Raw genomic sequence first — 144,179 nt, 5'->3', positions numbered from 1 at the left:
TAAAAATCACTGAAGACCTGATAGAAGAGCTCTTCAGAGAAGAAATGAACAGGGAAAAAGAAGAATGGACAGAAAAGTACAGACTTCAGAGACAGCAGCAACAGCAGCAACAGCAGCAACAACAGCAGCAGCAGCAACCTGAAGCTGACAGAGGCTTTGTCGATTGCCGTATCGACACCAAAGAGTCCTTCTTCTCTTTCCGAAGAAGCAGACCTATCGCCAGAAAGTCTATCCTCAGAGGACATCGCATTCTTAGAAACTAAAAAAAGAATGCCATAGCAAACAAAAAACAGCCCTTTTCAGGGCTACCCAATACTCTAGAAAAGAAATAACGATCAATTTGCCAATGCGTGTAGGTAGAGTAGTGTGAAAATAAACACTAACTCTTTATTAATAGTGGAAGTGTATGTGTTTGTGTGTTTGTGTTAGTAAGTGGTTAAGTACGTTGGTATGGATAGTAGATTAAAATGATATTTGTTTTTTTTGTTTTTTGGCTGTTAGAGGTGTATATTTTGGGTTAGATTGGATTGCTTTGCGTATGTGGATAGTCTATTGAAGTGATTTATAAAAATTTTACAATAGTGATGGGTAGCATAAAAAAGTGAGTGAGTGTTTCTTTTAGGTCCGCGCGTTGTTTTGGGTCATGAACTAGGTAAGATCAATTTTATATTAGGGGGATGTTTTCCATCACGTCCGCGCTTTCACTATAAATTGAAACTCGCTGGGCAGTCTAGCTACCCTTGTTGATTGATCAACACAGCCAGAAGAATGAATAGCAGAATAGTGAAACTGTTAGAACTCCAGATGCACCTGGAATATGCCAGGCGCATAGTAAACGAACTATCAGCGGAGGCTATCACAGAAGAAGCAAGAATGAAAAAAGAAGAGGAGGAGAGAAGAGAGAGGGAAGAAGAGGAAAAGAAAAGAGAAGAGAGGATGTCGTTCAATATTCCCGAGACAGAGGATTGGGGTGTTGAAGCGAATCATCCTCCCTCTGCGCTCCCCAGAAGAAAGGTGAAAGAAGACTGGGGAAGAAGATGCGTGTGTGGCGCCAGGCCAGGAAGGTGCAACCATTAGATAGGTGCATCAGGAGTTAAAAAAAAACAGCCCTTTTAAGGGCTACCCAATACTCCAGAAAAGAAATAACTATCGAATTGCCATTGTGTTTAGGTAGAGTAGTGTGAATATAAACACTAACTCTTTATGAATAGTGGAAGTGTGTGTGTTTGTGTGTTTGTGTTTGTAAATGCTGAAGTAAGTTTGTGTGTTTGTGTTGGTGTTTGTAAATGCTGAAGTAAGTTTGTGTGAATAGTAGATTAAGGGTTTATTTATTGATTCTTAGTGTATGTAGAGAGTATAGTTAGGGTTATATTATATGAAATGAGAAAGTAGGGGGATGTTTTCCTTCACGTCCGCGCGTTGTTGGGTCCTGATCTAGGTAAGATCCATTTTATGTTTTAGGGGGATGTTTTCCTTCACGTCCGCGCTTTCACTATAATGACCCACCACGTTCGTCGTTCGAACCATTCTACGGAATAATAAAAACGAAGATGGTGGTTGCAAGTGACTTGTTCAATAATTTGGTACATATATACAACTGGATAATAGATGGTATCTATGTAGTGGAGAGACTGGAAAAAGAATGGAAGATAGCAGAGTACCTGGACTACGCTAAATGTCTAAACATAGCAAAAGAAGTGATAGCAGGAATGATTGAAGAGGAGGAAAAAAGATTGAGAGGTATGATAAATCCCACCTATGTCAGAGTGGGAAGCCTAAAGGAAGCACTTGACAATGCAAGCAAAGTCAGGTGCTTTCTTGAAAAAATGTCACATGGGACAGAGTGCTCTTATGTGGAGAGAGGCCAGGAAAGACTGAGGAAAGGAGAGGAATTGATGAGAAAAGTGATGGAGGTAGAAGTCAAGAAGATTAAAGAGAGATGGTATAAAGAAAGAAAAGAAGAAGAAAATAGAAAAAAAAGGGATGAATTTGAAAAACTGAACACAAACTGGATGAAAATCCAAGAGAAGTTCCGGGCCATGGGCCACCCGGACTGGCTGCCGGAAACAGAAAAGAAAAAGAAGAAAGGAATGATGGACAAAATAAGAGGATGGTGGAAGAAGTTAAGAAGTTAAAAGAAGAAGAAAAACCCAAAGGCCCTTTTCAGGGCCTCCATATTTCTCGAAAAGAGATAGCCTTTCCATTGCCTACCCCTTTTTTTATTTTTTATTTTTAAAAAAAAAATCCCATGTTAATTTCCCTTGTCGCTAAACAGTCCCACGATTTTTCTCCATGTTCATTTCCCTTGTCGCTCAACAGTCCCACAAATTTTCTCCATGTTAATTTCCCTTGTCGCCAGATTGTCCCACGATTTTTCTCCATGTTAATTTTCCATTGTCGCCAGATTGTCCCAGGGGGGTCTGTAATGCTAATTCCCATTGTCGCTAGGGTATCCCCCTTCACTACTAATATATTGATTTAGGTCAGGGTTTTGGAGTTTCCTAAGTGAATTTTACAGGTTGCTGTGTTGTAAATAAACAAAGCACATTAGATCATTCCATTAGGTAATTTTTAAAAAAAATGCCAATTGTTACCTGAGGTCAAGTAGAGAACTATATAATCTTGTGACTGTGAGGATGTTACCATTCATGCTTTAACATCTAGCACCTTTGGGTTGTATTATGTTGTGACCAGTTTTAGTTGAATTTTCTTTTCTTCAAATTATTGAATTCAAGTGATTATTTTCTCTGGAAATACAAAAATTCTCTGATAAAATTCTTGATAAAGACATTCACTGGAATTTATAATATACTGATACCTGGAATTATAGTACTGAGACTCAACAAAAGACTGTTGACACATCTGCAGTCTATGAACTGTAACATCATCGTCTTCAGTTTTGGATCTCTTCGGGACTTTTTATAATTTGATTCAGGACTTTAAATTACTAAGACTCGTGTCTGTAATTTTTGGATTATTTTATTTAAATCAACAAGAGTATTAACATATTTCTTGTTGAAATGTCTGAGAATTCAATAAAGTTTTACAGATGAAACGATTTGTCTAAAAATAACTATTGGTGTACCATACAACAATTTGCAGTTTCCATTGTGCGGAACTCATCCTCACACCCCACAATATATATATTTTGTTGGTTCCCAGATAAGAATCTTCTGTTATTATTGATGTTTATAGTACGGACTCAATTCTTGTGTAAGAAAGGTGAATATTGAAAGAAGAAAAAAACCCATTAATTTTGTTTATAATTTGTATGTAGAGAATAAACAGTGCATACTGTGAACTTTCCAAATAATGATTGTTATGTATATTAATTTGCATTGTTTTTTTAAAAAAAACAAATTCATTATATGAAATGGACAATTGTAATTTGGACCTGACCGCGTCCAAAATCAAGTTCATGTTGTTCCTGAACAGAGTAAAAAAATAATAGATATTTAATATTCTTCTAGGAGTGTGGGTTAAAAATCATTATTTTAGTATGAGTCAAAGAAATTATGTATATCATGTTCTTTGTTAGAATTTAAGTAACATATTTTATTATTGCAAACAACTTCGAATATTCTAGAATATAAACTTCCACTAAGTCTAGAAAATGCTAACTGTGACCTAAGTCAGGTATAGATGTTTATAATCTTTTTAACTTGACAAATTACCAGTTCATCCAATAACATCTGCATCTGTGTTCGGTATTGCTGTGTTCGGTATTTCATTTAGGTGGAATTTACTTATTCAAAATTATTTATTCACTGGAAATGCAAAGTACTCTTAAATAATATTATTGGGCGGAAACATTAATTTAGAATTATAATTAATTCTGACAAGGACATATTCGATTATATTATTGCGATTAACTGGAAGACTGTTAGCACATCATCACACCCCAGGGCACTAGAACATTGAATACTTCATGCACATGGACGCCTTCAGCTCTGGCTCTTAATTTGGAATACCACTCTAATTAATTAGAACTTTATTCATTAGGACTGGTGAAAGACCTATTTGCATTAATTGGGATTTAAGAAGTGATAATATAAGTTCTTTTTTAAGTTTCATTTTCTATTCTAGGGAAATACATTATTTGTTGAATTTTACAAAACTTGCTGGCATAATTTTGTATCCAGGATTAATTAGTTTAGAAAGAATTGTGTTACAGCGAGGCATCATGGTAAGAGAAAGATTAGACCCTCTATTTAAAAAAAAATAGTTTGTATATTGTTTAAATCTGGCCAAGACTTAAGAAGAGATGCGTTATCTTGTCCCAAATATCGCTCATATTTCTGAGTAGCATGCATTAGTTCAGTATTGAAACTTAATATTGGAGGGGAGACTACCAACGGTAGGAACTAATCTTATGGCAGGCTGACTTAGTTCCAGTTGCCCAAGTGAGTTCCTGTTTACACCCCAGGAACATCTCGCGAAACTGAATTATCTTTGTTATTTACAAATAAAGACAAATTCATGCATGCATTAAGGATTTCAGAGGAAAATGAAAGATTATGCATATTATATCTCTCTTATTCCTTCTAAACAAGAATGGTAAAAGCAAGGATAAATCGTAAAACAGGAAAAATAAGTACTTTATATAATGTTGGTCAGTGCTTTAAATTAGCTTATTTTGAAGAACAAATATTTTGACAGAAAAATATTGAAATTTTGCCAAGAACAATTCAAAGTATTTCCTTCGAACAACTTTCATATATATATATATATATATATATATATATATATATATATATATATATATATATATATATATATATATATATATATATATATATATATATATATATATATATATATATATATATATATATATATATATATATATATATATATATATATATTAGTTTTTCTTCTTAAAAGAAATATTAGATTTTGTCACTGTCGATTTTGATGGAGGGAGGACTCGGACTTCGGCCCAGTGGAAGACTCAAAATACGATCCAGTCGGGGACACTAAACCCGATCCAGTCCGGGACACGAAATCCGATCCAGTCGGGGACACGAAACCAGATCCAGTCTGCGACTCAGAATAAGACCCGTGTAGCTGACGACAAGAGAGACACAGGCAAAAGACCCAGGGAACGACTTAAGCGGCGACCAAGCGACCAGCTGAAGTAGGAAAAAAAGACAATTCCTGCTTGCGCAGAGATCTGTCACATTCTGGAGCACCAAAGGTTTGACGAATGCAGGGAGCAGCAGAGAGGGCGAACAGACCCAAGAATTCCGACAAAAAAAAAATAAACAAAAAATAAAATTATCTCGTAGAAAGGTCCAGATTTTTACAAATAAAAGTTTCCTTGAGATGTTTTATTTTTGTTGAAACCAACCCCATCAATAAAACCTTAGTTCGAAAAGGTAGCTGAAAAATAAAGTACTCTACGTGTTTATTTACTTTTTGTTTAATTTCCACAGACGACCAGCATTGGTAGGCGCCCTCTCTGCTGCTATTAATTAAAAAATTATTATATTAAAAATAATGGTACATCCGGAATCTCATACTGCAAGAATAGCACAAGAACGATTAGAAGCAATTAAAACATTTCTTCCTGTCAGAGACTCATTTAGAAAAAACTTGCAAGCGCAGCAAGAAGCACAAGTTGAGTATGAAGAGGACACTAAAAAACTGTTTAAACCCGTCACTGCAGCTACTAAGAAAGTTTCAGCGGTTGTTGAAAAAACTATATGGGGGGATATTGCGGAGGAAGATGAGAAGAGGAAAAAGGGTATTTTTCCGATATTAGAACAAACTGAGACACAAGCTGAAAACATAGAAAGAAGAACTAAACAGACAAAGAAGATATTACGAGATCTTCCAGTTGATATAGCTGCGGCTCAGCCTCCACTTGCTGGTGAGGAAATACTTAAAGATATTGGAAAACTTTATACTGAAGTCACAGGCGTAGAAAAAGAACATACACCTGAACCCTGGCCAATAAAAGAAAATATAAAATTAATTACAAATTTCAAAGAAGGGGTTGTTGAAGAAATTAGAAATACTGAAAAAGAAAAATTACCCGAAAAAATATTAGATTATATATCTGGCAAATCTGGTGTTTTAAACCCCCCTTATGAAAAAACAAATAATGAAAAATTTATTAAATGGATATATCGCATATATGCAAATAAAAAAACAGGCTAGAAATAATAATTTGAAATACAACGCTCTTCGTGAAAAAGTAGAAATACTTCATAGAGAGAGAATAAGACAACAAAAACAAGAAGAATTCTCCCAGTATTAGCTTCCTCCACCTTTACAACGTAAAAAAATTTCTGCGCCGGCAATGACATATTCACCGGTAGATTCACCACATGGATTTCGAAGAAGTGACTCACCTGACATATATCCGGTCACCACTGAAATACTTTCTCCGGTAATGCAACCACCAGTATTTAAAACACCTCAAGATGAACTTAAAACAGGATCTGGTTTATGTCCTGATAATATCAGTAATGACGTGTCACGGTTAGAGGTTCTCATAGGAGGAAAACGAGCTGGAAATAATTCACCAGAAATAATTAATGAAGCATCTGATATTTGTCGACGATTATTTCAAGGTGGTATCATGGATATCGGAGTTTACCGAGAACTTATCGATGAACTTGTTGATGACTAGTTGTTAGATAAATGGTAAATTAACAAAGATGATCATACATAATAATCATCGCAAACCTGTACAGGTCAGAGCGGTAAACTCACGATTACCAATTTATAGAGCTACTTACGGAGATGGACTTGGTGATGTTATACAGGGATTATTCACGAGGATAGCTCCAAAAGTAGCACCCGTTGCAAAACAATTATCAATGAAAGCTATTGATATTGTTCGTGATAAAGCTCCTGGAACAATTGTTAATATTGCTGGTAGGGCTTTTTCGGCATCAAAGAAAGACTAGCACGATTATTGCGACGAAAATCACAACTGCCAGTAAAATTACCAAGTACTGAAATTATGCCAGCAGATGTCAGTAGAATAATAAATCAAGCTGCAAATCAAAAACTAGCGGCGCTAGCAGATCAAGGACTCGGTGAATCTGGAAATAATATTTCAAGTTTGATATCGGGGAGTGGAGTTTCCCGAACGCGATAATCAACATGTTAAACGAAAATAATTATAATAAAATGTTCAAGCGCGTATCCGATGAAGCATTTGATATGGAGGCACCTGTCCTTAAAGATGAATCGGTACGTGATTATCAGTTTTACTCTTATGACGCACGAATACCAGATCAACGTGGAAGAATTGAACTACAAGTTCATGACACAAGTAGATACTTTTTACCTGCTGAGGTTTTTCTTGAGGTAGAAGGTACAATTGTAAGAACAACTATACTAATTACGCAGATGCGGTAAAAATTGGTTTTGTCAACAACGGGATCATGGCACTGTTTGATAGCGCCACTTATATGATCGATGGAAAAAATATTGAATCAATTCAGAAAGATGTCGACGTTGCTACAACAATAATTGGTCTAGCAAGATATTCTGATGATTATACAAGATCAGCAGGTCCCACGATGATGTTTGTGAAAGATAATTCTTGTCACCCCAACGATAATCCGTATAATATAAGACGACCAAGAAATTTTGCCGATAATGCTGATGCTGAAGTGTGGCCAGTAGTTCATGGTTCTAATGATGATTTAAACTTGGGATTTGCAACGCGCAGAAAAATGTTGCTAGGAGCCGATAGAAGATTTTCATGTACAATTCCATTATCGCATATTTTTGGATTTTGTAGAAATGTTAGAAAGGTTATTTTTGGAGCTAGACACACGGTGATTCTTGTGAAAAAAAGTGATGATAACGATGCTCTGTGGAGACCTGCTGGTGATGATGGTAAAGTAATATTATCGAAACTTTCACTGTGGATGCCGGTAATGACTCCAACGATCGCAGAAGAACAAAAGTTGATTTCTTTCATGGACACTGGTGGTAAATCCTTGTTGTCATGGTTAACAACAAGCACGGATAGCATACAAACTAACGTTAACGGTCAGTTTACATGGCATATAACATCACAACAGGGTGTTTCTGCACCACGGCATATTTTTATTGCTTTTCAGAACTATGATCGATTAGGTAATCAAGAACGTACTCACATGATATTTGATAAACTAGGCGTTACAGATATTTCCTTACGGATAAACGGACAACAAGAACCAACAGAGAATATACAGCTAAAATATGAACAAAATAATATAGGACGTGTATATCATCCTTTAATGTCAATCATGGGACGTGATCAAAATGTTGATACTGGGCTGCAAATATCACAACATGATTTCAGAACTTTATATCCGATTTATTATTTTTCATTGGAGCATCTTGATCTATCAAAACAATCTGTCGTTGATATACATCTTAAAACAACATTAAATACAGGTGGTGTTGTTGATTATAGAGCAATCGCGGTCATACTTAGCGATAAAGCCATTTTACTTGAAGGTGGTATTGGTCGGATGAGGGTCGTTGATGCACCAGTGGAAAATCTTTAATTATTCAGAAAAATATATTTTATATAAAAATGTCGTATGGTCATGTTAATGTTACTCTGACTCCTGGTCAGGTTAAAAAGCTTCAATCAAAAACCGCCAACAAATGCGGAACTAAAATATCACTAAAACGAGATCAGATTGGTGGTGGTCCAAACAAATTATCGTTGACAAATAATCAGATTAAACATTTCAATAAAGCCCTAGAATCAAAAACCGGAGTTCAATTACATCTTTCTCCGAGCGCTATAAAAGATATGATTAAAATAGGTGGATTTTTCCCACTATTAGCTGCAATACCAGCACTACTTGCAGCAAAAGCTGCTGTGTTACCTGCGATAGCCGCAGCTGCTGCACCGGCATTAGCAAAAGCTGCTGCCTTAGGTGTTGCTGGAGCGGGTAAAAAAGTTTTCGAAAAAATTACTGGTGGACGATATAGCAAAAAAAGGGACGCGGTCTTAGATTACCAGGATCTCGTTGGGGGAAAGGGTCTGAGGCTTCCACGTTAGACTTTCCAGCATCAAATTTTGATTTACTTGATGCTGCTAAAAAATTACAAATAAAAGCCTTTAGAGGTGTTTTTATGCGAGATCAATTGCCGGACCGACCAAACAAACTCGAAACAGGTATTATTAATCTCGACTCGACTTCAGGACCCGGTACTCATTGGGTATCATACGCGTCTGATCCACGTGGAATCGTTTATTTTGATTCGTACGTGTTAGCTCCATCTGTTGAATTTATCAAGTATGTCGCACCACTTCAGGCAAGAACCTCTGGTTGTAAAGTTTGGTATTCAACGCTACCCACACAAACAATGACAGATCCGCCAATATGTGGCCGTGAAGTAATTAATGTACTTAACGCTATATCAAAATCATCCAAACCGCCACGTAAAGTTGTGCATGATTATCCAAGCAACCGCTTCGTTGCGCGTAAAGCGTTTTAAACAGATCTTGGATCTTAAAATATAATGGTTGATATTTACGGAAGAAGATCCTCACGCGTTGAGAAAAAACCCGGCGACGTTGATCTGTCAAAGTACGCGACTAAAGATGAACTTGCTGATATCATGAATCTTGCTGGAGTTGACCCAGATGAGGTTGTTATTTTTCAAGATCGATATGGTAAACTAAAAACGAGCAACATCAGATGGAATGATATAGTTCGACGAGTACTCGGTGCAGTTACGGATAATATTCCCGTGTTTACTGACAGCGGCAAAATCAGAGATTCAAGTATGTCCTTTGCAACCATCAGAAATGAAATTGCAAGAAGCGTTGCTAATCGTGTGAGAAATACCGGCGACACAATGACGGGTGAACTCAGCATGAACGGAAATAAAATAGTAGTTTTAAGAGATCCAACATCCGACGAAGACGCAGCAACAAAAAAATACGTCGACAACGTAGATGGTAAATTATCCACGCTGCGGGCTGAGTATGACGTTCATGTAAGCGCTTTTGCAAGATTTCGCAGAAACCATCAAAAAAACCGCAGAAGAATTCTTCGGCACTCCACACACCATTGCATGAAACTCGTTGATATCAAAACTAACCTGGACACGATCAAACGAACACAGGAAGACATCGTAGCGGGGATTCCTGAGATCGTTAATAAAACCAATTTGATTAAAATTCCAGCTGGAATAACTCCCGGACATATCACAAATATCGTAAACACGGTATCATCGGGATTTGCAACCTGCTCGCAGCAAAATAAAACTATCAAATATACCGCAACAGTCACTGGCGTGTACAGGCTGTCTGTGTTCAGTGCTTCAAAATTTGAAATATTTACAACGTATCCATGGCGTCATTCAACGGATAGGTTTTCCGGGGTTGTATCTGTTATATTAAATAGCGGAACCGAAGAAATATTTATTTTGGACGCAGCTGATAAGAAATTAACCAAAACATCTTACTGGTGGTGTTTGGAATTTGTAGCTGCAACACCTCAATTGGTTACTGCATAAAAAATATATGGATGGAGCACAATACGGATACAATCAAGCGCATGAATGGCAGGCAACGTTGAAAGATCGAGTCGAACAATATACAGTAAAAGTAAAAAAATATCGACGACGATTAGTTATCGTCGACGTGATTGTTTATTCAGTATCCGCTGCTGTTGCTGGAACGGGTGTTATATTATCAGCGGTGACAATGATGGCACCAGTAGCCGTAACTATTTGTATTTCAGCAGCAACAACTATTGCAGGTGTGTTTAATATCATCGCAAAAAAAATATGTACTTGCACGAACGAAAAATTATCCGATTACATAATAAAATTACACACAGCGACGGTAGCATACTCAAAATTATCCTCGTTGTTATCAGCGAGTCTCAGTGACGGAATTATATCTGATTTCGAGTTTTCAATGATAACTAAAATATATCATGAAGGTATCGGTATTAAAGATACAAGTATTAATAATGACAGAATTACTCCAGCAGATCGTGACTAACACAACTCCGCCAAAGATAACGATGATCTCGGTAAGTTCAACTAATCCTGAGTTTAGTATTAATTTTCCTACTGCAATTCCAGTAAAAGAAATAGCACTAGCGCAATTACGGGTATATTACAGCTGGCCAAATATCAGATCAAAATCATTTAATGGTACACCAGCAAATAATTTGCTTGTATTTGCTAACAAGAACAAACCAGATGGTACTCCTGACTGGATAGATGTTGGAATACCCACTGGTAGTTATGAGATCGAACAAATCAATGAAGAATTTCAGCGTAGAATAAAATCAATGACAGGAAAAGAACCAAAAATATCAATTAACGTTCATGAACCGACGCTATCTTCGACGGTTGAGATACATTCTCCTGATAATGTCGTTGATATTTATCAATCCACGATAAGATCCGTACCTGGTTGGCCTGATGTTCCCCCGGTGTATGAAGGACCACCAGAACCAACTCGGGATGATTTTACATCATCGAAAAGTTTTCATCATAATATTAAAATGAATTATGCAAGTTTCTGGTGGAACATGGAAAAACGGGTATGGGATAAACGGGATCAATTTCGTGTCGAGCGAACTGGTGAGTACTACTGGCTCTTACACAACGTTGATGGTGGTAATTCATTTTATGATATAAATATCAATAATGTCATTCATATCATAAATTCAGATCACGAATAACAACTGGACAATTTACGTCATAGTTTTCGGGAATATTTGTCTCATTTGACATCTACGCGTGAAGAAATTATTAAACGAGTAGAAATTTTAAATCATATAGCTGATACCATTGAATATTTTCATAATAGGATCATAAACCTGGTTTTTGAATCATCGGGTTATAATAGAAGGTTTTTCGCAACCAAGTACAAAATATCCGAAGCTGACATTGTAACGTTTAAGTTCCCTGATTATAATCCAGTTAGATTGAGAAAATCTGTCAATGATGTCATTGATGAATATTTTCCTAAAATACTCGATGCATGGAGAAAACTAGCACCACTAGCAACTGTTCTCAGACATAATAATGATCCACACGGCGGTGGCAGGCACGTTTCTCCGGGAATCGTTAATATAACCAGTACGATCGTGGTCAATCTGGTTTGTGACGTAGTCAATGGCAGCCATCAAATAGATCTCGGAAAATCAAATCAGGCTCAACAAGGATATATTTTATATACATTTACACCACAAATATCCCCTGGAAGTTTAATCGTGCAAGAACCAACTAATCCTGTGTATCTGCGGTGTCACAATAATATGTTAACACGAATAAATTTTAAGCTCACAGTCCACCTTAATCGCTTAATTGACATACATGGAGAAGAGCTTGTGATAAATCTGTATGTGAAATCTTAATTAATCAAGTAAATATTATATAATGTACCAGCACGTGAGGGTTTTTATACATGACAAAGAAGTACTTGAAAACGCCATCAGAACAGTGTTTTCACAAAACACAGAACAATTTAACGTTAATTTAGTTATTGATGAATACGGAAGTGAGGATTTCTTATTAACACAAGAACAGTTAGATGAGCTCCGTCAAAAACGTATTATCGAGATCATTTGTAGCAGAGATCAGATTCTAAATTATGCACACTCCTGTATTAAAGTCGATCAACTTAAAAAAAATATTTCAGAATAAATGAAAACAAGGGGTGGATCAGAAATATTTTATTTTATTTTATCATAAATATTTTATTTTATTTTATCATAAATATTTTATTTTATTTTATCAAAAATATTTTATTTTATCAGAAATATTTTATTTTATTTTATCAGAAATATTTTATTTTATTTTATTTTATTTTATCAGAAATATTTTATTTTATTTTATTTTATTTTATCAGAAATATTTTATTTTTTTATGAATTTCAGTGAAAAATCAGCAAATTTCGTGTTTTGAGGGGTATTTTACCTATTTTGGGTGATTTTATCTATTAGATCGTTGGGTAAAGTTGCCTGATTCTCTAATTGATTTTAATTGAATAAAATATCAAAACCAGTAAAAACCAGTAAATCAGTAAAAAATTACATGTTTTTTGAGCTAATTTTACTGATGTTTGAGCTAATTTTACTGATATTTGAGCTAATTTTACTGACTTTTTGTAATTTTTACCGATATTTATTGATTTTGATATTTTATTCAATTAAAATCAATTGGATAATCAGGCAACTTTACCCGACGATCTAATAGGTAATTCACTGAAATTTAGAAAATAAAATAAAATATTCAGAATAAATAAATCTGAGTACCAACTAACCCATCAAAATTGCAAATTTGATCATTTTACATAAATCTGAGTACCAACTAACCCATCAAAATTGCAAATTTGATCATTTTACATAAATCTGAGTACCAACTAACCCATCAAAATTACGAAATTGATCATTTTACATAAATCTGAGTACCAACTAACCCATCAATTTCAGAAAAAATAATAATTCAGAAAAAATAAATAAAATAATTCAGAAAAAATAAAATAATTCAGAAAAAATAAAATAAATAATAATTCTGAGTACCAACTAACCCATCAAAATTACGAAATTGATAATTTTACATAAATCTGAGTACCAACTAACCCATCAGTTTCAGAAAAAATAAATAAAATAATTCAGAATAAATAAATAATAATTCAGAATAAATAAATAATAATTCAGAATAATTCTGAATACCAACTAACCTATCAAAATTATGAATTTGATCGGTTTTTATGATTCTGAGTACCAACTAACCCATCAAAATTATGAATTTGATCGGTTTGTATGATTCTGAGTACCAACTAACCCATCAATTTCAGAAAAAATAAATAAAATAATTCAGAATAAAGAAATAATAATTCAGAATAATTCTGAGTACCAACTAACCCATCAAAATTACAAATTTGATCATTTTGCATGATTCTGAGTACCAACTAACCCATCAAAATTACAAATTTGATCATTTTGCATGATTCTGAGTACCAACTCACCCATCAGTTTCAGAAAAAATAAAATATTTCAGAAAAAATAAAATATTTCAGAATAAATATATAATATTTCAGAATAAAAATATAATATTTCAGAATAAATATAATTTCAGAATAAATAAAATATTTCAGAATAAATATATAATAATTCAGATAGGGTTGCTTTGGTCGTTACTTGTTGACATAATTTTTCTTAAGTATCTTCTGCGGGTACTGATTGTTTTTTCGTTTCGTACTCGTTGGATAATCCCGATCTGACCTTTTCTACTGCGACAGAAAGAGGAATAAATTCATTTACTTGATCATCGCTCACCATAGCTAGTGACTGAAACATAGCTGCCTGAATCCGCTTTATGAACTTATATTGAGATGATAGAACATACTTATTTTCATTCTTAAGTTCTTCTAACGTTTCAAAATCAGATATTATTTTTTCAGGATTTAGTTCATCAGATATATTAATTCCATTTTCTTCTAGTTTTGTGATAGCAGAAATAATGTCTTTGATATTTTCATGGTTCATTATATAATATATAAATCTTTAAAATAAAAAAAATTATCCCTATAGAACCCGTATCGAGTTCGTCGGGACGGCACAACACATAGTATAGTATTAAACTCGCAGATTGCCACCGCATTCTACTAAGTTTAGAGGATACACAGAACACAACATATATTATGAATGACATGAAATATATACAATGAATGAAATCTTAATTAAGGACAACACAACCCAGAACTCGTAGCTTGCCACCGCATTCTACCAAGTTCAACGGGCATACGAAACACTACCCCTATGAGAGCTCCTAACCCGTCAAACAACGGTCTAGAGGCCCAAGAGGGTAAACACAATCCTCATTAAACTCGCAGATTGCCACCGCATTCTACTAAGTTTAGAGGATACACAGAACACAACATATATTTACAACCCAGAACTCGTAGCTTGCCACCGCATTCTACCAAGTTCAACGGGCATAAGAGAATACATATAAATCCCAGAACTCGTAGCTTACCACCGCCTTCTACCATGTTCAACGGGCACACGGAACATATAAAGACAGTACAACCCCATAACTCCTAGTCTGCTACCGCAGCCTAGCAAGTTTAGAGGCGGCCCCATAACTCCTAGTCTGCCACCACACACTAGCAAGTTTAGGGGCAAAACACAGCGTATGAGGCCAGTATATATAGTGGGGAAACCCGGAAAAACCCATAATTGGGGGATTTTTCCTGGGTTTTTCCCCATCATCAATCTTTGCAACGGATCTACTATTGCACAATGTAACTGTAGTAATTTCTGACCAAAATATTAATTCAATGTGGTGATGATAATTATTGATATTGGAAGGTGATTTTCTGCTTATATTGTTTTGAGAAAGCGGTTTCATATATATTTTCTGCAACTTTTTGTACTGAATGCGGGTGAATATCAAAATATTTCGCAGCAGAACATATCGAACAAAATATAATTTCTTCGCCAGTTTCTGTGTTTGTAGCCTTAATCACCCTTCCAGAAACTGTCTTACATCTTCCAGTATTACCATGTGCAGAGTTCTGACTTTGCGTGACAACCCTCAGATTGGATAAACTATTGTTCTGAGGATCCCCGTCAATATGATCGATCACAAGACCATCTTTGATCACTCCGAAGAAACACTCATACATAAATCGATGACAATGATACATTTTATTTCTTCCAGCGTTGAACCTTAGATAGATAGTATTAGAAACAACACCAACTGGTCTCTTCAACCTACAATTTCTAATCATGCCATTACGATCTGATTCGTAATTCTTAATGACAGGATGTGGGACAAATTTATTTTGCTCCATTTATACAATAATATTATTTGTTTAAATCACTGTTTGTCTGAAATCTTGATATATAATCCTCCACGGATTTTATAGCGTTTTCACTATTATTATTTTTTTTTGTCATAATATCTTTTAAGTTCTCTGAACCGTTTTCCACCGCAGTTTCCACATAATTCTGTTTTTCCTCGCACCCCAATACCACACCGCAGACATGGTATTGGTCCTAGACTTCCTCGCCGTATATTTTGTAAGTGCATCCAACAAAATTCCTTTCTGCGGGATTTATTGCATCGATTTACTGAACCGATCATCAACCATCTGCGCTGAGACATTGTATATATAATATTTTTTATTTAAATATTTGTTTTAATTATATGAACGAGTTTGAGAGATTATCCCAAACTAGGCCTTCTAAATATAAATTTAATCTCGACAGATTATCTTCTGACTTACCAGTACGAGATCAGGTTGATCCGAAAAATAAAAGTTTGATCTCGGAAATTCGCGACACCAAGAAAGAATTTTACACGGATGGTGCATCTCATGTATGGTCAACATTCAAGATTATACGCAGTACTGTCAAGGACGCCACAATGAATGACAAGCGAGCGGCAACTATCATTAACTACATCACTGAGACGAGGGCAATCAAAAATATTTCTTCAGAGTAAAATTTATTGTATTAACAGAAACAGGTATTTGGATTATCCGTGACAAATATGATCCTGTCCTTGGTAATAATAAAATTGCCATATTAAGTAAAAATTCCAGACCGGGTCTATTGACGGGTATTGACAAACCGTATTATGAGCGAGCGTATCCTGTAACAGCGGTTATTTATGGAATCTGTGAGATAAATAAAAAACCCAACGTTGATAAACTGGCAGCAATGAAATTTTCAAGGTTAAATTGTGTAGCCGAACGAGTAATAGAACACTTTACAAACGCGATGCGTGGAAACGGATTAACTGATTTAAGGCGTGAAAAAATAAACTCATGGGCTGATTCAGTTAAGGATACCGGTGCTACAATAAACGATGTTGCTGAATTAGGAAAAATATTAAAATTTCCAATAACCGTAGCGACAATAACGGGAGAAGTACTGTACGAATCGAAATATAAATCGAAAGGAGCTCCAATAAATATTATTGAACATAACGCGCACGCGTGGACCAGCGCAGTAACAATATTTCCACGTGATCGAACTGTTAGATTTTACCGCGGAGACATGTTTGATTTTATTAACGAAATAAGTAAAAATGATCCTGTATCAGTATGATCATTTAAAAGTAATGAGGAAGGTGAATTTGATCAGTTTGTCAGACCAAACGGTGAAATATATCGAACAGAATATCTCCACGACGAAATGAAAAATCTTGCGGAGAAGTTTATCGCGAAAAATACTGACAAATTACTAACTAATTGTTTTACCGTTCCATCTGTTGCGGCTCATTTCGCTAGAGAAAAAAATTCATGGAAACCAACACGATTTGATTTACTCGAGGACGTATGCGCAAGTTGCGTCGAATACGGACACGGCGGATTGTGGAATACCAAGTATAATTACAATGATGTCATTTCGGTTGATAAGGTTGCATGTTATCCAGGAAGTTTTCTAGGATACGGAGATTGTTCTGTGTACTTTAAAAGATTCGGTCACCCTACAAACGAGATGACGCGAGTGGCAATCAATGGACCATTACCTGATTTTGATCTGACTGGATTCGCTTGTGTTGAATCATTCAAGTTTAATGAAAATCTTCACCAAATTTGTTATGTTTGATTTGGCAGACATTTTTGTGAAAAACGTTGGGCGCCTATAGTTTTATTACGATATATGCTAGATTTTGCGATACTAACATCGTTGGTGGTCAGTGAGGCGATTATATCATATCATGCACAGACCGAAGTTTGGTTGCCCATGCCAGATTCTATCAATCTCGATGAAGTTATTAAGGAATTTAAGGACAAATGTCCTGGTGTTTCCGAAGATGACATTATCAAAGAAGCTCCTAAAATTCTCGAGATTAAACTCAAAACCGCAAAAGATCTCGGTAGAAAAATTATAGGTAAATTTACTCAAGGTGGTGCATATGATCATAAAAGACATGATGCCGAGTACGATTTTATAATCGCTGATACAACAGCGAGAAATATATTTGTAAATCGAGAAAGTGTTTATTTATCCGACGGAACAAAATTGGGTACGATCGTTAGTTACATAAATGATGTCTCCCCACAGTATACTCATCTAAGATATTCTATGTTGGCTTATGTTTCTATAAATTTATTATCTATGATTAATAGATTTCCTGAGACCGCAGTCAGAGTCGCAACAGATTCGTTTTATATTTCGAGTAAATATTTAGAATCTGTTATGAAATTTACAAGTAATGATGAACGATGGGGTTTGTGGAGAATAAAAAAAGAATTATTACACAATTATACAGAATCAGCTGATGTTCCAATGAGAGATTTTTATCGTAAGGGTAATAAAATATCAGAAATGTCGAAAGCGCCGTCAGTGAGTGATCCAATAACTAGATATAAGACAGTATATCTCAATGGACCTGGTGGATGCGGCAAAACGACTCGAGCAATTAATATTTTCAGAAATTTAGATATGATCGTGCTAACACCCACACATAGACTTGCACGCGAGATGAAACAACGGCAACTACAATCGTGAACGTATCATAGTTTCTTTCGGTGGCGCGGGGATACATGGACTCCTGAACGAATGGGAGAAAAATACATACCTAAGATAATTATTTGGGACGAGATATGCACAGTGTCATTGGATACATTAAAAATGTTTCTTGATTGGTTGTTGACGAAAAATACCGCTATAATAATGTGTGACGATCATGGTCAACCGCCACATTTTGTTGGACCATCTCCACATGATTGGTTAAAAAATTTCGTTGATTATTACGAAGAAATAGATGATGATCATAGAGCTCTCGATGCAAATTTAAAGGAGTTTAAAAAATTAATCAGATTACAATCAAACAAAATTCAGTGTGAAATAATACGCGGAGTAATCTCAGAGACCTCAATGAGTGATTTTTTAAATTTATGGAGACCCAACGATTTAATAGTAGCAAGCAGAAAAATAATCAGAGACGCTTTACAACAACAGTTATTTCAACTACATAAAGAAAAATATTCAGAATTACCCGTACCGTTATGTTATAGACCATCAGATACACGAAAACAGAATATTAATGTTGATATTCCAGGACAGACTGAAAAACAGAATCTCATATTAAATGATATTGTCGCCGTTGATATCAGTGTTGTCGAAGATGCATTACACGCTGACAAATCTCCATGGGTATTGAGATACGCTATGACGATTCACTCGTCTCAGGGATTAACTATTTCTGATACACGAGTTTGGATTGTGGACCATCGCATCGAGTGGTCAAATTTAGTTTATTTAGCGGTATCGAGGGTCAGAAAAATATCTCAATTACGTAGAATTATAATTCCTGAAATCGTTGATAAATTTAACATCATCGATGATGAGATAATAAGAAAAAAATTAATCGGATACAAACAATCTGATAAAAAAAATAAACGCGACTTTGATCTTGATGCTGAATTTATTATTGAGTTAAAACATCAGCAGAATAATCATTGTGCAAGTTGCAATTGTATAATGCTGTGGAGGTATTCGAGCAATGATTCAAGACAATTTACCGTAGACAGAAAAGATAATAGTCGCGGTCATACACGAGAAAATACCATGTTGACCTGTCTCGAATGTAATCGACGTAGAGGCGCCAGCGCCTTGGGTGCTAGTTAAGTGATCGCGGTGGTAGTTGTGTATCCTCGGGGATTATTTGTAGTTGTTCACGTGTAAATCCACGTTGAGGAGCAGCCGAATCTAATCTGTAGATTGCAGGTCTACCTGAGGATCTTGTCACGGTGGATATTTTGTGTGTGGTAACACTCCAAATAGGATCAGTCGCTCTTTTTTTGCCACCTTCAAGTTCATCAGGCTCGTATAAATATCTAACTGTAAGATCACCCAATATTTTTTGTTTTTCAATACCTTTTCATTGTGTTGGTATATTTTGTTTTGTAATTGCACTAATGGGTTTCATGTTGGTTGTTCGTGTAATCTCATTATTTAATGCAGCTATCACGCTTGGTAATCTTGCAACCCATTCGCGAGATCTTTTATCTTGAATAAATTCCTTCGCGTATTGATATCCAAATAACCGCTCAGCAAGTGTTCGATCAAATCGCTCAACAATTGCCTGATCACGATGAATTGCAGTATGTCCTCGTCGTATTTTGGTATTATGTTGTTTCATCAGCGATGATACTGGACCAAGAAATTCCTTGCCAGGATCAACCTGTAATAATTGTAGCCATCGCAGACCACCTCGTTGATAAATTCGTTCAAACGCATCGGCTACTTCAGATGATGTTTTCGTTGACAGCGGCTCTGCCTCTTTATACCTACTGGCAACATCAACAACGGTTAGCGCGTACTTGTGCGTTTTTCTACGTACAGTATCATATGGTAAAAACAGAATATCTGCTTGATGAACTTCATTAGGAACACTAGCATCGAAATACGCGTACTGAATTTGTTTCGGTGGTGGTAGATAAATTTGCCATATTGCCTGTTTGGATAACCACGCTTTAGCAGTAGAATGTTTAACCGCTGCTGTATCAGCATGTTTACCAATTGCTGCTTTGCCTCTCCAATATCCTCTTGGTGAATAATAGATTAATTCCATTATATATTACCAGCCCCTAATACGAGTTTACCTTTCATCGCAGATCTTACTAACCAATTAGCTAATTTTTCTTTGATATTTCTATTTTTTATAGAATCTAGCGCATGAATTAATTTTATATCTGTAATATGCCTATCTTGTAGATTTTTACTTTTATAAGCTACATCATGAGCGTGACAAGCTCGATCAATAGCGTTTATTGGTTCCTCGCCTGGTTTTGGTTGATCCTGATTATCAAGTTTGATGTCAAGTCTGGTACCAGGACCGCAATAATTATATCCTGGTAGATGTTTCTCTCCTGAGTATTTAGCCCAAGGGGCACCTGGAAACTTTGACATCAAATTAGCAATATCACCACCGCGCTTATTAGGTAAAAACGAAAATTTCTTTCTACCGCACACAGAACATTTTCCACCATACGCTATTTTTTTATTTTTTGTTGTAACCGTAGCGAAATCAGTAGTTGGAGTTTTAACTCTACAGCGTAAACACTATAAATTCATGTTATAAAATATATGGATATAATTGATTTCAATGATTTTGCAACCAGGGCCACGTTCATGGGTTGGTAGATTCGTATAATGATGATCTGCGATTCAGTCAAAGAATACTCCCGGATAATTGTTATTGCGATATTTCGCCAGCATCAAATATTTAATATATTCGGGAGCTGTTTGATACTCTGGTAACGGTTCCACAATAGCACCAATTACACTATTGGTTGATTTTCCTCGCAGATAATTATCAATCTGTTCACGATAATCGTGTTGGATTGTTACTTTACCATTCCCTCGCGGATAAACTACAACAAAACAATAGCTATGAACATAAACAAGACAGTTATCACATTTGTCCTCGGCGTGATCAGCGATGTAATTGTATCCATGTCGTCGTTGACAAATATTACAAAAATGTCCTGGTCGTCGCTGGACCGTTAATCTGTTTCCACAGGTATTAATTACACACACACAAGTTGATCCGGTTCCCCTGTCAATTCTGTTGATATTTTTTCAAGATCACCGTAGGTAATATCATTAGAATAAATATCTCGTTGATGATAATGATCATCCTTGACGTAAAATACTTCCTTTGACTGAATTGATATTGGACAAACAAGTAATTCAGACGCGGATAAAAAATTATGCGAGATGCACGTTTTGTTGATTGTTGTTTTTCCCGGTTTATACGATTTAGTATTAGCTAATTTTATTCCGTGAAGCCCAGCTTGATGATCGAGTTTCCACTGTGGGTTATCTTTATGAACTTTTTCTATTAGTTCTCGCTGTTGTTGAAATGATACAGGTACTGATTTAGCATGAATGTGGTACCCATTAGTTGTTTCGAATAAATAAATTCGTCCTCTATGACAATCGCATAATCGAGCAAAATAATCAATAATCTCATCTTGGGTGATTTTTTCTTCGATTTGTATGTAAGTTCCCTGCTTATCAAATTTATTCACGAGGACGGTCTGATATTTGTAAAATGAATCAATATCGAAGACCGGATATCTCAATCGAAATTCCGGTATAATTTCATTAATCGAGGATTTGTTAATGAATTTATCAGCGACACGTTCGAAATCATCGTCGGACGGGAACACGTAAAAACTATCAAAATTTTGAATAATTATTCCGGTGAGGTAATGATAATCATGACTGTAACTACGGAGTGCTCGTAGCAGTAGTGAATGGGGTCGGATTAGGGACTAGGGCAAGTACTATGGAAAAAGGTCATATTGAATATAGGGACTATGTAAATTAACATTAGGCAAATAACATTAGTTTTCCATAGTCCCTGAGTTTTTTTTTTCCTATAAGGCATAGGCATTATAGAGACAAAGGGAATTTAACATGGGAAAAGAACATTAGTTTTTCCCATTGTCCCTATAACTGGACAAACATGACAAACGTCATAGGCATTATAGGGACAAGGGGGAAATTGAACAGGGTCGGGACCCTATTTTAGTAAGGTCCCGACTTTATGGGTCTATTGAAATTGAATATGGGAAATTTAAACAGGGAGGGGTCTCTATTTAAAAAAAAGGGGTAGGCATGAAAGTCAAGGTCTTTTCGAGGCATATGAAGGGGCCGTGAAAAGGGCCTTTGGTTTTCTTCTTCTTCTTCTAATTTCTTCTATTCCTCCACCAGCTTCTTATTTTCTCTCCTACACCTTTTCTCTTCTTTTCTTTCTTTTCTTCCTCCTTTTTCTTCTTTTTCTCCTCTTTCTGTTTCTCCTCCTCTTCTTTCTTCCTCTTCTCATTTTCTTCTTCCTTTTCCATTTTTTTGGTTCCACGCTCTCATCCTTATCCTTTCCTTCTGGAAAACTTGAGTCGAATGGGTTTGTGTAAAGTGTAGGTAGCTTGTTCTTGTAACCATCGTTGCACTTGAGGTAAACGGAGACTTTTCAGTCGAGTTTTGGCAGCACGATACAATTTTTGAACTCCTCCGTAACCTGCAGGATGGGAGGGATCGTAGTAAATGCTGGCTAACACTTTTTCCATTTTGTTTGTTAATAAGGCACCCACTCTTGGAGGATGCTATTCTTTTTCTCGTGGGGTATTTTCTTGGTTTGTAATGCTTTACGTGTGCGACCAGCGATAGGTGTCGAAGAGGAGGATGTCTGAGCGGGGGATATCGGTTCTTGTTTCACTTCTGTCTTCACCTTCTTTTTCTCTTCTGATGAAGAAGGGGTGGTCATCATCTTTTTAATCCATCGAATTCTGGAGGTACGTGGTGTTGTTAACTTGCGCACTTTTTCTGGTGGAGTTTGAAACCCTTCTTCTTCTTCTTCACCTTTTTCTGTGTTGGTCACTGGTAGTGGTGGTGGTAGTGGTGATGGTGCTGGACTTTTCATCAAGGTCTTAAAATCTTTCAGAGTGGGAAGAGCTGTTTCGTCTAAAGCTTTTTGGTGAAAGAGTTGCAGTCGTTGCAAGAGTTGACCGTACTTTTGCGATTTTTCTGTTTCGGACAAATATTGGCGATCCATCAAGGACTGCAATTCGTGTTGTAACTGGGACATTTCGCTCAAATTGGGATTGGGAGGTAAATGCGGGGTGCGTTGCTCTTGCCAACGATGGTATTCCATCCATAGTTTGTAAGGCACTAAAGCTAGTTTTCGTCCTTCCATGGGATGTCAAGGGTCAATTATGAGATCTTGGGACTCCAGAGGGTCTTTTTATCTTGCTCCCACCAGTTATCCCAACATGGTTCCCAAGACTCCTTTCAGCAATGGGCCTAACAAGAGGGGTAAAATTCCTCCACGTTGGACCAACATCTTCTTTTGGCGAATGGGGATTTTCTTTTGAACCATTTGACGAAGAACGTGACGATGTTTGCCTAAGCATTGTTTCTGGTGTTTGGACAAAGAGATCGTGCCTTTCAACACGTTCAAACAACATTCGCACACGGTATCGATGACCTCTTTGGAGGCCGTTTGAATGAGTTTTTTTTCGCATTGGTGGAGAAGCTTTGGACAGGGAAGATAACATGTCCCCATGTTTGACTAAACGTGGAGGCAATCCTTTCCTTTTCTTTCCTTGGGGTTTAGAAGAGGAATGTTTTCTGGAGGGTGACATCTTTGCTTGTGGGTTCCGGGACATTCACCAAGCATACACTAACGTCGATGCCTTAACACACGCCCTTTTATCTTTTTTTCTTGGGACTATCGCTTTGTCATAAAGGTGACAATGTTTTTTCCAAAATCGCCAAGGAATCCTCCCCTTTGTTGACGCCTCTTTTTCTTTGAACGACTGTATCTTTTCTTAGGGTAACGTCGATGCTTGGCTAAGCGCTTTGTCGGATGACGAGTCTACCTTTGTCTCTTTCTTTTTTGATGATAGTGACGGTGTGCACTTCTTTGAGGTGACATCTTTTGGAAGTTCACTGATACCCCTACTTTGTCGCAGGCCGTTTTTATACTGGAACGCGTCGCCTCTGATTGTCTTTACCTCGTATCAACTTGAGGACAGGCATGACACGTTGTGCAGGGGTACGTAACGGACTAAATCGAGCCAGTTCTTGCTTGGACAAATCCAGTAAACTCTGTAACATGCCCGATCTTTCTTGAACTTTGATTTTGGGAGCAGGTACTTTGTGAGCAGCGGCCACTGCCGCTAAATTGGAGGGTCCTGCCACTGGGGAAGTTCTTGGTGTCATCAACGGAGAAGTTCTTGGTGTAATCAACGTCTCCAAGTACTTTTCAGTTCTTGGTGTCATCAACGGAGAAGTGGATGAACCTGAGGCTACGGGAGACGCGGTCACAGCCGTTGCAGGTCGTGGTTTGCGAGTGTAAGGTTGCGTCCTGGCCGAAGTTCCTCTCTTGCGACTAGTTTTCTGTGGGCTTTTCTTTTTCTGGGGACTTTTTCTTTGCTTCTTTTTCTGGGGGCTTTTCTTTTTCCGGGGTGGTGACTGGAAAGAGGAGGGGCTTGCCACTGGAGACGTTCTTGGAGACACGGGTCTCCTTGGGGACCTGGTCTTGACACCGTGGCTCTTTTTCTTCTTCTTGGAGCTTCGTTTGACTTTTTTCTTGGGGAGAACTTTGGGAGCATTAGGATCCCATCTTAAGAGAGAGCGAATGATGACACCTCCTAGAGCACCGCTCCCTCCAGGTTTCAAAATGATTTGTTTTTTGGTGTGAGTGTCGATGCGTGGATCGGCCATTTGGGTCAAAGCGACTTTGTTTCGATCAAAAAAGCGTTTGGTTTGATGAGGAATCTGAATGATCCCTTGGAGTAATTGACGTAAGACTTCTTTGAGACTAGCTTCTAAGACACGAGCCCGTATTTGTGGATTTTTTTTCTCGACTGATGCCATACAAGGCACGAGTCAATTTGACGGGAAGATGCGACTGAAGGGACGTCATGTTCAAACTGTGTGAGACAGACAAAAAGTGTCTGAGGTTTTTATAGATTATTTTTGTAGAGGTTAAGTTGAGGACGGAGACGTGTACAGGACAGGCCTTCCGTCTTGGCACCAGTGGTGAAACAATTGGGTACGAAATCGCAAATCATCGGGGGTAGTAAGTTTCAAATTGACGAGTAAATAAGCGTGTGGAGTTTGAGTGGCATCGTCGTACGCCTGAGTCAGCCAAGGCGTTCCTAACTGTTTGGCTAAGACTTGCACTTGCAATTTATCTCGAGGGCTTTTAAACAAGACCACGTAATGCGCATTGAGACTGATGCTGCGATGGGCTTTACTTTGTTGAAACAAATTTTGAGTGATGTAAATGACACTGGCATTACGATGATGCCCTTTGCGTGTAAACTAAAGTTTAATTTCTTCTTCGTCTTCTCCTAACATGTCGTCGAAAATGACCAAATGGGTTTGACGGGAGTCAAAGACGATTCCGTCGTCTTCTTTAGGAATGCCTTCCACAAACACGATGGAATCGCCTTGACTTTCTCGCAAGACGCTGTACGCCGATTGCCACTCTTTGTAACACCACACGATCCGTTGAGGTGGCCGATCGATTAAATGATGTTTATGTTCGATCAAACGTTTGACGAATTCGGTTTTGCCTGAACCCCAAGGTCCAGCAATGAGGATGTTAAAGGGATGGCGAAGATACAAAGCCTCCCAACTGGCACGATCTAAGTGTTCGTCGATGACTTTGACAGTGAAGGAAGAGGGAGCAGAGACAGCAGAGGTAGCTATAGTGTTAGGAATGTCACTTGTGACACGAAAACAGAGAAGACATGAGTTTATATACTTTTTTCAGGACACGTTTATTGAATGTTTTAAACATGAACACGAAAGACAAAAATACATAAAAGCCAAAGGCTTAAGTACAACGATAAAAGGCACATGAAAACCATTAACGTGAAATAGAAACATGTTTCTGTACAATATGTTTTGGGTAATGTTCTGACCAGTTTTATAGGGGGTAAGGTCACACAAGTGTCCTCCTGAAAAGGTCTTTCAGACATGTCCATGACAGCCCTGTCCTGAGTGACGAGTTCTTCTTTTGGTACTGTCATTAACACAGGTTGAAAAGTGACTTTTTTCTTTGGACGTTGAAAGGAAGGATCACAACTCTCGAGCATACTGGGCCAATTCATGGGTCCAAGCCTCAAATCCCCCTTTTTTCCAGGCACGTACATCTGTCCAATGGGGGTGTAAGTCACAAGCTACACACACATCGTCATACACGCCTTCAGTAGCTAAACGTTGACGAATCTTTTTTTCCTGTAGAGGTCGAGACGTATCCAGATGAAAACGCAAGGTTTTGAGCACAATGAGTCTTTCGTGAACATTTAAGGTCATTTGGGTGGTAAGTACTGTTCGTAAAGAGTCCAAAAGGAATCGGCTGGTAAACGAAATCCCAGAAAACAAGTCACTAAGTCACACACCACTTGTCGACCCAAATTGAACGGAAACAGTTCTTGTAATAATTGATGGCAATCATCCACGGTTTGAATATGGTCATTGAGTTCCTTCCACGGAATCTGTTCAATCACATGTGATAAAAGTCGTGGCATGGCAGCCTGTTTTTATAGTATCTTTGTTTCGGAAGCAATACACGTACTTTCTAGCCAGAGATCTTTGTTCTCCAGTTGGAAATTTAAATACTCCAAACTGTAACCTGCAGTTCAAACTTCGTTTAGAAGTTTCCTCTTTCGCTAAGCAGATTCCATGTAATATACCTTTGTAATCCTTTAACTCGTCCTCCTCAATGCGTTGCACTAGGTGAATCTCGAAGTAACCAAATGATGAACATTTTGATCATTCACTAACTCAAAGTGTTGAACAAGGTCTGACCACTGAAACAATTTCTGACGAATCAGTTCTCTTATAGCATTCAGGTACCACTGGGTCAAACACCGGTGACGTAACGGATGCAATTGTTCTTTACGTTTAACTTGTATTTTGACCAGTTCTCGGTAAATGCGTTCTCTCAACTCCACAGGCAAGCCACGAATGTTCTCTTGTAAAGTATCCATACTAAATCCTCTTTTGTCTGACACAAGAAATGTACTGTTTGCACAGACATGGTTTTGCTTCAGTGTCCAATCTAAATCGTTTAGTCACTAATTTGCACATCACAGTTCGTTCAGAAGTTTCCTCTTTCACTAAGGTGACATTGTGTAAAAGATGTTGGTAACTTGTTAACTCTTCCTCTGGAATTCGATGCAGTAAGTTTACATTGTAAGAAATAGAATCATCAATAACAAACCAATCCTTTTTAAAACCATGGAGTAGCTGATGAAGCTCTGACCAATGAAACACTTTCGCCTGAATCAGTCCTTTTATAGCATTCAGGTACCAGTGGTTCAATCACCGGTGACGTAAAGGATGCAACTGTTCTTTACGTTTCACTTGTATTTTGACCAGTTCTCGGTAAATGCGTTCTCTTAACTCCACAGGCAAAGCACGAATGTTCTCTTGTAAAGTATTCAGTTAAATATATTGTCCCACTGAGGGTAAGTAATGACAATTCGGTGACCATCGAGCATGTTCTAGGTAGGCCGAATCTTGTGGTTCCCAGTGGTGAAGTGACACACCGCAACTGAAGCACTTGACTTTATCCTCTTCGCCCAAATAGAAAAACCGGCTCTGCCTAATTCTTCAGGGGTCGATCCTCCCAGATACTTAGGCCATTTTCCTTTGAACGATTGAAAACGATTTTCAAAGTTGCAGTATTCAGACAAACGCACAGGCAACGAATATTCGTCTTTCACAGGTTCGTTTCGATGAGGGTAGGGTGACATGGACAGGAGTTTGCTCAGGGCTGGATGACATCCGTAGGGTGGTAGACGTGAAGGTTGACATCCACATTTAAAATGAAACCCAGTAAAGTGTCGAAGAGGACGAGTGGCATAGCTTTCGCATCCATCAGGTTTGACACGCACAGCATCACTTTCCATGATAAGGGTAGTGAGAACAAAGTTCCCATGATGCTTTACGGCATCACAACGTACAGCATCGTTCCAATCGCAAGGCTCACAATCGCACTCGTCAGCAAACTCCGCTGCGCAATTACAATGGTAACCGCATGGACACTTGCAGTTTCCTTCCGGACATTTTCCGTCGCAATGCATGGGTCTTATCCATCCAATATTAGTCACACTAGGGGAAGATAAAACTTTTTTGCAATCCCCAAACTGGAATGTTGTCTTTTTCAAAGGATTCATCTTGTTCGCTTGGTCTTGGTAGCCACAGTGAACTATCGATCTTGGTCATTGTCCCTTTTTATATACAGACCAATACCAACGTGTCCATACGGTAAAGTGAAATGATTGGGAAGTCGCACTCGCTTCTGGTACACGATCTGATAGACTTTTTCCAAGGGTCGACTGACGATGTGGTGAGTGGGTAAACGTACAATCTTGTTTGGCTGATAGGTGGTCACTTTAAAGAGGTCATCTTTTCCAGACTGTAAGGCTTCTTTCAATACGCCAAAGTTCACCACTCGACTGGTACGATAATTCAGAGTCAATCCTTTCACTTTACACTTCGTGTGCACTTCTCCTTGTTTGTCCCGGTATTCGTAGCCGTAATTTTTAGGACCGCCACTTGAGAAACTTAGAACCTTGTCGTCTGGGTGCTCGTCTGTCCAGGCTCCTAAACGGTCTCCTTCGATATCAGGGTGCTGTTGACCCGGTCGATGGATGTAGATGCAACTGTCCGTGTCAAAGTACAGGACGCGATTCCGTAACAGTTCTAAAGCTTCGTACAATTTTAAGCGAGCATGGGCTGTCACGTAAGCCGCAATGATGACATTTCCAAAGGGATCGGCTTGTACAAAGTCCAAATCTTCTTCGTAATTGACCAAGATCAAATCCTCATGAAGGACGTCCACGTCTTTCATGAATTTGGTTTTGTCGTGAATTATCTTGAAGTAGCGGAAAGGTTCTGTCAAATATTCCGTCTTGGGTAAACACGGCCGTTGTGCCATTTTACCCCACAAGCAATTTAACATCACTTTGGCAAACGCTGGCCTGCCTTCGTTTTTCTCGATGTGATCCAAAGAGATGCCTTCTTGTGCCCAGTATTTCTCTTTGAATGTCTTTTGGTCTTCGGGAGTGTGGCACCAGGACGGATAGCCGCTGGCTTCTTGTTTCAGTTTCAAAAAGGCATCCACGTAGTCTGCCAAAATGCCTTTCTGAGTGGGGTCATCCATGTGGTATTGTTGTGTCTTGGGAAAGTGACAAATTTCGTACACTTCTAACAGTTGGTATCCCATGTCCAAAGCTTTGAACAATTCTACGCTGACCCATGTTCCCGTCAAAGCCCGTTCTTCCTGGGTGTGCTGACATGGCTGATCTTGGTTACACGTTTCGGCACAAGTACAGCACAAGGGAAACATCAGTTTGCCTTGACAATGGTGAGGTAACACGGGATGGTACAGGTTCGTGGGAGGCAAGACATTGCACTTGATCAAGCCTTCGTATTGTCGAATGCGGTTCAGGTCAGTGTGTTCCGTTTACAATTGCGGGTGTCCTGCAGTAAAGCGACAATATTTGCACACGTAAAAATACAGCGAACAAACGTCCAAGTATTTGATTTCTTCTCCTTTCTCTTCATCAGCTTGGTACAGCAAACAGGTGGCATTGGTCCGTCCTCCGTACAAACTGTCCCTCGGGTTCAGGGGATCCATGAACTGGTAACTTTCTACGATGCGTTTAAATTCGGGATCGGTTTTCAAACGGTGATCGTATTCGTGTTCCCACATTTCCACCACTTGGTATCCTTGCTGTTCTAACTTTAGGCGTCGCTGACAAGTGTCCTGGTACAAGTCTTCCATGGTTCGTTGTAAAAACTGATTTTTAGTGCCACCGTCAGGGTAACAGACGGGACATCCGTGAAATAAGCAACCGTTAAACTCGTACACGATCTTGGGGTTTTCTATGTCCCAGCCATCGACCGAATGCGTTCCGATGGTCTTTTCGCCTCCTCCGTTGCGGGAATGCTGAATCCATTTGTCTCCCTTGTCGCACAAGTAATGTAACCAGCGTAGGGCTTTGACCGAGTATTGACATTTGACATAGTTGGTCGTTTGAGGACTGATGACCGCCACGGTCTTTTCAGGCATGAGTCGTTTTCGGTACACTAAGGAACACGCTTTGGCAATGGTGCAAGCTTCTTTCAAAGGATCGACTCCTCCTGTTCCATGAACAGTTCTTGAAATTTTCCACAGCAACGTCGTAAAATGTCCACGTCGGAACGACAATACTTTAGCATTTCTTCCTGAAAGTCGAAAGGGTCCGAGGCGTGAGCCTGGTACCAAGCGTAGAAAGCTTCTCGTCGTTCGGTACGCATGTTGTCGGGGCGTAATAGTGGGCTTCAGGCAAATGGGGTAAAACGGCATGTTGATTGACTTCCGTATTGAAAAAGTGTGGAAAGTAGCCTTGGCTATTTCTGTCATTCCAAACGTTTTAGGCATTCGTCTCAAAGGCATGGCTAAGTAACTCATCGAATCTTTAAACTGTACTTGTCCCATTTGCATGAAAACGATTTTGGCTCCGTTCAAAGTGTCTTTAGGACGTTCTGTGCCATGTTCCGTATAGTACATCAAAAGAAACTGTCCATCGTATCCCGATAAATTGTGGGCTATGACTGTGGCATAACGATGACAATCTCCGTAACGTTCCATGTCCTCTTTACTCCATGTCTTGTCGATGGGGTCTAAGACCCATTTGGCAAAATCGTCTAGCGTGTTCGGTCCTCGAAAGATTTTTTTCACGTCCTCCAGGAATCTTGCTGCAGTGAGGGCAATAACTCAAGATAGGTTCTTGAATGCACTTCTCGCACGCTCGATGAGCCACTCAGAAATTAGGAATGTGAGTGCCAGTCTCTTGCATGCATTCGAAATCGAAAAAAGATGAAATTGCCTTTCTTCTTGTGACCGTCATCTTTCTCTGGTTGGAGGTGGTATTTTTGCATGTAGCATTGATGTTCCAAGTCCACGATTTGGTGACAAATGTGACATTTTTTCTTTCCTCGACATACGTGTGCCTTGGTACTATTGGTACGTATGCCTTGTCCACAGGTAGGGCACAATCTCAGGAGTTGACAAGCACATTTCTGTTGTGAATCGTGTGTCTTGAGATGTTGTTGGTAACAGACAGGGCTGACAAAGGTGCGCAGACAAGAAGGACAATACACTCGTTCTTGCCCTTCGTCCAGACAGGGTGGAGAGGCCAAACATCCTGAGCATTTCGATCCACAATGTTTGTGTTGCTCTCGATTGTTGTAACCATAGTCACATTTCTCACAATAATAAACATATCCCAGGAATGCAGTGATACTGGTAATGGTATCGAAATATTCATCGTGATGATAAAGGTGAATGTATTTTCCATCCTTAAAATCTTGGCCTCGAAACAACAGAGACCCACGCACTTCTTGAGGGTACACTTTCAAGGTGTAGCGTGGAGCTAGGACATTTTGCAATGTTTGCATCTCAGGAATGCCACAGGGTGTGACTTTGGACAGGCCTGCTTGTTGTAACAGATGTTCTGCTTCGTTTTGTTGTTTGGCTCGGTTCGATTTTCGAATGTTCTCCCAGTCTCTTTTCCATTCTACCGTGTCGTTCTTGTTGGCATAGGTTCGTCCCACCACGATAGCCCTGGCTAAACACATGTGGTCTTGAAAATTGTTAATTTGAACGAGGCTCTTTTTGGTGATTCGAAGGTTGTTGACAAATAAGGTCTTTCTGCTTTGTCCAGTCCCTTGAGGAGGAGAGACGTGGGTCATGTCCAGTGTGGCTTTTCCATTGGTGATGTCAAATTGGTCGTTGGTTTGTTGCACGTGTTGAATCTTGTCCATGACTTTGGAAGGGGTCAATTCTGCAGGGCTGCTAAACTCGATCCAAACAGGGGATTTCAAGCTGTCGTGTTGTATGGAAAGTCTCAAACGACCGTCTTCTTTGGGTTGATATTGTCGATTAAGTGTGGTGGGTAAAGAATCCCACACGTCGGTGATGAATCCTTCTGCTTTCTCCAAGGGTACGTCGGACTTGAAATCGTTAAACTTCACCGTGTATGTAAGCCGTAGTTCTAAATTTTCTAGAGGAGCACTTTTTCGTCTCTCGAATGTCATAGTACTTTTCAGGGTTGACTGGTGAACTTGGACTAGGTGCAGACTCTGTGGGTTTGGATTCTGGTTCACTCATGTCATCTTCAAAATCACTAGCATGAATCTGTGCCAAGACTTCAGCTCTTGTACGAGGCGATAGATCACGTTTCTGCCTCTTACTTTCTTCTTCTTTCTTCTCAAATGAATTGGATCGTTTCATCTTGATAGCAAAAAGTCAAATGACTAAAGTTTAAACACCATGGGCTAATTTATATCCATGGCAGACCAGCGTATATAAAGGGTATGTGTCTTGTCCTTTCACTATTCATTTCACTCTCAAACCGAGCAGAACGATGGAAGAGACTACCCAGATCAAACGTTTCATCAGAGCTTTGCGAGGGGTCATTAGAAAATTCAGACCAGCCGTCGGACTACTCTCCTTCCTTTCGAGATAAAAGTCAAGATACTTGCTATATCTGTCAGAAGAAAGGGCATTGGTCTTCAGAGTGTCCAGACCGTCAAAAAAGCAAAACAGGTGCTAGAAGAGACAAAAGTCAAGATACCTGTTATTATTGTCAAGAAAAAGGACATTGGTCTCCAGATTGCCCTAAGAAACAAGAGGAGCAAGAAGAAGAGAGTGATTCTGGAGAGGAAGAAGAAGAGGAAGAAAGCAGACAGGTGAAGAAAAAGAAACAGGAGAAGAAAAAAAGAAGGAAAGAAAGTGAGGATGAAGAGGAGGAAAAGACTGTGACTGTGAAGAAATTCAAAAAACAGAGAGAGTGAACAAAGAGACAGAAGAAGTCTATGAACTTTTTAAAGTGCTATGTTGTGAATTGTGAATTGGATTGTAAATATTTATAAAAGAATAAATTAGGTATAAAAGGTAAGTGTCTTTGGGTTTTGATGTTAAAATAAGAACCTACACTCACGCACTCATACACAGACACGTACTATGGGTAAAATGGGTTTTATTTTAAGTTTGAATGGATGTTGGCAATTGAAAGACTATCTCTTTTCAAGAGAAATGGGTGGCCCTGAAAAGGGCTTTTGGGTGTATGAGTGAGTTTAAACAATCAACTTTAACTGCCTTAAGTCTTTGCCACGGTCAAGGCCTACTTCTGGACTGCGTAATGTTGATGATGATGATGATTTGGTTGAAATCACTAAGGGTGGTACGGTAGGCTTAGTCACAGGGTTGGAGTGTTTAGCTCGGGAAGGTCGTATTCTCTTCGGTCGTAATAAAGAAGTCTGATACATTTGTTTCAGACTTCTTAACTCTGCTAAAATGTCTAACAGTACCGTGACCGTTTGACTTTCACACCCTTGTTTCTTTGCTGCTTCTTCTTGTTGTTGTTTTTTTCTTACCTCTTCTTGTTGTTGTTGCTGTAGGAGAAAAGCTTGTTCCGCTTCCTTTTGCTGATGTATAAATTTCTCCAATTCTTCTTTCTGTCTCTGTCTAAAATTTTCCACGTGTGGTAAAGAAGGAGAAGGTGGCGAAGGTACTGGTTCAGGAACAAATTCTTGCGAGGTAAGAAAATCCACAAAATCCCAATTCACCTCTTCTGAAAGTAAGTCCGGGTTCCCTTGGGTAGTCTCCACGGCTGGTGCACCCCAATTTATCGTTTTCTGAGTTTCCGTCCTGTTGAAAAACTGTCGCATGGATTGACTGCACACAGGCGCTAGTGAATCTATATCGGAAATGTGACGTCACAGACTGCTCTCTTCTGATTGGACGTGGGCTGACTGAATTTTGTAACGCGTGTTTGGATTGGTTAACCAACTCAATCCATTTCGATCCTCTCTTTCCCTATAAATAAGTGCAGTTCACTGCATTCCTTCACCTGTTCTCGGCACCCCAACATGTGGACCACAGTTGAATCGTCTACTTTAATCTCATCGATGATGTTCCGGACGGATGTATGTCCGATCCAAGTGGACTATTGTCCATAGGACAGAAACAAGCCTGTGGATGCGAAGGATTTACGTGGAGAGGCAAGGATGCCTAAAGAGGGTGTTAGTGTATGGCCAAGAAATCAGACGTAGTTTGAAGAAAAGAAGAACATCTCAAAGATGCCCTCTATGTTAACAGTAGGGTATGTTAACATAAAATCAAAGGCCCTTTTCAGGGCCCCTTCATATGCCTCGAAAAGACCTTGACTTTCATGCCTACCCCTTTTTTTTTAAAATAGAGACCCCTCCCTGTTTAAATTTCCCATGTTCAATTTCCATAGACCCATAAGGTCGGGACCATATTAAAATAGGGTCCCGACCCTGTTCCATTTCCCCTTTGTCCCTATAATGCCTATGATGTTTGTCATGTTTGTCCAGTTATAGGGACAATGGGAAAAACTAATGTTCTTTTCCCATGTTAAATTCCCCTTGTCCCTATAATGCCTATGCCTTATAGGAAAAATTCTCAGGGACTATGGAAAACTAATGTTATTTGCCTAATGTTAATTTACATAGTCCCTATATTCATTATGACCTTTTTCCATAGTACTTGCCCTAGTCCCTAATCCGACCCCATTCACTACTCGTAGCGCATCTTTCTTGGTTGAAACACGAACAGATTTCTCCAATGATGTTATATCAAATACCGAATAATAATCTCTGAGAACAAAATAATCAGTCTCAGTGATGATTTTTAAACTCCTCTTCGGAATTCAACTCGAATAAATAATCCGGATTGAATTTCGGATAGTTTTCAAGACAGACAAAATCATTTGAAAATTTGTCTGTATTAATATAATTGTGCTCATTTTCTTCTTTTGCAATGGTAGTATTTTTTTCTGCCATCATTATTATATTTAAGATTTAATGTCTAATTATGTGTTTTATATTTAAAAATAAATGAATAAATATAATGCCTAGTCTGAAATTGGCTACAAATATATGTAGATGGCTTCCGCAGTGATCATTTTTAGAGTGTGGAAAAAGATGTTATAATGAATTCTGCGGACCTCATATGGTACTAGCGAGGAAATTAAATTCAAATGGACCGCAGCCGTGTGTCGTATGTAACAAGGGCGTTAGAGGAAAATATACTCTCTGCACTGATTGTGGTGGTCGAAGATATCGATGCCTCGTTGAATACTGTATCAGAGTGAATAAAACATTTCCCTCCGTTGAAGAGTTTTTAATGCAGAAAGAATAATCCGGGGAAATTTGCCTTCAAATATTGTGACAACTGTCAAAAACAATATATTTTATAGGAATATGACAGTTGTCACAACAATAATACAAATGTTAGATTGACAAAATAACTGCTCTATCGAATATTTTTTGTTGATGGGGAAAGTAGCACATAAAATATTTTATTATAGGAAATAATATTTTATGTGCTACTTTCCTCAGTCATTATTATCCTCGAGACAATTAAATATTTATTTGGATTGTGATATAATCGTGGTCATTGTCATGATAAATATTTTTTTTTTGTGTGCCCAGGCGAGTCTTTCAATTCGGCCCAATCCAGCTAGAATATTTTCTCGAGGAAGACCGACGTGATTTATGTTACTCAGCGATACACACAGATTCCAAAAGTAATTATGGATATATGTAATGTTTTAGTTGTGTTTAATGGAGTTGATGTGCCCACACTAAGAAATATTCATCAAACTTGGTGCAGCGGTGATATGGATATAATTAAATTCAGAAATTTATTTAGTCAGGCGCAATTATCTCCGTACGGATTTATAACGATAAATTTACACGAGCCTCGAACAAGATACCGAATCGGTCTTGATAAAATATTTGGATGAAATTTATAGCAGCAGGGAAGGTGCACTTTCAAACTCGGCACAGGAAATGGTCATGTGGTGACTAAATGGAATTAATCATCGAATAAGCCTTATTTTTGGTAAATAAGGTATTTTTTTTAAGTGGTTTTTTCCAGGAAGTCTTATTTTGACGAAATACGGGTGGACCAATTAAAGGCTGTTCGCCTTCCCTGCTGCTGTTGTCAGTTTGTTTGATATGTTTGAAGTGTGTGTGTGTGTGTGTGTGTGTGTGTGTGTGTGTGTGTGTGTGTGTGATATATGGATCTTACACATAGCTTTAACAAGTTTTCAGTCATCTCGCTACGATCTCTGCAGCGTAGCAGTTTATAGTGATTTCTAGCATTGGAGCATCATGGTGCAGACATGTAGCATCATGTTTTAGTTATCTTGCATAGTCCCATGCGATGACACTTTCTCTTTATTTAGCGCATTTCATTTTTCATATTTTCATAGTTTAAAGTAATGCTTTTTTTCGCTCTATGTCTTAAAACATGTAAGGAAAAAAAGTGAAACCAACCAAATCAAGTTTTTATTTCTCTGCAATATAAAGTGAAAATTCAAGAGACACATTATTGCGAGTTAAATCCCAAATAATTGTAAATTTCCTGTCAAAAGTCCTACAATATAGAAATTCTGACAATGAATTATGTTCCTTGAAAATTTCAATAGTCTTGAATGTCCTGACATAAAACATTAATGCAGTCCAGAGTGTCTTTGAATCAGTTCACAATAATCCCAAAGTAAGGCATGTAAGTCTAAAAGTTAATGAGCACTTTAGAAATTCCAATGAAATTTCAAAATAATAATAAAAATTCATATAGAATTATATCTGATGTCAAGCCACATAACTGAAAACCCTGATGATGGATTCTAACCGACTAATAAAAAACAGGATTGAATTATTTATTTATAGATTCCCTATTTATATACCCGTTCAATAGTTCTATAATGTCATGGAATGCAAAGATTTCCATAGTGAAAACCTTGCTCTAACCGTAAACAAGTCTGCTTTTGAACTATTGATACATAAACATGTTGTTTACAACATACAGTCAAGGAGAAAGGTTAGCAAACGTGATATTTACAACTTAAAACGATTGAGAAAAGTTCAGCACACAGTCTAAATTAGATATACATGACTATTTATATTTTTTAAAATTCATCTTTCATTATTTATTACATTGTAACTTAGGCGTATTGCTACAATAACAATAATCATGTTTTTCACATATTTCATCTAATTTATTAAGTGGAGGGGGGATGAGCGTAATCTAAAGCTTGTAAGGGTCCACATTATTGGCTACCTGATAATGTTTGGCACGTATATCTTTATATTAAAATCTACTTTTGATTGCAACACTTTTGTTATTCTTCTTGAACATGATCATATGTTCTTTGTTTGGTCAATACCACATAAACTCTGTCAGTTTCTTTTTCCACTTCAAAAAACACAATAATAACGTCATAAGATTCATATGTATTTTAACTCGGTTGTAACCAATTTCCTAATCACTCAAATATTTATGGATACGCTCAGATTGATGTAGCCGAAATTAATTAAAATATTAAATTTCTTTTTTTTTTTTGGATCATTATAAATATATACCCAGTACATTCCAATATATATGTCTAAGTCTTCTAAAATGATTTGTTGATATTTCTGCTGCTATTTGGAACCCTGTATTTAGCAAACAAATTTCTCAAATTTTTGTATGTATTATTTCCACAATTGTTTTTAAGATGAATATTAACTAGAGGTTACTTTTATTAAAGATGTTCCAGATGATTTTTTGTCTTGTTTATGGCAATAACAATCTTTTCAAAAATTATTTCTCAAAAATATCCGGCATCTGTTTTGCGCAGTTTCAGGTTTTATACCTTTAATTATAGAGAATTTAGTCATTCTGGGCTTAAAACACTTGATGTCAAGTCGTTTTCTTCTGTTGTAGCCAGTTTTCGAGTTATATTTTAATTTTTCTTCAGATTATTTGGATTCTAAAAAGATTAATTCGTTTCTCTGGAAATATTTTGATAGCTCATACATAATTCTTGAACAAAGACATTTCTTAAATTTTTTATTTGGATTTCCAACACTGCAATGTTATTTTTCTGCTTCTACAAGGAACTGTAGACATCAACACTGTACAGGATACAGCATACGTCATCGTCTTCCATCTTGGATTCTTCGTCAGGACTCGAACTTAAATTCATTAGAACAATTCATTATTAGGAATTCTAAAATTTTATTCGTGGATTATTCTTGGATTATTTTTGGATTTGATTCTTAAAACCGTAAGTTCTTAATTTTTCATTTTTACAGTATTGTTTTCAGGGAATTAAAATATTTGTTAATTTTTTCAAAGCTTCTTGATTTCACTCTTTCTTGTTTTACTGTTTATTCTAGCCTAAACACGTAACATAAGAGTTATAAGCGGTCATTAAAGATACCAACATAAGAATGACATGGATGATCTGCTAGAAGGATTACCACTTTGGTAATTACCATTTAATTTCCATGCAGACTCAGTATTACCCGTACTCAGAATATGTGTGTCATCATGGTAAAATTGCACCGTAATGTCTGCTTAAGACATTAATATTTCTAACATTGATCTTAAATTTGCATGACCACATACCATTTTTCTTTTTCTTGGACTTTACTTCTGGCTGCAGCCTAAGATGCTATAAGAGTATCTTGTAACAGTTGTTTAGGTGTATTTGTGGTGATTCTTCAGGCTGGATTAAATTCATTAGAGTTATTCTGTTGTCTAGATACCTTCATCGGTTCAAACTGTATCTTTTTGGTATAGTCAGCAATTAAGTTTATTTCGGTGTTACATTTCACTGAGAGTGACAGTTCAAGTAGGCGTATCAATAAGCTAACATGATTAATGCTAAATTTACCCGTAGCTACTCCAACTGCTCTCATAATGTATGGTTTAGGTGGATTTCTGTCTAAAAGTATGTACCGTATTAACTCGCTTATAAGACGCATCAAACTGCTAACAACAATGGTCTTGTTTTACCGTAGCATAATGCACCTGCAGCTCAGCAAAAACTATGTTGTTTGTTCTACTGATTGCTACTACAAACTTCACAGACCCAGATCTGCCGGTGCATTATGCGACGGCAGATCTAGGTCGGTGCAGTGTGCAGTTGGACTCGGCTTATAAACGAATACGATACGATAATGTTTGACACCAATAAATACTGCATTTATGACACGATATACACCAAACGTTTAAGATAATGGTCTAAAGAATGCCACTTGCGTTTTAACACTTGCTTCGTTTTAAACAAATGTCTCTTTTCTGCATTTACTCATGCTTCTGTCAATTACTAATATAAGTAGAGAGATGTAACTTTTCCGTCGTTAGCAAGAGAACCAGCACCATCGACGGTAAGCAAATCAGTAACTCTCTTAAATATTTAATAATTATATATAAAATTGTTTTTGAAGTCAAATTATGTATATTTGGCTTTGCATATTAACGTTAGATAACATGATTAAGTTTAATTTAAACAATAAGTAACATTACATAATTACATGATTATTTAACATCATTTGGTTCTGCATTTATGAAATGTTAAAATTTGATGGATATATATATATATATATATATATATATATATATATATATATATATATATATATATATATATATATCAATGCGTTGACTGCACTCGTAGGACCTACTGCAAGAAGAGCTGTACTACCAATACCGTCATTAAATGTTATTCCTGTCATGGCAACATTATAAACAGAACATAAAATCGGATGATTTAAAAAAATTGAAAATTCAATACCAATTTTCTTGAGATGATTAATGCATGTGAAATCCAATTTCTATCATGATTAAAAGGCAACCATACATGTGTTTCAAGAAACAAAACAAAATTTCCAGACAAAGTGAAAATTATGTAAAACCCTTGAAAAATACTTGAAAATGTACGCGTCCAATGCCTATAAAGAATATAAAACTTTTTTGTTTTATCTAACTTAGCACTCTAATGGTAGTAATCGATTTCAATGTCGATTATAATGCATACGAAGTATCTCTTCTTTGTACCTGATTGCAATCAGGTGAGTTTGGAAGTACATGACAAGGAAATACCCGGTTAATTTAATTCTTAAATACTTTAATTATGATAAGCGTATCATATATGATATCAATAATGACTAACTAACATATATAATGCTAGAAGAATTATACAACACAATAGAAGGTAAATCTAATTAACAAAATATTGGACATCTTGCCGCCCGATGAAGTTGTTTCAGTAGAATATATAGATAACGTTACAGATTCAGTGTGTCATTGGGAATGATATATAGCTTCCGTTTTCTCGGCATGATATAACCGATAGAGTGTTATTAGCGCAAACAATTAAAAAGACAGAAATAAACAAATATAACAACTGTAGACAACGTGCGTTGTATTAGACATAAACGCCCATTTACCGTATCAATGTGACACGTTCCTTGTAAAAATACAAGAACTAATACAAAAATACAACTTTTTACTGTATTTATTTCGATAAATGAACTGTTGGTAGCCTATATTTCCTAGATATAAGGATTGTTCTGAAATGAAAAATAACGATAGCAATCGTATAGGTGGAATGAAACAAGGCGGCTTATTGCTCAAGGGAGAGAACTGCATTAGACCTTATGGAAGATAATGTTAAAAAACGGGTCAGAACGCAGAAACTTGTCTGCATGTTTTATTAGTTTGAACGAGGAACTGTAATGCAGTGGGAACCTTTGTATAACGACTAAGGTTTACTCGATAGCGGCCGGTTGGTCTCTGCAATAATATACGTTTTAGGAGCTTTTCAAGCTCAACAGAAAATACAAAATATGATGGAATATGATGATATCAAAATATAGTGATTTGCAGCATATCAAATTCTAACATATGCAGCTTAGAGTGATTTTCAGAGTCTCACATTTTGAACAGGTAAGAAAGAATCATTTGATAGTCTCAGAATTTTGAACCGATAAAAATAGAGTGATTTGCAACATCTCCGACTTTGAACAGATAAAATAAATATAGTGATTTGCAGAGTCTAAAAGTTTGAAAAGATAAAACAGAGTGATTTGCCGAGCCTCAAAGTTTGAACATAAAAAATGGAACGATGAATAGAGTATCAAATTCTGAACCGATAGAAAACAGTGATTTCAGGCCTCTCAAATTTTAAGAGATAAAAATTAGAGTGATTTGCAGTCTCAAATTTATCTTAGTCTATTAACGCAATAACATGGTAATTTATATTTCACTTAGTCTATTTACGCAGTAACATAGTAATTTCTAAGCACATTAGTAGAATAAGAATTTAGAACTTACACATCTTGTTAATTGTAGAATAATGTGTATTGCCATGAAAATGACAAATGAAAGGGATTGTGAAATTTTTTTTAAAATTAAATATGTTATCTTCTCTTAAAGTGAGACAGTTAACTTGCAACGATTCACATTCCTAATACTTCCATTTTATTCTCAAATTATTTAAAATAGTTATTTTTTAATTTCTTATTAGTAATACATTAAAGAAGAAGAAAAGAACTACAACACCAACATTTACAACATCACCCTCGTCTGTTACGTCATTCAACACACCAATGTAATGGATGCACCAATCTCTCACCTCATTCTATGGGAGCCCGCACATAGCGGCAAGGGAGGGCACTTGTCACCAACCCATCCCGGATTTCACCTCTAAACACGTTAGGCCTACATCTGTAAAACTTAATAGTTGACAACTACATATTTGCCAGCCCACCCACCCAACACAAACACACACACGGAAACATTTCTGCGGGCGCCCTTGCCAATCTCTCATGTCGTTCGACTTGCATAAGTAAAGGATACTGACAATCTGTCACGTCGTTCAACATGCTTATGTACAGGATACTTCCAATCTTTCACGTAGTTCCACATGCATACATACAAGATACTACCAATCTGTCACGTCGTTCAACATGCGTTCACACAGGATACTGACAATCTGTCACGTTATTCAACATGCATATATAAGGGTTACTGACAATCTCTCACGCGTTCCACATACATATATACAGGATACTGCCAATCTGTCACGTCATTAAACATGCTTATGTGCAGGATATTTCCAATCTGTCACGTCATTCAACATGTATACGTGTAGGATACTGCCAGTCTGTAACGTCATTTAACATGTGTACGTGTAGAATACTGCCAGTCTGTAACGTCATTTAACATATGTACGTGTAGGATACTGCCAGTCTGTAACGTCATTCAACATGTGTACGTACAGGATACTGCCAGTCTAACGTCATTCAACATGTGTACGTACAGGATATTGCCAGTCTGTAACCTAATTTAACGTGCGTACGGACATGGTACTGCCAGTCTGTCACGTCATTTAACATGCGTATGGACATGGTACTGCCAGTCCGTACCGTCATTTAGCATGTGTACGTACAGGATACTGCAAGTCTGTACCGTCATTTAACATATGTACGTACACGATACTGCCAGTCTTTAACGTCCTTCAACATGTGTACATACATGATACTGCCAGTCTGTAACGTCATTTAACATGCGTGCGAACATGGTACTGCCAGTCTGTCACGTCATTTAACATGCGTACGGACATGGTACTGACAGTTGGTCACGTCATTTAACATGCGTATGTGCAGGATTTATAGGTTACTGCATTTTTATGGTAAAATTTTATCGAGTTTTTTGGCTGGAAATACTGCACTACCTTGAGAATGCAGTATATTCATCCGACAAAACGAGTTCATATTTTCCCATTCAAATGCTATAACCTTTTTATTATATACCCATTTTATTTTATTCTACCTAAGGCTTAAATATATAAATAAATAAAAAATACTACAAGAAACAAATTCACTGAATGTATGCCGTATTCCAAACTAAATACACAAAGTGCAGATTCATCATTACTCAAAAACAACATTATTAATGCGCACATAACTCCGCCCAGATAAATTTGAACTTAGTCGCGCGCTATACATAACTTTGGAAAGAAAATGGCGTTTTGGTCTACTTAAAATTTATATTTGGATTCATATTTTGAATGAATGCGCATTGCAACAACTTTTCCATTTGATATGGAATAAATAGAATTTGGTATTTTTGTCGTTTCTACGAAATTTCGTTAATATGGACTGGATTTATGTGTATCAATTCTACATGAAGTACATCAGATTTCATAGACGACGGAGCAGCGTGTTGACATCTGCAAATGTGATTCTGTTCTGTCATTGAATGTTTGAAATCATAATATGGAGCAAATATGAAGTCTTTCAATTGCAATTATAAAAAAAACGCTATGGAATATAATGTTAATTTCATTTTGAATGCAGTAAGGATGATGTAATTGCACTTGGAATATAGTCGAAATTACTGTACAATTTAGAAATGTGTAATCAAGCTTTAGAATCCCTGACATGGCTCATATAATTCGGATTTGCAGAACTAAGAAAGTACATTTTGAGGAAATTTAGGATGTAAAACTGCAAGTATATTTTTTGCCATTCTTATCATCAGCTAAAGAAGACAGTTTATGCCTTGTAACTTACATGTTATTTGTAGGTACCCAGCAATTTTATGAGATCTGGCGTCTACCGCCCGCCTAAATCCGAAACATTGCATCAAAACAGTTAAGGTGGAATGTGACAAATCAGCTGCTATGTGGCAGTCCACGAAGCATCTGCTTTAATTCATTCAGAAACAAGTTCAATCAACCAGAAGGTAAAGCGCCAACTACGTGGGTGTACATGACTTGCTTACAAAGTAGTTATCATACATCGCTGCACATTTCTGATATCACGTTCAGTCGCCTGCTTCGTTGATAATTTTTTTTGGTACTCTATGAATTCATCCACATTGACAGCGTTGACGTCTCTACTTTCAAATGGCTCTTACAGCTGGTTTACATCGTCCATAGAAAAATAAAATAAATCTAAAGTGCTGGCGTCTGTGTCCATTGTTTGCTTACAAAAAGAAAGTAGTTCCTTTACTGACGTGGAGTGAGTGCGAGTGCATAAAATATTGCACGATTCTGACAATGTAAAGTTAATGGAGGTAACAAAATGAGCATGTAATAAACTTCCAATCTGTTATGTCATTCAACATGCATACGTACAGGATACTGAAGGTCTGTCACGCCATTCAACATGCGTATGTGCAAGATACTTCCATTATATTACGTCATTCAACATACGTATGTATCCTATATATCGTGCACATGTTTTATTTTGTTAACTGATCACCTATATCCGCTATGCGTCTAAATATGTAGAAGAACATAAAGTAAATATTGTATCCATGTTTCTGGATATATGAAAAGGAAATGCCGACTAGACATATGTTCTTGAAACATGACACGATCGCGTTTAAGCTGTTGGCAAATGATACAATTCTCATTTGTAACTGGCCATATGCGGTGCTTTGTGGGAGAAATTGATATATGTAAAGTTATTTCTGCAAGTAGTATTGCAATATATTTTAGCCAGCGGAATAAATCAGATCATTCTCTAAAACGTTTGCATCAATTTTGACAGAATATTTAAGTAATGTCACCTAAAAAAGGCTAAGAAAAATATTATACTAAAGAAAAGAAGAGATTCAAATCTAAGAGACAATGGAGAGAAGAAATAATTAGAAGAATCTAGACGGCATTATACATTTCTAAGTAAAAGACTACAGTTTTGTCCCGAACCAAAATCGCATGATCATTTTAAATAAGTTTAAGAAATTTATAAATTTCATAGACACCTGAATTTTCAAGATTTTTATTCTATGACTATAGATAACTTCAACTAAACTATAGCGTCTTGAACTCAACCTGTCGAACGTGACTCAAATTTAGATGTTTTATATCGAGCTGTCATGTACAAATATTATCAAAAACGAGATGACAGTGATACTTCTCAGGAATAAACTGAGTCTTTACATACTCTAATTAATGACGAGAGTATTTTGATTAAAATAAATGATAAATAAAAACTATTGTTATAAATAAATAAGAGTACATTGGAGACAATGAACGTGAAAGTGATGACGAACAGTACTATAAAAATGTTAATGAAGACCCTCCATTAAAATTTAAATATAACATTTTAACATGCCTTGATAAAATCTCTAAGAATAATAATTCCATATTTGAAGAATTAATACTCCTCCCCCATAACGTGTACACTTAAGATCTACATATTGCCCGAAACTCATACAAATCCTGTCCATACTTTACCTTTAAAGGTTGTAATTTATGTACTGAGAACCTAAAGTTGTAAAGTTTTGCTACCTTCAATGAAATCATTTCCTTCATGTATTAAAGATATGCTGATTTCATTAAAAAGTCGAAGTCCATTCTACAGCAGTCTCATAACTCCATTCATGTATATTTAGATGTTGTTAAAATAATGATTATATTCGATAGGAAATGAATACATCTTTTATTTTTGTTAACACATTTCATGCGCGGATTGGTCCTGTATGGGTGGGGTAGCTAGAAACATAAGGAAATGGTCGTATCTGACAAACTTCGGAGTTGAAGATCTTTAAACAAAAGATTTTAAAAATCATGAATTTTTGTAACGATTATTGTTTTTCTGTTGTTTAGTTCTATATAGTGTAAATTGTGTGTGGCCTTGACAGACTTGCAGTCTACCTTGGTAGCAGGCACTGCATCTAATTTTTTTATTTTCACTTAATTTCAATTTTTTATCAATACTAATCAACGTCCAAGTTATCCATCAGTTTTAGGTTAAAATTGATACTTAAAATAATTGTATTACTATATTTAATCACGAGGTATTTTCGTCCACATAGCAACAGGTCATGTAAGTTCAATCACTGGCTGTTTTCATGATTCACATATAAAACTAATTATAATAACGATAACATTTGAAGTATACTTTTGGCTCATCTGGAGTTCGTTGTTAGGCATTTCTTGATGGCATCTCACTGATTGCATACATGTAAGCTAAAGAGGGTCTAGAGTGGGCACATTTTAAGAGAGAGAGAGAGAGAGAGAGAGAACTGAAATAGGCCTAAACATAGAAATACGGGTTCGAGTAACATACACAGCGGCAGATATAAGAGAAAAGTATTTCTAAACGTGATATCATCATTGTGGTATGGCCACTGTAGCAATATCATTTTTCTCCCACTGACATGTGTCAAGAAGATAATAGCGAGATATTGAAATTGTGCTCATTTCGAATCAAAATTATGAAACTTTGCACTTTGAAAGTCGATGTCCGTTTTCTTCTTTACTTCTTCATCATTCTGTGTTACCCTCTTTCTTTTCTCTTCGTGATGTTGTAGTGTTTGGCTGTTCTGCTTGGACTCGACTTCCATTGCCTTAGATCTTGATGTTTGCGACTGGTCTTTTATTGTCATGATTCTTTGTTTAATAGCTATATTGAATTTGGAAGGTATATTGTGCCCCTTTTAGCCATATACATTAGTATGTTTGGTCTGACACTCTTACTCACGATCCTCAAACACTCTTAATCACGATCCTCAAACAATCTTACTCACGATCCTCAAAAACTATTACTCACAATCCACAAACACTCGTCCTCACAATCCTCAAACACTCTTACTCACGATCCTCAAACACTCTTACTCACGATCCACAAACACTCTTGCTCACGATCCACAAACACTCTTACTCACGATCCACAAACACTCTTACTCACGATCCTCAAATCTTATGATATTCTGAGTACACATATGTTGTTAAAAGTAAATAATCACGTGATGGATTATATTTGAAAATACTGCTACATTGATTTTTACTAGTTTTGAATCTAATCGAGCGTGGAATACTAAATTTAAACTAAATGAACGTGTAATGCTAAATTTAATCTAAATGAATGTGTAATGCTAAATTTAATCTAAATGAATGTGTAATGCTAAATTTAATCTAAACGAATGTGCAATACTAAATTTAATCTAAATGAATGTGTAATACTAAATTTAATCTAAATGAATGTGTGACACTAAATTTAATCTAAATGAATGTGTAATACTAAATTTAATCTAAATGAATGTGTAATACTAACTTTAATCAAAATGACTAAATATTCTAGTTTTAATCTCAATGAATGTGTGATACTAAATTAAATCTAAATGAATGTGTGATATTAAATATAATCTAAATGAATGTGTGATACTAAATTTAATCTAAATAAATGTGTAATACTAAATTTAATCTGAATGAATGTGTGACACTAAATTTAATCTAATCGAACGTGGAATACTAAATTTAATCTAAATGAATGTGTAATACTAAATTTAATCTAAATGAATGTGTGACACTAAATTTAATCTAAATGAATATGTAATGCTAAATTTAATCTAAATGAATGTGTAATGCTAAATTTAATCTAAATGAATGTGTAATACTAAATTTAATCTAAATGAATGTGTAATACTAAATTTAATCTAAATGAATGTGTAATGCTAAATTTAATCTAAATGAATGTGTAATACTAAATTTAATCTAAATGAATGTGTAATACTAAATTTAATCTAAATGAATGTGTAATACTAAATTTAATCTAAATGAATGTGTGACACTAAATTTAATCTAAATGAATGTGTAATACTAAATTTAATCTAAATGAATGTGCAATACTAAATTTAATCTAAATGAATGTGTAATGCTAAATTTAATCTAAATGAATGTGTAATACTAAATTTAATCTAAATGAATGTGTGACACTAAATTTAATCTAAATGAATATGTAATGCTAAATTTAATCTAAATGAATGTGTAATGCTAAATTTAATCTAAATGAATGTGTAATACTAAATTTAATCTAAATGAATGTGTAATACTAAATTTAATCTAAATGAATGTGTAATGCTAAATTTAATCTAAATGAATGTGTAATACTAAATTTAATCTAAATGAATGTGTAATAGTAAATTTAATCTAAATGAATGTGTAATACTAAATTTATCTAAATCTAGATACATTTTGAGTGTCGTGCTGAAAGCTACTCGAAATTACTAACGGAGTTTTGTAGATACGACTAATACTGGCAATTGCTGTTCCAAATACTTCTGTTCTGGTTGGACATTATGTCTCTTGAAAGTGTTTTAGGTGCAATGAGATCAACAAGTGTAGGATAATCGAATGTTCATCTCCACTACAAAAAGGAAGAGGGGAAAGGAGCTGAGACAGAATGCCAAGAAATGTCGCATAGCTTAGGAATGGTAACCACAGTTTCACTATTATACGTTAGAATCATGTGGAATAATCTGGCATTTAGTCAGTGACTTTATGTGCCAGCAAATCGCAACAGTGGTCGAAGTGTTTTGAAGAACTTAGAGATACAAGAGAATCAGCCGATAAAAATAGCCAATAATTCGGTGTCTTTAGTGCTCTACAACGTTTTTGTGGAATGTTGATAGTAGTAAACTCACTGTAGAAGTTGCTTTGAATCAATCTCGGCCAGCTTCAAAAAAGCACTTAAGATAAACTTTGTCTAAGTTGCTATGAGCAATAGTTTGCGAACACAGTGTAGTTGATCACAGAGACTAATGCTGTAATTACTTATCTCAGTGGGTTTTATTGCTTGAGAGGTTCTAATTTTCACAAACATTTTGATCAATCGTTTGATTCAGCTGAGAGGGGATGAGATGTGAAAGTAATGCCAAAAAAGCCCGAATTGATCCAAATGTTCGCGACGAAAAAGGTGAGAATGAATCATTACGTCTTGGAAGAAAATCAGAATAAAAATATTAGGGAAGGCACAACAGTAGCCACAGCACCAAGAAAAAAAATATCTTGAAAAATATGCGTTAGTCAGGGGTACATTTCTCGAAATATTAAAATGAAAGTTGCGTCAATCTAATTTGGTAAGCAAAATGTCTCTGTTACTTGCATTGTGTTAATATTTTACCTCTACAGGAAATATGGAAAAAAATAATTGTTGATAAAAGTAGAAGATAAACGTATGAATAATGGTGTTTGCTGCCCCGCAATACTGGAGGATGAATAATGCAAGCGCCTGATCTCACAATCGTCCCAACGGCGGCAAATTTGACACCAACAATTAACATTACAATTGAATATTCATGCAGTACATCAACTTTGTCAACGTTTTCATGACAGCGAGAACATAAAGTCTGGAGCTGAAAGGAAATAAATTAAATTAAACATATTCTTCTTTCCAATGGCAGTGTCCACAACTTAATAAAAGTAAGACCTAAAAATAATGATATACAATTACGAAAGTAATTTAATTTAACTTTTATCATATCTCGAGGTTTAAAGTAAATAAAAAGGCAAGAGCAAACATTGATGACAAAGATTTACAATTTACGAAATAAATCTGGACTTGTAACAATGAGATGTAAATGGTCAAAATTAGAATTACTGAAGGCTGTTATATAAAAGCATTTTATCACAGAGGAACTATTAAACGCAGAAGTAAACTAAAACTAAAATTCCATGCCTAGAGAAACACCACAACAATTGGACACGATTCTGCCACCAAGCTCACTGTTCATAAGCCTGTTACCTGAGCACCGAGACACCACTGTTTCTTGTCCAAATAATGTGTAAAATATACTGATATAAATTATTTTGTTAAATATGACCAATATTTCGATTTGAAATAATATAATATATCTCGTGGTGTACGAAATAATTTGGTGACGGAGCTTAATTTCTATCAGTTATATAGTAGAGTTTCTATAACTTGTTGTCGATGTTGATGTTTTTGGTAAAGATAACGATGATAACATTTGTAACAACAGGGTCGGGTTATTGTTCTGTATAAACAGTACATATGCATAATTCTTTTATATGTTTTACTGTCATAGTATGCAAAATGTCATGAACATATAATATGGAAAATCAGACAAATGTGTTACTAATATTACAACTGCAGTTCTTGGCAGATTAGAGCATTGTGTCTTTACCGACCTTCACGGCTACTCGCATATTCGTCTAATACTATTATAATTCATAATGTGTATAGCTTGTTTTTCGCTTCTTTTTGTTTTCTCTATTGTTTCTTGTTAACGACATCATTATTATTTAGAATGTCTTAATGGAAGTGGTATCTTTAAGTTTGTCACATTGCCCGAATTCATCTTCACCGTGAAAATGCGCACGTGTCTAATCTTAGTATTCAAGCTTTTGTCTCTCGTTTGTTCTCTCTGATGGTATTATTGCAGTTGTGGTATCGACAACAAATAAATGTATTGGGCTTTTCAAAGGTAGACCATTTTGTTTTATGTGAAACATTACCTGTTATGAAAAATATATTGGAACAAGCATCAACTTTTCATCGCCATATTGATTTGCACCGGGAACTTATAAAACTTTTCTTACTAACATGTGCATTGCCAGTATCTTTTACATTAGTTTTTAAATACGAAAAAGATAAGATAAGAATTATGATAAGTATTCTTTAGTTCCGACTACATATTCCATACATCTAAACTAAAATATAGATATAAAGTAAAAACATTGTAAACATAAAAGAACATTTATATCATACGTACAAGTATAAAAATACATCTACACAATTAACTACATCCTGCGTTGTTAAGAAGTGGCACATTTAAAGAGTAATTTTTTCCATCTACTAATAATGTAAGAATTTAAATGACTGTCATAGTACCAGAGATATTTTAACATACAAATTTTACTATTAGATATTCTTGTAATCACTGAGAATACATACTTTCTCATTTCTCAGAACTGAATGCATTATAATTTACAAGCATATTGGAGGCACTGTTCCATTAAGGAAAACTTAATAGAAAACGAAAACTATTATTATAACCAATAACTAGTTTTCTTAACATGCATTCACTAACGTTAGTCCACAGAGGAGCACAATACATAGTGCAGCAATAAGATCTGAATAATCTAATTTTGTTATTGAGTGAAAAATATTTAAATGTACGTAGAAGCATGTTTGTTCGTGTACACAAAAATCGGTAATGTCTCATCATATCTTCATTATCTGACAGATTGGATTTTAAAATATGACCCATATACGTAATACTGTTGACATACGTAAGCTCATTGCCGTTAAGATGTACAGGGGAGGAGATGATAATTTGAAAGAGGCTGGCTGAAAGACCGTGTATACTGATCTTTTTTTAATTACAGATGATATCATTCTCAAATGCGTATTCTTCGCATATCTTTTATAATTTCCTTAAACCTGAGGGACTGCTAAATGACATATTATCAGCAAAACTAAAATTGTTAAGAAACAACACATTTGCTGGCAGACATAACCCAACGTAACACTGACCCAGCTTACGATTTAACTTGTCTTTATATATATATATATATATATATATATATATATATATATATATATATATATATATATATATATATATATATATAATAACAAAGGGGAAAGAATACCCCCTGCCTCATCCCATTGGTTACATGAAAAGCGCTCGATATTACACTTCCCCATCGCACATAATAGAACTGATTGATATACCAGTTAACTAAAATATGAATTATGTAGAGAGGTATTTCAATATCAATCAACTTTTTAAAGAGTGTCCACTGATTGACCCTATCAAATGCCTTACTACCTTCTAAAAAGCATGCAAACACTGGACAGCTATGTTCTAAACAAGAGCTAACAGTTTCCTTAAAGGCATATAGGCATAAATCTGTTGAATGCTGCTTTCTAAAGCAACCCTGATTATCGGAGATTGTGACTACACATCTTTGCAGTATGATGCATTCACATATTTTTGAAATTATAGTCGTAAGAGCTATTGGTCTGTAGTTGTTTTTGTCCGCCAGGTTACCAATTTTGTTTTTTAGTAGTGGTATAATTGTAAATTTTATGACATCATCTGGTACAAAGTTATGCACAAACAAACAATTAAATAAAATCATCAATAGCAGATGAAGTCTTGTATCTAGAAATTAAAAATGTTCGACAAATAAAAAATCTGATCCTGGACATTTTCCACATTTTTGTCTTGTTACTGCACTTTGGATCTCAGGTAATATGATTACCCCAATACGAGCAGAAGGGGTGTTCAATGCTGAGAGCACATGCTTCTTATTCGATTCATTTTTAACACTATTGAGAAAGTCTTCAAACTGATTTTTCCACATGTTGGATATATTAGTCTGACCACGGTTCCCATCAATACAAATTGGTAGTTTATTGGAAGTTGTCGCAGTATTTTGTTTAACTTGCTTCCATAATCCATGTTGGTCCATATTTTCAAATTTTTCTGATAGCGAGTCTGCTTGATGTTTTACTTCCTCCTTCTTACATAATCTAAGAGCATACTTAAATCGTGTTCTTGTTTGGCGCATTTGGTTACTGAGATGGCCATGACGAGGTTTACCGTTTTCACGCCACATAAGGTAAGCATTTCGTGCAAAGTCGTGTAGTTCTTTGACAGTCATTCCAGCCTGGCATAACCCGGTGTCCACGTTTGGATTTGCTAGTCAAACTATTACCAGATTTCGACAAAGCTCTTACTATATAAAAGCCTGTACTATATAAAATGTCTTCAAGGAACAATTTTAGTGTTCTTCATTACTACTCCTTAGCAAATGTGGTAAACATTTAGAATAATCGAATTATATGATTGCATGGTTACTGTTCTATTTCGTTCGGATATGCTATAAATACTGTTTATATTATTGATTAATTAATTAACATTTTCATCAGCTAAAAAAGTATATATTGTTATTCATTACAGTTAACTAAGGAAATTTAATAGGTTTCAACAATTTCGGTTAGATGACTGCATGGTTACTGCTTTTACAATTAGCTCCAGCAAGGAACAAATTGACATACTGATTTCCATTTCGGTTCCGTCATGAAATATATAAACTATATCAAATTGTGACTTTAACTGGGCAATTATTACCACTTTATGTGAAGTTTTCACCATAATGAACAACATGAGAAAGGTTTTTAAATTACTTTTCCCTCAAGAAATATAGAACGCTTTTCCAGAGTGGATTGCATCACGGTAATGCTACTGTTTTACATTAAGTGTTCTCTGAGTTTCTTGGGATACATATTGGTTTCTTGTTTTTATTACTTTCCTTCATCACAAAATAAAGATTTACAAAGCTGAGCTACATAACTTCACGGTTCTCATAATTCTCAACGATAGGCTTTCGTAAAGTTTAGATCGATGTTTGCGGGGTTATTACGTTACATGAATTTCTTCCTTCAGTTCCCATTATTGTTCACCATTAATGTTCCATTGGGAAATATAGTACATTTTGATAATATTTAATTTAATAATGTCATTGTTGCTGCTTTAAATGAAATTTCCTCCGCGTTCCGAGAAGGAACAATTTGATAAACTGTTCTTCATTACAGTAGGATTTCGCAGAAATGGACAAATGGCTTCAACTGATGCTACTTAACATGAAGTGTTCATTGACTTCCCTCAGGAACAATTGGATAGATTGCTGTTATAACTGTTCTGTCAGGGAATATAGTAGATTATAACAACAGGGATAAGTGCACAATTGTTGCATTTTTGCGACGATATATATATATATATATATATATATATATATATATATATATATATATATATATATAGTCTCTTTAATTACAGTTACGAACTCCGGCCGAGTCATACCAAATACTTATAAAAATGGTACTAGCAGCTGCCTCACTTGGAACTCAGCATTAAAAGGTTAGTGTTTAGACTATTCGGCTTGATGTCAGGATAATGTGACTGTGTGGGAAATGATGCTACAAGTCTGCGGCATGATGCCCCAGTGCTAGACATCACAACAAACTGTCACACTGCATACATCGTAACTATATAACTGAAGACTTGTTAAAGCTACGTTACAAATCCAACACACACAAACACACAAACACACACACGCTCACACACATTCATATTACATATCTTAGAGATATACGCATTCTCTTTAATTACAGATTTTGCGTATATATTCAAACCCTTTGACTATATTTTAGAGATATATTCAGTCTCTTTGATTATATATTTTGGAGACATGCTCAGTCCGTTCGATGACATATTTTCGTGATATACACTGTCACTTTGATTTCATATTTTGTTTGATATATTCACACCCTTCATCACATAATTTAGAGATATATTCAGTCTCTATGATTATATAATTTGGATATATAATCCGTCATGTTGATTACATGTTAATGAGATATACACAGTCCCTTTGAATACATATTTTAGGATATACTCAACCCCTTTGATTACACATTTTGGAAATCTAGTCAGTACCTTTCAGTACATATTTTAGAGATATATACAGTGCTTTTGATTACATTTGTTGGAGGTATACACAGTCCGTTTGTTTATATATCAATAAACATATAAGCAGTCACTTTGATTACTTATCTTGGAGTTATACGCAGTACCCCTGGGTACATATTGTAGAGATATACGAAGTATCTTTGATTACACATTGTGGAGACATACTCAGTCTCTTCGACAGTATCTTTGATTACACATTGTGGAGACATACTCAGTCCCTTTTAGAGTATCTTTGATTACATATTGTCGAGACACACTCACTCCTTTTGACAGTATCTTCTTGATTATACATTGTGGAGACATACTCAGTCCCTTCGACAGTATCTTTGATTACACATTGTGGAGACATACTCAGTTCCTTTTGACATTATCTTTGATTACACACCGTGGAGACATACTCAGTACCTTTGACAGTATCTTTGATTCCACATTGTGGAGACATACTCAGTCCCTTTGACATTATCTTTGATTGCACATTGTGGAGACATACTCAGTCCCTTTGACAGTATCTTTGAATACACATTGTGGAGACACACTCACTCCCTCTGACAGTATCTTTAATTGCACCTTGTGGAGACATACTCAGTCCTTTTGACAGTATCTTTGATTACACATTGTGGAGACATACTCAGTCCCTTTGACAGTATCTTTTTGATTACACATTTTGGAGACATCCTCAGTCCCTTCGAAAGTATCTTTGATTACACACTGTGGAGACATACCCAGTCCATTTTACAGTGCCTTTGATTACACATTGGGAGACATACTCATTCCTTTTTGACAGTATCTTTTTGATTACACATTGTGGAAACATACTCATTCCTTTCGACAGTATCCTTGATTACACATTGTGGAGACATACTCAGTCCCTTTGACAGTATCTTTGATTACACATTGTGGAGACATACTCAGTCCCTTTGACAGTATCTTTTTGATTACACATTGTGGTGACATATTCAGTCCCTTCGACAGTATATTTGATTACACATTGTGGAGACATACTCAGTCCCTTTTACAGTGCCTTTGATTACACATTGTGGAGACATACTCAGTCCCTTTTACAGTGCCTTTGATTACACATTGTGGAGACATGCTCACTCCTTTTGACAGTATCTTTTTGATTACACATTGTGGATACGTACTCAGTCCCTTCGACAGTATCTTTTTGATTCCAAATTGCGGAGACATACTCAGTCCCTTTGATAGTATCTTTGATTACACATTGTCGAGACACACTCACTCCTTTTGACAGTATCTTTTTGATTGCACATTGTGGATACGTACTCAGTCCCTTCGACAGTATCTTTTTGATTGCAAATTGCGGAGACATACTCAGTCCCTTTGATAGTATCTTTGATTACACATTGTCGAGACACACTCACTCCTTTTGACAGTATCGTTTTGATTACACATTGTGGAGACATACTCAGTCCCTTTTACAGTGCCTTTGATTACACATTGTGGAGATATACTCAGTACATTTGACAGTACCTTTGATTACACATTGTCGAGATATACTCAGTCCCTTTTAGAGTATCTTTGATTACACATTGTCGAGACACTCTCACTCCTTTTTGACAGTATCTTTTTGATTAGACATTGTGGAAACATACTCATTCCTTTCGACAGTATCTTTGATTACACATTGTGGAGACATACTCAGTGCTTTTTACAGTGCCTTTGATTACACATTGTGGAGACATACTCAGTCCATTTTACAGTGCCTTTGATTACACAATGTGGAGACATACTCACTCCTTTTTGACAGCATCTTTTTGATTACACATTGTGGAAACATACTCATTCCTTTCGACAGTATCTTTGATTACACATTGTGGAGACATACTCAGTCCCTTTGACAGTATCTTTTTGATTACACATTGTGGAGACATGCTCAGTCCCTTCGACAGTATCTTTCATTACACATTGTGCAGACATACTCAGTCCCTTTTACAGTGCCTTTGATTACACATTGTGGAGACATACTCAGTCCCTTTTACAGTGCCTTTGATTACACATTGTGGAGACATGCTCACTCCTTTTTGACAGTATCTTTTTGATTACACATTGTGGAAACATACTCATTCCTTTCGACAGTATCTTTGATTACACATTGTGGAGACATACTCAGTGCCTTTTACAGCATCTTTGATTCCACATTGAGGGGACATACTCATTCCTTTTGACAGTATCTTTGATTGCACATTATGGAGACATACTCAGTCCCTTTGACATTATCTTTGATTCCACATTGTGGAGACATACTCATTCCCTTCGACAGTATCTTTGATTGCACATTGTCGAGACACACTCACTCCTTTTGGCAGTATCTTTGATTACACATTGTGGAGACATACTCAGTCCCTTTGACATTATCTTTGATTCCACATTGTGTAGACATGCTCAGTCCCTTTGATAGTATCTTTGATTACACATTGTCGAGACACATCCACTCCTTTTGACAGTATCTTTTTGATTACACATTGTGGATACGTACTCAGTCCCTTCGACAGTATCATTTTTATTGCACATTGCGGAGACATACTCAGTCCCTTTGATAGTATCTTTGATTACACATTGTCGAGACACGCACACTCCTTTTGACAGTATCGTTTTGATTGCACATTGTGGAGACATACTCAGTACATTTGACAGTACCTTTGATTACACATTGTCGAGATATACTCAGTCCCTTTTAGAGTCTCTTTGATTACACATTGTCGAGACACACTCACTCCTTTTTGACAGTATCTTTTTGATTACACATTGTGGAAACATACTCATTCCTTTCGACAGTATCTTTGATTACACATTGTGGAGACATACTCAGTCCTTTTGAAAATATCTTTGATTAAACATTGTGGAGACATACTCAGTCCCTTTGACAGTATCTTTGATTACACATTGTGGAGACATACTCAGTCCCTTTGACAGTATCTTTTTGATTACACATTGTGGAGACATACTCAGTCCTTTCGACAGTATCTTTGATTACACATTGTGGAGGCATACTCAGTCCCTTTTACAGTGCCTTTGATTACACATTGTGGAGACATACTCAGTCCCTTTTACAGTGCCTTTGATTACACATTGTGGAGACATGCTCACTCCTTTTGACAGCATCTCTTTGATTACACATTGTGGATACGTACTCAGTCCCTTCGACAGTATCTTTTTGATTGCACATTGCGGAGACATACTCAGTCCCTTTGATAGTATCTTTGATTACACATTGTCGAGACACACTCACTCCTTTTGACAGTATCTTTTTGATTACACATTGTGGATACGTACTCAGTCCCTTCGACAGTATCTTTCTGATTGCACATTGCGGAGACATACTCAGTCCCTTTGATAGTATCTTTGATTACACATTGTCGAGACACACTCACTCCTTTTGACAGTATCGTTTTGATTACACATTGTAGATACGTACTCAGTCCCTTCGACAGTATCTTTCTGATTGCACATTGCGGAGACATACTCAGTCCCTTTGATAGTATCTTTGATTACACATTGTCGAGACACACTCACTCCTTTTTGACAGTATCTTTTTGATTACACATTGTGGAAACATACTCATTCCTTTCGACAGTATCTCTGATTACACACTGTGGAGACATACTCAGTCCTTTTGAACATATCTTTGATTAAACATTGTGGAGACATACTCAGTCCCTTTGACAGTATCTTTGATTACACATTGTGGAGACATACTCATTCCGTTTGACAGTATCTTTTTGATTACACATTGTGGAGACATACTCAGTCCTTTCGACAGTATCTTTGATTACACATTGTGGAGACATACTCAGTCCTTTTTACAGTGCCTTTGATTACACATTGTGGAGACATGCTCACTCCTTTTGACAGTATCTTTTTGATTACACATTGTGGATACGTACTCAGTCCCTTCGACAGTATCTTTTTGATTGCACATGCGGAGACATACTCAGTCCCTTTGATAGTATCTTTGATTACACATTGTCGAGACACGCACACTCCTTTTGACAGTATCTTTTTGATTACACATTGTGGATACGTACTCAGTCCCTTCTACAGTATCTTTTTGATTGCACATTGCGGAGACATACTCAGTCCCTTTGATAGTATCTTTGATTACACATTGTCGAGACACTCTCACTCCTTTTTGACAGTATCTTTTTGATTAGACATTGTGGAAACATACTCATTCCTTTCGACAGTATCTTTGATTACACATTGTGGAGACATACTCAGTGCCTTTTACAGTGCCTTTGATTACAGATTGTGGAGACATACTCAGTCCCTTTTACAGTGCCTTTGATTACACATTGTGGAGACATGCTCACTCCTCTTTGACAGTATCTTTTTGATTACACATTGTGGAAACATACTCATTCCTTTCGACAGTATCTTTGATTACACATTGTGGAGACATACTCAGTGCCTTTTACAGCATCTTTGATTCCACATTGTGGAGACATACTCACTCCTTTTTGACAGTATCTTTTTGATTACACATTGTGGAAACATACTCATTCCTTTCGACAGTATCTTTGATTACACATTGTGGAGACATGCTCAGTCCCTTTGACAGTATCTTTGATTACACATTGTGGAGACATACTCAGTCCCTTTGACAGTATCATTTTGATTACACATTGTGGAGACATACTCAGTCCCTTCGACGTTATCTTTGATTACACATTGTGGAGACATACTCAGTCCCTTTTACAGTGCCTTTGATTACACATTGTGGAGATATACTCAGTCCCTTTAACAGTGCCTTTGATTACACATTGTGGAGACATGCTCACTCGTCTTTGACAGTATCTTTTTGATTACACATTGTGGAAACATACTCATTCCTTTCGACAGTATCTTTGATTACACATTGTGGAGACATACTCAGTGTTTTTTAAAGCATCTTTGATTCCACATTGTGGAGACATACTCATTCCTTTTGACAGTATCTTTGATTACACATTGTGGAGACATACTCAGTCCCTTTGACATTATGTTTGATTCTACATTGTGGAGACATACTCAGTCCCTTCGACAGTATCTTTGATTACACATTGTCGAGACACACTCACTCCTTTTTGACAGTATCTTTTTGATTACACATTGTGGAAACATACTGATTCCTTTTGGCAGTATCTTTGATTACACATTGTGGAGACATACTCAGTCCCTTTGACATTATCTTTGATTCCACATTGTGGAGACATACTCAGTCCCTTTGATAGTATCTTTGATTACACATTGTCGAGACACACTCACTCCTTTTGACAGTATCTTTTTGGTTACACATTGTGGATACGTTCTCAGTCCCTTCGACAGTATCTTTTTGATTGCACATTGCGGAGACATACTCAGTCCCTTTGATAGTATATTTGATTACACATTGTCGAGACACGCACACTCCTTTTGACAGTATCGTTTTGATTACACATTGTGGAGACATACTCAGTACATTTGACGGTACATTTGATTACACATTGTCGAGATATACTCAGTCCCTTTTAGAGTATCTTTGATTACACATTGTGGAGACATACTCACTCCTTTTTGACAGTATCTTTTTGATTACACATTGTGGAAACATACTCATTCCTTTCGACAGTATCTTTGATTACACATTGTGGAGACATGCTCAGTCCCTTTGACAGTATCTTTGATTACACATTGTGGAGACATACTCAGTCCCTTTGACAGTATCATTTTGATTACACATTGTGGAGACATACTCAGTCCTTTTTGACAGTATCTTTTTGATTACACATTGTGGAAACATACTCATTCCTTTCGACAGTATCTTTGATTACACATTGTGGAGACATACTCAGTCCTTTTGAAAGTATCTTTGATTAAACATTGTGGAGAGATACTCAGTCCTTTTGACAGTATCTTTGATTACACTTTGTGAAGACATACTCAATCCCTTTTACAGTACCTTTGATTGCACATTGTAGAGACATACTCAGTCCCTTTGACAGTATCATTTTGATTACACATTGTGGAGACATACTCATTCCTTTTAACAGTATCTTTGATTACACACATTGTGGAGACATACTCAGTCCCTTCGACAGTATCTTTGATTACACATTGTGGAGACATATTCAGTCCTTTTGACAGTATCTTTGATTACACATTGTGGAGACATACTCAGTCCTTTTGACAGTATCTTTGATTACACATTGTGGAGACATACTCAGTCCCTTTGAAACAATACTTTAGAGATATACTATGTCTGTTTAATTACATGTTGATAGATATGCTCAGTCCCTTTGCATACATATTTTAAAGATATGCTCAATCCCTTTGAGTACATATTTTATTAATATATTAAGTCTATTTGAATACATCATTTAGAGATATACTCAATCCCATTGATTAAATATTTTGGATACATACTCAGTCCCTTTGATTACATATTTTTGGGGATAAAATCAGTACCTTTGAGCACATAATTTAGATAAATGCATAGTCGCTTTGGGGAGATACTCAGTCCCTTGATTACATATTTAGGATACAGTCAGCAACTTTGAATATATATTTTGTAGGAGTATGCAATCCCTTTGATTAGATATTTTAAAGTCATTTGATTAGGCATTTTGTGTTTGTATTTTATCACGTTGATTAAGTATTTTAGAGATATAGGCATACTCAGTCCATTTTATTACATAAGTGGGAGATATTCGCAGTGCCTTTTGATTATACATTTTAGAGGTTTACATAGACCCTTTGATTACATATTTTGGAGATATCCCCAGTCCCATTTATCACAGACTCAGTTCCTTTGGTTTTACATATTTTACAGATATACTCAGTCCCTTTGATTACCCATTTATCTTAGATCTTAGTGTTCAAGGGTTATACGTATGCTTATAATATAAACATGAAACTACAGGTGTAGAAGAAAGATACTTTCATATATGAATGTGATGTTTGTATATGTTTTGACATACTCATTCGTTTCTGAAATGATACTAAATTCTATTAGTGTGTCTCTGTTTGTGTGTGTTGGGGGGGAAGATGGGTGTGGGTGTGGGATTAAATACTTAAGCATCCATTTACTCAGGTATGAAAACAGAATTTGTACACTTCTTTTTTAAAAACATATTTATCAGTCACAAAAATATAATTGTCATCACTAATAAATCAATCATGTAAACTGATAAAAGTCGTTCATCACAGTTCGCCCAATGTGTACATGGATTACTTTTACAAAAAATAAACTTCTTCCAGATCTTTTTAAACAATGTTAATTTTCATCAAGTACAACGACTGTTGTACATGCAGAGTTTTAAAGAAAATAATTTCCTTCAAAACTTTATTAAATATCGATTAATTTCCACTTTCTTGCCGTTTTTGGGGCTAATTTGTAAAACTTATGCATAAAATGGTACATTGTGACACCTTTTTCTACCTTACAAATTACAGACCTCCACTCGTCTTAACATATATCTAAACATATGGTCCGCCGTCAGAAGACTATAAAATGTATGTAAATAATGTAAGTAATTATTGTTCTTTATAAAAAGTTCACCTTTCACAAACATCTGGAACAAACTGTTTTCTTTGTCAACAGAATAATACATGATTTGCAGCCGCAGCATCAAAATAAAGAAAATAATTGAAAACAATAAGTTAGAAAATAAAACCCAGAGGTGTTCCGAATACTTCTATATGTGGGACAGTAACGTATATTACATAAAGAATATAAAGAACACGAGAAAGAATCGTTAATCAGTCAAATCTGATATTTTGTAGTATATACGCCATTTGGTTGCATTAAACATATGTCTTCCGTCACGGCCATAACCTGTTAGTGATAGTGTGTGGATATGTTGAAGTGATAGTTTGTGGATATGTTGAAGTGAGAGTTCGTGGACAGGTTTAAATGATAGTTCGTGGATATGTTGAAGTGATAGTTCATGGATATGTTGAAGTGATAGTGTGCGAATATGTTGAAGTGATAGTGTGTGGATATGTTGAAGTGATAGTGTGTGGATATGTTGAAGTGATAATGCGTGGATATGTTGATCAAACCATTTCAAGGATCTTTCCGTTTAAACGTGAGAGGAATAAGAGTGCAGACGACATGGGCTACCCAGTGAAAACTGTTATCTCTCAATTTTACGTGAATATGTAAGGAAGTGATTCGATCCGTTCACCACTTCTCATTTGTTTTCTCTTTTGAAAAATAAGTCTAACGATTTGACGCCGCAGTGGTTGTCGGTCGTGTAGGAAATCCGTAACTGACTGAACAGCCTTAAGAGCTAAGATGTTATACGCCTAACTGTAACGCCACCAACACTACCATCAGTGTATATCATGTTCTATCAGATTTTACTTAATACAAATTATGAGCATTACATCTTCACATCTGGAAACAAGTTTCAAAGATAACAAAAGAAAGCTATCATGGTAACAAGACGTAGCGTAACTAGTAGATAGATTAACAATGCTAGACTATAGGCTACTAGCATAATTAACATAAAAGTAGAGACTATTAGAAAATAGAGTAATGAGTCTGTACATAAGTGGAGGATCGGGAGGATATGTGATCTCTGAATACTTTTAATGGCGATATCCACCTATTGTTTTTATTTACGGAGATTCTCTGTCTTCTTCGTAGATCTTAGCTTTGCCGCAGTATCCTTGGAAAATGGCAAGATCTCACATGTCGGGAATTCTGATACCAATATGATACAACTGAATATGCGTCCTATACATATTAATGTCCCTTTTTTATAGATATTTACCAGAAACATTATACAAATTATGTGCAATTGTTAGCTATAGCAGTGACGTAGAGTACTCCCAAAAAAATAATTCCACAGAATATACCAATATATGTGTAATTATCAGTGATAACTAGAGTGTGGAGTACTGAATAAAATAATTATTTCCAGAGAATATGCAAAACATTTTTTAATTATTAGTGATAGTGTTATGTATATTTGATTTAATTTAATTGTTTGATTCTTAGTTGTAATTTTTTATATTCCATTTCATGTTATAGTAATGTATTTTTTTTTACTGGAATTTGACATTTTCCAGAAATTAGTTAGACCTATTTTTTCGTACTCACCGAATAATAGAACTTTGTGTCTAAAAGCTGACCTAGTTCCTGACCTTGATACAGAATTAGTAACGGTTGAAGTAAACAACGATTTTTATTTTTTTTTATTCATTCTTCATGTGTGGATTTATAGGGTGGAATCGAGGCTGTACTGCGTGTACTTGACTTTACACATGCGAATAGCCTCTATTTCGAAAATCTGGTTTTACCGGAATTGCGCAGTAGTCAGATATAATAGTGATGTATTGATAAAAAATTTTAGTTGGGCTTTTAAACACTTCGACGTCAAGGTGTTTTTTTCTGTTTTGAAAAGTTGGTGTTACATTTTAATTTTTCTTCATATTATTTGGATTCTAAAAGATTAATTATTTTCCCTGGGATTATTTAAGTGCTGATACAGAATTCTCTGACAAAGACATTTATTGGAATTATAATCCGAATTCAAACACCGGAATATTAATTCCTGTCGTACAACAAAAAACGTTTAACACGTATACGTCATCGCATTCCATATTGGATTTTCGTCTGGACTCGAACTCAAATTCATTAGAACATTTTGTTACTAGGACTTCTAATTTTTAATTCTTGGATTATTCTTGGGTTATTTTTGGATTTGATTCTTAAACCCGTAAGTTCTATTTTTCATTTTTACTTGTTCTTCTAGGGAAATAAATTATTTGTCAAATTTTACAAAGCTTGTTGTCTTCACTTTTTTATATTGTTCATGAGAGCTTAAACACGTAACAATGGCAGAAGTGTGAGGCAAAATATAATTAACATCCACGGAATGTTATAAGTCACCCAATTACTTTGAACAGTACAATAAAGTGAACATATGTATTGCAGAATGAAAAGTGTGCAACAATGACCCAGTTACTACGTTCTGCTGATAATTTATCTATTTTGCATTTAATTGAACGTTGCATATCATTTTCATGTATAGTGACGAACGTCACATTGCCCCATGTGATCTTAACTCATATTTGTTATGCGATGAAAATCACTTTATCAACGATTGTGAAAGTTATTTTTCTTGGACTTTATCAACGATTCTGAAAGTTATTTTATTCTTGGATTTCTAGACGAGTGTGATAATTCTATTTCTACTGAAATGTTCGTTATGTAATTGCCATGGTCATTTGGCCTTTTGCATTAAAGTTCATTTTATTGTATTCTGTCTGATTCTAAGTGCCCGATATATAACGACTTGCACGCACGATGGCTACGCAATCAAATGAAAGCAAGCCATCTTCATACATGCTGCAATAAAAATGCAGGTAATACAACCGTACGTACTAATAACGTGCAATGGTGTTATAATTGCAATATTATTGTTCACAACATAATTTGCTGAATCTACATGCACTTATATGATTTCTTTTGTGAAACAGTACATTGACTACGTTTCGCTAATTTATGTAAATTTACCAAAACAAAAACTTCGGGTATTATTTGTGGGTAAGAAGATGGAGTAATAAAATTATTTCGGAAAATTATAAACAAAAACATTTTTAAAAATTCCAGACCAAATGCATAATATGAAACAGGAACTCGAGTCTGAGATTTAAATTTTTCTAATTCATAATATTTTATTGACAATCAGAGATAACATAGTATATATATATATATATATATATATATATATATATATATATATATATATATATATATATATATATATATATATATATATATATATATATATATATATGTATATATATATATATATATATATATATATATATATATATATATATATATATATATATATATATAGTTTAAATGTGTAATTTTATTCTTTCCTAAAAGTGTGCTAACAGTTATTTTCAGTTAAGCAATAAAAGATAACTTTGTCGACATTAGTTGACGAGATTTAATACTTTAAAAAAATACCTTTCGACTTCTCATACAATCTTTTCTAAGCTTACTTATTATATTCAGAGTGATTAACACAACTGCTTCGACAAGGGAAATTGTATCATCCGGTCATCAGCTCCGGTCATCATACACCAATATGTTTCTTTACCTGCTCTGCATTATGATTTAATATCATGCCTTGGCAATTTAGGCTATGCAGTTGTTCTGTGATCCAGAAATTTCACGTTGGAAGCCCCTGAACCACTGATAAATTTTATTTTATTTTAACTCTGACGTTAGACAGGTGCATTTTTGTGAAGTGTTTCTTTGATTATTTTGATATTTCACAAATTATACATCAGGTGTAAATGAAAATGAAGCTTTTCTTCTTTTCCCACAATAGTCTTATATAGTTTCCTTAATGAACCTCTCAGCAACTGGGGCGTGCAACGGAACGCATTAATTGTCGCTCATTATCACGATGCCGGGGTTGGGGTTGGACTAAGCAGACTTCACAGAATCCCCCAAATTATCGGGGAGTTTTTCATGATCACAAGACAAATTGGTGCCCATCTGTATGATATCAGGATTTTAAGGAATATAAGTAAGTACTGGTGGAGGTAAGTTTCTATTTTCTGCTAAAAGCTTTGAATATTTGTATCATTTTGAGTTTACAACAACACACATCTCTTTAGCGCGTTTATATATCCATGTATCGTGATCAGACAAATGGATTTTGACCTAACATACATTAGAGTGTATCCGCGTCGCTCGTGTTACATCAAGTGTTTTGTTTATTTACATTTTGTCTTTGACGTTTGAGAATTATTTCTCTAAATGTTGTAAATATATGCTATAATATGATTTTTGGAAGTTATGTATTATAGCATATGTCTGTAAGGCATTACATTTTGTTGTATGGCCCGAAGAAGGCTCATTATATTTTATTATGTCACAATGTAATTAGCACCGCAAGACAAGTTATGCATTGTGTTGCGATGGTAGATAGGACAAATTGAAATTTCTTAATTATTGTACATTTCTCAGAAACAAAGTGAGTACAACGAAGTTTACGGTTTAAACATTTTAATCACTGACCATTGTTGCAGACTGAGGTGATGCGATTGATAAACAATTATCAAACATTAATCACTGATTATTTCTAGACTTGTCATCGCCTAAACAATAATTTCAGCCACAGTAGTATAACTAATAAAAAAGCTTAAGACCTGTGTTTATGTTATCTTAAGATGTAATGGCAGTACATGAAAGCAAACAGTTTAATTTTATTGATATAATTTACTATTTGTACTCTATCATCATCATTGTTATATGTACGTTATTGAAGAAACGTATAAGGGCAAACATTGGCTTTGACTTTTGTGAGATTAGATTGGACTTTTTTTCATTCGATATTATGATAATAATGATGAAGATGGTGATGATGGTGATAGCGACGACGAGGAGAAGGAAGAAGTGGAGGAGGATTGTCGTTGTTTCATAGAAAACTCAAGTGTTGATATTTTTGTTAATGTTACACAGGGTCTTTTATACTCGACAATATTATAAAGTAAATTTTATGTTTGTTGAATATCCACACTTCATTCTGATACGTTCCATCTTAAAATTATGTAGTTTGCGAGTTGTCCCATAATAAAATATCATCTTATGATAATGTCACTTGAGAGCTGTATCATGAGTATACGAGTCATCTTAACATGAAGCCACCTGCGAACAAAACCGCACTTGAATTTCTTGGACGTTTAAGAACATTTTTAATTAAAGTTGACGAAACAGGAACAGGAAATAAATAAAAAATAACCTGTAATAATTATTTTAAACCCAGTTGCGTTTTCATTTGGGCGTTGGATAGCTGTTTTGCCATCAGAATTAGCTTTTGTTATTGTGTGGTAAAATTGATGTTGGCAGCAACTGTGAAACCACAGTCTAAATTGAACAATAGCCAAAGCAATTAGGAATTTTGGAAAAAATATTGTATCTTAGTCTTCGAAAACTTCTAAAGGGCACTTTCTAATTATAGCCTCACATAATAATTTCGTCACATAGCTAAGGTCATGCATAACATTTCCGGAATGGCTAAAAATAATTAGTATAAGTCACGAAGCTTTACCAGGAAAAGAGATATAATATGTCATGCTTAAAATGGACGTAATAGAAAGTTTATACAAAATTTAATCGGAATACCGTGCTCTCTTCTTCCACAATGCATTTAGACTGTCTAATATTTTCTCAATACGCAAGAATCCAAAACGTTCCTTCATGGAAGGTAAATTATTGGATGTGGGACTGTCCGTCATCAAGTTGTTTCATCTGCATAATTTAATTTAGTTTGATAGGTAATCTTAAATAGTTTTTGTACCTGTAATATTTGTAATTTTAGTTTGATGGACAATCTTAAATAGTTATTAAACCTGTAATATTTGTAAATTTGTTACATGCTTTTATCATTTCATACTGGATCGACTCACTTGAACAAGAACAAGTGAATTTTAACCTTTTTAAAGTTCAGCTGCAATATTATTTCGCATAAAAACGCACAGCTTGGGTTTCTTTATGTCGCATAACTAAGTTATCATGACAAACTAGAGCGTCTAATGGAACATTGTCCGTCCGATTGTCGCACTCAGCCAGTCAGATACCACTTTCCAAATGGCGACCTATTATTAAGGATATCATTCATCGAAAGCTTAGAGGATCTTGCATTTGTTTTAAGCTGGAATAAACTAACGAGTCTATACTAGCAAATTTGCATTGATACTAACATGTGGCTAACAAACATTCAGGTGTAAATCAAACCCAGATTCGGTGTCAATGACACTCGACTGTTCCATTGATATAGGGTCAGTTTCGTTCGTCGTCGATTGATGGCATGCGTGTTTATCGTAGTACTAGAAGCTACACTGACGCTTGTATTAAAATATTGATTTACATTACAATTGGGAAGAATATATTTCCTTGTAACAAACGTAACCAAAGCACACATCAGAACTAATTGTTTTCAACAGATGGCTTGCTGTGCAGCTGAGGTAAATCAAAACTTCAATTTTGATTGTTAAAAAGTGATATATACGATTATTGAATTTGTCCTACAACATGGTGGTTATGCCCGGCGTGCCTTCGTCAAGACCATCAAGAAATAGTGTCACTGGAGGTGCAGTTTGAACGACGAGTGTTTAAATTCACACTTCTACCATTACACCGTGCATATTGACCATGCAACTTTCAATGAGCACTTTAAAATTATTTAAATTTACATATGACAACGCATGACATGACATATGCTGAATATTTTACATGTACAGTGTGTTTTACATTCACGTATGACAAAAAAATTGCATCATATTAGTAAAAGTGATTGATTCGTTTTAAAATTGTTTTTGTTTTTGGTTGTATTATACCTCAATATTTAACATATAAACTAATTAACATAACATTTAAATTAACACAGAATTAGTGCAACAAGTAAGGATATTTGGGCAAAGTTCTTTATAATGGTGCTGGCCATAGCGTCGCCGGTTGGTATGATAATTAAGACCCCCAAAGTGAAATACAGCCTTTATAATTTCAGCATGAATTAAATATGTATATTTATGACTAATACATATTTCACATATTCATATGTGACTAACATGTGTTACGAATGTAGTACATATGTTTATTTAGATCACATATTACCTATGGTGTACGTTTTTCTATATACCGGTACTCTTTTTCATTTGAAAGGCATGAGCTACAGTATTGTTCGCTTGTTAACGTTTCTTTTTAATATTATTTGATAGATTTACCTAAAAATAAATTCATTTGATTTTATATTATAAGGCCTTTACAAACATTTTTATCATATTTGGCTTGAATCTTGAAACAAAAGAAAACTATTTTTCACACAGTTGCTTTTCTACAATAAAAAAAATCCGTTTTATTGACCGGTATCTGTCATGGCCGACGCAGATTTATTGTGTCGTTAAACGCTCAAGAAAGTAATTTAAATTTTCTATCAAAAAGTGTAGCCCGCGGGTGAAATGCAACACACGGTCATGTCAAATGTCTTCCCATTTAGCATGTAAATTTGATTAATTGGACTAAGAATGAAAGCTATATCATGACGCATCCGAAATATTACTCCTTTGTAAGTCATTGCAATTTTAGCATCCTCTGACTGATATTTTAGCGATATATCTGAAATACGTTATCCATGGATAGTTTTGCACAAAGACAAGATAATACTAGCAAAAATAATTATACGATCTTCGTGGGCGTCTGATAATATCTATTGTGACGAGGGGAAAAGTAACGAAACAAAATACAACCCATCGTTAACCACTAGTATTATTATTATATCGCATGCGAGACTCCATTTTTATAAAGTGTTGTTAAAAGCTATATTCCTAGTTTATATCACTGCACTCGTATACATATTCCAATTTTATATCACTGCACTCGTATACGACGTCTGTAGCGCGGCAATTTATAGTGATGTAACGCACTGGGACATCATGCCACAGATATGTACCATCATGTCCCACCCAGTCAAATTTTCCTGATACCAGGCCGACCAGTTCTAACACTAACCCTTTAATGTTGAGCGCCAAGTGAGGCAGCTACTAGTACCAATTTTATATGTCTTTGGCATGACTCGGTCGGGGTTCGAACCGGCGACTTTCCACATTCTAGACGAACGTTCTAACCTCTTAGGCCACAAGAGCGGTTATATCGTCCATGTAATTCACACAATCATCTATTCATTATTAATCCGCCATTAATTTTAGATTGACAAGAAAAACGGGACAAGAAGGTGACCTGGGATTTTCGTGTATTTTCTTAAATAAAATGGCACAAATTGTGCAATCCATTATTTGTACGCCACTTTTGGTTCGATTTGTAATGAAATTCAGACACATTCTTGTCACATCATGGCGGAAACATAAAAAGAACTCCTGATGAACTCCTTCATATTTGTAATGCAAGAACATTTTCTGTATTATACTCTTCAAGTTTTATTTTCTATTTTTAATTTTTAAACCATTTTACAGATACACGATTAAATGTAAAGACTATTTCCATTCTCCATGATTGAAATTTGGCTGAAAGGCCACCGCATTTCGTAGCCCTCTTCTCCATTGAAAAAAGTATTCTACATTTTGTATTTTTAGTTTCAATTTTCAGCATCCTATTTCAATGCACATCGGGAAAAGGAATTTATATTGATAGCAAGTTATAATTTAATAATATATGTACCGCTAGACTATATCATTACAAACTAGACCTTGTGCTGTATAATTGTCTCACAGTCAGCTTATTTTTGTATTTATATATCATTTGATGCTGAGAGAGAGAGAGAGAGAGAGAGAGAGAGAGCCAGAGAGACAGAAAGAGAGAGGTACGCCTAAAATCACATTTTCTCAGCTTATCATCTATATAAAAGACCTGCCATTTAATTGAAACACCTTTCTACAGTTGAATATTTATTTCTTAATGTCAACCTCAGTCCTCATATAACACACACGTGTAGGTGGTGACTCAAGTTTAACAGGATATTTAAATCTCATCATCTGAAAAAGTCAGATCGTGTACCATTAACAATCTTGAGAACACAAAACATTCATATCTAGGTACCGTACTACTTTAATACTACTAAATAATTACTTGCATAAATTCGCAGTGTTAAATGCATTGTTTTGTTAAAACGTATTCATTGATTTGTTGCAAATAAACGCAGATTTATTACATATATATATATATACATATACATATATATATATATATATATATATATATATATATATATATATATATATATATATATATATATATTGATTTATTACAAAATTATACAAGACAGTGTTGACGAAATCAATAAAATTTTCATACTTACAATATGTGGCACAAATGAACTATTTAACGCATACTTGCGTTTATCTAACAATTGCCTTTCAATTGTTCTGCAATATTGTTCATTTATATATATTACCTTTATAAACTTAATCCAAAAATCGTACAAGGTTTAATTACATGGTAATTTTGTGTGGATTGCTGCAAAAGTAAAATTCTTCTTTGTCCTCCCAATATTTGATATAAATATGATAAATGAAAGCAAATCCTCTCCTAGCTAGTGTAGACACTAAAAAGAAAGAAAAACACCACCACCACAACAGCAGCAATGTTTACTTCTAGTAGTAGTAAGAGAATAACTACGACGACTTATACAACAATAATAGCAGGAAAATTATGAACACTGTTATCAACACCACCACAAAAACAATGACTAATTCTATTTCCTTGATTACTTGATTTAATATAATTTACAAACTAATTCTATATGGAGATACTCCTTGTAATACTAAATAGATCAAAAGACGCAATGTTGAATGCAAGACAGCATAAATGAAAAATGTCATAAAGTTATGTCGTTAAAAAGGTTAATATGCATGAAATTACACCATAGTCAATAATTTTCTTACACAAAGTTCATATGTATGAAATAACATCATAATTAGTACTTTTCTCACACAAGGTTCATATGCATGAAATAACATCATAGTTAATACTTTCTCAAACAAGGTTGATATGCATGAAATAACATCATAGTTAATACTTTCTCACACAAAGTTCATATGCATAAAATAACATCATAGTTAATACTTTCTCACACAAGGTTCATATGCATGAAATAACATCATAGTTAATACTTTCTCACACAAAGTTCATATGCATGAAATAACACCAGAGTTTATACTTTCCTCACACAAGGTAGATATGCACGAAATAACATCATCGTTTTTATATTTACTGAAACGCGGTTTTAAGATTCCATTTATGTTAATTGTAGAGATGGAACGTCCCTTGCAATAGTCATGTCCCTCTCTTTACTTCTTAGTAAAGACGGAATGTCCCTTGCAACAGCCATGTCCATCTATTTACTTCTCAGCAGACACGGAACGTGCCTTGCAGTCATCATGTCTCTCTCTTAACTTCTTAGTTGAAACGGAACGTCCCATTTAATTGTCATGTTCGTCTATTTGCTTCTATTAAAATCTCTTCTTTGCTAAATAGGATGGCTTAACTGTAAATAATCACCCTGGTTTCATCTTGAATACCCTGGTTTAATTGTAGGTAAATACCATGGCTTCATTTTATATGAATACACTGGCTTCGTTATAAATATAAATACATATCGAAACATATTGTTGAAGTATAATTTGGGAATAAGTGAAACACTATGTGTTGTGATAAACGCCTGTACATGCTGTCATAATATGGACCTATTAAAAGCATTATTGTGTTAAACCCATGAAACATACACTACAAAACCACTAATTTCTGGCTCGGTTCAACTGTGAACTCGTTACCTATTGAAATAATAAATAATCCATCCTTTAAAAATCGTCACACTTACCTGATACACATACGATTCTTTCGTATTATTATATTGGTGATCAGATGAATCAAGTTCAGCATATGTTTAAATAACGATTTATTCTTAAATTGTGTTTCTAACTCAAAGTGTTGCAGACGAAAACAAGTAGAAACAGCTAACATATTTAGTTAGAGTGTAAAAAATATACAGCTCTAAGACATTGTGGTCTTTTCTCTTGCTGTACGATTAAGACATTATTACGCGGTAATCCTATGTAGTCTGTTAAAATTAATACGGGTGTGTGTGTGATTTTTAACGTAGCTTTAACAGTTTTTCAGTCATATCGCTACGATGTCTGCAGTGTGGTAGTTTATAGTGATTCTAGCACTGGGGCATCATGTCGCAGACATGTAGCATGATGTCCCACCCAGTCACATTATCCTGACACCGGGCCGACCAGTCCTAACACTAACTTCTTAATGCTTGTAAGTCTTTGGTATGACTCGGCCGGGATCGAACCCACGACCTCCCGCATCCGAGGTGGACGCTCTAGCCAAAATTAATACGCATATATATATATATATATATATATATATATATATATATATATATATATATATATATATATGGCAGTTCAAACCTTCATAAAATTAAAAAACTATTTTTTCTTTAAAATTAATACATACATTACAGCCACACAAGTACTCGAACTATCCCTACTACTATTAGATAATCCCTGAAATAATTACATGTACTAGAACTGATCATGTATTTATTTATATTTTTATATGACCTATATACTTTAAGTCAGTAGACATCATGTATATATTTCTATTTTTATATGACCTATATACTTTAAGTCAGTAGACATCATGTATATATTTTTATTCGTATATGACCTATAAACTTTAAGTCAGTCGAAATAATGTACATATTTATATTCGTATATGACCTATATACTTTAAGTCAGTAGACATCATGTATATATTTATGTTTTTATATGACCTATATACTTTAAGTCAGTCGACATAATGTATATATTTATATTTTTATATGACCTATATACTTTAAGTTAGTAGACATCATGTATATATTTATATTCGTATATGACCTATATAATTCAAGTCAGTAGACATCATGTATATATTTATATTCGTATATGTCCTATATACTTTAGTCAGTAGACATCATATATATATATATATATATATATATATATATATATATATATATATATATATATATATATATATATATATATATATATATATATATTCGTATATGACCTATATACTTTAAGTCAGTAGAAATCATGTATATGTTTATATTCGCATATGATCTATATACTTTAAGTCAGTAGAAATCATGTATATGTTTATATTCGCATATGACCTATATACTTTAAGTCAGTGGACATAATGTATATATTTATATTCGCATATGACCTATGTACTTTAAGTCAGTAGACATCGTGTATATAGTTATGTTTGTATATGAACTTTAAGTCGTTGACAATTTTTCATCGTCAGAATGTCTCTGTAATTGGGGAGACAATTTTCAACAAGCTCTCCGCTTTCTATAGTATCCATATATATTGTAGTATTATTACTCATAGGTGAAGTTGTCCTCTTGAATAAAAACTCTTCAAACAAAACTAAAAATTTAAACAAAATAAAAAAACATAAAAGTACTATTTATATAAAATAGAAATTGTAAAGCACCATTTCATTGCGTTGGAATATTGTACTTAACAAAAATGGTTGGCTGGCTTATGACTGAAATCATAAAAAAAATAGACAAAGCTATTTTATTCAGATTGTAATACACAACATGTAAGGTGAAAACATATTTTAAAATTGTATGAGTGTATATTAGACATGGATAATGGATACAGCTTCAATAATTTTATTTGAACTTGGGATCACAACGATGATTGAAAACATCAGCACCAGAGCAACAAGAACATCAGGAACTGCTGCCGCTATTTCACTTAGTGCTGCTGCTTCTTCTTCTACTGCTACTATTGCTACTACTATCATAGCATGCTTCAGTTATCATAATGGACGAATCATATCAAATACTTTGAAATTCGTACTATAGATGCAAAGATATAAAATAAATGTGATCCTAGTTTGTTTATATCATTTGGTACAGCTACATTGTGTCGATAGATCTGTTTGCATCAAAGGAGAGCATACGGTTTTTTTAATTTGGTACATCTGTATTGTGTCAATATATTTGTTTCCATCAAAGGACAGCATAAGGACAGCATAGTGTTGTTTTATAATTTGGTACCGTTATATTGTGTCAATAGGACTGTTGGCATCAAAAGACAGCATCGAGATCCATCAGTGTGACAATATTTTTCGAATGTGGTTATTAATTTGCATTTCATCGCAGAGACGAAATGGTAATTAAAATAACAATGTCGTTCTAGATTATTAATCTTTTCTGAGGAAATCACAACAGTATAGTCATTATATTGTTCGGTATCTTGCCGGTATTACGAATTATAAAAAGGACAATAACAAGTAAAACTGAAATTTAATTGGGAAGAAGTAAGACACGAAGATTGTGTTGCGACAAACTTTTGTCGAGAGAGTCGTACTATGGACAAGCTAAGAGTAATCTTTTGTCAAATCCATGTAAAATAGTTACCTGGATAAAATGACGATTGCAGTACACCGGGCTGTTTACTGTATGCCGCTGCATTTTCACCTTACACACGTAGTCTGCTTCTCAATGAAAGCAAATTTACGCGATATAAAATAGACGAAAAGCTCATACAGTAAAGGGAATGCATGAGACGACACATATTTTAAATGTTTGTGTTTAACTGAGTTATATACAATATAATTATTTACAATTTAACACAGAATTGCAACAACAGAAAAATAAAGAAAATACCCTGCACAAAACAAGCTTACAAAATCATTGAAAAACAGGGTACAAAACCAGCCCATTGGTAAGAAGACAGACAGAAAGCTATCAGTTATCTTGTTTACTGTTGTCATTTTCTGTCACTAAAGAAATGCAGCTCTCTCCTATAGCTGTCAAGAGGTTAAAAATTATGGCTAGACATAAATAATACCACTATCTCTCCTTTTCTGACATATTTTTGCGACAGACTGTTATCTTAGACCTAACTTTCCATCAATCTGTTGAGACGAAAGCATGTTCTTAGTCGCCTTGTTCGTCATAAGGACTATTCTTGCAACATCATGATTGTCATAATGGCTTTTATTCCCCATGCCCCAAACACTGAAGGTAAGAAAAGCAATCTATTTTCAGCCCCATTTCATTGTCAAAAGTCCTAGTCATAAAGTTAACAATTTGGAAAATAAATAGATGTATTCATTCATCTTTAGTCCTCCCTACAGAGGTAAATCAGTTTTAATTTACTTTAAGAATGCTAACATGACAGGTAACATGCGCCGAGGAGGGGTAATACATGTTATCAAGAGGGGTAATACGTGTTATCAAGAGGGGTAATACATGTTATCAAGAGGGGTAATACATGTTATCAAGAGGGGTAATACATGCTATCAACAGGGGTACTACGTGTTATCAAGACGGGTAATGCATGTTATCAAGAGGGGTAATACGTGTTATCAAGATGGGTAATACATATTATCAAGAGGGGTAATACGTGTTATCAAGAGGGGTAATACGTGTTATCAAGAGGGGTAATACATATTATCAAGAGGGGTAATACATGTTATCAAGAGGGGTAATACATGCTATTAAGAGGGGTAATACATGTTATCAAGAGGGGTAATACATGTTATCAAGAGGGGTAATACATGTTATCAAGACGGGTAATACATGCTATCAAGAGGGGTAATACATGTTATCAAGAGGGGTAATATATGCTATCAAGAGGGGTAATACATGTTATCAAGAGGGGTAATACATGTTATCAAGACGGGTAATACATGTTATCAAGACGGGTAATACATGTTATCAAGACGGGTTATACATGTTATCAAGACGGGTAATACATGTTATCAAGAGGGGTAATACATGTTTTCAAGAGGGTTAATACATGTGATTAAGATTGTTGCCATCAGTGTAATTTCATGCCTAAGTTTTTCGTTTGTATTTTGCTGGCTTTCGGTTCAAAAATTCAAAGTCGACGCAGTGAAATTTAAGAACTTATTGAATTGCTTATAGTTGTACCAAAAATAAATCTTCAATGAGCTGGTACAACAGGTGATAGCAAAAATTTCTCCTTTATTGTTTGGAATAAATCATATCAGAGAAACATACCTTTAATGTGCGTTACTAATCTGATAGACCGTTCATTTTAAGCCGCACAATCACTCTATTACTGTGACAGACCACTCATCACAATCACTCTACTACTGCGATAGACCACTCATCACAATCGCTCTACTACTGTGATAGACCACTCATCACAATCACTCTACTACTGCGATAGACAACTCATTACAATCACTCTACTATTGTGATAGACCACTCATTACACCCTACTACTGTGATAGACCACTCATCACAACCACTCTACTACTGTGATAGACCACTCATTACACCCTACTACTGTGATAGGCCACTCATCACAGCCACTCTGCTACTGTGATAGACCAATCATCACGACCACTCTACTACTGTGATAGACCACCCAATACAATCACTCTACTATTTTGATAGACCACTCACTACGCAGTATAATCGCGCTATTACTTTGATATTCTATTTATTACACAGCACAATCACTTTTTTTCTACCGTGATAGACCATTGATTGCGCGGTATAATTACTTTTCCTACTGTGATAGACCATTTCATTATGCCATGCAATCACTCTTGCTATTTTGATATTCCATTCGCAGTACAAGCAGGAATAAACTATACGTACACATCAATATATTATATTCTTTTTCGTTTACTTTCCCTGCTTAAACATAAGTTTTGTTTCTTTGGAGGAAAAGGTTTTTAAATTTTATTGTTTCGAACGATTATCACACCTGTCGCAACGCATATAGCGCCTTTTCTCCTGAAAAGGTAATTAAACTGCACGATGAAGATAATTCCGTCTGTAAGTGCAAATAATGCTGATAAAATACGATTCGTTTTGTAAAAGAATCTTTCTTGCACATCATTATTTATTAAATCATTTTCAGTAAAATTGCAAAAAGTACATGAAGGACTTGTAAGACACAAACTCTGACATCAAAATATTTAGTTTGTTTTATGCAAATTTGAGATGAGTCTTGTAGAAATCATTTTCATAGTAAATTTAAGCTCGTTTAGATCTTTTCACCATATTTTTTAATTTTGTTTAGTATAACGCATACGATACATTTTTGAAGGTCGTCTGTGTTATTAAAAACGGTCGTAATAAATGACTATTAGAAAACTATAACAGAGTTAACAGTGTATGATTCTTTGCTTGAGAACTTCATAGATCGCGGCGACCGTAAATATTTCATCATAAAAATCTGAATTTACAATTAGAATATCTGGATTGTACAAGAATATCAGTGTCAAAACTAAGTAACCATGTCTTTCCTCAAGGAGCTGTCATGTCACATGATTAAAGTACATTTTATTTAGTGAATATATAAACGACATGTTCATTTTGCATTACAGATGCATGTTGCTGCCAAGAGAATAAAACAATAAATTATATTAGGTGTGAAGAAAGTGTTAACTATCACGTAATCATTATATAATTCCACCTCTGAACACCTTGGTAAGAGTCACCGTCGTATAGTGGATATAGCCACTAAATACGTATGCACTTAATATCACGAAGGCACGTGATAGTTATTCGTGTAAATGTACATTTGTGTGAATATATGATTTAGAATCATACTTGACATATTTGTTTTGATTGTCTTCTATTGTTGTTTTATTTAAAATGTGATGCTAAATAGCTTATTTGTTCCAGGTTTTATTAGATACTAGATTATTTTAAGACACGTTTCGATTTCCATTAGATACTAGATTATTTTAAGACACATTTCAATTGTCATTAAGTACTGGCTATTTTAAAACATGTTTTAAATGTCATTAAATATTGGTTATTTTGAAACTGATTACTAAATTAACTAAATGTGATTTTTGTGATTTTGATTTTTAACGTAGCTTTAACAATTTTTCAGTCATAACGCTACGATGTCTGCAATGTGGCAGTTTATAGTGATGTCTAGCACCGGGGCATTCATGCCGCAGACATGTAGCACGATGTCCCACCCAGTCACATTATCCTGACACCAGGCTGACCAGTCCTAACACTAACCTCTTAATGTTGAACGCCAAGCGAAGCAGCTGTTAGTATCATTTTTGTAAGTCTTTGGTATGACTCGGCCGGGGATCGAACCCACGACCTCCCGCATCCGAGGCGGACGCTCTAACCACTAGGCCACCGGAGCGGTAACTAAATGTAATTTGTGCGTAGCTTTATTCACCTTTACCATAAACTAATGTCGTAATGTAAATGTGACATAATAGCAAAATATGAAGATAAATAGTTCAAGAATTATTACGCATAAATGCAAATGGATTCAAGCATAAGATGAATTTTACTCAGATAATTAGTCAATTTTGTGGGGAACACAAGTTGACTTTGTTACTTATTACCATAAAACGATAACAATAGGAAAACTAGGCACGATGAAATTAGATATGATTTATGTATAAATGTAAATGAAGATCTCAAAACCAATTTTTTATTAATCTCAAGAAACATGTAAATGCCAAGTTCTTTTTCTTTTTTTATACATTCTTTTTTAATGTTTGCAAAATAATAATCTTTTATTCGATACAACAGAGTTCTTCTTTGCACTCTCCATACACCAATCAAATGTGTTATTGGTTGGCTTAAAGTTGTCAGGTAAGGTTAACATTTAGTATTTAGACTTTCAATAAAACTGACATGCAAGATTCTGAAAAGAGGAATAGAAACCATTCAAAGACCCGAGGAAAAAGGATATCGTTTATTGAGGGACAAAGCCAAAGAGTAAGAAGTTGAATTTTAGATATTGAAATAGGAACTGAAGTAGATAACATCCCCCAGACATCAACTAAGTGTGGCATTAGATGAAGTGTGATTGGATAACCTGCGTACGTAGCTGACTTAGTGAAAAGAGCAAAATCATGCGAATACGCCATTACATGCATACGTCAACGGGTAGGTTTCGTGCTTGCTTATTTGTTTTGCAGGCAGGTTTATACAGTTTACGATAAAGACGGCGAAGAGGTATTAATATTGGTGCTTTAAATGTGCAAACCTCTTCTGACGTTGAGTTGGCGGTTCGGGAGAAAGTTAGACTAGAAAGAATTAGCAAGAAGATTGGCTGCTAAGTTAGTGATTTAAATTCCTCTTGAAATAATTCCATAATAATCTCTATGGATTCTCATTAAATATATTTAACGATTATTTTACAGATAAATTATGGCGTCCACTGTATCTTTTTCTTTCGTTCTGATGGTATTTCTCGGCAATCAGCTGTGCATAGGACAATTCAGACAAAAGCCAGGTATGTGTCTCTCTTAATTACTTATCTGTCGCATGACTTGTCTCTCTCTCTCTCTCTGTATTACTTTTCAAGCAAAGATCAGACGAACAATTAAGCTAACATGTCTCAAATGCGCACTTAGTCAATACAGTTTTCAACTCTTTTACAATAGATACGTTGATAATTTATAGCATAAGTATTTTTATTACGCATAAATGCAAATGGATTCAAGCATAAGATGAATTTTACTCAGATAATTAGTCATTTAGTCAACTATATATATAGTTGAAGTATTGCCTAATTTAGCATGTAAAGTCACTATGTATGTATGTATGCACGTATGTACGTACGTACTTACGCACGCACGCATGTATGTATGTATGTATGTCTGTATGTATGTACGCACGCACGTACATACGTACGTACGCACGCAAGCACGCACGTATGTATGTATGTATGTATGTATGTATGTTTGTATACGGTGTGCTGTATTACTCATAATTACTGTTCTGTATTGAATAGGATGCTATCCCAAAGCGGATGTTGTTTTCCTTGTGGACGGTTCAGACAGTATATCCGATGATGAATTCCAGCAGCAAATGCAATTTATTCGAATATTTGTGAAGCAGACTGAAATAGGTTTCGACAAGATTCGCACTGGCGTGATAGTTATTAGTTCCACTGTGGGTGATACAATTAGTTTAACAGAATCTACCAACAGTAATGACGTATTAAACAAACTGCAAACTCTAACCCAGCCAAAAGACGGCAGTAGGACGGACCTCGGTCTTGTCTATATGGAACAGATGTTTCTAGAATATGGCAGAGAAAAAGTAGCCCGTATAGGTGTTTTACTGACTGACGGTAGGGCAAAATACATACAAGCCACAGAGGGAGAGGCAGCGGCAACGAAACAAAACGGAATTTATTTGATTGCAATTGGAGTAGGCCGACTGATTCTTGATTCGCAGTTACAGATTATTGCAAGTACCACCAATGACGCCTATCATCTAGTACCAGAGAAGAAATCCACGATTTTGTTGCTAGACACCGTATTCTACTTGGGCGAGTCCTTTTGTACCAGTAAGTTAATATGAATCTTGAACCTGTAAGTAGCTTCAAAAGCTTTAACAAATCGTATTTATCCATTTATAATGCAAATCAGCACGGAAAAAAGCATAGACAACAATCTGCCGTCGCAAAACGCATATTCAGATCAAGATCTATTCTGTTTCAAGTAGACAGAACGGCATAGACCTTGATATGCTCTGTTAGGTACTAAGGTACGTTTGTTATCAGGTTGTGGTGACATGAAGTACAACTTCCCCTGGTTCACTCAAAAACGCATGATGGAATGGATCTATTGAAAAATACATGGATACGAGATTTATTTCTAGAGCACAAAAGCAAATGACTATGATCAACACAAACCCACAAGCCCCCATTCCGAGTTCCCAAATCCTATCATTTAAAACAGCAATACTGCTTAGTGTCCCATATCCGTAATACTCGTAACTTAAAAAGCCAATGATCCTCCCTAACCAATGTCCGCAATGTGTATCACATAAATTGGCAATGCTCCTCTCTATCCCATGTCTGCAATGTTTATCACAAAAGTTGGCAATACTCACCACTATCCCATGTCCGCAATGTGTATCAAATTAATTGGCAATACGCCTCTATATTCCATGTCCGCAATGTGTATCACATAAGCTGGCAATACTCCTCCAGATATTATATCCGCAATACGTATCACTTAAAGAATCAATGTTCCCCTCTATCCCATATCCACAGTATTTATTACATAAATAAATTGGACATACTGTTCCAAATCTCATGCTTGCAATTTTTATCACGTAATAAGGCAACCCTGCTCCCTATCATATGTCCTAAATACATATCACGTAAAGATTCAACGTACACCCCTAGCCCAAGTTTGCTATACGTATCACTCAAAGAGGCAATGTTCATTCATATCCCATATCCTAAACACTTATCACTTAATAAAGCAATGTTCTTCCGTCTCACACATGCTGAACACGTATCATTAAAATGGCAATGCTCCTCCATATCCGTTTTCGCAGTTCTTAACACTTAAAGAGGCAATGCGACCCACTATGCCATATCCGTCAAACGTATCACATAAAGAGGCAGCATTCATCCAAATTCAGTGTCCTCTGTCAGTTTCATTTGAATAAGTAATTGTGTCCCCATCCCATCTTTGCAACATTTAAACTTGGAAAGACAACGCTGGCCCTTATCCATTTGTCTTAAATTGCTGTCACTTAAAGAGGCAGTGCCGCACCCTATCCCATATTTGAAATTCTTATCACTAAATGAGACAAGGCTTCTCCCTACCCTATGTCCACAATTCTTATCACTCGGATAGGCGTTGCTTCAGCCAATCCCATTTCGTAATAGGTATCACATAAAAAGGCAATGCTGATTTTTATCCCATGTCCGCAGTGATTGGAACTTAAAGAGATGTGAGCAATACGTAATACATAAATATGCGATGCCAGCCCCTATCCCACGCCTGAAATACCTCTCACTTATTGAGGCGATGCTTCGTCCAATTCTTAGTTCGTAATAAATATATCTTCCAGAAGCAATGATTCTCACAATCCTTATTTAAATAGGAAATACGTGACCTTATCTCAAGTCCGCAGTTTTTATTAGTCAGAAAGTCAATACTGCTCTAAATACCGGGTCATTTAATTTTATCGCTTAAAGATTTTGAGTCCATAATTCTTATCTGTCAAAGAGGGGCTGTTTATCCCAATCTAATGTCTGCAATTATTATGACTTAGAGGGGCAATGTGTGTCTCAGCTCTGATTAAATGGTTCATTTCACTTAAAGAGGCTATCCACCTTCCATGCCAGAGTCCACAATCTCGAGTTAGCGAGTCTTTTCAGTTAAGGAGGCAAGTAGATCCCTATCTAATGTCCACTATTCTTCCAACTTAAAGAAGCAAGCCTTACCCTATCCAGACTCCTCAAGTAGTATCAGTTACAGAGGCAATACTGATTTGTATCACGAGTTTGATTAACAGTTCGACTGAGTTGGCCACCAAATCCATTCTTTCGGATGCTGGTTGAGATCTTGTGCAAACTTTTTCATTGGGTGTGACAATCTACACAAAAGCAATGTTGGTTTTGAGAGAGAAGATATGAAAATATTACTTTTTTTAGATTTTGTTTCATGCAACTTCTCAGTGCCAAAGCCTGTGCATTAACACGTGACCTTAAATGTCGAACGATAGGTTTACCTAGCCATTACTGGAAATTCCAAATAGGCATAGAAAGTTATTCAATTCCATTGACCATGATGTTTATATTTTGTCAAGTTACTATACTTTTATGGTAAGACTTGATAAACACGCCTACTTCCTTCGTATGATCTACCCAGGAGTTGAAATATAGAAGCTGTATTTTGCAAAATGGAATGTACATTATATCTTTGCTCAACTTGCAAACAGGATCATGTTTTATTATTAATAAATTAAGCTCTTAAATTGCCGATTTCACCTAATATAGTAAATTCTAATTTCATGTATTTTGATTCCGGCACCACAGTTCCAACACAGGCAACACTGCCACCCACCACGTTCCCACCAAAGACAACAACCACAGTGAAGACTACAACCACTATCACAACAACGATGCCAAGCACGACTACTGTCACCACCACCAAGCCAACAACTACACTGCCATCCACTACACAACTACCCAGTCCCACCAAGATTACAAAACAGCCTAGTTATCAAGCTAATGGAGTGCAAAAGTCTTGGTTTAATGTCCCATTCTTCAATGCAGTTCAACAGCATCCAGAGCCCATCTCTGCTGTGAAATCGATACAACATGAAGACAAAAAAGAGACTAATATAGTTCCACATGAAAGAGAATTCCTTATCATATCAGATAATGGGAATGACAAAAAGAAGACTGAAACTTACAATGCACCGCCCTCTAAAGTTGAAACAGAAGCAGACAAGGAAGAAAAGCTGACGGTTCAGTCATCATTCAAGATCGCAAAATTGCAACAATCAACTAAGAATACCTGGGGAATCCTCAAAACGAAACTGTTTGACATAGATTTACCATTCAAAGTTCCTTTTGAGTTGGAGACAAAGAAACACCCACTTGACTCCCAGAAACAACCCACTGAACATCAGAAACAACCGACAAAACTACAGCGAACTAGACGACCACCACCACAAAGGATAGCGACACCATCAACGTCCACAACATCAATGACCACTACTACCACGCTCTTACCGTCAACCAAACATGTTCATCGGGATGCCAACTCGGAGGAAGCTCGTAAGTGACTATGCCAATTAAACATAACACGATTATGATCCATTCAAATTCATAATAAGCTGTGTGGATGAATTTTTTTCACATATTTATTAAAACTTAAACAGAATTCTCGATATGCCAAATACTCTTTTAGAAATGGGCACATCAACGCGACGACCTTTTATATTTAAAAGTTTAATGCTTCCATTCAAAGTGAGGAATAAATTCAAACCTAACATTACACAATAGGCTGTTATCGCTCAATTATTTAGTTCAAAAGCTCAGATATAGAGTTTTATTTGTTTTGCCCTGTATATTTTGTATGAATTATTTTTTAACATTTCGAAATTTTGATTTGTAAACATGGTACGCTCTGTGGTCTAAGCATCGTTTGATCTAGCAAGCTGATATACATAGCGTGTTGCCTGGATTATTGTCGCTAGTGAAAACGAGTTGAAAAAGAGTCCACAAATACAATTCAAATTATTGCATAGTTATGACACGAAGTATTTTGCAGATTCTCACCGACACAATCATGCCTTTTATACAGGTAAGATAATTACTCATGCCTTTAATAAAGGTAAGATAATTTTTCTGGTTTATTTTAATTCTACCATCCATTTCACTAACATGATGTAGCTATCAGCAAAACATATTTCACTTTCCATATAGGCAGGTCCGTCAAGAAATTATATATATATATATATATGTACTGGATAAAGGGGCGTAAAAATCGAATACACACTACATTTTCCAACTTTTAAATGGTTTTGTGAGCTTCTTACTATACAAGTAAGTGTCTTCATGTTACAATTCGCATTTAACACGAATTGTAGAAGTCATACACAAGATGTTATAGAAGGTGATAAATCAAGCCAGAATAACGTCGAGAAGGTGTTTTCTGATAATCGACAATGCGACGCCTGGTCTAATCCGGATGAAATAAATTGTTGACGATATAAATTTTATATTTATTGTAAAGGCTTACTCAGTTAAATTGACTCATGAAAATCAACAAAAAGTTATTGTAGAGAAAGAGGAGTTGAAACAGTTCATTACTAAAAAAAACTGTATACACTTAAAATTTAATGTTACGGTCAATTATAGCCAAAACGAGATAGCGGTGGGAAACTATTTTAGTGAAACAGGTAAAATAAATTGAGATAATCCATTCAAATGATCTCAACGTCCTGAATGACAGGCATGTTTGAAAACGCAGTCGTAAATTCAACGGGTGCACAAACATACAGTGTTTAATTTACGCATTTATTGAAATAACATGCTAATTACTTCCTTTTTTAAATTTAAATATACCAATGACCTGATTAATACGTATGTATGAAAGTACATTCGTAAATGTAAATGTCGTAAATTAATGTACATTTGAAAACAATGTCTGATTCAAGCTTTATTGGAATGTGTATTAAATTTGATGTTCAAACACATTAATCATAACAATCTTCCTACGGATTGCACCCTGGGAAATTAAGTGAACAACAGGAAAGTGTGATACTGTTTTGCTGGTAGATGCAGTATGTGTTTTTTTTTTTTAAAAATGGAAGTCCGACTGCATGCTTCAGAGAGAGAACTTAGAATTGTTGCTGATTGCTTTGCGCATTTTTAAATTAGTAATACAAATTGAGAATTTACTTAAAAAAGAACAAACAAACGAGCTCAAACAGACTATCTCACATGCACATATGGTTAAAAATGCACGTTTTTCGTTTAGATAAGGCCCAAAATTGTTGCAGCGCATGATCAAAATACAGCGTTTCAAAATATTTTGATCATTGTATCGCATCCTAAAAAGATTTAAAGCGTTAAACGTTGAAACATTTCTAATCAGTATATATCCCCAAGTATTCTTGATATTCTCTCAAAGAAGTTTATATGAATCTTGCAGATTTTTATTAATTTTGGTATGAATTATGCAACGTTTTTGATATTGAAATCAAAATGAATACAGTTTGGCAAATACGGCGTACATAATTTGCTTCCGTAGCGGTATAAAAGTGCATTGCTATTCGTAAACTAAATGTTGCAGATAAGCTATTTCTGTGCATTATCGCGGTTTCTTCTAAACGAGTTTTAATGTGTTGAAATTAAATATACACGAATCTTCAATACAGGAATCAAAATGTAAAGAATTGATGTTTGATATTCCACCAATTTGTACACTAGAAACACTTAAGAAATAAATTATGATATAAAACACTGATCAAATCTAATATAGGTTACTATGCTTTATGCTTGTTGGATGGAATATGCATGTATATATGTGCTGGAGGACTTTTATTAGCAATCTGGCTGAATGAAAGAAATTAAATCATTTCGTCTTCAATGTAAGCATTAGAACCATTTGTCTCCATGATACGCTATTTTAAAAGCCTGCAATCAGTTTTTGCAGTTTTATTAATACAGAAGTGATGCTGTATGTGTTTTAAAATTTTGTTTAATTACGTAAGTTGTTTGTATTTATTTTAAGAAAAATTCAACTACCTGAGCTGGAACACTTGCTTGTTTTCGACACGGTTCTTAAGTGTCCAGTCTTCGTTCCATCGATGCAGTGTCTTATATCGATAGTGTTTATATTAATTATGTAAAATTGATCACGTAGGCAGCAAAATACGACGCGTGGTCTTCCTTAACATTCACAGTTGGGTTAAAGTTTGAATGAATTCATTATTTAGTACTGATAAGACAAGTAACATTGTCTGGTAAATTGCCGTGAGTCGATTTCTGTCGATTTATTTGTGTGGGTTCTAATTATTTATTTGCGTCTTAGCAGAGGAGAGCATAAAATTAGCAGTAAAAATATAACAACTATGAATATGCGCAACTGTATAAAAAGATTAATAACACCAGGAATACAGATTTAAGGACATACAAACAGTTATGTACAAAACATCAGCTATGATATGGGATTTAAACATTATTGCACAGGGTAAGAAAAGATGAAACGGTTACAAGGATAAAAGCATACATATATATGTGATGTCAGTCATTTTGAAAGAAAGGTCTCTGTAGGAGACTTATAAAGCAGTTTTGGCTGATGACCTATATATGGAAGAGTTAGAAAAATGAGAAATTAAAAGATCCTTATAAAGATTGTAACGAACGAACAGGTAAATAATTCATCTGTATTATCATAAAATATTCAGAAACAAAAAATGCTTACATTCTGGTTCCGATATATGTAACCTGGACACAACTCAATGTTAGTCTTTCAAAAGCTATATATATATATATATATATATATATATATATATATATATATATATATATATATATATATATATATATATATATTATTTTTTTGAAAGACGTACCTTGAGTTTTGTCTAGGTTATTGCCAGAGCAATATTTCGTGTGTACCTTCCAGTGCCTTTTTATTTTTCACTAGCACCATACATAAATCGATGACTGGACGTAACATTACATGATGACAAAAATGAATTATTTTAACTTTTTGTTGTTAATGATCATTATTCTCAGGTCACAACAAGTATGTAATACATTATTGATGATATGCACTTCAGAAGCGCGGTCAGCCAGTAAGACTACATCATCTGCATACAGTAAAATAAATCACCGTTTATTACCATGAATCTAGATGTCAATGGCGTTAAGAGAGACAGAACTAGGTCATATATATATAAACAAAACTGGAATAAAACGGCGAGAACAGGCAACTCTGTCTCTTTCCTATAGTAAGAATAAACTATTGTGTTAAACCCATTCAACCATGTACACGCAAATACAGAACTTGAAAATGATTTCAACACCTTTCACAGTCGTCCCCCTACATCAGTTTCAATAGATTTGTACACAATGTGTATCGATTTACCGTGTCAAAAATCACACTCATATAAATAACACAAAAGTTGATAATACTCAGTTTATGTCAATTTGAGATATATTAGTTAAAGTCGCACTGGGGAGGTTGGCCTACCCCTTTAAAATGATTTGTCTATCAACCATTCTACAGTTATAATCAGCCAACGTAGAATGCTTTGGTTTAAAATAGAACAGAAGGGTGTATACATATAATGATCAAAAGAAAGCCCTCTGTAACATAAGGTATTTTGGGATCAGTTTTATTTTACTTCTTTATTTGATTGATACTATTGTTTCTCCGTTCAGCTGCAGTCATTCAAGTCACCAATTGTATCATCAGGTCTATTTATTTTCAGAACTACATAAAATATTATATAGCCTTGACAACTCTTCTTTCACGAAGCATTTACCATTCCTTTAATATAAACTTTTGTCTGGTACTTGACCACTCCTGTGGCCTAGTGGTTAGAGCGGCCGCCCCGGATGCTGAAGGTCGTGGCCGAGACATATCGAAGACTTATAAAAATGGTACTAACAGCTGCCTTGCTAGGCGCATATCATTAAGAGGTTAGTGTTAGGACTGGTCGGCCTGGTGTCACGGCAATAAGAATAGGTGGGACACATGATGCTACATGTTTGCGGCATGATGCCCCAGTGTTAGACATCACGATCGAATAGTATTTATATAAAACCATCTATTTAGTAAATAGTATTACTTGGCATTACAATTAAGAAAAATGTTCCTATTGGTATTTCTAGAAAATTCAACTACGTACAGCTCACTTTGTTGATCAATATCATTAATGGACTCACTCTTGTCCACATATTTGTTGTCAAGGTCATCACGTATATAAGAAGCCTGCACAATTTATTATAATCATATATATTTGGACTGTAAAGAATTAATTTATATCTGCGTAGACTTGCCGATACATAGTTAAAAGAGGCAAAAACGAAACGCAACCATTCAGTATATATAACTTGAATGTAAGCAAACCGTCCCCAAACAATTATCATCGAAAGCCTTGTTATCAAATGTATTGTATACATTATTACAAATTAAAACATGCACTTTTCGAGACCGTTCGTGTACTAATACTTGATATTGATTGTAAGTTTTTTTTCTGTTTTGTCCAAACCGTGGATTAAAATCTAAGTGTTCACTATTCTATAAATGTACATGAAATACCAACTAAACCTAAACTTTAAAGTTCCAACTTTTGCTACCATAACAGTCGTTTTATCATTTTCGCTCTTTAATCTATCGATCACCATCCCAGTCATTCGTTGAGGAGGACAGTGATCATGTTGTTACGTTTTCATGAATTATATATGATATATGTATGAATTGATATATTGCTCAAGGTTATGCTAATTTGTTTTTCAAGAGCATGTGACTGCGTTTCACACTCCGCTGCCAATATTTAAACAATTTCATCGAAATTTTATATGTCAGTGTTAATATTTGCTGTGACATCTTCTACAGATTGAAGATAGTCTTTTTTAATTCTGAAGGCAGCTGACTTTTTTATCCATTGTTTATTTTGTGATCTAATCTGTGGCAGTTTTGTTTGTGCCAGTCTTCAAAACAGGAATGCGCTCAGACAATGTAATATACCTGATCCTTCACCTGCACGATGTCGTCAGTAGTGTCATAATGTCTACCCAAGAAAGGCGGACATCTACATTGACATTAGCCTCAGTAACGAGGACACTGATTGTATACTCGTCGCTTTTCTTCCTTCTTCGAGCAAATATATATTATATAAACCTCTCACTGCAGTCACACGTGAATAAAGACAACTCTTCAACAGAAACCAACTTTGTTTAGTCCCGTTGACTGTGCACAAAACCAAACTTGTCTTCCGAAATGAGATCAGTTCTCAACTGAGACAGTTGTTCTCCGTTCTCATCGGTGATAGCAATTGGGATGTCGTAGTGAAATAGATTATGATGTACTGAATGTAATTAAAGAGTAGAGGTCGTCAACATTATTACATGCGTATGAGGAATACAATATCTGAAATACCATGTCCGCACCCTGATCACACTAGTACGCTAATATTTTGCTTTTACTGTTTTATTTATTGTATCCCTCTTCCACGCTGGTATGCTTCAAACAGATAAAATTTGTGCAAAACATGATGACGCCGGTATATATATATATATATATATATATATATATATATATATATATATATATATATATATATATATATATAATTGTGATGAAGTTGACATCTTGTTTCTATACTTTAACCCTAACATGCACTTTTAATAACCAATCTTTAATATTGAACTATATAAGTCTGACGGTAACGCAGAATACATGTTCACATTACCCATTCGGTGACCATTTTCCAATTATTTTCACGTTTTTTGGTTCCATTATATAATTATTATTTGTAGAATTTCAGTTATTCAAACATGAAGTTGTCCAGATATCTTCTTATCTTTTTGTATAATAACTGTTTTGAGGTTGTAAAATGACTAAGAGTTTGTTTAGTTTCAATGGTTTAGACAGACAGAAGATATATATATATATATATATATATATATATATATATATAATATATATATATATATATATATATATATATATATATATATATATATAGTTGTCTGACTCAACTTTAGTCGCATTCCAAACTAAATCAAAAAGCTGGAAGTGTTAATGTGCCAGTGATGGCTAGTGTCGTAGTGATGCGCCAACAGTCTTTTGTTGAATCACAATAATACAATCCCAAGAATATATCCTTATTTGAATTTTACAATAAATTCAAGTCTCTATTTCAACGAATGTTATGTTTGAGCACTTTGAAGTTCTAAAGAAGAATAACTTGAATGAAATAATTGCAATAAATAGATTCCAGCCCAAATGAAGTATTACTGATCCTGATCAGATCTTACAACACGAATGAATAATTTTTAGATAAACAGGATTAAAGCCCTGTACTTGACCTCAGGTCACAATTATTATTTTCTAAGACAAACACTGCTACCTACTGTAAATTTCCTTCTGAAAAGTTTAAAATGTTAAAAAAAATCTTACTTCAAATTAGAAGTTCTCTCACTAAAATTATGATATAAGATATGGTAAAAAAAAAACGGACAGACCCGACATATCATGGAAAATTTCCCATATCCTGGACTAAGAATGATATAAACATGTTGTTTACAAAAATGAAATTAATTATGCAGGTCAAGAAGAAAATGAACTTGATTTTGGACCAGGTCAAATCCAAAAGATAATTATCCATAGCATGTCGGTTGGTCGGTTGGCATCAGTTAGTCTTGAGAGACGATGGAAGTGTACGCATGAGAGATATCCCGGTTGGTGGTTGTCAGCATCTGCTGTGGCTCTGGAGGCGACACGGGAGTGGCAGTCCTTGCTGCTGTTGAAGGTTGACTCTGGTTTGGGTAGGAGCTGCTTCCTCTTCCTCTGAAGTCGCTTCTCATCAGCTAGCAAGCGCAGCTTGTTCTCGCCGGCTTTCATACCAGTGATCAGAGAGGGTCGCCAGCTGAACCTGTCTAGAGCAAGCTCTTCCCAGGTGTTGACATCGATGTCATGGACTTTCATGTCGCGCTTGCAGACATCCTCGAAGCGGAGATGTGGCCACCCAATCAACCTTTTGCCAGAGACAAATTTCGAATAAAGGTCTCTTTGGATCCATCTGTCATCCATCCGACGTACTTGGCCCATCCGTCTGATGCGAAGTTGGCGGAGGAGTGTGACAATGCTGGGAATCTTGGCATGTTCAAGCACTTCCTCGTTTGTTACTCGATCGCTCCAGGTGATCCAGAGTATGAGTTGGAGGCATCGCGTATGAAAGGCGCTCAGTATTCCCTCTTGTGAGGCGTACAGGGTCCAGGTTTCACTCGCGTACAGTAGAGTGCTTATCACGTATGCACGGTACACAAAGATCTTAGTGTTCAGGGTCAACATGCTGCTGTTCCACACTCTTTGCGACAACCTGGAGAGAGTTGTTGATGCCTTTCAAATCCGCTTGTTGAGCTCAGTATCAAGCGAGAGGTTGTTGGTGATGGTAGAGCCGAGGTATGTGAACTGAAGGACTACCTCAAGTTCGTATTTGTTGATGATGATGCTTGGGAGATCCGCATTCTGAGCCATCACGTTGGTTTTCTTTAGGCTGATTGTCAATCCAAACTCACCGCATACTTTAGAAAAGCGGTCGATCCGGTGCTGTAGCTCAGCTTCTGTGTGAGTGGCTAGAGCAGCATCGCATGCGAAGAGCAAGTCCGTGATGGTTGCTGCTCACACTTTGCTCTTTGCCTTTAGTCGTGCCTGGTTGAACAGTCTGCCGACGGATGACGTGTGCAGGTAGAGCCATTATGTGGACGTCCCAAAGGTGTGCCTGAGCAGAACAGCGAAGAAGATGCAGGAGAGCGTGGGGGCAAGGACGCAGCCCTATTTCACTCCGCTGAGGATGTCGAAGGGGTTGGACGTTGAGCTATCGTACTACACTCTGCCTTTCATGTCATCGTGGAAGGACTGGATCATGCTTAGCAGCTTTGGAGGGCATTCAATCTTCGTCAGGATTGTGAAGAGTCCGTCTATGCTGACCAGATCGAACGCCTTGGTGAAGTCTATAAAGGCCAGGAAGAGGGTCTGTGCTGATCTATGGATTTTTCCTGCAGTTGCCTGATGGAGAAGATCGTGTCGATCGTGGACATCTCTGCGCGGAACCCGCACTGCGACTCTGGATACGCTCTGGCATCAAGTGTCTGCAGTCTGTTCAGTATTAAGCGTGCTAAGACTTTACCCACGATGCTGAGAAGGGATATGTAGTTTTTGCAGTCGCTTTTGTCGCCCTTGTTCTTGTACAGGGTTACGATGGTGGCGTATCTCATGTCCTGAGGCACTACACCTTCATCCCAGCTCTTGCCGATGAGGTCGTGTAGGTTTGTTAGCAGCATGCCGCAGCCGCACTTGATGACTTCTGTTGGGATGCCATCCTTCTCTGGGGCTTTACCTAAGGACAGTTTCTCTAGGGCCTTCTTTTCCAGTTCGGCTATGAGAGGGAGGTCTTGAGGTAATCGTTGGTCACGTAGTTCTCTCTGGAGTACAGTTCAGAGTAGTACTCAACCCAACCCTCCATCTGCTTGCCATTGTCGTGGATAGTATTGCCTGTGGTAGACAGTGTTGTTGTAACTTAACTTCGTTGGACCCATTGCTTTCTTTATCCTATCGTACATGCCACTGATGTTTCCAATATGTGCTGCAGACTGGATGCTCTGACAGAGCTGAAGCCAGTATTCATTGACGCACTGCCGTGCTAACCTCTGCACTTTGATTCTGGTAGACCTGCATGCCTGTAGTTTCCTCTGGCAGGGGGATCGCTTGTATTTCAGGTGAGCACTGCGACGCTCTTATATGGCTGGCATGAGTGTGGCGGAGTTAGACTCAAACCAGTCGTTGTTATTTGGCTGCTTCTTACCAAAGATCTGTGTGGCTAAGCTGTACACAGTCGCTCTGATGTGTTCCCATCTCTTTTTCACACTGCCGTTGGGAGGTTCTGAATCAAACGTCTTGGAGAGGGCATAAGTGAATTCCTCAGCCTTGTCTAGATATGACTTCTTGCTCACATCAATGCGTGGTTATATTATATAATGAATACAAGACTCTAACAAATAATGTAATTTAAATACACAACAATATTTAGATTGATAGATAGATAGATAGATAGATAGACAGACATACAGACAGACAGATAGATAGATAGATAGATAGATAGATAGATAGATAGATACATAGATAGATAGGTACGTAGATTGGTTATACAAAGGAAGATATGGAATCGCCTTTTAGGATGTATGTTGTATTGCAGATCTGTGCTGGAAGAGTCGGTTTGTGGACGGCGTTGGTTACAATGCTGACCCTGAGAGCTGCACGGAATTCATCCAGTGTTTCTATGAGGAAGGAAACATAAAGATGGAACGGGCAAGATGTCCATTCAGAACCTTCTGGGATGAGAGGCTGTTAATATGTAGACCGTCTTCTCAAAGGTCCTGCTGGAGAGGTAAATTTTTTAAAACTCTTTATATCTTTGTATACCTAATGCAATCATTCACTTAGTGATCATATCATTGCACTCAATATAGCGGCTGACATTTTGTCCGATTTTGGTGGTTGCTTTCAGCCCGCTGGTAACTTACTGTAAAGTTATGCAGGTTTACTTGTAAGTATAATACATATTTATGCATGGAACTTGTGAAGATACTGCTTACATGACGAAATCAGTACGAAATAATGGACGCTTCAAAACCTGTAAGACAAAATTATAAAAAGAGCATGTCTGGTTGTGTGTCACATTTACAAATTGTGAAAATACTATGTATGTCTGTACCTAATTGCTGTATCATTATTTTACAAGTCTAGTATACTACATCTGACAAAATATGTTCAATGAATTATCATAGAAGTTTCGGAAAATTCAACCCGACATTTTTACAATCAGCACCGGCCGTACAAAAAAGACACGATGACACGGGATTGACCGCAATTGTTAACTTATAACAAAAAATCGAGATCGGCAATTGTTCCAAATCTTGAAACTAAATATGTGTACAAACTGCATTCATTTATCATTTGCATGAAAAGCTATTACTTGTGTTATATTGCTCCTGTTTAGGTATGATATTTTGATAAACAATTGTTCCACATCCGAAATATCAGCTTTTAACTTCTCAGGAAAATGACAATGATTGCATTTTAACGGCGTATCTAATGCTTGTAATTTGAAAGCATTAGTTGGATTTAAGAATTTCCGTCCTCGTATTGCAGGGTATATTGCTGAATTACAAAAATGCCAAAAGTTTATTTACAGCTGATGAATTTCTTTGATTTACGCTGAGTAATCTTATTATAATGACAAAGGTTTAGAAAGTGTCTGGCATTTAATGTGATTTACACCGAGTAATTATATTATAATGGCATAAGTTTAGAAAGTGTCTAGTATTTAATGCGCTGTGCATAGTTCCTTAATAATAAGTTTTCGTTTTCATACATAGCAAAGTAATGTTTCTAAATACGAAAAGGGTTCATTTTCATCATGTGCTGAGATAACTATAACGATAAATCCCCAAAATTATATGTGTAGTTTAAGTTTACGTAACCAAAAACAGTAGGGTAGGTTGGTAGCCTTTTTTTCTCTCACGAATACAGGTATGTGTATTATAATTAAGGTTCACCGCGAGTAAACGTTCCGCTTTAAGATGCATCTGTATTTATATATGTATCCTCGGTCCTCTTCATTTCATTTTTAAGTGTAGAACCAAGAACCTTCTGCAAACAAATGGCAATTTTCTCACAAACAGGCTCAAGTGGATTTGGACTTCTGGAGTTTATGATGACAATTCACAAGCAACACCATTATCTGATTTATATGTTTTAATGTGCTGGCTGTTTGTTTTAATGTACACATTAACAAGGAAACGCAAATCTATATCTGCCATGGAACAAAAAGAGAGCCGCCCAATGGGGCAATACATTCTCTTCTATACATGTCATACTTAATACATATTTTGCTGTTGACTTCTAAATAAGAACTGGAGTGGAGTATATACCACTTTTTGAAGCTCAACTTAACAAAATAGCCAAGTTTGAAGATATTGTTTTACAAAAGGAATCACAAAAGACAACATTAAAAAGTAGGTGATACGGAACATTCATTGTGGTATACCAAGTTCTATAGAGATCGCATTAGTCATGCAAGGGAATAAGACAGCACAGAATTATATCCATATAGTCTAAATACAATAAAAATGACTAACTGACTAACTCTTACAAAAGTAATCTGACTTAGATCTCTTTGCCGAATGTCAACCTAGTTTGATCAGTATAGTATCTAGTGTTGCCTAGAAGGAGTAGCAAACACTTAAGGGTACCTATATATCCATATTTAGTACAAAATCATATCTCTTGCAAAATTAGTTGGGAACGAAATACCTTTACCATATGCATATCTCCACTTTGTGGTTAACATGTCAACCAAGTTTGGAGGAGAAAGCATTTGTTGTCTAGGAGGAGGTGACTCCAAAACCTTTATGGACAGACAATATCAGGACATACTGCATACAGTCCTAGACGAGTGTATGAAATATACATTATTTGTTTTGCTTTCCAAAGCCCTTTGAGTGATGAGAGATTTTCCAAGGATTTTGCAATCCAAATTTAGTTTGCTTAATACTATCTTCATGTGTGTCAGACTTGATTTATACTACAGACATTTCTAACCTCGTATTCGTAGTTGTCTGCAGCTGTCGGCGAAACCGAACAGATTATCCGGTCTTCCTTCAGGCTGATGACTTAGTGTTTTGACTGAAACATGCCAATGAATGTCCATTCATGATGCACAAACAATAAATAATTGTCAACATTATTATGACGGCAGTTATTAAAGTTCACAGCGAGTAGAGTGGAAGGGACGCATCTTGAACACGCCATGCTGTTTATTGTTTACCGTTGCGCATGTCCTTTTTTCAAGCAAATGAGCCAGTCAAACTGAGTATTCCGATTGCTACTTTGGTATGGTCTAAATCGGTAAATATAGTCATCATCGCAGACGGGTTTGGCGACACGACGAATTTTTTTATAGCGAAAAAAAAATGTTAGGGTCGGAGGCTAAACACTAGGGTCTGTCGGTAACCTGAACCACACATATTTTTAGAGCCTTAATTATCTCGAGTAGTTATTATAACTGTATTGATCTTCCTAATTACATTTATCGCAAATGTCATTGAAAAAATGCTGTACAGTAATTACATTTATAGTATAGCTCATTACAAAAATGCTGTACAATAATTACATTTATAGCATAGTTCATTGGAAACATGCTGTAAAATAATTACACTTATAGCATACCTCATTGTAAAAATGCTGTACAATAATTACATTTATATCATAGCTCATTGTAAACATGTAAATAATTACATTTATAGCATAGCTCATTGTAAACATGTAAAATAATGACATTTATAGAATACCTCATTGTAAAAACGCTGTAAAATAATTACATTTATATCATAGCTCATTGGAAACATGTAAAAAAATACATTTATAGCATAGCTCATTGGAAACATGTAAAAAAAATACATTTAAAGCATAGCTCATTGGAAACATGTAAAATAATTACATTTATATCATAGCTCATTGTAAACATGTAAATAATTACATTTATAGCATAGTTCATTGTAAGCATGTAAAATAATGACAAAGCATAGCTCATTGGAAACATGTAAAATAATTAAATTATAGCATAGCTCATTGTAAACATGTAAAATAATTACATTTATAGCATAGCTCTTTGTAAACATGCTGTAAAATAATGACATTTATAGCATAGCTCATTGGAAACATGCTGCAAAATAATGACATTTATATCATAGCTCATTGCAAACATTCTGTAAAATAATGACATTTATATCATAGCTCATTGTAAACATGCTGTAAAATAATGACATTTATAGCATAGCTCATTGCAAACATGTAAATTAATTACACTTAAAGCTCATTGTAAACATTCTGTAAAATAATGACATTTATAGCATAGCTCATTGTAAACATGCTGTAAAATAATGACAAAGCATAGCTCATTGTAAACATGTAAATTAATTACACTTATAGCTCATTGTAAACATGCTGTAAAATAATTACATTTATAGCATAGCTCATTGTAAACAGGCTGTAAAATAATTACATTTATAGTATAGCTCATTGTAAAAAGGCTGTAAAATAATTACATTTATAGCATAGCTCATTGTAAAAAGGCTGTAAAATAATTATATTTATAGTATAGCTCATAGGACAAATGCTGTAAAATAATTACATTGATACCATAGCTCTTTGGGAAAATGCTGTAACATGTATAATGTTCATTACACGAAATAATTCTATGTATTTAAAACATTCTCACATTTCGAGAAAAAAGTCTTTCCGACAACATCATTTATGACTCGTGGATGACTCGCGGATTGTGCTAAAAATCAAAAGATTTCTGAATTTCCGTTATACCGCTAAATTATCCAGATAAATTTGTACCATAAACTATACCAGCGGCATGGTACTATCAAATTAAAGCCATCCAATTTTGTAGTTTTAATACAATTGGGGAATGCTACAAGTTAAAGTCGTCCAGATTTGTATCTTAAAATACACATGGAGCGTGGTACTGAAGATATTAATTTCGTCCAGATTTGTACCTCTGACTAAACATGGGACATGATAATATCTAATTAAACTCGTCCAGATTCGTACCTTAATACACAGAGGGCATGGTACTATCAAATTAGAGTCGTCCAGATTTGTACCTCAGACTACACATGGGACATGGTACTATCAAATTAAAGTCGTCCAGATTTGTACCTCAGACTACACATGGGACAAGGTACTATCAAATTAAAGTTGTCCAGATTCGTACCTTAAAAAGGACTTTGATCATGGTACTGATCCAGATAAAGTCATCCAGACAGTAAGTAACTGGTTTGTTATGAAGGTGGAACACTGGCATACTTTCTTTTAGGTTTTCCTTAAAATCTCCATATAAATAAAACTCCTCCTACAACGTAGTGGTATCAATAACAGAAAATAATCGATCAATGCATTTATCAATGGAAGCTTTTGTCCATACATTTGCAGATCCTTGCTTCGACTTTACTGTCCAAAGTTACGACCATAAAGGAAACTGCAGGGCATATTGGACATGTGAGAGTGGTCTTTCTCAGCCTAAATGCTGCCCTGAGGGATTTTCTTTTACTTCCGGTCAAGGCTGTGTCAACAACCCTGCATGCCTAGACGAGTGTCAGGAATCAGGGGAGCTAACATTCAACGCACCGTTCTGTAAGAATCGCCAGAGAATGGTGCAAATCAATGACAGCACAAAATTATCTGCTTACGCACTAGAATGCCACTAGAAAATATGTAATAATGTTGCTTAATCTTCGAACTAATCTCTCTCTCTCTCTCTCTCTCTCTCTCTCTGACATTCTTAAATATTGCTATTCCACTGACGCAAGTCCAAACATTTAGCATTAAAGAGTATAATCAACCCGAGCATATGTCTTATTATATAGCATGACTAACATATTTCTTATCAGTTTAAGATATGTTTTAATAACGAGTTACTTTAGAGCATGAAGGACATGCACATATACCGAATTTATTATTCAAAAACAATTTCTTCATTCAGACTAATTTTTACCGGTTGTTTTCTTTTCTAATAGACAACAACAATCTACTTCATTATCTCCAAAATAATTTGATATTCCATATATGTTCACGTTCTATCGTACGTGCAAGTAAAGTAATTATTCCTTGTATCGTATTTTTACAGTAGTCACCAACTTATCGGGTTCTGAAAAGAAAACTTGGGTCACGTTTTCGAAAAGAAAGAAAAAGAGAGACATATCTCAATATATAAAAATTCTTAATGCCAGCTTTTTTAACACTTGTAAGATCAGATGAATTCTAACTGAGAAGAAATGGAAACGTTTACTGCATATAATGCAATATAATGGTTAGCCTATTGTAAAAAAAGCTTTAGTTTTCTGCATATCATCACTTAGAATGGTTGCCCTATTGTAAAATAGCTTTTGTGCTATCAAGGCAATACAAATTCCAGATATAACATTTAACATTCTTGAGTTAACAGTTGCCTAGAGAGATGCATGAAAAGATGCCACTTGATCCTGCACAAATGCTGACCATTTTTACCTTCCTGTCCACCTGTTGAGAGCTCAGTTCCTTTAGGAAACTGTCATTATATTTTGATATTAATTGGACCGAATTACTGGCGCAAGTCGTTCTATTATGATATTAGTGGGACTGAATTAATGACACAAGCCCATCTATTATGATATTAATGGGACTAAACTACTGACGCAGGTCAATGTATTATGATATTAATGGGACTGAATTACTGACGCAAGTCATTGTATTATGATATTAATGGGACTGAATTACTGACGCAAGTCATTCTATTACGATATTAATGGGACTGAATTACTGACGTAAGACGTTATGTTATGATATTAATGGGACTGAATTACTGACGCAAGACGTTATATTATGATATCAAAGGGACTGAATTACTGACGCAAGTCATTCTGTTATGACATTAATGGGACTGAATTACTGACGCAAGCAATTATATTATAATAATAACAGGCATGAATTACTGATGCAAGTCCTTGGTCTCATCCTAACAGCAAGTTGCAGAATGACACCGTTGGAAACGAATGCTCGGTTCTACTTTGAGAAAATTCCCGGATTAGGCATGATGATCAGATCGTGTCCACGTGGTTCCAGGTTTAATCCTCAACTCTGCACGTGTGATATGTCTGCGGACCCACAACAAAACTGTAAGAGAATCTTCAAATAAGAGTGTAATAGTTTTCTTATTTTTCATACAAGGTCTATGGGGTAATAAATAGTCTTAAAATATCCCGACTCTTTATATCTCTTCTTAATATGTTACTTTCAGAAACATGAACAATGATATAATGTAATGCATCTTTCAGCGACTAAGCATGTATTGTACAGGAAGAGAGTAGTTATTCTGAAACGGTGTTGGTTTCGTAAAATGATTTCAGGACAAAATACAAGGAAAATAAGATCTATTCATTTCAGCAGTAACCTAACTAAAGTTGTTGTCTTAAATTTACTAATACTAATATCTAATATGTACAAAACAACTTTACAAGCTTTAGAAACTTACCAAAATGTATCACAACCTTACTTAAACTTCATTTGAATATTCGTGGTAATCATGGCTACATCGTTTCCTGTGAAATAGGAACATGTTTTCGTCTGATAGACTATTCAATGCATATGCAGTCTTATTGTATGCCAAATGCAGATTTGTATGTCGACACCTCGATCAAACTGGGATTACTTTAAATATTTTATCCAGTGTGCAGACCAGAGCTTATTTTAGATTTCCAAGACGATTTGACTGACAAGTCTGGAAACAATCTTGCGGCCACCCAACAAAACGTCATGATCGAACGTGGAGCTGGTAGATTCAGCGGCAACTCCAAAATGACCCTTTGGAGATTCTCTGGTGGATCGTTCGGCTCAACCATAGCAATCCAAATGAAGTTCAAGACCAACTCCTCTGAGACAAGTGACGATCCGATGCACTTGATATCAAACTGTTGCTGTAATAACAACCCCGGTCCATCTCTGGACATGGCCGTAATGCCAGACAATGGAGGAGGGACAGCGCTTTTTTTGGCCGCATCAGAAAAGTCTGGAGAAGTTTTTATTGATATCCCTTACAAAAACGGCGTAAGTTTTAAGAAAGAGGCAGGAAATATCACAGTTGGTTTATTTTAGAATATGGAGAAGATTTTAAGAACCACTAAATATGCACACAGTGTGTACCTTTGAAAGGTACGTTGACTTAGTAAAAGGACATTACAGGCAAAAGCTAAACACAGATTATGTCATAGCTAATTTTATTTGCCAAACAACGATATTAGTATATGTCATGGTTTTTAATTAGAAAAAGAAATACATTCAATAAATTCATATTATAATGTCAGTTTTGTATATGTGGTGGGCTCGTATTGACCTTTTAAAATCCCCAAAGAAAGATTTAAAATCCTTCCTACATGTTAGTGATACTAGGCAGCCAACTCTGTCTATGCTAGATTTGCCCTGAAAACAAACAGCCTCTATTGTTCAATAGATAATATAGATAACGATGTAGAAATATTAGCAAATGCATTATCATCTATCTTTGTTTTCAGCCGGGAGGATGGAACGAAATAAAATACATTTATGACGGTCATGACCTAACAGGAACTGTAAATGGAGTGAAAGTTACGAAGAAAATGACAGGTGTGAACCTTTTAATGACATTATTAACCTATTGTCTTGTTATGTAGTACAATCTAGTAGCATCAAGCATCGTGCGACCTTTAAATCATTACTGCATATATATATATATATATATATATATATATATATATATATATATATATATATATATATTAAATAGAGGCTTAGGCAACATATATGAAGAATATAAACTCTATAAACTCGACAATGAGCCCGTGAACCGAACAGTAATAAGCATTTGTATTCGAATCTCAATGACAAGAATGGCCATGTAGGAAAGAAATTGAATTTAATGTCATGACGCTACTTTTTGAAACATCATTTAAATTATTTGAAAACGCGACAGCGAGTTCGTGTGAGTAAATAAAGCATTGTAACGGTTCCTTTATTCACAACTTGAGATGACGCCAGGCATGCGCAGTGCGAATCTGTAAACTAGTGAATTTTCCAAAGTTTTCTCTTTCGTGTAGGTGAAATTGAGGGAAGACCCACTGCCTTGCAACTTGGATCTTGCGACGTTTCAGGGGCGTTTTCAGGATTGATAGATGATGTAAGTAGTATGATATCATACATGCATCCCCATCATTTGCGATTTACATGTGCATTATGTTCTTGATCTAAATACACGAGGAAAATTCCGTATAATGACGCAAATGCTTCTAATAGTATATATATATATATATATATATATATATATATATATATATATATATATATATATATATATATATATATATATTAAAGACATTTTACATTAATAAAGGACGGTTTTCGTATTCATGATGAATTTTGACATAAAAAGGCGATTTGAAAATTCAATACATCATGAACCTTATGTTAACCATTGAGAATTGAATTTTATGAACGTTCTAGTGTTAAAAAGACAAGAGAAATTTAATCACCATTTTTTACAAGCATAGCTGTACTACTAAGCATGCACAGATTTTGTATTGCCTGAAAGAGAACTGTTCTTTTATGTGTCCGTTGATTCGATATTTATTTTATGCCTATTTGCAATTACAAAACTATAACATAGAGACTCCTATCAGGCAAAATTACAAAACTGTAACCTAGGGACTCCTATCAGCTAAAAAGTACAAAATTGTAATCTTGGGACTCCTATCAGCTAAAATATACAAAACTGTAAACTTGGATTTCCTATCAGCTAAAAGTACAAAACTGTAATCTAGTTACTCCTATCAGATAAAAGTATAAAACTGTAATCTAGTGACTAGTATCAGCTAAAAGTAGAAAACTGTAATCTAAGGACTTCTATCAAGTAAAATTATATATAAAAAAAACTGTTGTCTACGGACTCCTATCAGGTAAAATTATTTACACTATATAGTAAGTAAATCGTATGGCTAGAATATACTTCACACTGTATATCGTCCTCTGTGCTCATTTGAAGTCGTCCAAAGCGTCAACCTAGCTGGCAAGAGTGCAAGAAAGAGATAACTATATGCTGAAGCCAGCTCGCAACCAAGGCAGCTCGTAAGAGCGCACACTGTCTCTCAATATAGATATCCAGAATCGATGGAATTATATACGCTAGTATAATACCATAAACAAGAATTCAGACAAAAATACATTAGAAGAAAACACAGAGGGAATACTACTCACGAGCAAGGAAAACGAGAAAACATGGCGGAGGTTCACAACGCAATAAGGAAACTAGAAATCTTTTTTAAAACAAGAAGAATTGAGACTGAAGAAGGGCCATATCTTGAATGCAAGTATCAGGAAGGTACCCAGGAATTAGATATGAGACACATACTGAGAGAGAGAGTACCTACTACGTCAACAGTAATAATAGCCCTAAAAATTAGGAATCCGGACATTTTAGAACAAATTTACTCCATCAACAGGAAAGGATATGAGGGATACATAATACGACCAAGAGGGAATTTGCCGGTATTACAGTCTGGAGAAATAAGTATTTCGGGAGAGACTGTAATAGTTAAAGACCCATCACCAATTCTAAAAAGATCAAGAAACAGACAGGAGAACTCCATTTATCGGATATCCCCATGGAAATACCATTGGAAGAAACTGTCGCCTGTTTCGAAAAAAATTCGGTATAAGGATAGAAATATCTAGACTGGCAACGGTTCCAGGATTCTCCATATACAACTGAATCAGAATACTGGAAATTGAAAAAACAAAACTGAGAGGGATCAAAAGAGCCTTCTACTTACATGGTTTTCTGACAAAAGCTTGGTATAAGGGATGTATATACCACCGGAAGTGCAACAGATGTGGGGAGACAGGGCACACCCCACATAAATGGTCCAAAACCCCGGGGGAAAACCAGTTAACGAACACAAAACAAATATACACAACTACGATGGAAATCTTCCCGACTATAAGGCAACAAGAACAAAAACAACAAGGGGAAACACAACAACAACACCAACAGGATCAGGAACATCAACACCAAGGACAAAAAATACTCCAACAACAACAAGAACAAAAACAACAACAAGGAAAAACACAACAACAACAACACCAACAAAGTGATCAGGAACGCCAACACCATGTAGAACAAAAACAACAACAAGGGAAACAACAAAGACAACAAAATGGACAAAATAAATTCCAACAACAGCAACAAAAACAAGAGACACAGCGTTTAAAACAACAAGAAAAGCAAGAAACTAAGAGCTTAAAACAACAGGAGAAACAACAACACCAGTTAGTACAAAAACAAACCCAGCAACAACAACAGAAGGCACAACAACAAGTAGCAGGAAAACCAGTAGAAGTACTCTAAGAGAAACAAAAGTAACATACAGCGCCAATTATGAAAAATAGAAACATACAACAAGGAAATTTGGAAACAAAACCAGAGCAGAGTAGCAAAAATACAAAAACAACGGAAACAGTGCAAAATGAGATAGAAAAATATCTGGAAGCTAACATGAACGAAAACTTTAGGGAAACATACAACAAGAAAACAAAACCAGAGCAGAGTAGCCAAAAGACAAAAACGACGTGGAAAAATAAACACAAAAGAGGGAAACAATGATAAATGAGATAGAAATATATATGGAAGATTATGATGATTGTCCGGAAGATAATTCGGATAACCAGGAAACCATAACGGAAACATCAAAAGATCCAGAGCCAACAACACCGCTAGAAGAAGAATTAAACAGAGTCAGACGTGGAAGGAGAGCATTAAAGAAACAAAAGAGAGAAGAGGCAAAAACGAACGAAACCTACCTTCTGGAAGACGACGAATACTTTGAACAGAATTTTCATCTTATTAAAAAAAAATACAATATGTATACAACAAAAATAAATTTACAAAATTTACAAAATAAAAATAGAAAAGGTATAACAAAAAAATTCAATACTAAATATAAATGTATACAAATAGTATAACATGAAACTCATATCAAAGTGGAAAAATATAAATAAAGAGAAAAATATAGCACATACAACCACAAGTAGGGCAGGAGGGCCTCCTTAAATGGTCTGAGAAGATCGACCAGGAAGAGCACCCTCCAAAATAAAAATATTAAAAAAATTTGAAGTCGTAGGGCCAAAATTGATTGTGCATTCACTAACATAACCTTAAAACTCTCGTTATCTCGCTTTTGAAAGGCGATAGGTAGCTATCACCCTTAGGGCGTCAATGACGAAAACTGAAACATTTTAGTATGGTAGTTTCAATGTACCTTAAGATTTGACACAAATACATCGAGATGCTTGTTGTCCTGCACGCGTTATTGTATTGCCGTTCACATGCGAGACACCGCATTCCGAGAAGCACCAGCTAACTTGTTTAGGTGTCAGCTGATTAGATATTTTTTTTGTCTGTAATTATTATACTGTACTCAAGGTACTCCAATCGGTTAAAAAAATGAATTACAATTCATAGTTTATGCGTCCTTATTTGAAATCAACTGGCCAAAAATGCATTGTGTAATGACCAAGAAGGGCACGTGTTACTTATTGGTCAGGTTCAATTCCGAGTGCTTCTGGAGATGTACGCAAACATCAACAATAAATGTCAGTACAACGTCCTTTTTCAGTCAGTAAATTGGCACATGCAGTGTAATTCTTAATTCAAATATTTAAGCAAAATAAAAAAATGCACTGATCAATCACGCATAGGATGCTATTTATTGTAAAACATGTCGTGTTTTTCCTTTGTGAGGTATAGTGTATTAGATTGCTTTCAACCAGGTGAAGTAATAGGAACTTCTTGAGGTAAATAACAGTTGTCTTTTCGACAGCCTTATATGAATTACGGTTCTAATGGATGGAAGAATTGCAACCAGTCTAGAAATGGGTTAAGATAATGCAGAGTATGTATGGGTTTGGCTCGCAGGGATAACGAAAATAAGACTTTTAGTATAAAGAATCTTTTGAGGGCTAGTTGTAACTGAAAAAGCCCAGATACATTGTTTTATTGATATAATTTCAATCATTTTACTGACTTGAGCTTAGAAAACCCATTACTGAAATTAGCACCTGACTCTTTGGTGTATAATTTGAAAGCACATGTTTCAAACACATGCAAATCCATAAAAACCAGCGACTCATATGATTTTCTCTACAAAAAAAGAGCTATCCTCAAGTATGTATCTATGCTGATAAATATAGGTGTTATCATGAGCATTCAGAAGTTTGAAGTTATTCAGTTTTTAATATTATGGTATTTGCATAGATTTAATATGGGAACATAAGTAGTATCGTGAATCCTATAAGACCCTAAATGTAAGATGAGACTATTCTACCACATCAGAATGGAACTTAATGCCTTGTATCGTCGTTTCAGGTTCATCTTTATTTATGTGCACCGGTGGGATTGTAGCCGTTGATGGAAGACAAGAGTTTTGTGTAATTCTGATGTATCACTAACGGAAATAGAAAATAAATATGTGATCCTTTTGAACGATGTCACCTGTAAAACAGAATCGAAATTTGGATGAACTTCACGAGAAGCTGAAATGATGAAATGACACTTAACTTTTACCTGAGGAGGCGTTTTCTACCAAAAAATTGCACAGCATCGTAATATCATATCATAACATAGCACCATTATAGTCCATGTAATTTATTGCAAATAGATTCATAAGCCGTATGTACCCATACTGTATAGATTTAAGGTAGGGAATATCTGTGATGTATGTACACATACTATTTAAATTAATGTTATGGGATAACTGTACCGTATGGACGCATACTACATAGATTCTTGTATGGGATAGCTGTACCATATGTGCAAATGCTGAAGAGATTCAATGTATCGGAAACAGTACTGTATGTGCCTATACTATATGCATTCTTGCATGGGATAACTGTACCGTATGCATCCATACTATATGGATTCAATGTATGTTATAATGGTGTCGTATACACTCATACTATATAAACACATTGAATGGAATAACTATGCAGTATGTACCCATACTTAAAAAGAAACAATGCATTCCACACAGACAGACATACAGACAGACAGGAGAAATCGAAACAATTATCCGATGAGGAGATATATAGGACACCTATGTCCTTTTCATCAGTAAAGCAGCCAGCCTGCTGCAGATAATTTTCGTGTCGTGTATTGGAATTTAACTCTTTCATTAACAGTTTTGTACAGATTACGCGCAAGTAGAGTTCTTCGATTGGTCTCACAATTACCTCCCTGTAATGGATTATTTCCTTGTAGATGACGCGGTACTACTTCATTTTAAGTCTGAAATTACGTGATGTAATAATAATAAAAGGGAAGCATTATTGAAATAAAGAACTTTATTTTTAATAAAGTGGAAGTCTTACATAGCGTCTTTATTTGATATTGCAACATCGTTCCTGTCATATTTTGCATACGAAGAGAAGAATGGTCGGTCTGTGGTAATTCAGGAACTGTCATTTCTATTACTTAAAAACGACTCCTTCTAATTCATTGTCATTTGAACTCACACAGATTATATGTGCAGGTAATTTATCATTTAACTTAACTAAATTATTTGCAAAATTAAAAAATACATTCTTTCTAACATCAGATATATTTATTTTAGGGACAGTCAGCTTAAATGGAAAGATTGTAACAAACTTGCCCTCCAAAATATAAATACTTCTTGCCTAACGAAATGCAGTTTAAATTTATTGAAAGAATCAGAATGATCGAACATTGTTATGCATGTAGGTGCAGTGTGCAATACATATCAATTATTTCTCTTTAAGAAATGTCTCATGGGCAGACATTTATGCTGTGAACAAGATACGATAACAACGTTTTTGTGTAAACTCAAAGTGCTAATATCTGTTGAGATAAATTCTTCATATAAAGAGTCTTCCAGTAATAAACATAATTTTGTTAGATAGAAACAATAACCCAGGATACAAGGATATTTTATGAAAATATTAAACATTAATAGCATAGGTTTTGTTAAATTAATGTAGCTTTTTGTTTCAGTGGGAAAAATACTGAATATCATAAGACATTTAAAAATCACGTATGCTTTAAATACAAATAAAAAAATATCAAATATGAATAAAAATATGAATATAAATATCTCAGATATGAATAAAATATCTCAAATAGTAATAAAAATGTCCCAAGCATTAAACTTAGCTTTATATCAGCGTGAAAGCTATATATTTTGTTGATATAAATATTGTGTGTTTAAGTGTTTCCATCTCTAAGTATGTGCATTTGTGGTAAACTCTGTGTTAATGTCGCCAGGAAGAAAACTTAACACCATGTGACTTTCTAAGATCGGCATACTGTACTTTCTTGATATAGTCGTTTATGATAAATTTTATTATCTTTCCTGGAAAATGTTTACTTGTTCTCATCTTTCTAATAAATCTAAACAGTTGAATATTTAAAAGAGTGATGACTTATGTTCAAATATAAACTATGTGTCAGGAAAGAAATGCTGAATTTGGTGCCAAGATAATGACTCAGCAATGCACCATTCAAGAGTTTAATTCCGTGTGAATTGTACGTTGACTAAACCAGCAATCAAGGGTTTAGAAAAATGATGTACTCTAACGGGTCGTGAAAGTATGTCGCATGGACAGATTACACATATCGTTTTGTACGTCAAGTGAGTCTGCAATATAGTTGCTTACGCTTGCTCAGTTGCAACCTGAACACCTCGAAGAAAAAGTGATTCCAGCCGAATGGTGGCATCGAAATCAGAAATCGTCAGTATAGTTTTCCTACTTCAGCCAAATGACAGTAATATTCAAGCTCTTTCTTTACTGAAACGTCACGTCCCTGTTAATGACTAATTAGGCTTGCTAGACTGACAGCGTTGAACCTGAAGTAAATGGCCCAAGGTATAATGAGTTACAGGAGTAAATATGATATATACATGATTCATATTTGTTTTTTTTTCTTCCTGTATTATTAATGTTATTCAAGTCTGACTTAAATCGAAAGAGCAATTTCGCCTACTTTGGTATATTAAAAGAGAAAATCAAAGTCTTTAAGCACAATGATTTTATTGCACTGGGACAGACACAATCTTGTATTTATGTACTGTAAAATACGGAGTCGGTGACAGATGTTACACAGCACGCTGCTTTCTTTTCACACGAACTTTATAGTATAACGAAAATAAAAATCACCGCTGAGAAATGCAGTGAGCCTAATTGGTAGAAACAGCCGGAGCTGCGGCCATGAAAGTTCTCGATACATAGCCTGTCACCATTATTCCTTCACGATATCATCCAGACTGGCTAGAATAATCTCGATACATAGCTTGTCACCATTATTCCTTCACGATATCATCCAGACTGGCTAGAATAATCTCGATACATAGCCTGTCACCATTATTCCTTCACGATATCATCCAGACTGGCTAGAATAATCTCGATACATAGACTGTCACCATTATTCCTTCACGATATCATCCAGACTGGCTAGAATAATCTCGATACATAGCCTGTCACCATTATTCCTTCACGATATCATCCAGACTGGCTAGAATAATCTCGATACATAGCCTGTCACCATTATTCCTTCACGATATCATCCAGACTTGCCAGAATAACATCCACATTATCATCTTTTTCAGACGTAAAAAGAAAATGTGATTGCTGTCCTTTTCCTCCATATGGTGTTTACTTTTTGTGTTGTTTTATGGCATTCTTCTGCATCCAGTGTTTATAAAAGAAAGATTAATAGCACAAAGTCAAAGCAGGTTAGGTTTAAAATAAATGAAGATTGCAATGATAAAAACTACTTATGGCACAAAAATAACTTGGAGTTTCTTTAATAAATGTTTTACCACATCTCAAAATCCCATGGTGTATACAAAAGCTGATTTCTTTCTTTAAAGGAAATGTTGTTTCTAGACATTGATTCGTATAAAATAAGGACAAAAATAGCAATCAAACATCACCCCAAATGTCTTGGCAGATTTGATGTAGCAATTTCGTTTGCATACATTTTACATGTGGTTGCATACATTTCACGTTTGGCTACATACGTTTTTCATTCGTGTGCATACATTGTACATTCGTTTGCATACATTTTACATTCGTTTGCATACATGTATGTCAGAACGCTTATTAAATTATTTTATCTTTGACATTTTGTATTGAATAGGCATAACTGTCAATAGTAAATTGCTTTGGATGCATTCCTTTAGCATGTCTTTTATAATGCATTGGGCTTTGATCCCGGGCTTCATAATTATGGCCTGCCGGTATAACATCAATTCCCGCAGTGGTTATATAACCTGCACTGTCTGTGGTTTACGGGTCAGCTAAAGATCAAAATAATTATAATAAAATAATTCTTTCTTGCATTCGGTTTGAAACAGTTTCCAAAGTGCACTTGCAAAATTGAATTACTTTGTCACCTTTAATTTTGTGGTTTCCATGTACCATTAATAGCCTGCCAAGAATGATAGCAAGAACACACAGAAAACCTTATATGCTCATCTATGTATAATTGTGAAATGTGTTCTGATTGAACGTAAATGTGTTTATAACATTATGTAATATTTCTACGCAAAAATACATACTTTAATTCTTAAAAATGTTGAAACAATCCGCTACATGCTGTATTTTAAAATTGATATAAAATAATTTAAACATGCAAAAATGCTTCCAAGATATGAATCCAATTGATTCCAAAATAAGTGTACCGTAAAGTCTCTAAAAAGATTATTGAATCCAATTGTATCAAAAAAGTGTACCGTAATGTCTCTAAATAGATACTTGAATCCAATTGTATCAAAAATAAGTGTACCTTAATGTCTCTAAAAAGAGACTTGAATCCGATTGTCTCCAAAGTAAGTGTACCGTAAATGTCTCTAAAACAGACTTCAATCAAAGTGTCTCCAAAATAAGTGTACAGTAACGTCTCTAAATAGACACTTCAATCCAATTGTTTCCAAAATAAGTGTACCGTAATGTCTCTAAAAAGTGCTTGAATCCAATTGTCTCCAAAAATGTGTACCGTAATGTCTCTAACAAGAGACTTGAATCCAATTGTCTCCAAAATAAGTGTTCCGTAATGATCTCAGAAGAGACATGAATCCAATTGTTACCAAAATAAGTGTATCTTCATGTCTCTAAAAAGAGACTTGAATCCAAGTGTTCCCAAACTAAGTATACCGTAATGTCTCTAAAACAAGACTTGAATAATATTGTCTCCAAAATAAGTGTACCGTAATGTCTCTAAAACAATGCTTGAATCGAATTGTTTTCAAAAATGTGTACTATAATGTCTCTAAAAAGAGTCTTGAATCAATTTGTCTCCAAAATAGTGTACCGTAATGTCTTTAAACATTCAAATAAGTGTACCGTAATGTCTCCAAAATAAATGTACCGTAATGTCGCCAAGATAAGTGTACCGTAATGTCGGCAAAATAAGTGCACCGTAATGTGTCTAAACATTCCAACCTTTGCATTGCTATCCTAAAGAAAATCTTTGAAACATAGAAGTTAGTTTTGTTCTTACTAATAAAGTCTAGCTATGAAAATGAAGTCCATGGAAAACGTTTCCCCCACGGCTTAGGCGTTTATGTTTTGCTTAAATATTATTCTGAAAAGCGGAGAATTATAAATTGCTACCAAAAAGCTCATCACCTCGATTAATGACCTTATCCTTTGCTCGCCTGTCTGGGAATTTTAGCTTCCGTTTAACTTCATAGTTCACAACCTTTCCAATACCTGCTCTTCACATTTTCAGACGTCACCATAGAAATATTTGCTATAGCAGTACTTTCTTCATGGGCTGATAACGTAGCAGAGGAGAACGTGCTGATAAAGAATATTGCCTTCTCTGTACTTGTATAATGTTACTGGATGCTAAATTCGCTAACTTGAACACAAGAAGAAAACTTGTAATATAAATGTGCAATGCGAAAGATATCCCGACTCATATTTATGAACCCTAATCCTATTAAAAAAAATACATATTTGAGTTATAAGAGTAACAATTGAATTGAATACAAATTCCGGAAAATTTCAATCCTGACAATAGTATGAATACTCACAGCACAAATAATGATAATCATACCATAGTTTCAGTAATAATAATAATAATAATAATAATGACAACAATAATGATAAAATTTAATAGTAATAAGAATAAGAATAAAAACGATAATAATTTCATTATCATCAACAAAGAAACCAACGCCCCACCAGCTACCATCTTTTTTACTATAGTCATTCTCGCATAAAATCAATAAAGACCAAGAACACTCCATCAACAACATATCTGAACTATCGAATAAATTACGTTTTATCTCTCTCAAAATATACCCCGAGGGACGGATCCAACCCATTATCTATTTTGTCCGTTAATTTACATCTGAGGTTGTGGTTTCACTTATCCGGTCGGCACCACAGAGGAAGTTGCCCATATCTGTTATATATAGTTTTTTTCTTCCCTAAAACTGTTGGTAAAAAAGCAACAGTATGATTTCCCTAAGTTAATTTGTTTTTCGTTGTTCCGTCTTTAATTGCACGCTAAAGCCTAACATTTATGAGAATACTGTCAGTTAACTCGTCCATCATATTTTGGCGCTTTCCTACTTCACATGACAAAATCCACAGACGATACAGTTGAGTCACATGACCAAATGAACCGAATGTTTTTTAAATGAGCCAATGAGTGGAAGTCGCATCGGATTGGTTGTACATATCACCAAAAGTACGCTTCAGGCAACTATAACTCAACAGCCAAGAAAAATACCGGTAAATATGTAAATTGTACACCGATTTGTGCAGACAAGAGTGTCCTCACGATATTGCATATTTTAAAGAAAAGGCGAGACTTTTCCCCATAGCGTTATGTCAGTACCATTACAGGTTTGGGTCTGATTTATCGGACTAAGACAGGTACGTCTTCATGACTTTGACAAGTACTTGGTTTCGAAACAAAGACCAGTACAATACTCGTACCAGAAGGAAGCAATCATGTAGAAGTGCTAGATGGCGGCAAGGACCATGTCATAATATTAGACGATATCAAAATCAACCGGGACACAAAAAAGAATTAAAAAAATTCTGAGTTACGTGACAAGAGCTGCAAGCCTCTCTACCCTGTGCAATCTAACTACAACATACCTTAGTACAGGCTGCTTTATATTGTTTTCTGGCCTGGACAATCGCGATTTGGATCAGTGTAGTTCCATAGGTACAGCAAAGTTCAAGCAATGGTTTCATGTAGCGAATAGAAGTAGCAACCATTATTTTATTACATTTCACATAGATGCAGAAACAGTTCTTAAAATGTTCCGTCGTGAATTTTGTGAATTCTATCTACCGGATTAGCAAACAGGATGACAGCAGCATGCCGACAACAGTTTTATGAAAATAATTTGCATACAATGCCATTTGTACCATTCGACAGGCAGGAAGGTGATAATGAGGTAATGCGCATGTATGCAGAGAAACAAAAACAACTGCGTGGTCACTTTCTCGCTGAAAAAGTTGGAGAACAAATGTTTCAGAGCCATGAGGCTCAAAAATTATTTAAGACAACCACAGAGAAGATAGAACAGACTGCGACAGCACATTATGCTAAGCAAGATCTGCTTATCAAATCTTTGCAAAACAAAGAGATGCAACAATTAAGAGTCAAGCAGCGCAAGAGAATGCATTATTACAACTTTCTGATGTATCATATCTAGACGTTTCTGCGTTAGAAGCTATGTCTGAGACGAGAATGAGAGAGAGAAGTAAAATAAAAGTAATCTATTAGCTACTATCTAAAGATCATTACCTATTAGATCGGCATGAAGCTAAGGACATGCACAGAGATGTTGAAAGCTCAAGAAGAGAGATAACAAAATGTAATTTAAAAAATGGGGAAAAACATCACGATATTCCTGAAATCATATCCCATTTGGAAATTACCAAGAGCGAAATCCTGATCTGCCACATCTTTCAAGAAAGACATATGACACACGGAGAAACAATACAAGCTTAAATCTGCTTTAAAGGAATCTTGCACCTTAGCAGGTAAGACCCATTGTAATCACACACGATGGAACCGTCTCCACCAGCTATATTATTTAAGTAGGCATCCCCTCAGCAAACGAAAATGGTAAAACGATCCATATTTGAGAAAGCACATCTGTGGGGTTAATTAAAAGCACCTCCATCTGCCGTACCACAATGTTTACTATCGTTTAAGCATCAGCAAAATTTCAACCTATATCACCTGAACGGTCCTCAACATCTCAACAGCCATCAACATCAACAACAACATCAACATCAAGAACAAAACCCGCTCCATCACGTCAATGGCCCGAAACATGTCAACGCGCTTGTAGGTCATATAAATCTTCCGCTGCTAAAAAGATAACCAAAGAAAGGAAAATGCAAAATTATAACAGGCAAAAGAATTAAATACTACAACAACAAGCCAAAGTTTGTCACGCATCTAAAGTTACTTTTCAGCAGCAAACAGCACGCAATAATGGTGGTGAAATAGATGAAATCACATAATTACTAGCTCAACTTCTTCTGCGAAAGATGTTAATTTAGAGTACATGGTTTTTATACAAATACCTGATATAGATCATATGTCTCACTTCTCAGTTACTCTGAGTAAGCATCGGGAAGCAGTGGTCATTTTACCGTCCAATAGAATACGCCCATAGAACTATCACATGACAATCGCTATGAAATTGCTTTCATATCTGCAGAAATATGGCACTAATTTCACAATATCACAGCCAGCAATAATAGGTTCATGTATTTAATTTCTGCTAATGATGTTGGAAAGATGCTTATCCTGATTGCTGGGCACACAATATTGTTGATATGATGTGTACAATATTGTTGATATGATGCATACACTATGAATACTAAGATGACCGCTATCGCTTAACCGGCTTGAAGCAGCTGTTCCGTTTTTTGTGCCGTTTTCATGATATTTGTGCTTGTTTCCTGTCTTCATCTACGTTATTGTGTTCATTATGTATTGGCTGTTCAGTTCGTATGCGTTTCTTCACCCCCTTATTTTGGAAACGAGAACAATTAGACTTTTTCTCAGCTATCTGGCTCCACTGCTACAACTTCCTTTGTTTTTTAACAAACATCCGTCACGTGATACTCGCCAGTCAACCCGTTTATGCTATGATGGACCCTCATTAATTGCTTTAAATGACCACTCCTTAGCTCTCTGGGACTACATTCATCATTACCTAAATGTAAACAGAAGCGAAAAAAGAAACGTTGTTTCAAAGCTGGCAGGCATATAACAAGAAGAAGAATTCCATGTTTCTCTCTTATGCCCTTTCCGACTCAACAATTTAAACATTCGACCGTTAATTTAGATAACATAATTCAAATCCCTATTAATTCGTCAACCTTTGTGTCAACTATCCAAGAGATACCTCTGCGTATTGCATTATTCAATGCCCATTCAGAAGGACCACCGGAAAAGCGCACAGAAATAGTTAATTTTATCAACGACCATAATATCGACGTCTTCTTCCAGACAGAAACATGGCTAAAAACATCAGGCGATGAACCCAAGTGCGCGGATCTAACACCCACTGGTTACTCCATCAAGTCGTTCCCCCATAACTCTCGCGGAGGTGGAACTGCTGTCATCACAAAGAACTCCATGATCAAACGTCTTAACCACACCACAACATTCAATTTCGGCCACACATCGTTTGAACTAGTCCAAACAACACTCACACTGGAGCAAAGGTCAGTCCATTTATTTTGCCTATACCGCCCTCCTCCTAGTAGAAAAAACAAGCTGACTTAATCTCTCTTTTTGGAGCAGTTTCCGAATCTCCTAGAGTATGGAAATTGGATAGGTGGCAACCTGATTATTCTTGGAGATTTCAACTTTCACTTTGACTATCCCAGAAACCCAAACACATCAAACCTCCTAGATTCCATTAATGTTTTCAACCTCAAACAGTCAGTTAACCAACCCACCCATAAACATGGTCACATTTTAGACTGGATTCTTCATAGACCTGATGATAACATTCTACGGTCCTCCCTGGTATCTCATGAACTTGCATCAGATCACCTCTGCATTATATGCCATCTTGATGTATTAGTCTCTAACCCTCCACCTTTATCTGCTACTAAGAGAAACCTCCGTATGATAAATAGAACCAAACTAATGCACGACATCCAAGCTAACCTAACAACTTGCTTACCTCCTACAGCAGAACAACTCGATAACTGCCTGCGTTCATTCTCGACAAACATGCCCCAGCTACCAAGTGCAAAGTATCAATTCAAAAGTGTACTCCATGGCATGGCAGTGTTAGGGACCAGTTTCGCACTGCTAAAAGAGACCGCCATAAAGCTGAGAGGCTTAGGCTTTCCACCAGACTCACTATTCATAAGCAAATCTCTGAAGCCGCTAAGAAGAATGTCACAAATATAATCAATGCGCGAAATCAGCCCACTACACTACTAAGATCATGGAAAGTTCCAGCTGCAAAGAGCTCTTCGAGATTACTAACACGCTAATGTCAAGGAACAAATCTACACCACTTCCAACTACCTTCTCTCCAGTCGACCTTCCGGACATGTTTGCAAATTTCTTCCGTGACAAAGTACAAACCATTAGAGATAAGCTTGACACCACAATTTCGATTAACTCGTCGTCACCATACAGTTGGGATACATAATTTGAGCGGCAACCATTAGCAACATTTGAACCTGTCTCTATGGATTTCGTACGTACAATCCTGATGAAGAGTGCACCAAAGTCAATTGAACTTGATCCAGTTCCAACATCATTGCAGCTTGTGTGCTTAATTCCAATATTGCCTTCACTAACTGATGTTATTAATACCTCTCTCTCTCATCCGGGGAATTCCCATCATTTTTCAAAACTGCCATTCTAACGCCTCTGCTGAAGAAACCAACACCAGACCATAACGATTTAAAGACCTACTGCCCAGTTTCTAACCTCCCATTCATATCAAAAATCTTAAAAAGGTTGTTATATCCAAGCTTGTATCTCATCTGAATTCAAACAGTCTTTTTAGCAATGTACAATCTGCATATCTCACTTGCCAAAGTACTGAAACTACTCTTCTGAAAGTAGTTAATGACATTCTCTCTGCTTTGGATAGTGGAAAAATTACAGTCCTCACCCTCCTTGATTTTTATGCAGCATTTGACACAATATACCATGATATATTACTTCACCATCTCCAGCATGTATTTTGGCATTCATGATACAGCCTTACTGTGGTTCAAGTCCTACTTGGTCAACAGGACACATATTGTGTCTGCAAATGGAATACACTCCAGCCCAGTTGATCTATGTTGTGGTGTTCCACAGGGGTCTGTTCTTGGACCTGTTCTCTTCATTTTATACACTCAGCCGCTCTCAAGTGTCATAGAGCATCCTCCAGTGTCTCGCCAATTGTACGCTGATGACGCCCAAATATACAAATCTAGCCACCCAACTGAAGTTGATGCTACCATCCTAGGTGTAGAGAGGTGCATTTCTGATCCGAAATCATGGATGACATGTAACAAGCTGCAGATGAATGATGATAAAACTGAGGCCATTCTGATCACAACACAAAGACTTTTTCATTCACATCCTTTACCTCAAACAATAAATATCAGCAACACCAACATTAAATTCACACAATCAGTACGAAACCTAGGTGTTACTCTGGACAGTACTCTCACAATGCACCAACATGTCATGAACATATGCAAGGCTTCATATCTTGAGCTGAGACGAATCAGCTCCATTCGCAAATATCTTTCAGTTGATGCCACTAAAACACTTGTGTGTTCATTAGTACTTTCAAGACTTGACTATTGTAACTCAATTCTGTCTGGTTCATCTCAATATCTACTCCAGAAACTTCAAAAAGTTCAACACACAGCTGCTTTGATCATTCTTAGGGTACCACGATCAGAGTACACCTCCCCGCTGCTCTGTACTCTACACTGGCTATCCATTCGATCCAGAATCAAACACAAAATTTGTTCTCTGTGCTACGTTTCACTGACGGACTCCAGTCCAACATACCTATCCTACCTCACCCATGTGCACACACCAGCAAGATACTTACGCTCCTCTTCTGACAATCGTATACTCATTATTGCCACTATGAAAGCAAAGTCATATGGACAGCGTTCTTTTGCATACCAGGGCCCAGCAACGTGGAATGAATTGCCCACTGAACTTAGACACAAAGACACAGTGATCCCATTCAAGAGTGCTCTCAAAACTCACTTATTTCGACTGCAAGAACAAACTTAAAGCCCTAATAATGTTTCCTACCTTAAATATTTTCAGCATGTTTTTTATGTTTTCTAATTTTATGGTGTTTGTTTTTGTAATCATATCATTATATATGTTTTTTATCTTATAGGTGTTGTCTAATGTTGTAAAGCGCTTAGTGCTTCTAAAGATCAGGCGCTATACAAAGTCCTCATTATTATTATTATTATTAGATTGTTGATATGATGCGTACAATATTATTGATATGATGCATACACTATTGTTGATATGATGCATACATTATTGTTGATATAATGCGTACAATATTATTGATATGATGCATACACTATTGTTGATATGATGCATACATTATTGTTGTATAATGCGTACAATATTATTGATATGATGCATACACTATTGTTGATATGATGCATACATTATTGTTGTATAATGCGTAAAATATTATTGATATGATGCATACACTATTGTTGATATGATGCATACATTATTGTTGATATAATGCGTACAATATTATTGATGTGATGCATATAATATTGTTGATATGATGGATAGAATATTGTTGATATGATGCATACAATATTGTTGATATGATGCGCATGATGATGAAAAAGGGCCATGTGAGCAACAACATTAAAATCGCACCCACCCAAATATTTTACACTCATGACACTGATAACGCTCAAGGGCGGCCACAGGATGGACTTTACTAGGCACTTGCTCAAGAGTTGTAGAGGGCGGTGGAGTTTACGATGGCGATTTTATTATCAACGTAAATAATCTGCTCATCAACCGTTTTATCACTCAAGGATTGTGCGATCAAAAGGCGGTCAAAGTCATATGATACAAAGCTTTAGTTAAAATTCTCCACCAGGGTCGCTTGTGATAGAAAACACATCGCCACTCTTCTAAAATCCAATCAACAATGTATACAGCTACGAGAGATTACGATATCCATTACAATCAGATTAGTCGCAATGTAGACCTCTGTGTAAAGGTATGAATCTTGTAAAATGTTATGAGAACACTTAACTGAGTGAACCTTGCCACGGTCAGTGTGGCACGTAACAAATTAAATTGATTAACAGGTTTATTTACCCATTAAGTCACTAGACCACATTGTATAATCTCCTTCGTTTGGGGCATGCTTGTTTTGCAATTATAGTTCGTTGATAATGGTCAGACCTATGGACGAGAAAAGTAGAATTGAGGGTTTACGCATCGCAGAATGATAGCGCTAAAACGTAGACGATTTAAGTACAGTTTGAAAAAACTGTAATTAGCTGATACTTTGCGGAAAGCAGTTTGTTAAGCAAACGCGGAAATATTGATGATTAATCAAACTAGGATAGCCATTTGCTGATTTAGAAAAATTTAATCCTGAGCTAAAAAAATAAGGGGGGGGGGTATTTTCCAGACGAAATTAAATGTTTTAAGAATTCTCCCTCTAAATATTAGTCAAAGTTTCTGCGGGAAGGCATGTAGCTTTTAGCTCCAGGGTAATAGAAAGTAACCTCTCGTTATAAATTGTATAAGGGACAGAAGTCTGGAAGGTTGAGATACACGGATCATAATGGTACAGAGAGCCTTTGATACGATAGAAGCAAGAGATCCTCAAAAACACAAAGTATTTGTCTCGAGTTCGTGCAATTTCCCTGATATGAGTCTGTCAATATTTGTTTGAATTTATCCCTTTTAAATTCGTACAGCGATTTTCTCCATGAGCTTGACGATAAGTATTCCAATTTATAGTGTTATATATATTTGATTTAATTATACCTGATTTAATATATATTTATTTCAGTTTTATTGTTTGTCAGTATTAATTTTTTTTATTTTTCATTACATGATATTGTAACGTAAATTTATTCACTAGAGATGATACTTTTTTAAGAAATTAGTTTGACCTTGACTGTTAGTTTATAAACATCAGGTGTTGATCTAAATCCTGGCCTTGCTTCAAAATTTGTAGCAAGCACGTAAACAAGTTCTTCTTTATTTTAAAATGATTGGTTGTTGTCGAGGTAATGATGGGACTTCGTGCAATTTGTTTTTTATTTCTTAGGGTAAAATGATTGGTTTTCGTCAAGGTCACACTGGGTGTACGTGCCTTTAACAAGTACATATTTTCTATAAGCTTCGAGTAGTTGATCACGTGACCCCTTGTTTACGTTTAGAACGCTATATAACCTATGTTTTGGAGAATTATTCTCAGTAGAAGCTGGGTTGTTAAACTGGAAGTTGTATGTTGTGCTGCTTTGAATTATTTCAAATTTATGTTGTGAGTTATTTCAAATTACTTGGATTCAAAAAAGATTAATTCAGTTTTTTTTTCTGGAAAATACATGTGTTCATGTCAGATTTTTTATCAAAGACATTTCGTATAAGAAATTTATTTTGATTTCCAAAACCGGAGTGATAATTCTGGTTTCTACAAGGGACTGTAGACTTCAACACTACAAGTTGCACTTTCATCTAAAAATATTTTCATGTGTATATAGACTATTCTTTCTCTTTTATCTACTTAGTTAGATGTACAGGAAATTAATCTTTCTTACATTATAGTATTGCTTTTTCTGTCAAACGACTGCTTGATGAAGTAACGAAAACGAAGAAGTAAATTTAGAATTTTACATTCACAATTAGATTTATTCCCGACTTAACTTCTTTATATTCATAGCATGTTTAAGGATTTTCCTTCTCTGCTCGTGTATGTCAGTTTTAGACAAATCTCCTAACAACATTTCACCCTCTCTGGTGAAAACTGCTTTCTACAATCTCTCACCTTTTTGGCCCTAATTACCATTAAGACTGGTCCTATACATTTCAGGAGAAACCGGTACTCATAGTAAGATATTCGTTTTGACAAGAAAGGACAGGGTTGCGTATAAAACGGGACTTTAGACTGATTTTTGAAGGTAAGCTAATTAATACAATATCTATTACAATATGAAATAAATCGGTAGCCAGAAAAAAGACTTTCATTTTCACCATTTGAATATTGTTTTGTTCGGTTCCAAGATTTAGCATGCTATGAATATTGTCTTTCGTAATAGAAAACTGGTTTTACTGTTAAGTGTTTTGAAAAGAAAGCTCTCTTTTAGAACGAGCATAAATTACAGGGAACAAAATTCATGCACAAGATAATTGTTTAGAACAAGGCCATCTTATTTATAACAATTTCAGTCACCGTTTTCTCACAAAAATAAGAAAGAAGATTCGCTTATTTAGTTATGAGACTGCTTGCCTGTAAAACTTAAAGGCAGTACATGGCTTTTACAAGAATCAAGTTTGGCAGATTTCGTATAAAAAAGTTGTATCACGAAAAAAATCTGATTTTGTATTACTTTTTATATGCTCTTATTAAACCGCATTTTCATACAATTGTAGTTTTTGATATGCATTGTTGTCTTCTTTATTAATAATATAAGCAATATTTTAACATCTCATTTTAGAATTGTTTGGCTACCTGCTTATACGTCTAAGTTGTTTATTGCTCTCAGCGTTAGCTTCTTCTTCCAGCAAACTCGCGAAACTATCTTGGAAATCATTACGATGCAATTCTAATCATACACGTATCATCGGTCACACCAATCATTACTGTGCAATTCTAATCAAACACGTATCATCGGTCACACCAATCATTACTGTGTAATTCTAATAATACACGTATCATCGGTCACACCAATCATTACTGTGCAATTCTAATCATACACTTACCATAGGTCAGAATTACCTAAAATAAGTGTTTTCCCTTCATTTGAATTGTTCAAAATGCCAATGATAAATTGCTAGAACCTCAAAACCAGTTATATTATTTGCGGTCACCCAAGAACACACAAACTCACAAAATCAAACAATTTGGGAGGAGGGCATATAGCTAACACGTCACAGTTAAAGAAATTTTATGTTCCCTAGAAAGGTTAACAATAAAAATGTATTCAATGAACTAAAGAGGGTCTCTTTTTGTTATTCACCTCCGCACGACCAGTTCCACCCCCACCCCATTTTTACTGACATTAGGCGAAATCTTAACTGAATAAATATAGAAGAGTATCAGCTATAATTGTTGGACGAGTATACAGTTAAGTTGATTATCGTACGCCAAAGCTGTTTTACAAGGGAGGTAGAACAATTTTGTATTTGGGTTCTGATCCGTCTGGTACAGGGGATATTCTGAAACGAGGATTTAATCAAAAATGTGTATATTCATAATTTGCCATCCAGAAGAGGGTGGTAAATAGACGCAACACCGGTTACGACACCGTTATTTCATCGATGTTTATAACATGCATAGTTATTTACTTTAAAGTCATATAATGCAACTCTTGAAGAAAAAAAAACAACAAAGTATACGTCTGCTGGAAGGCAATATACGAATTATATGATTTCAGGTTATAACCTGATTGCAAACGACAATTGTAAAGACACTAAGTTCTCTTCTGACATGTCCACAAGACCCAGTGCGGTTAAAGACACTATGTGCTATGTCCACATGGTTAAGTTTAATTAAAGACAATATGGGCTCTGCGGACATGTCCATACATTGCAGTTTAATTAAAGACATTACGTGTTCTTTGGACATGTCCACACGGTCCAAATGTAATGAGAGACACTAAGTGCTCTGCGGATATGTCAGCAAGATCTAGTGCGGTTAAAAGACAATTTGTGATGTGCGAACATGTCAGCATTGTCCAATTTAATTAAAGACGCTATGGGTTCTGCGGACATGTCCTCACGTTCCTGTTTAATTAAAGACATTGCGTGTTCTTCATACACGTCCACACGGTCCAGTTTTAAAAAGCATTGCGTACTCTTCGGACATGTCCAAACAGTCCAGTTTAATTATAGATATTATGTTCTCTTTGGACATGTCCACACAGTCCATTTTAATTATAGACATTGCGTTCTGTTTGGACATGTCCAAAGATAAAGATTAATCCAAATAATGAAAAGTACTGGCCATAAACATTGTTTAAAAAAAACAGAAAACAATTCGTGGAAAACATTAAAGAAGAATTCCTAATTATGCTCAGTAAAAGGTAAAATTAAATTACAACGAAACATTATGAGCACCCAAGGTGAATGAAAAAAAATACCTGATGATGTCAGTGAAGAATTTGAGCCAATCAGGTAAAATTAGGATTTATTACACCTACAATTGTTAGTTAATAGTGAATTTTCCTCACTATTTCTTTCTTTTGGCAGGGAAAACAAAGAGTCGAAAGCCTACTTTAAAATATTTTGACTAAAGCATGATTATCATACTTTAGATTGGAAAAGATAAAATCCCCATTTTCATTTTCAACGTAACATTTTTGGAGTAAAATCCAATAAATAAGTTACGTGCAAAACGAAATCTCAAAACATTATTATCATTTTTTTTAGTATAGGTCAAAGTACGCTGTCCCATTTCAAATGAGAATAATCAGGAATACAAATATGTACTTATATAAAGTTATAAAGTATTTTATTTGCTTGCTCATTTACAGTGCATTAAGTTGCTTACAATCAAGTGCTTTAATCGATGGATGGTAAATGACAACGAATTGTCCTTTTAATAAAACCGTTGAGATCTGAAAAATGGCATTATCTGGACTGAAAAAAGTAAAGTAATGGACTAACTGGTCATAATTTATTAAAAGCGAGATAAATGGACTAAATGGGAATATTTTCATTTGCATTGTCTATCATGGCATCTTTTACAGCTTGACTTCTTCCCCTCGCCACCCCCATCTCTCTCTCTCTCTCTCTCTCTCTCTCTCTCTCTCTCTCTCCTGAACAAGCAAGTATACCGTTATTATCTGATATATGGTTATCTGCCATTGTGCATGTCTCATTTATTTCGCTGTTAACCAGGACCATTTTTTTTGTTTCATTTTCGCTTAGATTTAACCACGACCATTTTCTTTGTTTCATTTCCGCTTAGATTTAACCAGGACTATTTTTTTTTTGTTTGTTTCATTTCCATTCAGATTTAACCACGACTATTTTCTTTGCTTCATTTCCATTCAGATTTAACAGGGACGTTATTCTTTATTTCATTTCCGTTCAGATTTAACCAGGACTATTTTCTTTATTCCATTCAGATTTAGCCATTTTTGTTGTTGTTTTATTTCCATTCAGATTTAACCAGGACTACTTTCTTTGTATAATTTTCATTCATATCCAAACCTTAAATTATTCTACAGGATTGTAAGCTACACAACGACAGCGAAAATAATAAAAACATATAAGTGAAGAAAATATTTTAATTTTTTCTTTCAGTTTTAAACCCCTTTCTTTTCGAAACGAAGCAAAAAAAGGAGGGTTATTATTACAACAACATTGGCATCTGGTGCGGTTTTCCCTTCCCATTATACGAGCCGACATTCATTAGTTGCCAGTTATAATTTATGTAAGTATGTTCTCAATGATTAATGTTTTCCTTGGGTAATTACCCTATCCTTTTAGTGCCAGATATACTTATAACAGCAATTATGTTTAGGTTCTGTCTAGCTTTGCATTTACAGCATCAAAAGTATTGCATAATATTTAGTGATAGAAGGACGATCATAATTTTACATACATATTTGAAGAACTCATTTCATATACTGTTTCATTTGCTGTGTGCTGATACATTCACTTTTCACACGTTACCGCTTGACTTCACGCTCGGGACGGAAGAGGGTATGCAATATTTAAATGATGCCATGCAGGCATGAATATACATAGAGTCCATGCAAAGCAATTAAGGAGCAGTTGTCATGCAGACATGGATATACATGGAGTCCATGTAAAGCAATTAAGGATGAGATGTTCCGGAACTCCTCAAGAACAAATTTATATATCTCCTATGGTAATAATAGATGTCAAAGATATTTATGAGCGCTATTCCAAGCATACCATCATCATGTAGTAGTAGTAGTAGTAGTAGTAGCAGCAGCAACAAAAGCAGCAGAAAAGTTTATCAGATCAAAACAGATTGTCGTTAATAGCAGCGTTCATTCATAAGAGACAATGTCCTGCATGACGGATATTTGGATTAAACAATGAAATTACTGCTTTCATATTTCAGAAAGTGAAAGACGACATTCGGTGCCCTACGATTTTCAATTAAAAATCATTTCCAACCTTCTCGAACACTGTGTAAATTATTTATCGATTGCCTTTAATATTATCATACCATCCTGTTTGTTTGTACCATCCTATCGATTTGAAAAAAAGACATCAAAAATATACCAAATGCATAAAACTTAGTTATTTCGTTCATCGATTTTGTCGCCTTAGGGTGCAAAACACTCTCAACTTGTTGTCGCTTCGAATGAAACGGGAGTTTCTTTAGCAACGTAGTCACCATATATGCTTGTGCCAGTCGATGTTTTCAAGCAACATATGTGATGTAGTTTATCGTCTTTAAAAATCTCAACAATTCCGTAAATGCTGTTTTTGCGTCCCTTGGAACACATGTATACAAGAATTCCCCCTATTTATTTGTTCAATTGGTGTGTGTGTGTGTGTGTGTGTGTGTGTGTAAACAAACGGATGGGTGTGCGAATACTTTAGTATACATAAATATAGTGGATTTTTTATATATACAAAATCATGGTCTTCAATCTTTTTGTAAACTTATTTACTGATTAGCTAGAATACATGAGGTAAGCCGATTTTTAATGAAAATGGGCTTGTATCATTGTGTCCAATTTCTGCCTTGTCGAATAACAATCATAACCAGAAAGCAGTAGTAGCAGTAGTAGTAGTAGTAGTTGCAACAGAAATGGTGATACTTATTAGCAGAGATAACAACTGTAATAATTTGCGTGGAAAGTAACAGCAGAAGAATTAGTAACCACCCTATTATTAGTATAAAGCTTTTTTATTTCCAGCTAACCAATATTTTGTTAAATAGTCAAAACTTTACACTTATTTTATTTGCAGTTTGTTAGCAAGATATGACAATTATATTCGTATATCATTTCTGGTGATTACTGAAGTCATGATCTCTGGTGAATATAAAAGCAATGGTTGAATGGACAATTTGTGATGTCTACATACACCACCCATTAATCCGTCTGTGTTCCCATTTTGTTGCATGCATATTTAACTAAAGATTCATTTGGATTCGTGGCACACAAAATGATAATTTAAGATTTTAAATAAGGACACACGACAGTAATAAAATGTAGTCAGTTAGGTGTGCCAGGAATAATCTTTAAAAAAATATTTTAATAAAAAGCGATGTTCTTCCTCATTAAAATTATAATTTAATGGCAAATGAAACAGAGTCGTCTTTATGCAGATTTCAAAATCTTGATGAGAACAGCATTGTAAAGTAGCCCTGACGAACCCAAAGTGCCGCGAAAAACTGTAATGTTTACGGACAGAATTATAATGTACTCGTGTAGAATACATTGTCTTGGAGATAAAAGTAGGTGATGAACTTGCTTAAGAATATTATAATTCAAAAGAAAGTTGCAGTTTTTCGCAAGTTTTTTTTTTCTCTATCAAATTACATCATTGATGTTTTTGGCATAGAAAGAAGAATTGGAGAAATTTGTTTATGCCCCGAAGATTGAAGTCCAAATAAAAACTAGCAATTTCTTCGAGTAAACGCTGTATTTGGACAGCATATAAGTACACTATCCATGTGAGATATACTTATTTTTCTTTCTTGGTGAAATATTGCACTTTCCGAAGACTGACAAATATTCTTTGTTTTATAGGGTTGTTTAGAGAGCTATAAATGCTTGATGATGTCATTTACCCACTAGGTCTTATTGTTTTCGGACAAACAAATGATGCGGAGTTCAGTAAGCCTTATCGCTGTTTTCATTTGTATCTAAGCTAAGAGATAACCTTTGTGCTATCCAGGAAGTTCTTTTAAATAAATGTTATGAAACATTGTGGTATGCAAATTTGACTGAATGTTCCTGCTTGTATGCATTGTTTAACCCTGCAAAGATATAATAATAATAATAATAATAATAATAATAATAATAATAATAATACATATTAGTATCATTATTGTAATTATTTTCACTATTATTATTATTATTATTACTGCTGTTATTCTTTTTATAATTTGATAGTGAATTACAAGAATAAAGTAAATTTAATAATAAATAATGTTCAGCTATGCCCAGTTTGACTAGATTAAAACAAACTCACCCAAATTCAATCTTAAACTCCCTACACCCCTACGAAAAAAAATCCCGTGATTTTAACTCACAATGAAAAAAACGTTTACCCCGTGTTAGAGCACGAGGTAGTTCATCATTTGATTGCCGTTATGTTACAGAAATGATACAAAGACTCAAGGGCCTGGACTCATAAAAAGATCACAAGTTCACGTATCCTTTTATACCACGCACCTACAAAACAATGATTAAACGATACTATGCTGATTCAAAATCGGAATGCTTCCCATCAGTATTTTTACACGTTTTTGTGTTGTCTGTTATTATTGTTTTGAATTAAGAAGATAAGAATTACTAATGTTTATAATTATGAAATTTTATCATTAAAAATGAAAAAGAAGTCCAATTTTAATGTCGTCAATAGAACAATGAAATAAGAAAATCAGAAAAATATATAACGAGTCTAAAATGGATCTTAATATAACAGTTTGTGCACAGAAGCATTATAGTGCAATACTTGACTAGAATAGGTTTAAGAATAGTGTTAAAGAGATCTACAAATAGAATAGAACATCCGTACGTATAGGCTATTAGGTCGCAAGACAAGTATTTACAAAGCAATCAGATAATTACTGCTTCATTATATTGATTAAAAGTTAATTTTCTGATTCCATTTTCTCTAGGCATGGTATTATATAATTTAAATAATGGTACTGGACCGCCACATTATTATCTGTCTGAAACTAAAGCTACATGATATTATTAGATATGAAGTATTGATTCGTGACTTCACACGACGGCCAGTGCAAAATAATACAAGTCTCTAACAAGAGTTTTTTCCCCGAAATAATTGTATTTGTTTTAGCAAAATAGAACTTGCTTTTAATTGTATACATTTGTGGTGGTAAAGAAATCATTTTGGTTATTAAAAAAATCAGTGATAATATCCTATGGACTGGTTATTGACATAGAGGTCAATGATAGTAAGAGAGAGAAAGCCTGTACTATTGGCTGCTATTGACCGGAGCAGAGTAGGTCAGTTTGGAGGTTGTTACAACTGAGTTGCTGTTGTTGTTATCGAGTTGTTATCGAGTTGTTATCGAGTTTGAGGCCATTTTTCAGAACACGATTATCAAGACATGGCGACCAGTATAAGTGATGGAGGAAGAACCACCGACCCACGGGAAGCAACTGGCAAGCTTTCTCGCATACCCACATTTACCGAGTCCGAGACTCGAACCCACTCAGACAGAGGGGACATGGAAGTGTTCCGTAACGGGGAGCATTTCAGACCACTCTGCCACTCGAGGCCCCAGTACAACTCAGATTGATTTAATGCAGCAGAGTATTGAATGAGTTTCATATGGGGTGGGGTGGGGTGGGTGCCTGTTACTTCTCGGGTTTCACTTTTTTGATTATATTTTGACGATTCATTCCCTTTGAAATTTTAAGCCTGTGAGGGAGGTGATGGTTCAGTTTAATTCCCATGGACTGATCCATTGACAACCACATGGACTTTTATATTCGACAGACTAGTGCCCGATACTATCAACTTAGTTGAATCTATACAGTCGACTACAAAATAATAGTGAGGTGGAAAGTTGAGTGGATGAATATCTTATGCATTCAACTGGGTTTGTCTCATATAACGATCAAATTCAAAATTACTTGATGACATGAGCTGATTCGTGTTCACTGCATTTTCATAAGCAAATAAGTGAACTAACCGGTGACAGCCACATCTGAAATCTTAATTTTCAGAGTTTTGTCGAGGGTGTGCTAGAGTCTGGCAAAACTCTGTAGAACTTACTTTAATTCAAAACAAGGATTACTAACAACTGACGGTTTGTAAAACATGTATTTCTCCCTTCTGAGGACGGAAAAGTACAGATAAGCCTAAAATCAGATAAAGCTCGAACAATCTTTTATATTGGACACAAATCTAAATCTACACATGTTCCATTATATACTTTATAGTAATAATGGAAGCCGTGGTAGGCTAGTTTGGAACAGCGTCGAGCTAGTAGTTCACGGGTCTTGGGTTCACTACCCGCCCCGGCAATGTTAAGTTTGTTTCCTCGGTGGGTCCTCGGAATAGGTACTTAGCTCCTATTACCCTCTGCATGATATAGCCGAATGGTTCTCAAACTTTCTGTACCCGCAACTGACTTCCGGATACTCTATGGATGTATAATATATTACATGCACAAACCCACGATCAACAGTTTGAAAACCTATGAATTATGGCCAATAATTCGTTGAAAGTTCCTGTAACATCCAATTTAAAACCTCCATCATCACTGCTTGTAATAAATAGTAACATTTTAAAAAAATCAGATTAGTTTCCGCACGCAAAACATAGTCATTGATTGTAAAGAACTTTATGTCATGCACAGGTATTTAGGTCATCAGCGGTGGTTTTAGGGCCGTGCTGTCCCAGTGCGATATGAGTACATAGGGTTCCCAAAATCTAATTTCTATATCACCGGAGAAATTCTGTGAAATATTCATTGAAAAATACATGTTTGTTTTCAAACTCTAATTTATTTTCAAATAAAATCTGCTTTAGTTGCAATATGATTTAAACAAACTCCAACATTTTCGCCCCACCTTCTCGCCACCAGCTTGCGGGTACCTGTCTCACCTGTCGCACTTCGCTAAGGCCACTACTGACGGTTACGTTTGGCTGTTGTGTACAGTGGTTTTAACTCAGTTAAGGTTGGATGCAAAGACTCTAGATCAGATATAGAAAAATTACATAAAAAATTAAAAACAGGAATTTAATTTGTTTACGTGTACCTGGCAACTCAAGAACGTGCTAACTCATGCACACTTGGATCCTCACAGACCTATCCACATAAACTTTGACCGCGTCATCATGCCGTCGGTGATTAGTACCTATTGGAATGCATACGCTATGGAATAACACATATAAATGTCAGCAAACAACGTCCTAAAAAAGTGCAGTTCTCAGATGAGAAGACGCATCAAAATTTATGTTAATCGATGATCTTTATGGTATTTATTTCATAACACAATACCCCCCTCGATTAAAGTTTTTCAAGGCAAAGTAATACCATTTACATAGTCCTATAAACTTCGTATTTTGTGAAAAGGCATGAAAATCTATTATTTGTTCTTTATATCTGTTATATTCTCTTCTACTTACCAACTTTTCAGAGAATGGCTTCCCCACTTCAGTTCTTCCTTTTTATCCTGACACCTCTAGTTTACGGTCAGTGGCGAGGGGGAGGAGGATGGAACGCCGGGCTTGAATTAGGTTTAGGCGGCGGCGGTTTTGAAGCAGGATTTGGAGGAGGAGGCGGAGGTTTTGGTCCAGATCCTAGTTTTTTCCCCGGTGGAGATTTCGCGATGATGGGTTCATCAGGGCCTCCCTACATGATGGGAGGTGGTGGACCCCCTGTCCCCCCGGGCATGGCCTTGGGTGGAGGAGCAGGATTAGGAGGGGGAGGGGGAGGAGGAGGAGGAGGAGGAGGAGGAGGCAGAGGAGCTATGGATATGGGACAAGGTAATCGGAATAATCTTATCGTTCGATCAAACACTGGTAAACAAAAATGAAATCTAGGCTTGTAAACAACGAAATTTAAGACTTTAACGTGTAATGGCTAATTCCTCAACTGCTATTATCAAGAAATGATATTAGTGTATACATTTTTGTATTAGGTTTGTAATATAATAACTTATTTAGTTTGTTATTCTGTTGTTTAGATAGTTGGTCATTTAGACTCTATAAAAGGTCGATTTGTTATTTAGTAAGTAAGCATATAAGTCAGTCGGTAGTGTAAAGTAAGAAAATAAGAAATATTACAGTAGCGATAGATAGATAGATAGATAGATGGATGGATGGATGGATTAGTGGACCCATGGATTGATGGATGGATAGATATATACTTCTCCCCCTCTGTCATTATCACTTTATTAATTAACGTAATAAACCTGCTTACAGTATGTCTGTGAATATATTGGAGAATTCAGAAACATCTTATGAAACTTACACACATGCACATATACACACATACGTACACAGGTGACCCGACAAAAGCGCGCAGGACTAATGCGCGCCGACATAAGCGCGCAGTCAAAAGCGCGTAGCGACAGTGTGCACATGATATAAGGGCACCTAAAAACGTGTGAACAAATGTTCTTACAATATAATGCATTAAAAAAATAAAACATATACATTTGCTAAAATATGTTGGTTTATTTACATTTAATGTTTATTACTATATACACGGCGGGCGCCCTGTACACACTTGTTGTGAAATGTCAACAAACCAATTACTGACTTATTAAAATATTGATTTTGTAAAATATTGAAAACAAAGAGAATATTGTGCAAAACTAGCCTGATTTATGTAAATCATAAGTAGAAATGTTAGATGTTAACATTGTGAGCTATTCCTCGCAAGTAATCTTCAAACGAAGACCGTACATTTTACTTGTGCGTATTGACTTCTCAGTTAACATTTTTGAATTGTGTTTTCATTTAACCTTTTCTATTGTCTTCTCAACCTTATCTTTGTATACATGCGCGCTTTTGTCTTGCGAGTATTTGCCGGGGTGTTTATCATTGCGCGCAGTTGTCGGCGCGCTTTTGTCTTGCGCGCTTTTGTTACGACGCCACGTACACACCCACCCACCCACGTACCCACCCCCCACCCTCTACATATACATACATGCATACAACATACATACATATATATATATATTGGAATCAAATATTAGGACTTTGCAATGCAGTGACAAGACATTTATTCCGAATAGGTTATGTAGAACGTGCAATAAAACATTTGTTAATTAGTAAATGGTATTACAATTTACAATCTAAACTTCATGAACCCTAAACAGACATGGAAACTCATCCAATTATATGCAAATAAGTGTTTTATGTTTGGATTACTTGATATACGCTTTGGAATTACAGGTGGCGGCATGAATGGAATGGGTCCAGTGATGGGAAGTGGACCAATGGGACTTGGGGGTGGCGCAACTCCAGGGCCCTGGAACTCTGGGGGATCGACAACTTCAATGGGACCAACAACAACAATTGACCCACCATCAACTAAACCGGGTTTCAGAAATAGGCTCGAGCAAGCAGGTAATCGCATGAACGGGAGACGGCCAGCTGGTGCGCCGTTAATAAAACCAGCGAAGAAGCCTTGGGAGAGATTGAGAGCAGGGGGCTCCATGGGAGGAAACGAACAACAAAATCAACAACAGCAGAACAACGGCCCAGAGCAACAACAACAAAATCAACAACAGCAGAACAATGGTCCAGAGCAGACGACAGCAACCCAGGCGACCCTTGCTGTAACCGCAGTTGACATTGGAGTGAATGTACAGACGACGATTTCAAAGCCAACGTCGCCGACTTCGCCAACAGAGTTCGGCCACGGAGGTAATACTCAAGTTGGTAATCAAGAAGGAGGTCAAGGTCTAGGAGGAACTGGAGCACATGCAGGTCAAAATCAGGGGCCAAAACCTAGCATGCGACCGATGGGTCAGAGACGACGTTTGCGACCAAATCAAAGTGTCAGTATGGGTTTACCAAATGGCGGACCAGCCCAGAGTCCTCCAAAAAAGAAACCAGTGAATGGAAAAAGCCCTAATATGGGACCTGGCACAAATCAACAAAATACATCGAACGGGCAACAAGTATCTAACGAAACTGGGGGACGGCGAGATCAAATTCAAACAAGTCAGGGTCAACAGGGTAACGGTCAAAGTCGTGGACAAGGATTGGGTCAGGAAGGAAATGGTCAAGGTCAACAGCCTGGTGTTTTTCAAGGTCAAAGACTGAATGGGCAGAGTACTGGCGGTCAGGGAAACGGAGGACAAGAAATGACAGGGCGGGGAATGGGAGGTGGTGGAAGTATGGGGCGTGGACAAAGTATGGGAGAAAGACAAGGAATGGGAAGTGGGCAGGGCATGGGAGGTGGACAAGGTGAAGGTGGGCACCTAATTAATGGGCAAGATATGCCAGGAGGTTTCGGAATCGGAGAGGGCCAAGGTAATGGAGGCAATGGATTAATGGGTGGGCAAATTGGAGGCCGAGGTATGGGACAACCGTGGGGTGGTCAGAGTGGTTTCCAAAATCAAGGACAGCCTGGTTTCTCATGGTTCCCACAGCTGATGCAGAAATTTGATTTTATGTATCAATCAATAGATAAACTTGTAAAACAAATAAATCGTTTCATAATGGCACAGTAGCGCGTTTGATAAAATTATGAAGGACATAAATAATGACCTAACAATGTTTTATTATGAGCTCACATTTTTTTTTTCGAAAATTAAAGATGACCTCTGTATAAAGAAAATGTAAGAGGCTAATATAGGCGAGTCAAGTTGACTACCAAGCAAGTTAAATTGCTTTGTTTAAACACGTAATGCAGTTACAGTCGTAACATGATGTTACCAAACTAGTTTGCTATAAATTGCTTAAAGCATCTGATTCGGCTGGATTGATTGCACGTTGACAGCGAGATATTTTAAAACATCAAAATTACTGATTATTTTATATTTATTCAATTCACTTTCTCACCTCTTATGTTTCGTCAAATGATTGAGGATGGTTTAACATAAATAAATGTTAATTTTCATTTATGTGTACATTATTTCATATGGCTTTATATTACACCACCCCATCTTTCCTCACTCACTTGCCAAGAAACGCTAATCATTGTATACAAGCATATATCTGAGTACTAATTTTACATTCACTTATCGAGTGATTGGATTTACATACATTCATTCATTCATTCATTCATTCATTCATACATACATACATACATACATACATACATACATACATACGTTTGTACGTACGCACGGTCACACGTACGTGCGTGTGTGCGTGCGTGAGTACATACATACATACATAGGTACGTACGTATAATACGTATTTGCGTGCGCCGTGCGTGCGTGCGTGCGTGCGTATGCACGCACACAGACACATACATACATACATAATACGTACATGCATGCATGCATGCATGCGTGCGTGCGTGCGTGCATACGTACGTACATACATACATACATACATACATCACATTCGAATTGCTCCACATCTTATTTTACAATTATATGCAAACTCGGATGCAAAAGAAACTTTTGAGATACCAACAGTTTATATCTTCTGTTATACATGCACACACAGACACACAAACATCTAGGGTTTACTAGAGCAATAATGTGATAGATGCTTTGATGTTTTTACATGTTCTGTATGTCAAGTCTAGTCATTACAGTTTGTATTTTCACCCGAGGACTAGCCCCCCCCCCCCCAAAAAAAAAAGTAATCACTAGCAATCAAGGAATGACATTATTTGTGTGATTTAATGGACAGCTGATTTACTTATATGCTAAATCGTTGGACTTGAAGTAGGGAACACTATGTGTAATCATTTGATAAGATCCCACAAAATAAGGAAAATATTTGCTTGTTTATGGCACGGATTTCAGCCTAAACGAGTCCCTAATATTGACCAGGAGTAGAAGAACTTTCTAGCGTCAATGGCGTGCATTTGGGGATCGTAAGATGTAAATAGGTGTGTAGAAACCTTCACTAGAGTTAGAACAGATGGTTAAAAAATTTCGCCGACTGCACAAGAAAATCTTGCATACTGTGCTACATATGATGATCAGAAGAAAATCTTGCTTACTGTACTAAATATGATCATCACAAGAAAATCTTGCATACCGTACTGCATATCATCTTCACAATAAAATCTCGCATACTGTACTACATATGATCATCACAAGAAAATCTCGCATATCGTACTATCTATGATCATCACGAGAAAATCTTGCATACTGTACTACACACGATCATCACAAGAAAATCTTGCATACTGTACTACACACATTCATCACAGGAAAATCATGCATACTGTACTACACACGATCATCACAAGAAAATCTTGCATACTGTACTACACATGATCATCACAAGAAAATCTCGCATATTGTACAACATACGATCATCACAAGAAAATCTTGTATACTGTATTACATAAGATCATCACATGAAAATATTGCATACTTTACTACATACGATCATCACAAGAAAATCATGCATACCGTACCTCATATGATCATCACAAGAAAATATTGCATACTGTAGTACATACGATCATCACAAGAAAATCTCGCTTACTGTACTACATATGATCATCACAAGAAATCTCGCATACTGTACTACATATGATCATCACAAGAAAATCTTGCATACTGTACAGTACTACATATGATCATCATAAGAAAATCTTGCATACCGTTCTACATATGATCATCACCAGAAAATCTTGCATACTGTACTTCATATGATCATCACAAGATAATCTTGCATCCTGTACTTCATATGATCATCACAAGAAAATCTTGCATACTGTACTACATATGATCATCAGTGATACAAGATTATTTAGGACATCAACTATGAGCAAAGTACATTTAAAAAAGAACGAAATGTAAATCAGCACTCAAAAAGTAATGTTGAGATAGGAATACCCTTAGAAAATAGCACGCGTCAACCAGCTAAATCAATCTTTTTTAATCGATTGTTATTAATCCAATGATGTGATGATATCGGTAATCGAAACTAATAAATAGCTTCTTCTACAAGTCTGATATAGATCTAAGTGTAAAATACCAAAAGTATTAGCTATATCAAGCTATTCAGCAATATCTTTAATTATGTAATTTTGCAGCACAATGATTGATTGATTGCTTGAATGATTGTTTGATCGATTGATTGTTTTGATCGATCGATCGATTGATTGATTAACTGGTTGATTGATTGATTGATTGATTCTACAAACAGAATGGTAAATTGTAACCTTGAACAACAAAGAATTTATTTAATCAGAAAGACATAAAGTGTTAAAACACATATAAAGGTCATAAGATCAACGATAAAACAAATTACTTTATCTTTTATTTAAAAGCAAAAGGTGATAATTGTTATGGTTTTGCTTAGGTGGGCGAGACATAACGCCCTTGTACATTAAGGTGGACATAAAGGCATTGTATATCAAGGTGGACATAAATTCATTGTATATTAAGGTAGACATAAAGTCCTTGTATAATAAGATAATATCTTATATCTATATTAGTATTCTAAAAAATGTATACTGCTGAACAGCCATTGATATAAATGTGTAAGTTTCCAGGAATTTACAAAGTAATGTTATATAGTCATCATATAGATGTGAGAATTTGAAATTCAGTCTTTGGAGAGGAATCCAATAACATTTGTCATTTACATGCAGTGTACAGGATGCCTTAGTAAAGAGGTTATCAGCAGTTTCTGATAGATAGCAAACTCACCTATCACAACGTATCTACTTACTAACATATAGGTACAAATATTAATAGCAGACAATCAATAATAACATATATTATTAGAGTTCGTGCCATTAGTTGCAGAGAAAAGGAAACTTCAGGCTGAGGGATGGGGGTGGGCAAGGTAACCGCGCGCGTGTGTGTGTGTGTGTTAATCTGTCACTGCAATATCTATAATGAAGTTAGTTGTAGCCAGAATACTATGTTACTTGCGAATCTAAGAATTCTTAATGTGAGTTCTAAATTAAAAAGTGGAGTTTAGGCGACTTACGGGCACAGACAAAGTGAATCTGATTTGTACTAGGGCTTATTAAGTTACGTACCTTATAAAGACTACAGTGAATGAATAAATAGTTGTGATGTAGATATTGCGCCATTTAAAAATAATGTTTAAATACGTTCGTTCCGGATATTGGTGCACTATGAGAAATAATTAGTGACGTTATCGATTTACTTTTTTATTATATTTTATTCTGTTATATATGTTTATTTATTTATTTATTTATTTATTTATTTATTTATTTATTTATTTATTGTGTAACACATGTTTGTAAAGTAATCCGGGATGCAAAAGACTTTTCCATTTGCAGACATGTACTTTCGAGAGCAGTCTGTTATACAGTATTCCTTAAATATTTGTAACATGTACTAAATTCTCAAACCTCGACCCATGGTGACTCGAGATAGTATATTGTAATAAAGCTAGGATATTTCGATTTACATCTCCGTTGATAACTTTCTTAGATTTTAATGGTTATTTGCTGATGATGGGAAATTGGTGTTCGATAGATATTTCACAAGTGTGTGTGTAATTTGGATTTTTAACGTAGTTTTCAAAATGTTCACTCATATCGCCACCATGTCTGCAGTGTGGCAGTTGATATCATTGTCTAGCACTGGGACATCATGCCGCAGACATGTTGCATCATGTCCCACCCAGTCACATTATCCTGACACCAGGCCCACCAGTCCTAACACTAACCTCTTAATGCTGGGCGCCTAGCGAGTTAGCTGTTAGTGCCATTTTCTATAAGTCTTTGGTATGACTCCGGGATGGACGCTCTAACCACTAGGCCACTGGAGCGGTCACAAGTGAGTAATCAGCCATTTTCTCAGCGCATAAGTCATAATGTAGATTAATCACGAGAATTAATGATGGCATGGATTAGTGTCGTAAATTGTACCCTCTCTATTTTTTTTAACCTAAGGAATTCTATAGATATTGTAATGTATAAATGTGTAGTAATTTGAGATAGGAATAATTCTTTGCATTGTGCGTTCGGGTGATGTTTTATAGCACATGGCGTGAAGTAATAGTCTTCAGTGCGGAAAAGATTGCTAATAAGTTATACAAATTTGAAGCCACAAAAAAATAATGTAAGCGTGAAATTGCACTTTTGTAATGTGTGGTCCATTGGTGATTAAAAGATAATTATGGAACTATTTGCGCATGTAAGAGCACTTATATTTGCTACCACGGTTGATTTTGAGCTCCTTTGAAGTGCGGATAACAATTGACCCTAAACCACACGCACAGACTAGTTGGATTCCCTCGGTAGTGAGATCCCTTGCATGCAACAATTTAAATAAACTACCCTAGGTTAATTAAGATTCCTTTCAAAATTTACCAGTACTATGAGGAAAAATAAAATTGTATCGTAAATTAGTGTGTCTGTACACTTGCAGGGCCAGGAAAGTACACCGGAGTCGGGATAGCACAGGTGCATTTTGACCCAATTAGATGCAAACTCGTGAAACTATCTGTGGACAAGGTTCAACTAAGATTATACGGAAAAATGACTCAGCACGTAACATGGTATATTTTGATATTTAAATGATTATTATAAACGTCGTTGTTTTTATAAGCATTCACTCTCACACTGTCAGCGAATGATTATGAAAATAAGTTAAGTACCCACATATCTGCTGTTACTTTGTAGGTACTTTGGTCGTTGGCTCAAGCCAACCATACATTCACACTTCTACCATAATTTAGTTTATGTGTGCTTTTATTTTAATTACAAAACTTGCATTGAAGTAGGTATAAATTTATTTGTGTACTATCCACGTTGTGACTTAGACTTTTCTCGGTATTTATTCAAGAAATCAATGCATCGAAACTTTCTAGAAATTGAAATTTCAGTATTATTTTATCAACTTAAGCATTTTTTTTCAAACATTATGTAATTGATAGTATATTAACACTTTTACTAGAGTATACACACTATTACTAGTACATTCACAGTATTATTAGTAGATTAACACTATTACTAGTACATTCACACTTCTACCAGTAGATTAAGATTTTCCTAGTATACTCACACTATTACTAGTAGCTTAACACTATTACTAGTACGTTCACACTATTACTAGTAGATTAATACTTACTAGTATACTCACACTATTACTAGTAGATTAACACTATTACTAGTATACTCACACTATTGCTAGTAGATTAACACTTACTAGTATACTCACACTATTACTAGTAGATTAACACTATTACTAGTATATTCACGATATTACTAGTAGATTAACACTTACTAGTATACTCACACTATTACTAGTGTACTCAAACTATTACTAGCAGATTAACACTATTATTAATACATTCACACGTCTACCAGCAGATTAATAATATTACTAGCATGCTCACACTATTACTAGTAGATCAATACGATTACTAGTAAATGCACACTATTACTAGCATATTCACAAACCAGCACTAAAATAAAAATCGTTATTTGCTAGCACATTAAGATTAGGGAGATATTACCATACAAAAATAAAGTCATTTACTGGGGTTGTCATCCTATCATACCATTTGAAATCTTACAAAAGAGATGATAAATTTACTACACCTAATTAAAGAGACACGGATTTGATAAAATAATCACATCTAGTTGAACCGAATGTTCTAGCAGAATATGTGTACCGAAAGTTCAGCTACTGACATGTTTGCTTTGCGATGAGATTAAAGCAGTGAACATCAAAAGTCTGTATACAGAAAAAGGGATATAAGTTAATTTTACTGCTTTATTAACTGAGCCCACTATGTCAAGACTTATCGCAGGGGATTCTAGATTTGACAAGTTTGCTGTTCTTGTGTAGCCAGAGGATTTTGTCATCACTGGCGGCTCAGTCTCGAGAGACCATGCAAGTAGCGCCCTTGGAGTGTCGTCTGTCTTTGGGGTTTTGGCAATGTCTGCTGTGGCTGTGCAGGCCTATGCGTGAGTGACAGTCCCTACTGCAATTGGTGCAGACATACTGGGAAGTCTGAGTTGCTGTGGTTGCTGCCGCGCTCTTCTTTCTCTCACGTTTCTCTGCCGCCAGCTGGCCTCTCCTCACATCAGCGACTGCTATGCCCTTACGGATCGTCTGTCTCCAGATGCCTCTGTCCTCGGCCTGCACTTCCCAACCGTCGGGTGAAATGTCACATGCCTTCATGCCCCTCTTGCACACATCACTGAAACGGAGTGAGGGGCAGCCAACTCTTCTGGTGCCAGTGGCCAGTTGTTCATATAGGATGTGTTTTGGCAGCCTCTCATCCTGCATTCGTCGAACGTGTTCCAGCCAACGTAGGCGGCGCTTGCTCAGCAGGGAGTACATGCTGGGAATACTTGCACGATGCAGGATCTCTCCGTGTGGGACGCGGTTTTGCGAGGCAATTTTCAGGATGCGTTTAAGGCACCATATATGGAAGGAGTTTAGCCGACGCTCTTGCCTCATAATGATGCTCCAGGTCTCACTTCCATATATGAGGGCGCTAAGAACGCAGGCCTAATAGATTTGGATCTTGGTGTGCTCTGTCAGCGGGTTGTTTTCCCACACTATCTTCGCTAGTTGTGCCATGATGGTGTTTGCCTTTCCAAGCCTTCTGTCTAGCGAGAGAGTGTTGCTGATGGTTGACCCCAGGTACATAAAGTTGTTGACTGATTCCAGGGTGACACCGTTGATTTTGATGAAAGGGGCAGTGGTGGCATCTGGCACGCTGACGTTTGTCTTGTTCAGATTAATGGTGAGCCCGAACTGCTTGCAGGCATCAGGGAAACGATCTCCCAGTCTCTGGAGGGCAACCTTGGTGTGGGTCACACGAGCCGCATCATCAGCGAAGATCATCTCCCTGATCAGCACCCACCTCACTTTGGTCTTCGAACGCAATCGTGCAAGGTTGAACAGCCTCCCGTCGGACCTGGTGGGCAGATATACGCCATCAGTGGACGAGTCGAAGGCGTAGGAAATGAGCAAGGAAAAGAAGATCCCGAAAATGGTCGGCACCAGGTATACGACTAATTGAAAATGAGAATTCAGACACTTCATATTTAAATACCATGACAAGTGCGATGTGTTAAACTCGACAAGCATAAAGATTATGAATAGACAGGATTTAAATAGAATCATAAAGAAATACTTGAAGGTTCATATAAAAGAAATTTTAATAAGTATAGATTTTCAAAAGCGAAACATCATGATTTGATTGATTCTTTGACAGTGAGCCATGAAAATCGTCATTTCGAAATATTCAGCAATTTGGCTCAATTTGACTGTTGTATTAAAATCAGGAAATAGAGAAACGTTCCATATGAACCTCCTACAAACTGACACAAATTGATATATTCGAATAAAAAAATGCTGATGTTTATACGCCACTGTCAGTATAACAAAATGCTCATTATGATGTAGTTAAGGAATGTATCTTGAATGGTTATGAGCTCGCACCTGAGACTCATAGACAAAAGTTTAGGAGCTGAAAAAAAATCCATATCGAATTTACAAGATAAAAAGAGCACTAATTTGATAGGTGTTTATTGCTAAAATGTCTTTTCAGCACTTCCAAATCTCAATCTAGCACAATGGAATTCCCCCATGGCAAAACAAACTGGTGTACCTGATGTTTACCATCATTTAAATTATAAATTTAGTATTACACCATATCTTGTTGAAACATAGTGTTATGCATATCTATTTTTTTTTTGTAACTCCTAGTACCTGATTTTTTCCCAAATTTTTGTAATTTTTTTATTCATGTTTGTAAATTTTACGGAGCATCTTTACTTAAAATTTGCCTAATAAGAGCGCAAAATTATATAGGATATATAAATAGATGCTTACGTATATGTTGACAGTTACCTCTAAAAATCATAATAATAAAACTTAATGATGATTTTGGATTAATTTCTCATTTGCTGATGGGGTTTGGACGGTTCTGGAAGAATTCAGTAACTTCTCATTAGTTGGGCTAGGTCACATGAATAGGCAAGTTCAAGATAAATTCAGTAGTAAGAGTAGTCACGTGGGGTATATTGTCAAATATAATTGTAATGGAACGTGTATATAAGGAGTGAACTAAGTAATCATATTCATTCCTATTTTGGACTTACTCTCATTTCTTATGTACCTATTCTATGTCTGCAGACGTTTTATGTTGCACTTATACATTATTCGAGAGGGAAAAAACAACAACATTTGTTTGGACAGCTCATTTTTTGGACTATACTATTATTCTGGTACTATTTTGAATAATTCAAAGGATTTCTGGATAACGCCATTTTGAGAACGTCATGATTCTTGGTGGACCAGAATATTTCTGGGTATAACATTTCACATTTATATGGAACTTTATCTGGATTATTTTGCATTCAATTTATAATACTGTACGTTCCGCTAGCATTTTCATTTATAACGTTGATAATTGAATTTTTTGTTAAGTTACACAAAACTTTTTTGGTTTTGCTTCTTTCTGTTACTTAGTTTATGACAGTAGAGTCATAGCTGATTTTTTACATGATGCTGTTTACTTGACAAGTTACTCATTCTTGACTTCATATCTTGTAGCAAAATCAGTATAATTGTTGTGTTCAGATTCTCATTTGGGTGGAATCATTTATTCAAATTATTATTTGCTGGAAATACAAAGTGCTCATCAATAATATTCTTGGGCAGAAAAGTTACTTTGGAATTATGGTGAATTCAGACAATAACGTTTTTGGATTATATTGTTGTGATATATCAAAAGACTGTTAGCAACTCATCAACACTTCAGACCATTGGCACATTACCACGTTCGAAACTGCAGGCACATCAACAAATTCAATATTGGAACTTAATTGGAATCCCACTGGAATTCAGTTGGAACTTTACACAATTGGACTTGTCAGTCAACGTTTATGACTATTTGGGATTTAATTCATAATATTGTAGTTTTGGTTTTGTTTTCTCTTTGCATTCCAGGCAAATAATTGGCAGTTGAATTTTACAAAACTTTAGTGCAAAGATAGTCTTTCCACAATTAGATAGAATATTTTGTAATGAAATTCTTTCAAATCGATATATTTATACCTAGAACTAAAATTCATTTTAATCATCTTGTGAGCTGCCACAATATTTATTTCCTTTCATTTGTGAATTGATTCATGCACAACATTAGCTAATTCTATAAGCAGTACCATGTATTCTGCAATACCATGGTTATTCGTATAAAATATTAGTTAATTTATAACCAACCTCAAACAAACCAATTCCTTGTTATCTGTTTTGATTTTTCAGCACCTATCAGTAAATTGTTGTACAGTTC

At 35.6% G+C, this 144,179-nt stretch overlaps 2 protein-coding genes across 6 annotated transcripts; both read left to right on the top strand.

Moving 5' to 3' along the window:
• Window positions 1-66,034: 66,034 nt before the first annotated feature.
• Window positions 66,035-108,231, top strand: LOC149777508 (uncharacterized). 3 transcript variants are annotated; one of them, XM_089942088.1, is made up of 12 exons: window positions 66,035-66,188; window positions 80,372-80,463; window positions 80,965-81,525; window positions 84,019-84,765; window positions 85,262-85,294; window positions 94,431-94,622; window positions 99,239-99,439; window positions 100,807-100,959; window positions 101,511-101,887; window positions 102,352-102,442; window positions 102,913-102,992; window positions 107,232-108,231. In XM_089942088.1, exons 2-12 carry the CDS (start codon window positions 80,379-80,381, stop codon window positions 107,265-107,267), a joined length of 2,556 nt encoding a protein of 851 aa, XP_089798214.1. In that variant the 5' UTR covers window positions 66,035-66,188; window positions 80,372-80,378; the 3' UTR covers window positions 107,268-108,231. The 3 variants fall into 3 exon arrangements, with proteins under 3 accessions (XP_089798214.1, XP_089798216.1, XP_089798215.1); XM_089942089.1 differs by having other exon boundaries at window positions 66,040-66,204; XM_089942090.1 differs by lacking the exon at window positions 85,262-85,294.
• Window positions 108,232-121,322: 13,091 nt separating this feature from the next.
• LOC149777507 (uncharacterized) lies at window positions 121,323-134,862 on the top strand. Of its 3 annotated transcripts, XM_089942084.1 has the most exons (5): window positions 121,323-121,407; window positions 121,957-122,044; window positions 125,394-125,523; window positions 131,423-131,771; window positions 133,188-134,862. In XM_089942084.1, the coding sequence occupies exons 4-5, from the start codon at window positions 131,426-131,428 to the stop codon at window positions 134,471-134,473; spliced, it is 1,632 nt and encodes a 543-aa protein (XP_089798210.1). In that variant the 5' UTR covers window positions 121,323-121,407; window positions 121,957-122,044; window positions 125,394-125,523; window positions 131,423-131,425; the 3' UTR covers window positions 134,474-134,862. The 3 variants fall into 3 exon arrangements, with proteins under 3 accessions (XP_089798210.1, XP_089798212.1, XP_089798211.1); XM_089942086.1 differs by lacking the exon at window positions 125,394-125,523; XM_089942085.1 differs by lacking the exon at window positions 121,323-121,407 and having other exon boundaries at window positions 121,878-122,044.
• The last annotated feature ends 9,317 nt before the right edge of the window (window positions 134,863-144,179 follow it).

The sequence above is a fragment of the Sinohyriopsis cumingii genome, chromosome 18 (genome assembly GCF_028554795.1).
Source record: "Sinohyriopsis cumingii isolate HCF-2022 chromosome 18, ASM2855479v2, whole genome shotgun sequence".
In the NCBI taxonomy this organism is placed as follows: domain Eukaryota; kingdom Metazoa; phylum Mollusca; class Bivalvia; order Unionida; family Unionidae; genus Sinohyriopsis; species Sinohyriopsis cumingii.
The sequence above is the reverse complement of the archived record's forward strand: the minus strand, read 5'-3'. Positions and strand labels throughout refer to the sequence as shown.

What these genes read in the sequence shown, in the direction of transcription:
- LOC149777507 (XM_089942086.1), top strand. Translation starts at nt 131,426, where the DNA reads ATGGCTTCCCCACTTCAGTTCTTCCTTTTTATCCTGACACCTCTAGTT. An exon ending in AGCTATGGATATGGGACAAG is followed by an intron (nt 131,772 to 133,187) that starts GTAATCGGAATA and finishes TTGGAATTACAG; the next exon opens with GTGGCGGCATGAATGGAATG.
- LOC149777508 (XM_089942088.1), top strand. Translation starts at nt 80,379, where the DNA reads ATGGCGTCCACTGTATCTTTTTCTTTCGTTCTGATGGTATTTCTCGGC. An exon ending in CAATCATGCCTTTTATACAG is followed by an intron (nt 85,295 to 94,430) that starts GTAAGATAATTA and finishes GTTGTATTGCAG; the next exon opens with ATCTGTGCTGGAAGAGTCGG. An exon ending in ATATCCCTTACAAAAACGGC is followed by an intron (nt 101,888 to 102,351) that starts GTAAGTTTTAAG and finishes CTTTGTTTTCAG; the next exon opens with CCGGGAGGATGGAACGAAAT.